At 38.2% G+C, this 141,433-nt stretch overlaps 7 protein-coding genes and 1 long non-coding RNA gene across 9 annotated transcripts; 4 read left to right on the top strand and 4 right to left on the bottom strand.

The window, feature by feature from the left end:
• The first annotated feature begins 37,057 nt into the window (after positions 1 to 37,057).
• LOC149844124 (universal stress protein PHOS34-like) lies at positions 37,058 to 40,867 on the top strand. Its single transcript, XM_090002071.1, has 4 exons — positions 37,058 to 37,315; positions 38,137 to 38,249; positions 39,854 to 39,972; positions 40,480 to 40,867. The coding sequence occupies exons 1-4, from the start codon at positions 37,129 to 37,131 to the stop codon at positions 40,583 to 40,585; spliced, it is 525 nt and encodes a 174-aa protein (XP_089858197.1). The 5' UTR covers positions 37,058 to 37,128; the 3' UTR covers positions 40,586 to 40,867.
• Positions 40,868 to 44,268: 3,401 nt separating this feature from the next.
• Positions 44,269 to 45,053, bottom strand: LOC149844123 (large ribosomal subunit protein eL29z-like). The gene is made up of 3 exons (XM_090000333.1): positions 44,992 to 45,053; positions 44,719 to 44,824; positions 44,269 to 44,540 (listed from the first exon to the last, which is right to left on the bottom strand). The coding sequence occupies exons 2-3, from the start codon at positions 44,818 to 44,820 to the stop codon at positions 44,454 to 44,456; spliced, it is 189 nt and encodes a 62-aa protein (XP_089856459.1). The 5' UTR covers positions 44,821 to 44,824; positions 44,992 to 45,053; the 3' UTR covers positions 44,269 to 44,453.
• A 21,787-nt stretch (positions 45,054 to 66,840) lies between these two features.
• On the top strand, positions 66,841 to 83,323 carry LOC149844122 (small COPII coat GTPase SAR1A-like). The gene is made up of 3 exons (XM_090000331.1): positions 66,841 to 67,226; positions 67,741 to 67,872; positions 82,788 to 83,323. The coding sequence occupies exons 1-3, from the start codon at positions 67,098 to 67,100 to the stop codon at positions 83,106 to 83,108; spliced, it is 582 nt and encodes a 193-aa protein (XP_089856457.1). The 5' UTR covers positions 66,841 to 67,097; the 3' UTR covers positions 83,109 to 83,323.
• Positions 83,324 to 95,510: 12,187 nt separating this feature from the next.
• On the top strand, positions 95,511 to 101,157 carry LOC149844121 (peroxisomal adenine nucleotide carrier 1-like). The gene is made up of 5 exons (XM_090002070.1): positions 95,511 to 95,838; positions 97,976 to 98,207; positions 98,388 to 98,534; positions 100,302 to 100,471; positions 100,558 to 101,157. Exons 1-5 carry the CDS (start codon positions 95,696 to 95,698, stop codon positions 100,835 to 100,837), a joined length of 972 nt encoding a protein of 323 aa, XP_089858196.1. The 5' UTR covers positions 95,511 to 95,695; the 3' UTR covers positions 100,838 to 101,157.
• A 3,900-nt stretch (positions 101,158 to 105,057) lies between these two features.
• Positions 105,058 to 110,664, top strand: LOC149844120 (uncharacterized). Of its 2 annotated transcripts, XM_090002068.1 has the most exons (6): positions 105,058 to 105,255; positions 105,428 to 105,467; positions 105,627 to 105,707; positions 105,943 to 106,135; positions 109,855 to 110,122; positions 110,215 to 110,664. In XM_090002068.1, the coding sequence occupies exons 1-6, from the start codon at positions 105,199 to 105,201 to the stop codon at positions 110,428 to 110,430; spliced, it is 855 nt and encodes a 284-aa protein (XP_089858194.1). In that variant the 5' UTR covers positions 105,058 to 105,198; the 3' UTR covers positions 110,431 to 110,664. The 2 variants fall into 2 exon arrangements, with proteins under 2 accessions (XP_089858194.1, XP_089858195.1); XM_090002069.1 differs by lacking the exon at positions 105,627 to 105,707.
• Positions 110,665 to 123,747: 13,083 nt separating this feature from the next.
• Positions 123,748 to 124,474, bottom strand: LOC149844119 (uncharacterized). The gene has a single exon (XM_090002067.1). The coding sequence runs from the start codon at positions 124,391 to 124,393 to the stop codon at positions 123,920 to 123,922; it is 474 nt and encodes a 157-aa protein (XP_089858193.1). The 5' UTR covers positions 124,394 to 124,474; the 3' UTR covers positions 123,748 to 123,919.
• Positions 124,475 to 134,489: 10,015 nt separating this feature from the next.
• Positions 134,490 to 135,740, bottom strand: LOC149844118 (uncharacterized). Its single transcript, XM_090002066.1, has 2 exons — positions 135,514 to 135,740; positions 134,490 to 134,691 (listed from the first exon to the last, which is right to left on the bottom strand). The coding sequence occupies exons 1-2, from the start codon at positions 135,733 to 135,735 to the stop codon at positions 134,605 to 134,607; spliced, it is 309 nt and encodes a 102-aa protein (XP_089858192.1). The 5' UTR covers positions 135,736 to 135,740; the 3' UTR covers positions 134,490 to 134,604.
• Positions 135,741 to 136,395: 655 nt separating this feature from the next.
• Positions 136,396 to 136,801, bottom strand: LOC149844117 (uncharacterized). The gene is made up of 3 exons (XR_016431182.1): positions 136,773 to 136,801; positions 136,564 to 136,693; positions 136,396 to 136,479 (listed from the first exon to the last, which is right to left on the bottom strand). It is a non-coding gene; the product is annotated as an uncharacterized LOC149844117 (long non-coding RNA).
• Between the last annotated feature and the right edge of the window lie 4,632 nt (positions 136,802 to 141,433).

Here is a 141,433-nt window from a genome sequence, read left to right as displayed (position 1 = left end):
TGGACGGAAGTCATGGCTTCTCTGATCCATCCTCTTGATACCAAGTTCGTTTCAGAGAGAGAGAGAGAGAGAGAGAGAGAGACTTTTGAAAGTATTAATATATCAGAGTAGCAAGGGAAGAGAGAGAGATCAATATGTATATCAGAGTAGCAAGGATACCCTTAAACTGCACCCTTCAACGTCGGCAATTTCAATTTGCATATGGACACCTTTCATGTGGATGTGGTCTTTGGTGCTTCCCACCTTGACCCACCATAAACAGGGTCCAATCATTTTGATTTAGCAGTTTAGCCTATTGGACCAAATGAACTCTCTCTCTCTCTCTCTCTCTCTCTCTCTCTCTCTCTCTCTCTCTCTCTCTCTCTCTCTCTCTCTCTCTTACAGATAAGAATATAAGGAAGGATTCCTTGATCCGTTTGATACATTTGGTAAAATATGGAAATAATGCAAAATTTTAGATTTGCCAACATTTGCTTTCTTTTTTAGGGTTTGAACCAAATTTAGTATTAATTTAATTTTAAAAGAGGGAGAACAAAAAGAGAAAGGACCATTCCCGCTATCCCATTTCTACAAATTTTTATAGGGATTAAAACGGGTCTGACTCAGGTTGGATCTAAGATGATCACAGTCAGACTTGGACTCGGATGTATAGAGCCTATACCAAACCTGAATCTGATTAGAGTATATATCCTAATAGATCCGACTTATATGTATAGTCAGATTAGATCTTGTTAGACTTTAAATCGATTCGGACTCAGATGTGAAAATGCTACAACCAATCCCAGTTTGATTAGCATTTGGATCCTGTTTTAATTTGCTTACTGAATCCGATCAATTAAACGAACAAAAGGGCTCAGATTCCATCAGATATCCAACCTAATGAAACACTTGCAACCTAATAAAAAATAACTTTCCAAAGTTATCCCTCTATCTAATATGACCACCAAGAAATTTAGCTTTTCAAATTTCAAATGTCCACCAAAGTATTCTCACCGTTATCCCTCCATCTAATTAAGATGACCACCAAACAAATTTTGCATTTCAAATATCCACCAAAGTATTCTCACCGTTAAGCAATTGCACCCACTTGTCAACCGCCGGTAGCTTAACATGAGACAACATTAACTCATGGGTTGAAATATCCATTTTTACCATTAGAAAAGTAGTAATTCGTTACCCATATCATCACACTAAAATAAAATTACTTCTTTTGTCTTTAATATAGAATCCATTATTTTTTTTTTGAATTTATAACCCGAAGAAACTGCACCCAGTTCGAAGACCTGATCGCGCTGGCTCAGCCTGCCATACCTACGGTCATCATGCCAGCAGAGTAAAACTCCAAGGCTAAGACCCCGACCCTCGGGGTCTATGCTAGGCATTGGCTTGCGCAGAGGAGTGGCACCCATGAGAATCTAACCTTTACTGCCGTCTAGCAGCCAAGCCCCCACCCCACTATGCCAACCCCCATGGAGCTTATATTCTATTCTTGCTTATGCATTCTCCATGATTAGTTACAATTGTTGCCATATTTACTTAGGATGAAAATGGGTCAGTTTCAACCCAGGTCTGAACCAGATTCAACTCACATTAACTGATCCAGGTAGTGTATATCAGAATCTAGTTCAAATCCAGAATAGATAAAGTCGAATTAAAATCAGATAGGGATATATGGACGGTTCTGGTTCATAATAGGCTCAAACCTGAACCATTTATATTTTCCCTTAAGAATCACTGTCTTTATCTGATTTCCTGGATCCAGTAATATAGGGCCAAGTTTTGAACTGGATCCTAAACTTTATTGTATGATTCAAGTTGGATTCAGATCTAAACTCATCCTTCAAAAGTTGGAACTAATGTTGTGAAAAGCATTGAGGTGAAGCGAGGCACTCCACCAGAAACTGAGGCGAGGCGTATTATTCTTTTTCTTCTCCTTCTTCTTATGATTATTATTATTATTACTATCACTATCACGCCTTAGGCTGGTGCCTTGAGGCGCGCTTTTATGAACACTGGTTGAAACCAAAATCAGGCCTATCCTGACTTGACCCTTATCCAGCCCATTTTCAAATGTAGTTGGGCCTGGTTAAATTTGAGTCAGAATCTGGTAAAAAGATGTCATTGTATCTAAGTTGAACTTAGATTAAATCTTAACCCATTTTACCTTTTTGCACATATAAATCACTATAATTTATATATTTTCAATCGATCCAATTCTAGATTGACTCATATGATGACCAAATCTTAGGCAAGAGGTTTGAATATGGAGAACCAGACCTTAAAAAATTAGGTATGCTGCTATATCAAGCTTGACCCAACGTCCCTACGAGAGAGAGAGAGAGAGAGAGAGAGAGAGAGAGAGAGAGAGAGTAGTCATTCTAGTAGACAACTAACCAGAGTTGTTAGAGGTAACTCACTTTGGTTCTATTTGTTTAACCAGGCAAAATTTTGGTGGGAAGTTGAACTTTTGGTATGCACATGAATTAGACAGAAAACTTTGGTGCTTATTTGAAGATTTCCCTATTGCTTATACATAACAGTATTTTCCTAGATAAAACTTTTTTTAGAAAGACAGACATATAAAACGTATTGAAGATAAAATCAAGAAAATCCTTTCTTGGAAATTACGGATATAAGGGTCTTGGAGTGGTTTTAAATTCTGACTGTACCTATCAACAAGTTGTGTCTATCTTATGGTTGCTCGTTTCTATTGTACATAGGGATGGGCATCGGGTTGACCCAGCCCGTTTGAAGCTCGGGTCATCAGGTTTTAAGTGTAGCCCGGTTCAGAGATGGTCCGTCCATTTATTAATGTGCTGAAATTTGGTCCGGTTCTTACCAGGTTTGAAAAGCAGCCCATGACCCTGCCCATTGGCCCAATGGGCCAATGTTCAACAGGTTAATCCAGCCTGACCCAAGCCCCTTTGTATGACATTTTCAAATGAAGTTCATAAATTAATTTATATAATATCAAAAATAATAAATGAAATAAAAGATTAATGTACCCATCTAATTATATTTTTATTTTTTATATAATAAATATAATTAATTAGGTAAATAATAATAGTTATGAAGTTACTATGCACCCAGCTACTAAAAAATTAATGAGGAAGCTTAAGCCCATTGGGTCATCCCGGTAGCCCATAAGGCGACCCAGGCCCGGTAGCTAATGGGTCATGGTCTAAAATCCTGACCCAAATCCAGCCCACCATGAGCCGGATCGGCTTGGCCCATGGGGAAGCCCGGCCCATTGCCCACCCCTAATTGTACATGCCCCACAACATAGAAAGCCACAGCCTTTTGCAGTTAAACGAGCCAGCCCTGCCCGATGCCCACCCCTACTCATGATAGTGTGGCTCACTTCCAAGCAGTTAAAACCCCCTCAGTTGCCCCTTTGTCTACTATGGATCAGAAGGGTTGTTACGGGGTCAGGTATCCCACCCATCAAAGTGTACTTGAACCTGCACAAATAAAAAGTTGTTGAATTTTTTATTTTCGCATATCATGATGTTAAAATAGTAGACCCATGAAACTCGTCAACAAAATCACATCCGAAGTTGTGATTTTCCAAAAAAGATTGTAAGATTCTAAACAATTTGCGAAAATCATAAAATTTGTAGAAGTCTAATAATTGAGAATTGCGGGCGAGTTTCACATGAAGTATTGCGAAATACCTTTTTCTTGCAGAATTTTGTACGAGCACATTATAAAAGCAAAGTTGGGGTTTCACAAAATCTAATGTTTTTGTAGTCTCCAATAAGTGAGAGCTTATGGCTATTCTTTCAGGGCCAAACATCAGTGGTGAGAAGATTGACGACGAGTTTTTTCGATAAGGACATGTTATGCTATGTGTGACATTGCAAATAAAATCCGCAACCTGTTTTCATCATAGAGAACGGAAATGATGATGATGTATATTTCCATCAATACAGAGTCGACATATCTCACAGTCAATGTTGAATCACACAGTATGGGTGAGATATGCAACATTTTTAGACCTCTGCTTTAATGAACTGTGAGTTTTTTCGTAACCACATCTTATTATATGGATGGGGTAGGAAACAAAAAGTCTGCAAGTTATCATCTAAAACCCGTTCTCATCATGAACGATGAAGATGTAGAATTAATGCGAGGCCTCCGCTCTAACGAACTGTGATAGCTAGATAGATGTGTTTTCTCTCCATCAATACAAACCCGACATATCTCACAATCAATGTTCAATCACATGATATAGGTGTGATAGAAAAAATCAGGAGAACAACACACAGTGTAGTGTTTTCTCTGGATAAAAAATGCGGTGATATACAACATTTTTGACACTCAAGAGATGCAGGTACCTCCACACATACTCTATTTTCTCCTCATCAAAGAGGCAGTGAGAAGCATCATTCTTATGAAAGAATGAAATAAATGCAATGTATGAGTGACTTCATTTTGTGAAAAAATGAAATGAATGCAACGTATGAGCGACTTTGCTTTGTGAAAGAATAGAATGAATGCAATGTATGAGAATTTTTATTTTGTAAAAGAATAGAATGAATGCAATGCATGAGCAATCTATCTGGCATAATAGATGCGGTGTCAATAAGTCTATTCGGGATAGCAGATTGGCTAGAGGCTAGAGTACTTTTTTTTTATTATAAGGAACCCTTGCAGAAAAATGAGCCACTTAATGAACCTACCTTGCCTTAAATGGTCTATCTTCGAAAGCTAGGACAAACCTGTGCACCAACAGGGTTTGATCAGGTGCTGATTCAAGAGCAAGACTGAGACACCATCGGGTCTATAGGGTCCATTCAAATTCCTTTTGGTTATTTGAGTTTTTTTTTGTAATTATTTAAGTGAATATTGGATTTTGAGTTATCTTTTGGATCCTTGTTTGATTTTGGGTCCATCTCAAATTCCTAGTAGGATTAGGGTTTATAGGGCTTTTCAGGTTTGCTATATATATATCATACTCACTTGTATTGTTAAACGTAATTTCTCAATGAGTGTATTTTTCGAAGAGATTTTCAAAAGTTGATAATTCTCAAGAATACTCGAGAGTTTAAAAAATTAAAAAATATATAAATAACAACAAAAAGATAAGAAAATAATAAGTTTGGAATTATTTTTCTTTCAAAAATATAAAAAAACATGTTTTAAAAGTTTTAATATATAAAAAACAAAAAAACAAGAAATACAAACTTAAAATAAATAAAAAAGTTCAAAAAAATATCGCAATATTTTGTCTTCTGGAGCACATTAGTAGCCAAACTTGCAACAGTGAAGGTGTAAACCACCCCCTGACGAAATCGTCAGAGGGGATAAAGTTTGAAGAAAAAAAAACTAGGGGCGACGATTCCCCATTTGGGGGAAACCGCCTCGGGGGGGGATGAGAATAAACCGCACCCCCACAATCCGTGGGAGGGTGTGAGGTTCATCCTCATCCTTCTCACCCAACCCTCCTCCTCCACCCATCAAGCGAGCAACAGAGGGAGAGAGACAAGAAGGAAGAAAAAAAAAATTAGGAGACTCACCAGATTTTTGGAGCCGGCGACAGCAGGTAAGAGGTCTCTTCTTCTTTGCCTCCTTTCTTTTTTCGATCAAGAAGAGGGCCGGCAACCATCGCTGCCAACGCATTGCAGTGAAAAAATAAGAAAATGGTAGACATAGAGAGAGAGGGCCAACACCGGTGGTCGGCCCCTCTGCCATAAAGTGGAGGGAGGGAGAGAGAGAGTGTCGGCACAGAGGTCGACTCCCTGCCACAAAGTGAAGGAGAGAGAGAGAGAGAGAGAGAGAGAGAGAGAGAGAGAGACTGCGCAGAGGCCAACCCCTCTATTTCTCAGATGACGGAAGGGGCTGAGCCACTTCTGCTCTGTTGGTTTTAAGGAGGGGGACCAGACCAGTCAGTCTGGGTGCGACCCAAACCGAACCATTCGCTCTGTGTTGCACTCAGACCGAACCAGGCGAGCAAAAAAAAAACATGTTGAAACGGTTTTGACTGAACTGGTTCAGACCGATTCAGCTCGGGACTAACCGATTCAGCTCAACTCAAACGGACTGAACCAGTCCAGTTCAGACTGACTCAATTTTTTCCAAGATCCCCATTCCATTTTTTCCAAGATCGGTCGCCAGACCATCGAAACCCCACATTAATTTTTTTGTAAGAGGGGTTTCTGGCCTTAGGTCGACGATCGGGAAGAGGGAATCGTTGTCGAGGTTCACCGATTCACCAACGATCTCACCGATGGCGTCCGCAGCATGGAGGCGACGCAAAATCTCCATTTGAAGTTTTTGTGGTGGTGCAGTGCGAATCGCCTTGGTATCGTCGAAGGGGTTGCGTCACTAGGGGGGAGGTGATAGTCGCCGGTTGGGCACCAGTGTCGGTCACCGTGGGGCGACGAAGAGGTGAAACCCTTTCGATTTCTCAGAAAAACGTAAACAGAAACCCTCAGGTTTCTATTTCTTTTTATGGTGGAACTGGACTGGGTCTGGCATTCTGACCCAGTGACAGTCCCGATCTAAACCCATTTTGGGTGGATCGGGTCTGCTGTTTCCACTGGATCGGACCCAGACCTATAAAGGTTCCAAGTCTGGGTCTGATATGAAAAAAGATATGGGTCCATTTAGGACCGGGTCAGACCCGAGTCTAGTTAGGACCGGATCAGACCTCGATATATTTCGAACCGAATTCGACCCGGATCCAGTTCATACCAGGTTAGACATGGATCTAGTTTGGATTGGGTATGATCCAGATCTAGTTTAAATCGGGTCAAACCCAGATCCAGTTCAGACCGGGTCAAACCCGAGTCCAGTTCGAACCGGGTCCAACCCGGGTCCAGTTCAGACCGGATCCTATTTGAACCGGGTCGGACATGCAGGGTACAAACACTATTTGGTTTGAACCGGATCAAGAACTGATATGGCCCTTTTCAAGACCAATTCAAAGTCGTTTTTGACCGGTTCCTTCCAATTTTTCACCAGTTCTGAGATGCTAAGACCCTGTTTTCATAAATATATGAAGATACATGGATTTTGGCATACGATTATAGGATTTTATGAACTTTTGTTCATATTTGGTACCGATTCATAAGGTTCAGAACCTGTTTGGACCCTTGGATGGCTGGTTCGAGGTCGTTTTAGACCGGTTTAGGGTGTTTTCAGACTAGTTCCTAATTGAGGACTCTGGGTTTTACCCATATGAGCTTGCCTTTATCTTTTTTCATGCTTTATAAAGTGTTTATTGTATAGAAAGCATGACTTATGCATGTTAATTCATGTGTTTTATGTTGGTTAAGTTATGCATGATGTTTTAGGCATGAATTATGACTAAATTCGTGACATTTTATCATCAAAATTAGTTTATACATATAAGTTGAAGCATGAACTGGTATTTTGATGATATAAAGTATATTTTGTCATGAATATACATGCATTAAAATGTGTGCATGGGCATGCTCCATAATATGAACATATTTTCGGTAAAAGATCTTGATTGATCGATTCATATAATCACCAAAGTGATCTGAGTCGTGTTGATTAAGGATTCTTTAGACCGTATTAAGATTCATTATTATGATTGTGTGTGAGTTTATGAAACATCGATTCTACCCAAAGGTAGATCGTTGTGTTCCAAATTCACACAGGGTGTTATAGTAGATGTGTTTTTCAGCCCATAAAGCATGTTTGTACATAAATGTATAATGCTGAATTGCCTCTGGTTACATGATCTGCTAGTTTCACCATCTGAAGTCAATTCTTTGAAAATTGAAGAGACGAAGCAACTATGAGTATTGTCGTTTCTACCAAAGTGGAACGATAATGACTTATCACGAGTCTCATCTGAGCAATAATAGTAATGTTTTATTGTTTTCATTTCTTGTTGTATCAGATTTCTTCCTTATCGACGGTTCTAGTAATATCCCCCTTTTAGACAGATCAAATTTTTTTGATTAGAAAAAAATCATGTTATTCACTTTGGGCTATATAGATTTAGATCTGACCCTTAGAATTGATGAACCTCCCGCTCTTACAGAGCAGAGTACAGCCGATCAGAAGGCTGCCTCTGAGAAGTGGGAGTGTTCGAACAGACTTAGCTTGTTGCTTTTGTAATCTCGGGTGGCTAAGAATATTCGAGGGGTCATTCCTCATTGCAGGACAATGAAGGAATTTCTGAGAGCCATTGAGGCTCAATCCGTCACTTCTAATAAGGCAAGGGCCAGTACGCTCATGTCCAAATTAGTGTTTATGAAATATTCTGGCGACAATTACATCCGACAACACATTTTGGAAATGAAGAATATTGTGACTCAACTAAATGACATAAAGTTTGTCATCTCTGACTCCTTCTTTGTCCATCTAATTTTAACCTAGTTACCTACTGAGTATGGATCTTTCAAAATCTCCTACAATACACGTAATGATGAGTAGTCTTTTAATGACCTCTTGGCCAAGTGTGTTGAAGAAGAAGAGAGATTGAAGGGTGAGAGGGTGTCAAGTGCACATATGACCTCTCATAAGAATAAACGGAGGTCGAAGCCAAAGAAAAACTCCTTCAAGAAGAAGAATTAGAAGAAAACCACTGGGAAGATTTCAAACTTTCAGGCAAAAGCTAAATCCCAGTCAGGAGGCTCTTCTATAAAGTGTTTCTTCTGCAAAAAGAAGGGCATAAGAAGGTGGATTGTTTGAAGTATAAGAAGTGACTCAAAAATAAAAGTAATAAGTCATTCATTTTTCATGAGTGCAATTTAATTCATGTTCTATTGCATAGTTGATGGATTGATTTTGGTGCCACGGTACATATTGCCAACTCTTTACAGGTATTTCTGAACAAGAGAGAACCAAAAGAGCATGAAAAAAACATCTTTTTAGGAAATAGGATGTGTTTGCATGTCAAGAACATTGAGACCTATAGAATTGTGTTGAAGTCGGGATTCATATTGGATTTGGTCGATACATTCTATGTTCCATCCTATTGTCGAAACTTAATTTCAATTTCAAAACTTGATAAGTTTGACTTTATATTTAAATTTAAAAATTTCAAGATTATTATTATGAAAAATTCAATGAATATAGGTTATGCATATATATGTGATGGTTTGTATCAATTAAGAGCCAAATTCCAAATTTGAGAATCTCACTCCATTGAGAACATAATGATTGGCAATAAATTTGACCTAAAGGATAATCAATCATATTTGCTTTGGTATCGAAGGTTAGGACATATCTCGAAAGAGAGATTCCAAAGACTCATAAAAGAGAGAATTCTTGGATCTCTTGATTTTACAAATATAGAGTCATGCGTTGACTGTATAAAGGCTAAGTAGTCTAACACGTATAAGAGATATGTCAAACGCAATAATATAAAGTTAAAAATAGTGCATACGGATGTGTGCAGCCCTTTTTCACTGTGTTATACGGGTGAAAAGTATTTTGTCACTTTTATAGACGATTACTCACGGTATATGTATCTCTACTTATTATTTGAAAAAGTCAGAAGTCTTTCAGGTTTTTAAGAACTTCAAGAAAGAAGTAGAGAAACAAACCAGTGAAGTTATTAAGGTTGTTAGGTCTGATAGAGGTGGCGAATATTATGGTCGCTTAACTAAGATGGGACAAAAGGAAGGGTCATTAGCATGGTTTCTAAAAGAGGAAGGCATTGTACCTCAGTATATCATGCCTGGTAGTGTTTACCAGAATAATGTAACTGAAAGGAGAAACCGTATGCTTAAAGAAATGATTCGAGCGATGTTAAATCAGTCAAACCTTCCTTTGATCTTGTGGGGTGAATTTCTTAGGACATCAGTGTATATTTTGAATAAGGTTCCTATGAAGGTTGTTCAAAAGACTCCTTACGAGTTGTGGACAGGTAGGAACCCTTTTTGTCACATATGCGCATATGGGGATATCCAGAAGCTAAATTGTATAACCCACATATAAAAGCCTTTGATCCTAGGACGACTAGTGATTTCTTCATTGGTTATCCAGATAGATCAAAGGGCTTTAGGTTTTATTGTTCATCTCATACACCACAGATAGTGAAAACAGATAAAGCAAGATTTCTTAAAAATGGTTCTGTTGGGATAAATGCTTCTTAAAATATTATTTTTGAGGAAATGTAGGATTCAGGTTTCACACTTGCTAAGGATAAAGACCTGATTTTTCTATCATTGTCCATTCGAATAATGTAAGAGAAAGTTCGATCAATGAACATCAATCCCAACTAGATCCGGTTGTTGATGAGGATATACAACAACAACATGATACATAGGCTTATTGTAAACCACCTATAGCACATGTATGGAGGTCTACAAGAATAAAAAAAATTGTTATTCATCAAGACTATATAGTGTATTTATAAGAGTCAAATAATTTCATAGACATTGATGAAGATCCCTTCACATTTGCAGAATCCATTGAAAGTGAAAGATCAACACATTAGATTAATACCATGAAAGAAAAGCTTGACTATATGGCAAAGAACCAAGTGTGAGATCTTGTACCTTAACCTGATGGAGTTAGACTTGTTGGTTGTAAATGGGTCTATAAGATCAAAACAGACTCTAAAGGTCATGTAGAGAGGTACAAGGATAGGCTTGTTGTAAAAAGGTTTTACACAGATAAAGGGCATTAATTATAATGAGACTTTTTCTCCCCTCTTAACTAAGGAATTGTTGAGGATAATCATGACCCTCGTAGCTCATTTTGATTTAGAGCTATATCAGATGGATATGAAAATTGCCTTCCTGAATGGGGATCTGGATGAGGAGGTATAAATATAATAACCTCTTAGTTTCAGTATAGATGACTTGAATAACTTAGTTTGCAAATTGAAGAAGTCAATTTATGAACTTAAATAGGCCTCTCGCCAGTGGTATAAAAAGTTCAATCTGGTAATTATGAACTTTGGATTTACTGAAAACATTGTTGATCAATGCATTTATATAAAGACTAATGGGAGTAAGTTCATAATTTTGGTTTTATATCTTGACGATATTCTTATTGCAACTAATGATTTGAGTCTATTACATGAAACAAAAGATTTTCTTTCCTCTCATTTCGATATGAAGGATATGGGTGAGGCCACTTATGTCATTAGAATAGAGATTCGTCGTGACAGAACTAAGGGTGTCCTTGGCCTCTCTCAGAAATCCTATATCATTAAAGTTCTTAAAAGATATGGGATGAAGAATTATTTTCCTAGTTCGGCACCTATAGTGAAAAGAGATAAATTGAGCTTAAAGAACTGTCCTCAGTATGATATTGCGAAGGCTCAGATGGCAGTTGTTCCATATGCTTCGACAGTTGAGAGTTTGCAGTACGCGCAAACCTGCACTCGACTTGATATAGCGTTTGCTGTGAGAATGCTTGGTAGATATCAGTCAAATCCATACATTGTTCACTGGAAGGCAACAGAGAATGTCATGCGTTATTTATAAGGAACGAAAGACTATATGTTGACCTATAGGAAATCTGACCACCTAGAGGTCGTTGGATACTCTGATGCGAACTTAGGAGGGTGTATTGATAGTAGAAATCCACTACTGGATACATTTTTCTACTAGCGGGTGGTATTGTCTCATGGAGAAGTGAAAAACAGTTTACCGCTGCTGCTCATACCATGGAGGCAGAATTTATTGCTTTATACGAGACCTCGTCATAGGTCATTTAGATAAGAAACTTTATTATAGGTCTTGGTATTGTAGACTCTATTGAGAGACCACTAAAGATCTTTTGTGATGCTGAAGCGGTTGTGTCCTTTTCGAATAACAACAAGAGCTCAACCTCGTGTCGACACATGGAGTTACAATATTTTGTTGTTAAAGAAAGAATTGAGAATCATATGGTATGTATTGATACAATTGAGACAAAAGAAATGACTGTAGATCCCCTTACTAAAGGGCTAGCACCAGGATTGTATTCTCAACATATAAAGGGGATGGGTCTTTTTTATTCCTTATGATGTATGACAATATATTATATGTGATAACATTTGTGCATATGAATTTGATTTTCTATGACTTTGTATGTTGTGTAATGCTGATTTTGTATAAAGGATCTCTCATATGGGTTAGAGAGAATAGCATAATAACAATATTAAAGGATCAATAGAATATTTAAGAGACCAACCTATTCATAAAGGTAATAAAAAAATGCTTAAGCATTGAAGGTGAATTATAGTGTAGTACATGAGAATATGACATTTTATAAAAGAGTGTTAATCTCCATGACTCATATGATTCATCCTTGTGATAAAGGGTAGCATGTGAACCCACATGAAAAATTAAATCGAGATAACGTATAAACCTTGATTTAGTGCACTTTTGCTATTAATTAGTCAAGTGAGAGAATGTTGAACATAATGGGTTTGGGTCCAACCCACAGGGTGACCCGATTTGACATCATTAGTGGGCCACATAATGGGGTTAGTGGGTAGGAGTTACGTGAATGTGGACCCTATTTCTCCCATTATATAAGGGGTAGGCTGCCATGAAAATGATGAGTGATTAATAGCAATTAGCTTACCCCATAAGGTTTACGTGGTATAGGGTCCTGCTCACTGTCGACCTTAGGCCTGGGTTCATCGTGGGCGTCTATCGGTTGAGGAGAACGTCGAGCACTCGCATCTGCACTCTATGGCGACTACATGTATGTTTTCTGTATTTGATTATTGCAGGAAACACCAACAGTTGGGAGATCGCCTTTCATGTAATCATCTGGGTGGTTTGGAGGAAAAAAAATCAATTGATATTCCAACCTTCATCCAAAACCCAACAGCAAGCGATGCAAGGCATCACTTGTGGAGTGAGATAGCATATTATAGAAATCCTTAAAAACTCTTTGGCACCAGTGGCAAGTAGATGTCAAAACATGCGAACATGGGATTCGCCACATTTGGGACGGGTGAAGCTTTAACAAAAACAGTATCTATAAAACAAGATGGCATGTTAGCTATACGTAATCATAATGGGAATATAGTGAGAGCAGGATGTCTCACAAAGGAAGTGTGGAAGACAAAGAATGTAACACTTGCTTGGATGTGATTAAGTACTCGGGGATTAAAGGAAAAATAGTTGTTGAAACAGGCAGAGCAGATTTGGCTAGCGATATTAAGCGTAGTTTGGAGGGGCGGAGACCCAAAAAGAAGCGTCCCAACACCCCTTATCAGTACACCAAATAGTGTTGAAAGATTACAAGTTAATTTTAATTACTGTAAATCTGAATTTTTTAGTAGGTATCTAGCTAAAGTAGCGGGGGGAATGAACAAAACGTGGAAAGACCACCCCTCAGATTGGCACCCATTGTTGGATGGGTGATTGTGTAAACTGTTTTACTATTCTTAGATTTTTAATGAACTGGTAGGGGTCTGACTAACCCCAGCTTGACTATAAAAAAAAAATCTTCAACATCTTCAGTTTAAACAATACCTATGTAAATATGCTTGATGAGCTTTGTTGATAGTGGATAAGATAATGGTTTTGAAGATGATGCTCTCTCTCTCTCTCTCTCTCTCTCTCTCTCTGCGGGTGCTTACTTGCAGTGGTGTGTATATAAGATTGTTTTTTGTGGAACCCAAAATCTTCAACATCTTTTCAAACAATGCCTATGCAAATAATGGCTTTGAAGTTGAGGTTGGTTTCGTTTTTACTGAGTACCTCTTTCATGAATCTTCTGAAGGGATGGAAAACTGTCACCTTTTATACCTACCAACGCACTGATTAGTTCCAAAATGAAATTAAATTTAATGATATTTGTATACAACCATAAAAGAATTGGCAAATTTGTGGGTAAGACTCAACCGGGCAAATCAGTGGGTGTAATCCATCTTACTACATTCTTGCTTGGATGTGGACTTGGCCATCCTGGATGCCTAGGGTCAACATAGGTATTTTGGGAATTAACATTCATAGATTGAAAAGCGGATCAAACTTTTGATGTGATTGCAGTTTAAAAAAAAAATCTCTTCTTGGAAAAGACCAGGGCTAGTGTGGGTTGGTTAAAATAGTAAAGCCATGAACACCTCTCTGCTGCTGTGGGGGTTCTTTTGGGTTTATTACACAAGGAACTTGTAACACCTCGATCTGACTTCTCAAGTCTGGGTTCATAGGTATTACTTTCCAAAGAAAAGTATTCAAAGTGAGCACAATGAAACCATAACATGATTTTTTTTCAAAATCACATCAAAGTTTCATAATCATAAGCCCTCTCTAATTACATCATTCATACGTATAAAAAGTTTAATAAAATAAAAACATAAATGAAAGTCTTATCAAAATATAGCCGCCTAAGGACACCTGTTTGGACAGTGACAACTCTAATCAGTCTATGTTGAATCACTTGGGACCTATAGTTGTAATTAGCAAAAGAGAGAGTGAGTCTAGAACTCAGAACTCAGTAAGAAGTATTTATTAACCATTGAAGTATTTTGCTTACAATTGTAGTGGGTTCTAATAACATAATTTTAGTTTATTTTTACACTACATAACATACATATTTGTTTCTTTTAAATTTTACACATTAATCTTCTTAAAATTCATAAGCTAGCACCCATCCGATGCTAATCACTGTACTAAATTGTTTATACTGATAATATCCTACTTTAGGCTTAACAACCTGTATAGAATACCTTAAATTCTATGGTGTTGACCAAACTATGAATCACTCTGTGATTCTGTGAGAATCATGAGGCATTGCAATGAAAGAGGATACATTCGTAGTTAACGGAAGAGTCAGATTAAAGAGCTATTCCTGCTCCTAAGGTTTGTGGTTCATATTACATTCTGGTTTGCCTAGAGCCCCAATTACTGTGTGAACCCTGGTTCACTTTGGGTTTGGTACAAAAATGAAAACAAACTAATCTAGATTGGGTTTGAGTCTGAATTGAATTCAAACATGCTTCATTCTGATTTGGTTTTACTGGATCCAAAATCTAATAATTGGATCCAAACCTGACCCGATCTTAATTTGGTCTAATAGGATCCAAACTCAGTTTGGTCTGACCTGGTCCTACTGGATCTAGTATATGGTGAGAAATCAAGAAAATCATTGTCTAAATTTTTTCTAAAACTATATATATATATATATATATATATATATATATATATATATATATATATATATATATATATTATACTTAAACTACGAATGATCCAAAAACTCACCCAACTCGAGTTGGTCTGGGTGTGACCTCATTTGACCCGGTTTGGGTTGCACCCAATTCAGAAGCCCAAATGACCAAACCCAGTCTATCCCACCCGAGATAGAGAGCTTATCTCTCTGTCCTGCCTCTCTTGTGACCAGACTCGGTCTGGGTAAACCCAAACCGAGTTGGTCTGTATCATACTGAGATAGTGAGTCCAAAGCTCACTGTCTAGCCTCCTCTTTGACCTGACTCAGTTTGAGTGATCCCAGACTGAGTTGGTCCTACAAACGAATCAGGAGAGAGAGCTCTCGCTCTTTGTCTCATTTTCTTCAGGCCTAACTTGGTCTGGGGACAAGCCCAGACCGATACGGTCTGAGAAAAATGTAAAGACAGAGAGCAAGTGCTCTCTGCCTTGCCACAACTGACTCGACTCGATCTGGAAAGATCCAAACAGAAGTGATTAATGCATGGCCGAGACAGAGAGCACTTGATCTCTGTCTAGTCCTTGCAAAGGTGACCTGGCTTAGTTTGGGTGAAGCCCAGACCAAGTCAGTCCATCCTACGAGCTAAGATAGAGATTGTGTTCTCTGCAAACAACGACCAGGCTTAGTCTTGGAAGCCCAAATCGAGTCAATCGCAAATGCACACAGGGACAGAGAGCCTAACTGCTTTTTGTCCTTCTGTAACATGACCAAACTTGATCTGGGCATGCCCAAACCAAGTTGGTCCTCTTCCAATCGCTGGTGTCAGCAACCTATTGTGGTTGTTGGCCTTATCAAAGCCATACCAGCGCCATGAATCTCAACTCATGAAAACCAAATGAAAGAAGGAAAAAAAAGAAAATCATAACCGTGTGTGCAGAAGTGCACTATGATTGCACACTTTTGGTATGCTGCAGCCTTTGATCACCAGATGCAGCCTGTCAGCCATGGGGCCCAACTGTCATCCAACAACAGATGGTGGGTGATCACGTGCAGCAGCACATTTGAAGTGTGCAATCACATTGCACCTGACCTCAATTGGCCTACAACGGCGTCCCCTCCTGCAAATGGCAAGAGCTTACAAGTAGGTGAGGAAGAAGAGGGTGTGTGGCTTTTTGGGAGATCGAGGAAAACCTTGGAGGAATAACTTGTTTTTTTCTAGTTGTATTTTCTTTTTTTTGGTAGGCAAGTTAGGTGATAACCCTGCAAGATTCGAACTTAAGACCGGTTATGATAGTGCAACCTACCGATCCAACTATTTCATTCAATCCACAGCCTGCTTGTCTTGCGGCATAAAACCCTAAGGCCCCTTACTCTTGTGGAGCCTGCTGCTTCAGCTTGTGCAACAAGGATATGGGTTTTGAACTCATGGTGCAAGGATAACACTGACTCATTTGCTCAACCTTACACACATACACACACCACACCACAAACGGAGGGGCTCCACATGGTAGGAGCTGTCAGTGCACGTCTCCTTGTGGTGGGACGTTGCAGGTTCAAACTCAAGTGGTAAGTTGAATAATAACTGGTGGGGTCTGCCTAATCCCGCTTATCTTTCAAAAAAAAGCTATGGGCGCCCCCCTGTTGGGACTAAAAAAGATTTTTTTTTGCCAACTTTCTACCCAACTAATAATGTGCACACTAGAGAATATACTTAATCCTTGCAATGTTGTGGTTGTCTATCAATCAAAATATAATCAATACTTCAGTGGCCAAAACATCACAGGGCCTGTTTTTGTAGTGCCCAACTGCAATCAAGTTGGACTGTCATCTACTTCAACTTTATGCAATTCCTTGAGATAGAAATAGAATCCAGTTCCAACCACTTCATAGCCATCCTTTTTGTTGATCCATATCTTATGCTTTAAAATATATAAATTTCCCAAGATGAGAGGACCATCCACCATACAATGTATTTCTGATACCCACCTGCAGTATTCATTCAGTTTTTTGTCCTTTGGATAATAACTAGTCGTATGTTCTTGTATTGAAGAAATACATATGAGTCATTTTAAACAAATTTTTTTAAATTTTTACTCAGAGAAACTGCCTCAGGTGTAGAGACCTAGCCGTGCTGGCTCAGCCTGCATTACTAAAAGTTTCTGTCAATGTTGGTGTAAAACTCTGAGGGCTTACCCCTCGACTCTCTGGTCGCCAAGCTTACGCAGAGGGGTGACGCCCATAAAATTTGAACCTGGATTTTCCGTCAAATGGTCTAGGCCCCATCCCACTATGCCAAACCCCTTGGACCTCACATTTTAAACATTTTGTTTAAACAACAGTAAACACAGTTATCACGTGACCAAGCATGTCTTTACAGTAAAATGGAAAACATTGTCTGGTAACTTTTAACCATAGTGAATCTAAAATAAGTAATAAACATCACATTGTATGCTGCATAGTGGGCACGCAGCGACCTACCTGACATTCATCCATCTTGGCATTTTTCGAGATGGGTGTAGTGCCCATTTTGAGAAATGCCAAGATGGATGGCTGAGCAGTGGAGCTGTATGCTAAGCATGTAGCGCCGCTGCATAAAAAATGACAAGTAGTAGTGATAACCTAAATAGACCCATTAATTGGACAAATGGGTCGCTGACCAAAAGGAAAATTAATTATGTTGCCAATATGACAACACGCAACGTTAAGAAAAAAATTGTCGTTTGATGTATTGCTTATGATAGCATAACATTCTTCCTCCTTTTTTAAGAAATCACAATAGTGCAGCAACCATGTAGTGTGAACGTTCGAAAACAAGTTGGTGGCCTGGCGGAGGCGGAAGAATGGCCACCACCGCCAGGCAATAGGGGGAAGCAGGTTATCGAGGGAATGAAAAGCACTAAGGAACAAAGAACAGCCCTGGAGAGGCAAGACGGAGATCGGTCATGGGTGAACGTGGTGTGGAGAGGGCAACTTTCACTACAAGAAAATTGCTAATTAGCGACGGATTTTTTCCGTCGCCAAGTTGTGGTGGATTAACGAGAGAAACTAATCCGTCGTTAAGATTTGTAATATTTACGAAACTAGCGACGGCTTAACGACGACAGATTTTTGTCGCAACACATGCGATGGGTAGCGACGGATTTGGCGATGGACATTTTTTTATCGCTACGTAGCGATGACATTAGCGACAGACATATTCCGTCGCTAATTGATCATCTAAATTTATGATGGCATTGCGACGGAATTCGGTCGTCGCTAATTTTCGCGTAAATCCCTAATCAGAGCCCTTTTTTCTATTTTCTGTTTCTTCTCTCCCGCCCTCCCGACGCACTCCTCTGCCGCCCGACGCAATCCTCCACCGCCCGATGCACTCCCCGGCCCGTCGCCCGCCGCCCGTCGCTCGCCGCCCATCGCTCCCCGATCCGTCGCCCGGTCTGCCGCCCACCGCCCGGCGTCTCCCAGGTAAATCCCTTTTTAGTTTTTTTTCGATAAAAGGGGCGCCTACCCTTTTTATTTTTTCCGGCAGGGAGTCGTCCCCCCTGCCTCGTTTGTATTTTACGGCAGGGGGGGCGACCCCCTGCCTCGTTGTTTTATTCAGGCAGGGGGTCGCCCCCCTGCCTCATTTTTTTTCGGCAGGGGGGCGACCCCGTGTCTCGTTGTTTTATTTGGGCAGGGGGTCGCCCTCCCTACCGCGTTTTGTGTTTTTCGGCAGGGGGCGACCCCCTGCCTCGTTGTTTGATTCGAGTAGGGAGTCGCCCCCTGCCTTGTTTGTTTTTTTCGGCAGGGGGGACCCCCTGCCGCGTTTTGTTTTTTTCGACAGGGAGGCGACCCCCTGCCTCATTGTTTTATTCGAGCACGGGGTCGCCCCCCTGCTTTTTTGGCAGGGGGGGGGGCGACCTTGCCTCATTTTTTTTGGCAGGAGGTCGCCCCTCCTGCCTCATTTTTTTTCGGCAGGGGGGCGACGGGTCGGGTGGCGCCCGACGATCGCCAGGTTCTTGAACCACGACATCACCCCGTGCCTGTCGCTTCAGGGGACAATCACTGCCTTCAGAGACCTCGTGCTGCTACCGTACATCGCTGACCTACTGACTGGCCGGCCGAACTCGAGGGTGGTCGGGCCGAACGAAGAGGTGGTCAACTCCCGTGAGGCGTTCCGCCTCGTCGGAATCTCGTCCGACTTTGATATTTATTCTAATTTTTTTCCTTTCGGCAGAGGGTGACTTCATTTTAACAGTGTCTTTTGCAAATTTCTCAACGGATCTCGCTTGTGCCCCGCCACCCATGGTAAGTAAGTGACAAAAACAATGCAAATCGGGTAAATACCCGTGGTGAGTAAGTAATGCAAGCGCATCACATGTTATTTAACTTATTGGATGCAACACTTTACTGTTTACACACTCACTTAGTTGTTGATATCTAGGACTGTTTTGTTGGAGTTTGGAGATCATGCTGAGCATTATTTTAATTTATGAGAATAAAAGTATTTTTATTTTTGGAGTACAGATTCCATGCTAGGCATGGTAGTAGTTAGCGAGATATTGGAGTGTGTTTACTGTAGGTACATGTTTGACATTTTTTTTATATGAATATTTTTGATGTATTGCAATGTTTGATGTGATTGTATTCATGCTTGCATGTAGTTACTTTCAATTTGATTATGACTTTCATGTGAAATTGTATAATGAAAGCATGCTTCAAATGAATCTATTGTGTTATGAATAGTTTGCACATGAAAATATTAAGTTATCAATGCACACATCATAATTCTTGTGATTGTACGACATCATATATTGCATGATAAATTTGATATTTTCTTCATCATACTAATGATTCTCTTTTAACTGGTTAGGATATTATTCATAACATCATACGACAAAATGACTAAAAACTGTGAATGGATGTATCATAAGATAGTTGACAATGAGTTATCGCATGAATATATGGATGGTGTTGAAAGTTTTATTGAATTTGCAACGGCAAGTGTCAGTACAGTAGATCCTACAGGTCAGATTAGGTGTCTCTGCAAGATTTATAAGAATAATCGATTTGTAGAACCTCATGACGTTAGACATCACCTATACATGAAGGGTTTTGTTAGCGATTATCAGAATTGAACGTTTCATGGTGAAGAATTTAGAAACAATTTTGATGCACGGGTGAATGTGGTGCACGATAATCCATATATGAATTTGATATTTGATGCCGCAAGAACAGAACTGGGCTCTGCTATGGGTCCTAATGATGTAACAACTACAGTAGATGAAGAATCACCAAATGATGCAGCTAGTAGATTTTATGATTTACTTAGAGATACTGATGAGACACTTTGGAATAGTTGCGAGAGTCACACTATTTTGTCTGCAGTTCTTCAACTAATGAATTTGAAGTTCAAGTATAATTTGAGTCAATCATGTTTTGACCGTTTATACATGATTGTGAAGAGTATGTTTCCCAAAGATGAGAAATTGCCACAAAATTTCTATCGTGCGAAGGTTATGGTCAACGCTCTAGGTATGAGGTATAAAAAGATAGATGCTTGTCCAAATCACTGCATGTTGTATTTCAAGGATCAGGAAAACAACATATCATGCCCGTCATGTGGGCATCCTCGGTTCAAGCCAAAGACAAGAGACAATGGTAGCACTAGATCAAAAGAAGTTTCATACAAGTCGCTCTGCTACTTTCCTATCACTCCTAGATTGCAATGATTATATATGTCTTCAAGGATAGCTAACCACATGAGATGACATGCAAATAAAGTTTGACATGATGAAGACAAGATCACGCATCCTGTTGACGCGGAAGCTTGGAAGCACTTTGATCGTACTCATCAAAACTTTGCAATGGAAGTGAGAAATGTTAGACTCGGTCTATATACAGATGAATTTAATCCATTTGGGGGTAGATCAACTCCATACTCATGTTGGCCAGTATTTGTAACTTCATACAACCTTCCACCAAGATTGTGTATGAAGCATTCAAATCTTTTCTTGTCTCTATTGATCTCTGGTCTGACCTCACCTGGCCAAAATCTTGATGTATATTTAAGGTCATTGATTGATGAACTAAAAGTACTATGGGATGACGGTGTTACTACGTATGATACCCACAAAAAATAAATTTTCAATATGAAGGTCGTTGTTCTATGAACAATCAGTGACTTTCCTGCATATGATATGTTATTTGGTTGGAGCACACATAGGAGGTTGGCATGTTCGTACTGCATGGAGGATATAAAAACTTTTAGATTGACGCATAAAAGGAAGCCTTGCTAGTTTGAGTGTCATCGTCGATTTCTACCCAAAGACCATCCGTTCCGACGACAAAGGAATGTGTTTCGAGCAGACACAACTGAAATGGAAGGTCCACCCACAAGATTGTCTGGCATAGAGATTTTAAGAAGATTGTGATACTTTCCAGATGTATTTTTAGAACATTGTCTGAGTTGAGTGGATTTTTTAGAACATTGTGCGCATCAGAAGTCGTAGTATCTGATGTAAAGAATCTCGAGGACTTTGTCATCACTACTGTTTGTCTGCTAGAAAAGATTTTTCTGCCAACATTTTCGATGTTATGGAATATTTGATCATACATTTGTCATATGAACTAAGGGTTGGTGGTCCTGTGCAATATCGATGGATGTACTCATTTGAAAGGTATATGTTTTCTTATATTTGTCTCTTCAATGACAGATATTTCAAATTTAAAATATATATTTTTAACAGATGCATGTTTGACCTCAAAAAAAATGTTTGTAATAAAGCAAGAGTAGAAGGCTCTATTTATGAGGCGTACAGTTTAGAAGAAATTTCAAATTTCTTATCTATGTACTTTGAACCTCACATTCCAACACGTTACACATGCCCGCCTCGTAATGATGATGGAGAACAAGTAACTGTAGCTGACAAGCTATCGATATTTCAACCACTTGGGCATGCATTTGGTAGTTGCCGATCAAGACTCTTGACAGATCGAGAGCAAGATGCAACACACATCTATATTCTTTTTAATTGCTCAGCGATCGACCCATACATCGAGTAAGTATATGTAGACACAACACAATTCTAAATCCTTTTATGTTCTATACGTGCATACATAGTTCGGTAATATAAGTATTTGTGGTTTGCAGACGATTTGATCTGGAGTTGCGAAGATAAGTTTTACATCTCACTGATGCAGAAGTATAAAAAGAATGTGAAAATAAGTTTGTGGAGTGGTTGAAAGAGTTGGTAAGGACGCTCACATAAATTATGTACTTGTAAACAACACTATGTTACTTAATTGGTCGTGATCACAATCATTGTTTATGTTTGTGTGTAGGTCTGCCATGGTGATGTTAAAGATCAAGGAATATGTGATTTACAAAATGGTCTGACCAAAGTTATGCAATGTTACAACGGGTACATCGTAAATGGTTATCGATTCCATACAAAAGATTATAGTATAAACAAATCAATGATGAATAGTGGTGTGTGTGTCAAGGATAGCAGCTATGGTGAAAATGAACATGATTACTACGGTGTTATAGAGGAAATAATGGAGTTGACTTACTTAGGCATAAATAATAGGGTAACTTTATTCAAGTGTCATTGGTTTGATCCAACTGCAACAAGAGTCGACAAAGCCTCAGACATTGTGGAGGTGAATCATAAATCAAGGTTTGGAACATATGAACCATTCATATTAGCTTCGCAAGCTCAACAAGTTTATTATACTTCATATCCGAGTACAAAAAAATCAGATAGAAATGAATGGTGGGCAGTTTGCAAGGTGAAGTCTAAACTATACCCTGAGTATGATCAGTTACAGGAAGACAAGTTAACTGAAGAGAGTGATTACTATCAATCAAATGATATCTATGACTTCTCTTATGGTCACGATGTTGCGCATGATATTCATGTCATATCTTCATTGGTCGATGAAACATTCATAGAAGAATATGATTCAAATGATATACCAAGTGGATGGGCAAAAAATGAAGAAGAAGATGAAGATGAAGAAGAATATGAAAGTCAAACAAGTGATGAGAAAGAATTCTCAAGCTAGTGAGCAAAATCTTGTAATACAAACCTCAATTTGAATGTATTGCAATACTTGATGTGAATGATTTGAATAATTTGAATAATTTGAATATATTGTAATACTTGATGTGAATGGTTTGAATGCATTGCAATACTTGATATGAATGATTTGAATGTATTGCAATGATGTGAATGATTTGCATGTATTTAAATGATTTGAATGTATTATAATACTTGATGTGAATGATTTGAATGTATTGCAATACTTGATGTGAATGATTTGAATGCATTGCAATACTTGATGTGAATGATTTGAATGTATTGCAATGATGTGAATGATTTGCAGGTATTCCAATAATTTGAATGATTTGAATGTATTGCAATATTTGATGTGAATGATTTAAATGTATTGCAATACTTGATGTGAATGATTTGAATGTATTGCAATGATGTGAATGATTTGCAGGTATTCCAATGATTTGAATGTATTGCAATACTTGATTTGAATTATTTGAATGTATTGAAATGTATTTCATTGATGTGAATGATTTGAAACAATTTGAATGTATTGCATGACATTTTTTATTTGTTAGAATATGGTTTGTGGAGCTTACAGTGGTCGTTCATCCAGTAGTAGCCAGACTCAACCTTCATCTTCACGGGCTCCCTTGATAGGTATATCATTTAACTAATTGGATGCTTGATTAGTTGAAATGTGCATTCTGAGAATTTCTAATGTATTTTTTTATTGATGATGTTTTGCTTGTACATGACCCACCTACACCAGTTGATCATACAAGTCAGGAGCCAACACAGGATGCAGAGTCTTCTTAGTCTGGCACAAGAAGACTCATTCGAATAGTGTATATCGATAATCGACCGTAAGTATTTCATTTTCACTTATTGCATATCTTATAAATATTATATATTGATATTTACTGTGTACCAATTCATGTGCAGCACGAGGTTTGAGCCACAAGAAGTAGTACACGATATTAGGAATTCACTTCTTCAATATCTACCAAGATCGATCGCTCAATGAAAAGAGTATCCAAAAGAGGTGATAGACAGATTATGATCCTTATTCACGGTATACAGTCATCCATCATAGTTAATGTGTTTCATATTTAATTTTTTGTTATAGTCATGTCTACTAACTTTTTAAAAATATATATAGGCATTGAATCGCTTCGCGACTACGATGGAAGAACATGATGCAAGGAAGGTGTGGCAGAAGACGGCTGCCAATCGATTTGCAGATATGGTGCACAATATGAAAACTGCAGCAAAAAAAGCATCGGCAGAATAGATGATCCACTACAGTGGAAGGGCCATGACCCTATTACTATCAGGAGAGATTATTGGGACGGAATATGCGACAAGTGGGCGGGGGATGCATTTCGAAATCGCTCAGCGAAGGCTGCACAAAATCGAGCGAAAATGCTCGAAACCTATCTACACACAGGTGGATCTAGGACTTTTGGGAGCCACCTGAAGAAAATGGTAACTCATCAATATATATTGTTAATTTTATAAGTATTGTTGCAAACTTGTTAACTAAATCTTTTATCATTTCACTTCGCAGGAAGCAGAAAAAGGAGGCATTGTACCATACAAGGATGTGTTTGTTGAAACACATAAACGTAAGACCACGGGAGAGTTCGTATCAGAGAAGGCAAGAACGACAATGATATGTATTTATTGTATTAATAATCATTGTAATATACAAGTTATCATAAACATTATAATTTTTATTTATTAATGCATACTATAATATTATTTTTTAAGAGACATATGAGCAACAGATGGTAGAGCGATATGACGATGACTCTACTCAGCATCCATCATTTGATCCTGCAGCATGGGTGACTGCAGCAGGTGAACCCAAAAAGGGCCGTGTGTTCGGGTTTGAGAGTAATATGAATACCTCACCAGTCGTTTCTTCCTCCAGTCATGACTCACAAACTTCTCTCGTCGACATCAACTCCAAGCATCCTATTTTTCCGGTGATGATGTACGCCAGATTGTTAAGGACACAATGCATGACTACTTCCATAAAACAATTGTTGACGGTCTCCGAGATGAGTTGAATAGTTTTTTGCAAAACAGGGGAACTTCGATTGCAGGTGTCTCTCAGGTATGAAAGTTTCATGTGATATATTACGTCATTAGATTTCATATAACTTTGATTGCCTTAACTTAGGTGCATTGGATATAATTTATTTCAATATATTTTGTTTATCAATACTGACCTTTTATATAATATTTTAGTATAATATTTTTACTGCCTTTGAACACATATGAGCACAATAGAATCACATATACAGTTTTTTTACTGTCTTAGAACACATATGAGTATGATAGAATCACATATACAGTTTTTTTACTGCCTTTGAACACATATGAGCATGATAGAATCACAAAAACAGTTTTTTTACTGCCTTTAGAATACAGATGAGCATGATTGAATCACATATAAAGTTTTTTAACTGCCTTAGAACACATATGAGTATGGTAGAATCACATATACATTTTTTTGCTTACCTTAGAACACATATGAGCATGATAGAATCACATATACATTTTTTTTATTGCCTTAGAGCACATATAAGCATGATAAAATCACATATACAGTTTTTTGTCTGCCTTAGAACACATATGAGCATGATAGAATCACATATAAAGTTTTTTGACTGCCTTAGAGCACATATGAGCATGATAGAATCACATATATAGTTTTTTTGACTACCTTAGAACACATATGAGCATGATATAATCACATATACAGTTTTTTGCCTGCCTTAGAACACATATGAGCGTGATAGAATCACATATAAAGTTTTTTTACTGTCTTAGAACACATATGAGCATGGTAGAATCACATATTGAGTTTTTTTTACTGCCTTAGAATACATATGAGCATGATATAATCACATATATAGTTTTTTGTCTGCCTTAGAACACATATGAGCATGATAGAATCATATATAAAGTTTTTTTACTGCCTTAGAGCACATATGAGCATGATAGAATCACATATATAGTTTTTTGACTGCCTTAGAACACATATGAGCATGATATAATCACATATACAGTTTTTTGCCTGCCTTAGAACACATATGAGCATGATAGAATCGCATATAAAGTTTTTTACTACCTTAGAACACATATGAGCATGGTAGAATCACATATAGAGTTTTTTTTACTGCCTTAGAACACATATGAGCATGATATAATCACATATATAGTTTTTTGTCTGCCTTAGAACACATATGAGCATGATAGAATCACATATACAGTTTTTTTATTGCCTTAGAACACATATGAGCATGATTGAATCACATATAAAGTTTTTTTACTACCTTAGAACACATATGAGCATGATAGAATCACATATACATTTTTTTTACTGCCTTAGAGCACATATGAGCATGATTGAATCACATATAAGTTTTTTTTTACTGCCTTAAGAGCACATATGAGCATTGATAGAATCACATATACAGTTTTTTTACTGCCTTAGAACACATATGAGGATGATAGAATCACATATAGAGTATAATTTATTTCAATATATTTTGTTTATCAATACTAATCTTTCTTTTCTTGTGTAGGTTGCTGGCGATAATCAGCGTAGTGGAGCTGAAGGGAGAGATCAAGACAATGAACAAGTGGATGCATAAAATATTGGCGATAATTAGATTCATGTGTTGAATTTGTTCTACCTTCTTTTTGTTTCAAAAATGTAAATGTTGAATTGTAAATAATTAGAACTTGCGAATTTTAAAGTAGATGGATTAATTGTTTTAGTTTCCTTTTATATGTATTTTGATGTGTACTTTGTTTTTTATTCACAGGAAATATAAATTGTACATGAAATATAAATTGTACATGAAATATAAATTGTATCACGAGAAATTTTTTCTCAATATTTAATTTTCAAATAAATTTTTTATTTTTCTTTTTGTTTGCAACGGATTAACGATGGATATATTTGTCGCTAATTAATATTATCGTTGAATATAGTGACGGATTAGCGACGACTATAAATACATTGCCAAACCAAAGTCGCCGTATAGTAACGATGGCCTTACGACGGATGTTGGCATTCGTTATTCCATCGCAACTTAGCGACGAACCTAGCGACAAATACAGTATGTCGCTACTTAACGATGAAATGGGTGACAGATATATTTTGTCGCTATTTAGCATCCAAAAATTCACGATGGAAGATATTTGTCGCTAATGCACCGCTATCCGTCGCTAAGCTATTTAGCAACGGATTTAGGTCGTCGCTAATTCACAAGTTTCTTGTAGTGTTTGCTCAAAACCGTCGGCGGTGGAGAAGCTAAAGGCAGACCAGGGTAACCCTTATCCCAGGGTGTGAATTCTGGCTAGCAGATATTCTAAGCTACTTGAACCCATGGGATTAACAGTGATTGTCGGATTCCCCGAGAGCTTGACTGATAAGAGGATGGAATACCGATATATGATCGAGGCCCTCAAAGGGTTGTGGGCAAGTAATATGAATCACACTCACATGATAATATGAACCACACTCATTGTCACATGCCTATTTCTTCAATAGGCTAGTGTGGGCGTGATGATCTTTCCTTACCGTCGTAAGCCTTTCGATCGATCGCTTGCCGCTTGCGGAAGCTTAGATAACTCAGAGTGTAAGATAGAGAAAAAAGATAGAGGGAGAGAAATTGCAATCACTTGAAAGTAATCACAACGAGAGTGAACAAAAGAAAGCTCAACACATTTGCATTCATTCACAATTTTACCCGCAGGCTCATTACAGTTCAGATCTATGGGCTAACCCTTCAGGGTATTGATCAGCCTGAACTAAAGTGCAAGAGTGGCCCGAAGAAAGTTACAAGTGACTCAACACTTACATCAAGACTCAACCAAAGCAAAACAGACTCTGGACACAACCGTACAAAGTAGGTAACAAGAAAATACTCACATATGCACAAAGTCGATTTAACGTGGTTTGATAATCACCTATATCCATGGTAAACTCTTTATTCAAAACGTTGAATAAAGACTCTCCTCTTATTGCCTTTATATATATTACAATGAGAGTCCAAAACATCTAGATTAGCCTTAGAATTAGGAATTTTAATCTTGGCTGTAGACCTTTTATCTCTATCACAATCTTAAGGATTAGGTAAGCTCAACTGGACATTGGTAAAAGACGGTTTGATGACTTTTATCAAAATCGTTGAGTCATTAGGTGTATTTCTCTTCAGTTGGACTTTAACGTGAGAGTCCATTTGTGAAGACATGGGGGTGATTGATCCATCCAGGACATTATCTTTAACGACCCCCATCCCCCCCACAAACACAATGGGTCTGGGCATACATTAGGTTTGAACCACAAGGAAGAACGCTGAGAAGATGAGGGTTTGGTGAACATGTTAGTAAGTTGATCATGAGTATGCAAATATCGGACTTGTAATTCTTTTTTGGTGACTTGTTGCAGACAAAATAAACATTGATTTTAATATGTTTTGATCAGGAGTGAAAAATGAGTTGAGAGGCAAGGTGCATGGCTCCAATGTTGTCATACCAGATGATTGGGGGAGGACCAGAAAGACCTAGTTCATGGAGGAAGTAACCAACCTAAGTAACTTTGGCAACAGAGTTGGAGAGAATGCGATATTTGGCTTTGGTGCTTGAGCGAGAGATGGTAGTTTGCTTTTTGGAGCTCCATGATACCAAATTAGGACCAATGAACATTGCATAATCACTTGTAGATTTTCGATCATCTGGGCACCTGGCCCAATTTTCATCGATGTACACTAAGAGGTCAAAATTAGTGGAACGAGTCATATTCAACCCATAGAAAATCGTGGACTTTAGATAGCGTAAAATACATTTTACTGCCTGTCAATGATCGATAGTGGGTCGATGCATGAACTGACATACTTTATTCATTGCAAAGGAAGCATTAGACCCAATCAAAGTAAATATTGTAAGGCATCCACAATGCTGCAATATAATGTGAGGTCTTCAAAGGCAGTACCATTGAAAGTACCAATGAAAGCTGACAATGAAAGATTAATGGTCATAGAAGAAGTGATAAGTTTGGCGCCAAGCATGTTAGTCTGATTGAGAAGCTCCAAAATATACTTGCACTGAAAAAGAAGCAACCTGATGGAAAGAGAGATAACTTTAACTCCCAAGAAGAAATGAAGCGATCCCAAATCCTTGAGGGACAATTCACAACCCATATAATAGATAAGCGAGCGGATTTGAGAAGGAGAGTTCCCAGTCACGATGATATCATCCACATAAATTAACATAAAAATAAGAACAAAAGAGCTCTAAAAAATGAGGGAGGTATCCATCTAGAAACTAACAAAACCAATGCCCAAGAGAAAAGTGCTAAGCCGATGAAACCACACGCGATGAGCTTGTTTAAGGCCATATAAAGCATGTTGTAGCTTGCACACATAATGAGGAAACTGAGGATCTTGAAAGCAAGAAGGTTGCACCATATAGACTTCTTCATTGAGAACACTATGGAGAAAGGCATTTTGAACATCTAGTTATCAAATCGGCCAGTTGTGTCTAGTTGCAAGAGCAAGAATAATGCGAATAGTAGTAGATTTAACAACCAGACTGAAAGTTTCAAAATGATCCAAACTTTCTTGTTGACTGAAACCCTTGGTGACGAGATGAGCTTTATAGCGTTTGAGGCAAGTGTCAGACCATCTTTTAACTTTATATATCCATTTGCATCCAATAATATGATGGTGAGGAGAAGAAAGACGAACCCAAGTGCCATTTTTTATTAAGGCATTAAACTCTGAGTACATGGCTTGCCGCCACCAGGGATCTTGATTGCCAATGGTAAAGGAGGTAGGTTTTATATCTTGAGTTAGTTCAGAGAGAAGGGCTACGAGAAGAGAATGTTTAGTGGAGAGGTAAAGTTTGGGTTTGTGAGTATCATCCATGGTTCGAGTTATCATGTGATGGGTGCATACCGGTTTTGGGGAAGGATAAGACATTGATCCAGTAGGAACAACAGATATGACAAGATCAGTAGAAGGAGAGGGGGATAAAGGTGAAGGTGGGTCCATGAGAACTGGTAGGGGAAGGGAGGGTGGTGAGGAAGAAGTAAAAGGGGAATATGGAGATATAGGGGCAGCCAGATAAGGGTTAAAAGGAGAGTATGGTAATGGGAATAAGAGAAGAAGACTGAGAGACGGAGGAGGGGACAAGAGAGAGACAATCGGTTTGGGAGAAAAGAAAATGGGATTCATCAAAGACAATATGCTGAGAAATAATAATTTTGAAGGTGGTCATGTTGATACATACATGGCCCTTTTGTTGGGGATTATAGCCTAAGAACGTGCATAGGGTTGACAAACTACTTTGTTTGATTAGTTTTCATTACTTTCATAGTTTTGTTCACTTCGAGTTTAATTATAGTTTGAAGAATATCCTCTCACAATTTCATTTATTATTCTTGCCTCTATAGCCACTACGCCAATTCAAATTTTGATTTTGACAGGTAATAAGATTAGCCTAAGGTATGGTCACATCAGACACCAGCTCATTTTTCACTTAATTACACTTCATGAATCAACAAAAGTCCATGAACTTCATTAAGTGTAATAGGTTTAATACGAGTAGTAATGGTTGTACGGAACAAATTGAATTTAGAAGGCAGGCCACAAAGAATATGTGCCATCAAGTCATCTTCAAAGACTAGCTTGGCTGCAACGACGAGTTGATGCAAAAAAAAAATTGTATCCTGTATATATTCCTCAACGCTTTGAGAGCCTTTCTTTAATTCAAATAGACAAATTTTCAACTGCATAATTCGAGCCCGAGACTGGGCAGCATAAACAAGTTTCAATGAAGTCCAGACCTCATAGGACGTTGAGAGTCTCACAATATGAGTGTAGATCGATTCAGATAACGATGCTAGAATTCAACTAAGTAAAAGTTGGTCTTGATGATGCCATAATATGCAATCTAAATTGATTTCATTTGAGTCCATTTTGAATTTCAATGGGCATGACTTTGATTCATTAACGAGACCAATAAGGTTATATGATTTCAAGATAGGAAGAAATTTCAATTCTCATAACAAATAATTATCGACTGTTAATTTGGTAGTCAAAAAAAGATGAAGCCTAGATTGAAAATTTAGTTGAGGTAAAACCATATTGAGATCACCTGAAACTTCTGACTGACTTCCAAGTTGTCGAGTATTGTTGGTGGATAACGATGAGCTTGCCATTGATGATAAACGATTATGATTATGATACCATAATATGAATCACACTCACACGATAATATGAACCACACTCACATTACACCAAATAAACTCATACATACACAAAGTTGATTTAACATGGTTCGATAATCACCTACATCCACAATAAACTCTCTATTCAAAATGTTGAATAGAGACTCTTCTCTTATTGCCTTTATATAGATTATAAGGAGAGTTCAAAACATCTAGATTATCCTTAGAATTAGAAATACTAATCTTGGTTGGACCTTTTCTCTTTATCATAATCTTCAGGATTAGGTAAGCTCAACTAAACATTGGTAGAAGACAATTTGAGGACTCTTATCAAAACCTTATCATGATCTTCATTTGAGTCATTAGGTGTCTTTCTCTTCAACTTGACTTTAACATGAGAGTCCATTTGGGAAGACATGAGGTGACCGATCCATCGAGAACATTATCTCTAACAGCAGACATGAAAGGGGTGTACATCTCAACATTTAGAGACAATCTTTTCCTCATCATGACAAGCTCCACGGAACAACCAAGGCACATCTTAAGGAAGAAAGCATGGAGAATGGGACACAATCTCATAACGAACCCATGAAAGTTGAGAATGTCAATGAGACTTGAAGTCTAGACCACAATCTCCATTTGGATTAGCTTGCCAGAGCTTTCTATTGAACTATGGTTATTGGATATTTTTGAAGAAATAGTGGAAGCGCTGGTAAGAGATCTCTTGGAGACCGACTATTACACCAAAAACAAAGAAAGGTTACAATACGCATGCATGAAAATCAAGGCTCCTCTGAATATCTGGTTGGCCCCCTTTGTCGAAATCACAATAGAGAGTGGTCTGACAACCCAACAAGAGGTGTTGTATGAGAATTGTCATCTACGCATGCTAGGTCATCTCGTTCTTGTGAATGGTAACCCTCATCTACTTAAAGAAGGGGAGGGATTTATGAATATGTTCCCATGTTTTAATATTATACCCCATCAAGACAAGGTTGAAATGGTTTGGGATCTGAACCTAGTTTTATCGTTTGCACTAGAAGGTTGGATGTTATCCAAATTGCTCCATTCAAGATCAATAGAACAGGTTGGTTGATGTAGTTATACATCTTCTGCAGTGATCTTTTGATCATGTACAACATTAATTGTTCATGAAAGTTCTTTATTATCTACACGTCAAACATTTATATTTCTAATTGGTTTTGACAAATGTATGCCCTTTGTGTGCATGTTAAGAACATCAATATCACCCACTGTTTAGGACAATTGAATGTTCATCAAATAACTGAGTTGAATAGATGGTGCATGAGATAGATGCACATTCTTCACAAAATTTTCATCATTGTCATCATCAATTGCTTTTGTACATCACTTTTAATTATTTCTTGTTTAACTTTGTGAACATCCAAATAAACATCACCACTAAATAACATCGATTGTATATCATCATCGTCTAAAATATAAAACCATATTTATTGGTTATTACGTTTAGAGAATAACTATATCAAAATCTTAATAACCCTTCCACAGATCCATTTTACGAGATATCAATGTCATAAATTTCTTAAAGCTACTATTTTTTAATACCACTATAGATCTCCAATTATGATAATAAGACTTACAAAAGTATACTTTAGCAATTTCAAATGCTATAATTAAGTGTTTACACCAAACACACAACATATCATTCATTTAATGAAAATAACATGTGACAAAAAAGTCATTCATATATCCTTAATACATTCAATTAACAAATTTATGTACAACAACCACTCTTAAATTCAACTACCTAAAAAAACTCCAACCCTTATTAAATGCTTGTGCACAATTAACTCCATCCCCATCACATTAATTAAATGTTTATGCATAGTCATTACTCCAAGAAAAAATCACCAAATATTAAATAAATAGTAAGAAAACAAACATAAATAATCTACAACACTAACAATTATATATATATATATACAAAAACCTTAAAAATGCAAGAAAATAATATATATAAAATATTGCAAGATGATTTCACAGAAATTGTTGTAATGGAGAGAAGGAAAAGGGTTACTATTCTAACGAGAAACAAATAAAAAAAGAGAGAAAAAAAGAACGGAATGACTTTATATATGAATCAATAAGCATGTAATGGTACAAACACTCACAATAAGTATTTGTGAATATCAACAGACATTTGTGGACTTTCTCAAAGAGTTTTTAGTTAAAGGAGTTTCGTTGGTTTTCTTCGCGAAGGTCATACTATATTTTTAGGTTGTACTGTATTTGTGAATGTCTCATCAGAGTGTGAAAGTCGAGACATTTGCAACATGTATTTGTGAATGCCACACACATTTGCAAAGCTCTTTGAGAAATATTTGCTTAAATGAGATTCACCGGTTATATTTGCGAAGGTCATACTATATTTGCAGATGTTCGCAAAAACTCTTTTTTTATTAAAAGGTTATGAACTTCCTACAACGTACCTATATATCATGCAGGTTTGCATGTGTAAAGGGCAAAAATGTCCTAAAAACTAAGAACCAACAATTTTGGACATGCAAGAGATTTTTTCAAATTAATAGGTATTTGGAGAAGCACACTATTTTTCAAAGATAATCCAATCATTTTCCATTTTTTAAGGAAAAACTTGGCACATTTGTATCAACTTAGGATCAAGCACATTTTTATTTGATCATTTTCTTTTTTCAATTTTTTTCTTGTCATTCTTGTTTTCTTATGCTTATTCAACTTGGATCAATTTATTCTAATTCTTTAACAATTTTATTTTATTTTTTTACATAGAAAACTCGAGTTAGGCAGACCCTTACCAATTATACAACCCTACCATTTTGAGGTTAGAACATGCAACGTCCAAACACAAAGTGACGTGCACTAACTGCTCCTACCAGACAAGCGGAGCCCCCAATGGTATAATATAATGTAGAAAAGAGGGCAGTTAGGGCAGGCTCGGAAAGCGAGGAAGGTGAGCAACGATCTGTTATCCTTCCACTGCCACAAGTGGTGGGAGATGCTCACTGCTATGTGAAGTCAGCCTGGTGTGGTCCCCTCCTTCCTAGTGCAGAGCCCACCCAGCGCTTCGACCAGGCACGCTATGCCAACTCTAAGCTTGGAACAGGACAGACAATAAAGTGCCCCAACCTCACCTAAACTGACCAACATGTGTGGATCTGCCATCCCATGTGACCCCACTTGGGTCTACAGCAAGTAGGCTTTGCCATCTTTGTTTTTCTTATTGTTTCATTGTTTTCGAAATTTTATTTTTTTGGATAATCAGTTATTTTCGTAATTTTAATTTGTGTCCGTTGACTGTAATTCTCTACCACGTCAGTTTCATGTTGGACATCTTACCTGCTGGCACCTTTGCCATGTCATACCCCCATATATTTATAAGATCTCACATGGAGGCAAACAATAAATTACTTATTACTTTTTTTTTTGTCAAGGCAAGTTGGGGGCAGGGATGTTATCGAATCCAATATCCAACTAAATTCAATTTTCATTTAGTTGCATTTGGTAATCCAAAACCATATCCGATTATAATCGGATGCGCGAATATGGTTTTGTTTTTTGCTATCGAATTCGATAAATATTTGAATTTGATGGATATTCGAATCGGTTTGCATGTAGAATGGCGGATTTAGGCATACCTGGATCATGTGTTTTCGAAGAAAAAATGATATTGTTAGCCTAAAAAAAATTAGAAAGATTTTGAACCCTTGATTTTTCCAAACGTTATAAAAACTCACCCATGTGTTGGAACCCTAACACTTCAAGACCTGATCCTTATAAAATCAAGGACATTAGATCACATTTGTATGGTCAAAATTTTAAAATAATTCCCATACTGGATCCTACGTAATTATGTGGCCTAGTCGGATTCAAAAGCGGGTTTGTGTCTAATGAATAGGGATGGCAATGGACCGGGGGAAAGCGGGGCCCCGCCCCGCCTCGCCTCGTTTGGACCGCGGATGAAGGGTATGAAACGGGGATGGAGGCGGGGACGAAGGTTAAAATCCATCCGCGTCCGGGGGTGGAGGCGGGGATGGACGTGCACTTTTCCCCGCCCTGCCCCGTCCCCGCCTCATCCCCGCCCCAACCACTTTTCCCCGCAATATCCCCGCCCTGCCCCACCTTATTCCCGTTTGAACCGGGGATGGAGGACATGAAACGGGGATGAAGGCGGGGATGGAGGATAAAATCCATTCCCCGCCTGGGATGGAGGCGGGGGTGGAGGATAAAATCTTGAGGCGGGGCGGGGGTGGAGACCTTGTCCCCCGCCCCGCCCCACTGCCATCCCTACCAATGAACTTATCACAAAGGCGAGACGTAACAATTGACATGAGTTCCTAAACTTATTTAAAAGCAGGACACAGATTTTTTGATTTTTAATCAATTAAAAATATTTCGTTGACATTTTAAGACATTAAAATATTTTTCATTAAAAGTTTGATTAAAAATTAGAAAATTCTAAAATAATAAAATAATGTCCATATGAGTCAGGTTGCATCATAGCGTGTTATAGTGTCTCTAATTGTGTCGCCGAGTCTTAGGTCCCCAAATGGCGACTCGCTGTGACGCCTGCTGAAAGGAAAAAAAATAACTCTGTTACGTTAACCTGATAGCAGGACTGAGTCAGCTCTCTTTGACTTGCTAAAGGGGCTGACGCCTATGGGATTTGAACCTAGAGCGCCTCATTTTCCTTTTATATGTACATCTTGTCCATGTAACATAGTAGGACAAGATGTACATATGGACAGGTGGGATGTGAAAACTTGAATCAAAGTCAGACCCGTTTAACAAATGTAGGGATGTCAACGGGTAGGATTCGGGTCAGATCTAAGTAATACTGAATCCATCTTAATCGGATCTAACATAATTGGATTCGGATTTGGAGTCAGATGAAAAAATATTAAGCTGGATCCAGATCCAACTAGTCTAAAACCCAATATTTATACTTAATCGGATTCAAATCTTAATCAGATTTGGGTTTTAATCAAATTCGGATTTCAATGAAAAATTAATACTGGGTTACATCCCACTGATTGACATCCCTAAACAAATGGGCTTGAAAATTCTTAGCCTGTACCAAATTCAAATAAACTTGATTTTCCCCCAATATAAAAGGTTCGAACCAAAGGGAGGGTTGCCCACAACCTGTACCAAATTCAAATATTATATATATATATATTAAGTATAATACATAAAAAAATAAAAATATTTACACAAAGATTAGGATGCATAAAAAATATGTACATAAAATATGAACTATTAAGTATAATATATAAAAAAAAATATGCATATTCTATTGTAAATGGCATAGAATGTTTTTACACAAGCCACGTGTTCAGCTCATCTCATTCAGGGATGAGCAAAGCTTGATGACCCTCCATCTTGGCACTGGTGTGGGGACAAGACGTAATGGAGGGCGATCAGGAGCTTAATGCACAAAAATTGTGCCATGTAATTGCACTCGATCAGGACTCCAAATTGACAAAGTTGCGAGGGAAAAAGTGTCTCTCAAGCAAACATCGAATCGTCCAGAAGGCAAGAGACTTGACCCCGTAAAGGCGTCGGTGTGGACGCTTTCCTCCCCATTTTCCTTTTCAAAACCGCTCCACGAAAACCAATGGGACGGAAGAAAACCAGAAATGAGAAACATCGATATAAATTAAAGCCTTCGTTTTGCCATTTGAGGTCAGTCGTGGAAGAAAAAAAATTGGTTTTTCCCGGTTTTCCGACGAGATCTGGGCGGTTTTCCGGTGGAAAAGGTGGTATATAACGATGGCAGGGACGGCGGAGGCGAAGAGGAGCAAGATCATGGTGGCGGTGAACGAGAGCGAGGAGAGCATGCACTCGCTGTCGTGGTGCCTGAAGAGCTTCATTCCGTGCAGGAAAGGGAGGAATTCGGAGGAGATCGCCCTCGTCCTCCTGTACGTGATGCCCGCGCCACCTCCCCCCGACCACACAGGTACGGACGGCAAACTTTTCGGAAAATCTTTAGCCTTGTGTTTGGTTCTGATGGAAATTGAAGTCCCGTGGAATTATTTTTTTCCATGTGTTGGCCATGTTGGCAATTCAAGTGAGAAGGGGGAATTGGGGATTCTCTTGACCACGGAGTTTGGTGAAACAGAAAAGGAAATCGCGCAAACGAACTCCATATCTCGATTTCGTTTGGATTCGATGGAAACCGAAACCTGCGGGGAAACGGGATTCCATGGAACTGCGCTCGTGACATGCGGAATTCCGATCGCACACCGTCTTGATGGAATTAGAACGGGCTTGCTTAATTACTTTCTGCCAATTTGGTTGGTAGAAAGTGTTTGAGGGAATTCTTTTGCTGAGACGTCCAGATGTGAAAATTGTGGTCTCGGTGGAAACGATAAAAAAAAAATATCTGCGAAATTTATTTGTCATCAAACCCAAACATGCGTTGAGGTTTGCAAATAACAATTTGTGGGAAAAATTAAGGGCAGGTTTGCCAGAGGAAGATCTTTCTATACATAGCCCTTAATTGTATTTGAGAAAAATGTGAAGTAGACAGAGATAGAACCCTGAAATCAAGTACCCTGCGTGTCATGCTGCCAGTTGTAATGTACGTGAGTCACCGATTTGTTCAACAAAAGGCTAACTTTTGGGAGAAAGTTTGCGCTGGTTTGTATGGCAGCAAACTGCTGCCAGAGCTTCATGTTTAAACTCAACAACAGGAGCGGCAATCTATTTTCTTTATTAAGTGTATTGATTCATGGGATTAACGGACTAATTTTTTCTTTTTTTCTTTTCATTTTGCAGGTTTATTTTGGTCTAAGATTGGTGCTATGTTAGAAGAGTACGGAAAGGAAACTGCAGTGTCTGTCATGGAGAAGGCGAAGGAGCTGTGTAAGAGCTATGAAGGTCTTCACCATGTAAAATTCATCCCACCAACGTATATAATTTTTAGATACCTTCTATTTGTTATATATACAAAGATCATCGCTGCTAACCACTTTTCTAGCTAACCATTGTACTAAGAAATGTTACTTGGATTGTTTTTTTTTTATAAAAAACATGATTTTTTAAGTCTTGAATATTTAAAAAAAATTAAACCGTCAATTTTTTAAACTTTATAAAAACCTACCTGCCTATAGGAATCGAATTATTCAAGAATCAGTTTTTATAAAATCAAGCATGAAGAAAGCATATGTACGGTCAGATTTAAGATAAATATGAAAACCCATTCTAAAGCACAACAGTTAGCTAGAAAAGTGGTTAGCAGATAGAAGGTGGTAGCTGTTAACCACTTTTCTGACTAACTTCTGTGTTAATCAGGCTTTCAAAGGGCTTTTCTCATGTATTACTTAAATCCGACTGTACAGATGGTCTATTTATTAGAAAAAGACATTTGGATCGTGTTTTTAATGAAAAACATAATTTTTAAGTCTTGAATATTTAGAAAAAACTTAAATCATCGATTTTTTCAACTTTATAAAAACCTACCTGTGTATAGGCAGATGATTCAAGAGTCAGTTCCAATAAAATAAAAGTACGGTCAGATTTATAAAAAACATGAAAAACCTCTTCAAAAGCCAGGTTAGCACAGCTGTTAGCTAGAAAAGTAGCAAGCACCTTCGATATAAATATATCCCTTTTTATCACTTTTAGAATGATCAACTAACACCAATAATCAAAGCAAACCACAATGTGTTGACACCTTTTAACTTTTAAGTTTACAATGTCAGCTTCAGTGTGAGAGTTCTTTTTTGTTTTTAGATAAAAGTTAAACAAGATTTTTAAATAATTAAAAAATAGCAAATGTTAGCCTCATAATTTTAGTTTCACTAAACTGAAAGAGATTTTTATCACCTTAAAAAGGTAACTGATTCTTTACTATTTTGTACAGTCGAGTTCATATAAATGTACTCATCTCTGGTACTAATGAAGGTATAGAACTATTGAGCTAGAAATCATAGGTGCTGACCTCGTAGATGTGCTCGGCATGCCTTCTTTAATAATGATTAAAGCTTCTATCATATTATTTTTATGTAAAAATATGATTTTTACAGTTGTGGAACTTTAAATCAGTTTGGGCGGATTGATTTTTGCAGCCCTTCAAAGACCTGCTTATATATATGTCACAATCACAAGATTTAAAACCCATTTTCTATTAAACAAACATTATCTATCACATTCATATCATTAGTACCAAGCCTTATGTGGCCATATCGACTGGCTGAGGCTCGTGGTGTTCCTTAGCTTTTTATATCATCACTTAATGTTGGGAAATTATTTGTAAAGGCTTTATGTCATTTTGGCTGTCTTGGTCATCTTCTTTTTCTGTTGATGAATTGATATGGAGCATAAGGTGTGACGTTGGAGTTACTTAAAACTTTAAGAAACTCACTAGTTGTATGAGACAGTAAGTTTGTGAACTTTCTACTGTTTTGCTACTCACAAACTATGATCATTACGCTCACAGACTATACAAATATGTTGAAAATAGGAGTTTGAATGGTTTGGTTGACATGGTTAGGTTAAAGTTGAGAGCATAGTGGAGAGTGGAGATGCAAGGGATGTGATCTGTGAAATGGTGGACAAGGTTGGAGCCGACATATTGATCATGGGTGGCCATTGGCATGATGCCAATAAGAGGTACTATTTTTCCCTTCTACTTGGCCAATTTGGCATAAGCATTCATCTTTACTACTTTCAGTTTTGAGGCTTAGTGATAAAGACCAAGCTTGTGTGTGTGTGTGTGTGTGTGTGTGTGTGTGTGTGTGTGTGTGTGTGTGTGTGTGTATAAGATTGCATATTTAGTGTTAAAAAGATAAAACCTGACCTGCCCACAAGAACTCCACTGATCTAGTAGGAACAACTTGTGAAAGAGTTTGCAAGTTGACCGGATGGCACAACTTCAAAACCCACAGGAAGCATCCCTTGCCGCAAGGTTGAAGCTGGGTATACTTCCCAGTGGGTGGTGGAGACATCAAGGGTTTTACCGATCAGAGATCTGCCAGAATGTGGTCGGTGATTTCCTTGGCCTAGCAGAGGGAAAAAAAAGAAAGAAAGATAAAACTGACCTAGTTTTGGGGCTTATGGTCAAAGAATTGTGATGTTTCTTTGTGAACTAATTTGTTCATTTTATATTTTATTTATCAGCAATTCAGAGAGCGTAAGTGAGCACTGTGCCCAGAAGGTGAAGTGTCCTATTTTTATTGTGAAGCAACCTAGCCGGCATAGTAAGAATCACAAGCAACGGAGTTGAACCGCTTACCAGCCACGGGACAAGTCCTACGTGGCGTACCTTTATTCAATTAAACATGGTTTTTTTTTTCATAAATATAGGCCAGCAGGGGAATAACCCCCAAGAGGTTCGAACTTGAGACCTATGCGACCTAACCATCCAGCTATCTCATTCGATCCTCGTGTTTTTTCAATGTCATACTTTTATTTATTTTTTGGTGTATGTTGATTATTATTGAGATTTGTTTGTCCAAATCTCATGAGTAAATTCAACGAGGAAATTTGGAAACTTTCGTGAGCCAAATCCTTGTGACCTTTGCTTGTTTTCTTTTTCGCCGGTTTGTTTCACCAACACAAAAGAAAAAATATTGTTTTCATATGAAAATATTATAGTTGGTGAAGAGAATGCTCACTCACTTGAGCTACACATTTTTGAAGGAAACCATTTGTTTCCTATGAAAACAGACTCAAAGCTCCTGCCCTATGGAAATGCTTTCTCGCGCTCTTGCATGAGATTAAAACAAAAAGAGTGTATTCCATGTGAAAGGCACTTTCCTTCCCCGACCGTGAAAAAAATGGGCTTTTATATCGGATCCAAAACAAGATGGTATATATATATATATAACCATCATCCATGTCAAAGGAGAATGACCCTCAGCGTGTGGGTGATATGAAATTCTTATGTAAATGTGTGGACAATCGTGCGGGCTATGCTGCAAACTAAGGGTCTCCGTGCATGTGGTTCAGGCTTAAATCTGTTTGGCTGGATTCATTCAGACTGAATATTCTAATTTGTATTTGTATTTCTGAACTGGACTTGGACTAAAATCAGATTAACACACGTCCTTTTTCGCTTTTCATATGCAACAGCAATGCTTTTTGGCTAACCACCACCGGGGTAACCGACGTGGTAGCAGGGTGGTTGCAAGGATGATGAGATTAAAGCACTGGATCAAAACCCATTGGTGCACAGGTGTCTGCAGCTGGAAGTGGGCCACATAAGGCAGGGTGGTCGTAGGGCCCCACTTGGGTTTTCCTGCTAGGGTTCCTCGTCATAAAAGAAAACAATCCTATTTGACCAAATGATGTGACGTGAAGCAATGCATGGTGACAAAATTGAATTTTTTATTTTCTTGTATTTTTATTGAAAAAATACTGGTAAAACATAAAATAAACTAAAAAGTTAGAAACAAAAAATGATAAAATACAGAAAAAAACTAAAGAACCCTTTTTGGTCCACAAAAGTCATTCAAACTATCATTATGGATATAAAGTTGAACCATTTTTATTTTTGGTTTTAAAACTCAAATAAAACCCCACCCAGCCTGGTCGCACTGGCTCAGCCACAGGATCTGAGTCGAACTTGAGCTTGGGTCATCAAAAATTCGTAAACCAGCCTGAGTCTGATCGAAGACACAATCAAGGTTAAGAGTTTTTCCCTTAATATATTTTAAAATTGGAGAATTTTTACTTGTTATTGAAACTCCAATCTGTATCGTATCTTGCCTAAAATAGATTCACTAGCTATAACTTGTACAAATCTTATAATCTTTCAACTTAGTCAGTCTTTAAGATAAGAATCTATCCGATTCAGAAGAGAAATTTTGAAACCGAGTATCTCAATTCAATTCAAACATTGATTTGATTCACTCAATCCTCTGGAAAATATTGATCACATGCTCCAAAAAAAATCTGTCCAAAAAAACATGGTAAAAAATGGTACACCAAGACCTAAGTTCCAACTCACTAAACAATACTCAATCGGACATTGACATGCCTAAATCAGACCTAGTAATAGAGGGCAGATCAGATCATACTGAATTCAATCCCACCACACATCTACATGAGCCCCCATCTCACAGTTTCTAAGTGAGACAAATCGAGGGCAAGCTTCATACCAACTTGAGTTTTGAAAGCACATTCAAGCTAGGAAAGAGGATTTTCGATCCATATACAATGTATTTGAGAATTGGTGCAACCATTAGGTTCTTAATTTGAAAGTTGGTAGTTGGGGAAGAGATGTAGATTTGGCGACCTGGACAAACTCCAAACACAGCTCTTTTGTTGATGCCTGTTGACAAGTATCACACCTTAGAAGAGGAAGAATGCCTGTCAATTCTAGGCATAGCTACCAAATGGAGCCTTTACAGCTTCTGATCTCGGAAAAGTTTGTGCAAAAGGAGGTTCCACCATTTGCATCGACATGGAGTGGGACAGAAATGCATGGAACACCGTGAGTTTCCGCAGCAACCCTCAAGTTCCTGCAGCATGCAAAAGGGCCCTAGGATACATGGATATGGGTCGTCCATGCAGAAAATTACCTCTTGTTTTCCAATTGTTGATTCGCGACCTCCAATGTGCGGAACATCATCAGAGTTAGTATTTCAACTGCAGAACATCAGTTGAGTTCATATTTCACCAGCCTAAATACATTTACAGAGACTCGTCCTCTGGTATCTTTGCTCCCTGAGCTTCCCACAGAAAGACCACATACCAAGCTTATGGAACAGCCCTATAAGTTCTGTCATGGGATCACCTTACTCACCAATTTGAGGCTTTTTCCTGCTCCAGTTTTTTCCAGCCAGTGCAATAAACTATGTTGGCTTTCACCTGTTGAAATCCATTTTTTGCCATTTGTAATCAGATTTATCAGTAGCTTCACGTCCAAAACTTGTCATTCATTCAATCTGTGGATATTAGGTACTTGAACACCGGCGAAAGCAGCTATCGGTGAAACCAAGGGAACCCCCCAAAATCCAGTTCATTCATTTCCTCAATCTCAACCAACGATATGCATTCGGACAATCAGTTCAACATGAAAAAGACTGTCTATCAATTGTTGGGATGTTCTCAAATCTCAAATGTATACAAGAAATCAGGGTCCTGATAGAATTGGAAAAGTGGAACACAGGAAACTTATAGCTTTATCATAATACAACAGTATTCCAATGACAGTTTTCCAGCATACTGACTAATTATGTAAATAAAAATTAAACTTCTTTGCATGCATGGATGAATCAATCACCTCATTAAATGGTATAAACTAAGATATTATCTTCTAATATAATATTTCCATTTTTTCTTGGATATGCTCAATTATCTAGGAAAAGATTGAAACTCGAGGGCTAAGAACAAAAAATGAAATGAGTGACACCAGTAAATCAGTACCCACTGCTAAGTTTTCAGGTGTACGCACACTGCCAATGAATGGAGAGAGACAGAGTTTGAGACACAAAAGTTTCCCCTATGGATGTTATAGAATCTGCCTAATCCCAATCCTCTCTATGCCAACTGCCAAGGAAAAGCCACAAAGGATTTGAGATATGAGAGTTGGCCCTATGGATGTTATAGAATCGGACTAATTCCAAACCTCTCTATTTTTCCAACATAACAACAAACAACCACAATCGCAGTTCGAAGATCTAGAGGCATACAGACAAGGCATTCACGCAAAGAAACTCCAGTTTTTTTTTACCATGACTTAGATACTTTGATCCACTCAATAACCGAACAAGGATAAAGCCCGTTAGTTCATATAACAAAATGGAAAAGGCACATTTTGACATAATAACATGGGCATTCAATCGCGTCGCGAGTTTGAAACACGTCCTAAAGAAGACAAAATCATGTCAAAATCCAACATCATCAAATCCTTTAACAAGCAGAAAGATAATTGAACGCAAAATCAAGAATCAAAATCTAAGCAAACAAGAGCCAGAGTAATAATTTTGCCACCAAATTGTGCATTACAATAATGTTTTGCAAATGAGATCACAAAAAACGTCGTTCTACAATGAGTATCATAACTTCAGGAACTAAATCATCTAGCATTTACGTAAAAAGAAATGAAAGGGAAAGGCAGAACCCCTAACACCATTCTGAATCAAACTCTACTCTTCCTCCTCCGTCGCAGAACCACCGCCCTGCTTGTTATGCTTCCTTGCATACCTCTGGTTCCTCAGAAACTTGGGATCCATCTTCAAAAAGAAAAATACAAAAACTCAGTAAATTTTACACAAACCCATCTCCTAAAAACATAAAAAACCAACGGTTTTCGCTCATATCCATCTCTAACAACAAACCAAAATACAAAACGCGGATCAAATGTGAACCAAAATAAGGGAAAACTCAAAAAAAAATTGCGAAAAAGATTACCCCTTTGGTCGAAGTATGTCTGTGCCTTCTGGGCTTTTTTATCCCGTTCTTGTGGGCCTTGTACGATTGGTTGTGAGCCGTGTGGTTCTTCGACTTAGCCATTTGTCTATCAAAAACCCCGCAAAAAATTTTACCAAAAAACAGAGGAAGAGATAGAGAGTGAACGACAGGTAAAGGAGATTAGTTTGAAATCGCGAGATGGGTATGATCCAGATCCTCAAATTCAACAAAAAAATATCATCCAAAGTCAAGAATTGGAACGACAATCCTTACCTGCAAGACTACGAGGGGCTCCGACTCTCTAGGTTTTTCTTTGCTCTCTGAGAGGTGAAGGCAAAAACCCTAATTCATTACCCACTTTATATGCCCAGGCCCTTGAGTTATCGACCTTCCGAAATGACGATCTTGCCCTTTTCTTCTGATGGATCTCTAGGCGGTTAACTTTTCGGGTCCAGACCCGATATGGACCCGGTCCCATGTGTTTGTATCGGGTACCCAACCAGACTCGAACCCAAATATTCGGGTATGGGCATAAAAAATGCCAACCCAAATAATATTTGGGTTGACCCGAACAATATACGAGCAGGGTTTGGGTTATGATTTTTGCCAGGTAGCTGACCGAACCTGGCTTTTGAACCAGGTACCTGACACCAACCGAGTATTTTAGGTATATTTTCAGTAAGAAAAACTGAAATTATATGGGTTGGGGTTTAAAATTTCATTTTGGTGACCCTTGTTATTTGGACTGGTTTGGATATATCTTGATGGGTCAAGTATCCAACCCGTTGACAGCCCTGGTAATAGGTGGGTAATAAACTCGGATCCTGTTGAAGGCTGATCGGTACCGGTATCTGTTTGCAGTTAAGCATGCTCACATGTGGTTCTGGACCCGGGTTGGTTATAAACGTAGCAAGGAGGACTTTGTTGGCTTGCCATAAATGGATTTTTCCATGAAAAAAAGTAGATGGCTTGGTTTCAACCTTGGAATGATACAGGTCCGACTGGTAACTGCTGATCCGGAATCATCGTGTAGCCTACTTTGGATCTCATGTTCAATACTAAATAGTACATGCTGGAACAAGAGTAATAAGTAAAAAATGACTGGATCTGGACCAAGCATTTGAAGGTCCAATATGGATAAATCTTGTCATGCATTACAAGTAGGACTCATAAACAAGCTTAACACAGTCCCGCCTATATAACTAATTTTAACGCTTCCAAACTTTTAACTTGTAAAATTTAAGAAAAAATTAAAATTTTGGTAGTCAATCCTTTTTCAGAGTTAAAACAGTAGCTCAATGAAAATAGTGGTTTGAAAAGACTAAGTCAGCCAACCCTGGGTAGATTACAAGCAAGATTTTCAACAAATGAATTGGGTTCCTAAATGCCTTTGATTTAAACACGCATTTTCACACATCCATTAAAAAACATGAAAATTCAAAACAAAAGTTTATATAGAATTAACGTTCTACAAAAGTCCTTATACAAAATGATAAAATGTGCTCAGGAGCAAACAACAGAAAGAATGAATTCTTGATAACGTCGCGTCATCGCTTGTAGCATCGGTCTACTTGTCACCTGAATCTCATAAAATGAGTCAAACTCATGAAAGTCTGGTAGGTACAATGATGTTAGACAAATAAAACAAGACTAATACAGGTACTTATCATGCTTTAAAATATTGGATCGTATGCAATTGAACGAACCACAAATTTATATAAATGAGGTATTGTTTTTATTTTAAATAAGTAGACTATACATCACATCTTTGTTTCGATACTTACTACTTACGGGATGAAATCATAGAAACAACTAAGATCATTTGGGGGTTTATTATTCTATGTGAATTGATAACCTAAATGGCTAGTTGAGTTCAAACCAAAGGGGACGGTCTAGAGGCCAAGAGAGAATTTCTTAGAAGTAGAAATAAAATGGTGGATACATCCTAATTTTTGCAGAAGTTGTTGGATCTACCACCTATGATAATAATTGATAGCCTTTTACTCTAACTCCGATGATCGGAGACGTTGAGTCATTGTCACTCAAGAAGCATAGTTGTTTACAATATGTCTATAAGAGTTTGTACCTCCTATCCTATATCTTGATAGAACTCAAGGATGAATGAGTGTGTTAGATCTCTTGTGATTACGCAACTCATTTACCATGCACAGATATTTTAAACCAAATCGAGCATCTTGCATGTAAAGGCGTTCCAAGTATTTGTACGTGATTTTCCTATAATACTCTGCATTGTCACACAAAGGGGTATGTCATGAACTTCAGTTCATCCATCGGCATACAAATGTCTCGCATGTCTGATAGTACTGATGCGATAAGAAACAACCTAGGTTTCAGTAAAAGAAATAATCAAAAATTCTGAAAATTTATGATTTTTCGAACCTTAGATCGGGGGCATATTCGATCATTCTCGGATGCCAAACAGGAGGACTTGACATAACCAAAGTCTAGGTAGTCGAAGTCTCATGTGTATTAGTTCGCTGAGAAGACTCAATTGCGAATATCTGAATCATGACAATCTCATCTTTTTACAATTTAAACCAAATAAGATCAGTGTTTCGAATAACACTCCAACCTTTGGGGGATGTCAGATGCATGCGGACTTGGGAACTTCGATGCATGCAAGTATAGAAGGTCGATTTTATTTGCAAGATAGGTAGCACATGTGGTTGCCACATATTGCGTGCACGCAGATATAAAATATTTGTTTTGTTTGCAAAACATCAAGGCATGCAGACTTGATAGTCTCGTACATAAACTTTTGAAAGTTAAAACATAAGTTCGCAAAACTGCAAACTTTAAATAAATGTTTGCATAAATTAAAGTAAGCAAATGCAAAATCGTGCACTCTAAATAAATGCTTACGTAATCAAGATAGAGTAGGAGTACGCAAAATTACGTACTCTGAATAATTATATATGTATAGATAATTACATGTATATCAAAGCATCGTATGTCAAGTGGCTATCATAAATAAAATAGAAGTATGCAAAACTACGTACTTGAAATAAATGCATAATTTAAATAGAGTAAATGTATGAAAAACTGTGTATTCTGAATAATTATGTATGTATATATAATTACACATATATCAAAGCATTGTATTTCAAAAGACCATCATAAATAAAGCAAAAGTATGTAAAATTGTGTACTCTGAATAATTATATACGTATATATAATTACATGTATATCAAAGCATTGTACGCCAGAAGGCCAATGTAAATAACATAAAAGTATGCAAAGCTATGTACTTGAAATAAATGTGTAATTTAAATAGTATATGTATATTTGACATAAAAATATATACATATTAGAAGTGCTAGACTGCCATCATTGCATGTGTTTTGTCCTACCTTGGAGATAGTTTGAATGCTTTGACGATTTTGAGTATAGGGTATAGCTTGCTTGTGCCTCGATATACATGTTGGAGGTACAAAATTTTGTAAGTTGCACTGATTTGAAGTGCTCAAAAAGGTTTTATGGAACTGCCTAAAGAATAAGGTTATAAATCTATTTTATGGGAAAAAGAGGCAACTATCGCATCATCAGGGTTGATCCTAAACCCTATTTAAGATGATCGGACCGAGCTGAACTTACTATGGCTAATCTAAGTGCCTTGGTCGCGATCCCAAGCCACTTAATACATGACCAAGTTGGGCTTGGTTTTAACCGAGCCAGTTCAGTTTTGGAACAACTACTCGAGTTTGACTCAGTTTAGAGAAATCGAGCTTGGCTCGGTTTATGAGGCACAATCCCTAAGATCGAGTTGACTCAGTCTAACCGAGCTGGACCTAAAAGGAAACAAAAGGGGGCATCGGCTTGGCTGGGCTCCAACCAAGTCGAGCTCGATTGGGCTAGTGTCGAGCCCAACCAAGGAGGGAGGGGTTGGGGCCCAAAGGAAAGTCGAGCTCGGTCCTAGAAAGGACAAGGGAGAGCCTTGAGCGCTCTTGACTGAGTCAGGCTCAGTGTAACCGAGCTGATCCTAGTGACAATGGATCGAGTTGTGCTCACTTTCAACTAAGTTAGACTCGGTCCAAGAGAGGGCAAGGTGACTGAGCCGAGCTCGGTTCCCTTAATAAACATGGACTGAGTTGAGCTCGACTTTGGTCGAGCTCAAGGCAGCAAAGAGTCAGGAAGATGGGTGGCATGGCGGCACAGGTGGCACCGCTGCAAGGTGAGGCACTAGCTCTGATGCGCCCCCAATGGTGCGGCATGTGGCTGGGCCACTGCTGGAGGTATTGGCCAGCCCCGGCTGGCATGGGCAACCAAGGCATCAAGAAGGAGATGGAGAGACCTGATGGAAAGGGTGGCAGAGGTTTGGACATTCCCAAAAGACTTAATTCTTGTTTTGAGTATAGAATTGAGATTGGATTGGATCCAATTCCAACTTCAAGCTCTAGGGTTTTGTTCTTCATTGGTTTGAGTCCAAATGGACATAAACCCTATATTGTCTTATATGAGACCCATGTTGGGTCTTGTTTAAATCTCATATGCAAATAAGAGTATCCACGTGTGTGTGTGTGTGTGTGTATATATATATATATATATATATATAAAGTGATTGCTAGCTCCTTACATGTTAGGTGCTAAATGATCATGCTAAATGAGTTTTCAATCTTTTTCATTTTATTTATAAATTTTGACTATAGAGATGTGATCTATGTACCTGATTTTATAGGGATCAGCACTTGAAGCGTTTGATTCCGACACATGGGTGGATTTATATAAGGTTAAAAAAATCAACAATTCAAAGTCTTTGTAAATTTTCAAGGCTCCAAATATCATTTTTTTCATCAAAAACACATGATCCATGTGTGGATTCCTCATAAATTGACCATGCCCAACACATTTATGGGGTCAAAACTGTGAAATAAATACTTAAAAGGCAAAAAAAAACATTTAACACATTACATGTGAACAACTACCAATTTCTCTCTCTCTCTCTCTCTATATATATATATATATACATAAACTATATTTTTGTATGTTTGAGAAATGATTTGACTTTTTGGATCCATTTCTGGACTTATAATGTTTATCAATATGGATCTCATTTGGATCCAATTCTGATTTGAGATTGGATTCATCTAACGGATCCAGTCTTATGTTTTAAAGGTTTTGAGCGATCTAAATATCTTTAGAGATTCGACTCTGAGTTATTCTTAACGTGGATCGGGTCCACTAAAATGGATCTGAGTCCTTGTTATGAAGTTACATAGATTTGGATTATTCACTGGATCTAACTATGTTTAAAGCAGGAGATTATGTGAATCCTTCGTAAATCAAACGTATGACTAAAAGTGGGTTTCAGAATGGTCGATCCTTGTAGATTCCTAGATCGAAATTCAAAAAGGAGTTTATAAAAGCTATCTACCTTTATAACATCTAAAAGTTCATCGATTTTTCGGTCGATGCATTTTCTTATAAAGATACCAAGAATAATCCTCTATCATTTTTGGAAAACCCAGAAAATTCATGAACTTTGCACTAATAACCGGATTTGGGTTCGGGTTCAGGTTTTGTCAGGTCACGAAAGATAGAATCTCAAACCCATACCCACATAATTTTAGAAATGTATTTTTATTAAAATATATATATATATATATATATATATAATACTTAGGCTGCATCAGGTCTGGTATCCGTCAAAAATCATGACCCAAACTCAGCTTGTATATAGCTCGGATCATGTTCAGGTTGACCCAAATATTATTCCGGTATGCACTTTACATGCCCATACCCAAAAATTTGGGTTTGGGTGGGTCAGTACCAAACCGGACCCATTGACATCCCTAAGCAAGTTGAACAAATTGAACAAAGGTGTTCAAGCTTGGTTCATTGTTGTGGCAAGCCAAGCCAAGCTGAAGCTCATAGCGAACCTGAGTTAAACAAACCAAGCTCAAGTTGGCTTCTTGCTAAAACATATATATTTTGAAAAATATATATAATAATAAAAAATAGACTTTAAACCGATAGTTAGCAGAACTCCATTTAAAACATGTTCCTTTAAATAGTACTTTTAAATTAAAAAAATTGAAACTCCATCTTTTTCAAAAGATCGACAAAAATACATGTTATTGTTTTCGAATCATAATAATTCTTCAATATGAATCTCATTGTTCCTATATCCTAACTTGTTTTCCACACACACACTATAACGCCCCCAATTTTATCAAAGAAAATTTTTGATTTTTTTTAATACACAACAAAAACTCTTAAATCGAGATTGCCATAGATTTTTATCATACCATCAAGTAAGCAATAATTTGCATGAGAAATTAAAATCATCAAACATACTTACTTAAATAATGTCAAGTGGTCCAAAAACCGAAACCAACATTAAAAGACAAGTCCAATACCCAAATCAAATCAAAAGTTTAATTATAACTTATTATTCACCTAATCCAAATGAAAATAACCAATTAACTATGTCTCCCACAAACGCAGTCCATGATCACTCCATCGCCCTTGCACTTAAAATGTTAAATTAATTGGGTCAGAACAACCCGAGTATGAGTAGACCAGGTATTCACACACCATATCAAGAATATGAGAAAACATGCATTCTCTTATTACAAACATTCATACAAAAAGGTATATTTATACAAAGGCAATCGTACTTAAACTTACACAATACAAGGGAATAATCATAAACATAATCATGCATATAGTTTAATACATGTTACAAAGTAATTTCATGAAATAATCATACAAATATGCATGAGTAGTTACAACTTTTCATGAACAGTTAATCAATGCATGCCCTACTAATGCAGTGTGTCTTCGATGCATGGGTAGTTTTAAGTTCTTTTTTTAGGTTTTCTTTACGTGATGCATGACATGTTCAGGAATGCAATAATGTTACTATCTTATTTCTTTTTCTTAACTCCAGGGGGTACGAACTCAGAGATTTACTCAGTAATTGGATGTCCATACCAGGGTGTTTATTCAAACAATTTGTGACTTTTAACCTGTGTTACACTCTAAAATTGAACTCAGCAGAGAGGGACGATCCTGTCGAGAGAGTTCTCATTCTCCTGAAACTTGATATATTAGTTTTTTCTCATGAGTTTTACTTACCACACTGCAAACAAGTTGTGGTAGTTTCTCTTATTCTCGGTAGAGAGAGGATAAGAGCAATATTTCATGTTCAAAAATAATAAACGTGCCTACAAAACCAGAAGTACCCGTCTACCCTCTCTTGGCAAGCCATAAGAAAATTAAATTGATAATTCATCTTTATTTAATTATCTTATTAAAGTGTTAATGCCAAACAATCACACACACCTAGGATTCATAGGCAATAAAATACATGTGGCACAGTCATGCATAAGTTTGATTAGTCCCTATCTATTCAGTCCTACTGAATTTTCATTAATACATTTTAACATATCAATGGCCAACATAACAAGCATAATTTATACATTTACATGCATCACAATCAATTAGTCATATATTCAGCAGTGGAATATACACCCACATCTCATTCATGACATATCACAAGTTAAAACATGCATTCATGACCCCACAGGAGCAAAAAATGTCAAACAGAGCCACATACTTTGCCAAATTCAAGTTCCCTGTTCGGAACTATACAAACTACAATCTGCCGCATTTTCCAAGATCTGCCCAAAACTATCCAGACTGATTATGGGATCCCAAAAATTCTCAATGGTAGCCCCAGATGTCCACAACACTCAGTCCAAAGGGCTGGACCCAAAACCATTCCAGTTGAAAATTACAGTTCATGGAACCATGCTCTTTTTTTTTAAAATACAATGGTTATAGACACAAAATTCCATTATGTCCCAATTTGCAACAATCACTAAGAATCAAAATCAAAGGTTTTAAACTTTTTAATTTTTTTTGGAGGTGCCCCCACATGTCTAGAACCAAACCCAAGGGCCATGTTCAAAATCATTTTCTAAAATTATGAAAAAATTGCAGACTGATACCCTATTATGAGTTGTGACAGAACAAAATTTCAGGGACTACATAAATTAGTCCAACTTCAGCAAATTTTTGCAGCTTATTAGCATAAATTATGTTGAGAATGCCTTTAAAGGATTGTTCTCTAAAATGAGAACTATCACCCTGAAATTTTTGAAAACCAGTTAAATTGTTTTTCTATCTTCTTCACATCTTTTTCAAAACATGGGTCAAGTCTGGTATGTGGATTTCTGGCCTCTGTTGCAACAGCCATATCTCCTTCAAAACAAACTCTTTTTAAAACGAAACAAAGTTCCATAATCATGCCTCATATGTCTAGAATATTAGACTGTTTTTTTTGTCAATTGTTTGAAAAAATTGGGAGAAACAAAAAAAAAATTCAAACCGTGCAGGTTAAAAAAATGTGAAAATAATTCAGGCATATTCCAAACGCATAAGTACAAACTAAAGTAATGTATAAATCCGCTCTAAATCATTTAACATAAATATAAGTGCATTCATACATTAATTAACATGCATACAACATAAGAACAATAATTCTTTCGATAGTATGCTTTGAATTAAACTCGATCCATCTATCAAAAAGTCTGTTTTTCAATTAAGGATCCTCAAAACTCAAAATCTAACTAGAATATGAAAAAAACAAATCGAACATTATACATACAATTTTCAGATTTAATCTAACACATGCTTCATCATAACAATCATATAAAGAAACATCATAAAATTCATAATTCCATATTAATTTCAATACAACTAATGCAGCTATTAGCTTTAGTTTCTATGTTTCTAAAGCAATTAATTAGGTAGCTTAGGCGCATCAAGACGACTGGGTAGCCCGTGGGCTGATCCAGGCAAGGCCTATTTATATAATAGGCTGGGTTTCAGCCTGGTTGCTAATGGGTCATGGCCTAAAACCCTGACCAAAACCCGACCTATGGTGGGTCGGGTCAGCTTGGCCTACTGGGTCACCCAACCGTTGCCCACCCCGGCCTATACAGAACTCTATACAGATTGGGTGAGTCAGATCCCTGTTTGGATTCACACCACATTAATCCAAAGTCAGAATTTAATTTGGCATCCTAAGAAGCCAAAATTATATTATATATATATATATATATATATATATATATATATAGAGAGAGAGAGAGAGAGAGAGAGAGAGGTTGCAACGTCAATGCCATCCCCCAAAAGTTATCTACAGAATTGTAGGATCTCTCATCACATTATTTATTAGCAGATGGGTTGTACATTACACTACAATAAACATGTGGATTGGCGACGACCTAAATCCGTCGCTAATCCGACGCTAATCTATCGCTAAATGGTTTAGCGATGGATTAGCGTCGGATTAGCAATGAATAACTTTCATCGCGAATTTTTCGACGCTAAGTAGTGACAGAACTTATCCATCGCTACTGTCGTCGCTAATTTGCAACGGATTAGCAACGTACATTATCCATCGCAAGTCCTTCGCTATTTTAAATTAGCGATGGATAATATCCGTCGCTAATCCGTCGTTAAATTTAAAAAAAAAAAAACTTCTCTCTGCCGGCGCGTTCTCCGGCAGGAAACAAATTTTTTTGCACAGGCGGGTTTCGACGTTGGGATGCTCTTCCGCAACGAGCCAATCACGGCGGATGGCCTCAGGCGAGGAAGAGGCAGGACGAGCGGTAGAGACCGGCGTGGGACACCGCCGGGAGGAGGAGGATGGCGCGGGGGAGAGGTAGCATGAGGAGGAGGAGACCGGCGAGGGACACCGCCGAAAGGAAGAGGACGACGCGGGTGAGAGGTAGCGGGAGGAGGAGGACGGTCCGGGGCCGACGCCAATCACGCTCGGAAGGCCTCAGGCGAGGGAGAGGTAGGACGGGCGGTGGAGACCGGCGAGGGGCACCGCCAGGAGGAGGAGGATGGCGCGCAGAGGAGAGGTAGCGGGAGGAGGAGGACGGTCCGGGGGCCGACGCCAGTCACGCTCGGAGGGCCTCAGGCGAGGGAGAGGTAGGACGGGCGGTGGAGACCGGCGAGGGGCACCGCCGGGAGGAGGAGGACGGCGCGGGGGAGAGGTAGCGGGAGGAGGAGGACGCTCGGAGGGCTGCTGCGCATCGTCAGAGGAAGGGCGATTTAAATCAAACGGGGGGGGAGGGGGGGAAAGGAGGGAGGAAAATTTTCGCGCTTCAGGCGGGATGGTTTAAATCGAAAATTAGCGACAGAATTAGCGAGGGAAATTTGTCGTCGCTAATCCGTCGCTATTTAGCGACGAAAAAATTTACTCACTAATTTCGTCGCTAATTAGTATTTTTTTTAGTGTTTTGGCGACGAAAAAATTTTGTCGCTAGTTCATCGCTAAGTAGCGACGGATTTAGCGAGGAAAATATTTTCGGCGTTACTTTTGCAAATATTTCGAATGTTAGCGACAAATAGTTTTCTCCCGCTAATCCGTCGCTACTTTGCGACGGAAAAAATCCGTCGCAAATATCCGTCGCTAATTAGCATTTTTCTTGTAGTGTTAGATTAATGTAGGCTATCTTCAATGTGACCTAAAAATGGATCCAACTCTGCCATGTTCTCAAATCAAGCTCTCCCATCTTAGTTATATGTTGCCATCAATATTGAACACAAGTTTCCTCATTAGTGGTCACATTGTCATGCCCATCTCCATTGCTTTTGGTAGATGAAGGGGTTAGTTTTGAGGCATTTAGTTGACCAAGATGTTATTTTTTCACTTTACATGTCAAGATACCAACTGGTGCAATCCTCATCCAACATTGAGAAAATTTATTGGTGAAATCTTGTTCCTCTCTCTCTCTCTCTCTCCACCATTTGGTGCAATCTTAAACCAAGATTGAGGCACTCATTGGAGCCGTCCCCGTTGGTTACACAAATGTTACAAAATATAATTTAAACTATTTAAAATATTAAAACAAGGAATGTATGTTCATTGATTTATCATGTTCTAGCTGTGTTACAAGGACATGAGACTAAAATGGTGGGATCTTGTGACATATAAAAAGAAAAAGAAAGTAGTTAAAGCCCATATATAGATTTTACAATAAAAGCATTCAATTTTCATGTGTGTTTGTGTGTGAAATTATTGGCTACACTTATAAGTGTTAAAGTCATGGGGGCAGGATATGTTGATCAAATCTGACTTTATGGGTGTGTTTAACAAGCTCAAGATAGTATAAATCAACCATTTTTTTTTAATATAGGAACCGGAAAACCACCCAAGGGGTGTAAACTCGGGTGCACCCCTTGACCCCAGGGAGCCACCGGCTTTCGTTTACACAAGGAGAATAACGCCATCAGGAATCGAACTCCGACTGCCTGTCTAATAGTCGAGGCCGGTTCCAACTAGGCTATACCCTTGAATTTACCTAGGGTTTACTTCTTAAGGAGGCAGGCCTATTAAGTGAGCCGTGCCCTTAAGAAGGTGCCTCGCCATTAAAAAAACTATTTTGGGGGTTTAAATTTGGCAGATTGTAAACTATTGATTTTTCAATACCCAAAAATCCTATATACACATCGGGAAAACATGATCTAACAGCAGGTTTATACTAAACCAAACATGTAAATCACATTTGAAAATCAGATGTACAAAAACAATAAAAAAATAAAGTTATTTGAGTGTAGCCATTAGTTTCCTGTACTTATATTATCATGAAAATAATTATTATTTTTGTTTTAAAAGGCAAATTAGGGTTAGGCAGACCCCCACCGGTTATTATTCAACTTAGGGTTTGAACCTGCAACGTCCCACCACAAGGTACCAACCACGAGGAGCCCTCGTTGAAAAAAGAATTTGTTATTATTATTAATTTTTTTTACAGAGAAAGCTGGGGTTAGAGTTAGACCGACCCCTATCAGTTATAGGGGTCATACCATTTGGGATCGAACTTGCAACAAAAGGTGACGTGCACTAACTGCTCCTGCCAGACAAGCGGAGCCCCTGTTGGTAAAAAAAAAAAACTTCCAACCAAGGATGTCAATGAGCAGGATGTAACCCAAATCTAAATCTAGATCCGATTGAAAATTGGATACGGGTTCAGTATTGAATTTTGTATAAAAACCTGAATCTGAATCGGACTAAAACCCGAACCTCATTAAGTGTAAATATCAGTTTTAAGCTAGTCAGATTCAGATTCAGATTCAGTTGATCTTTTTTTTTTCATCCGACTCCAAATTCCAACAGGTCAGATCCAATTAAGTCGAATTTGGCAATGACGGGATCCAACCCGAGATCCACCCGTTGACATCCCTACTTCAATCCCTTCAGAAAATGGACCATGCCCTAAATGTAAGCCTGTAAACAAACCGCGAATAACAGGGGTGCACTTTTTTATTGGGAGATTGTAGTCATTTTACAAAGATATTGGTACTATTTAGTAATTGAAGTCATTTCTTGAATTGAAAAATCATCTAATATTTACCTTTGCAACTACACCCTGATAGCCGAGCTGTCAAGATGACAGCCGTTCATCGTTTGTTCCTTCGTTCACAGCCGTGCGATTGCGTCCTAACTCGTCATCCTCGCCTTCCTATTGGACGACGGCTAAGTTCCCGGTTACCTGCCAGTTTCCACCAGGCACACAAAATTTGTTATTTTTCGTTGCAACATGAATGAAGCCTCGCTTCATAGAAATATTACAATTCTACTCTTTCATTTTGAATTTAACGACCGATATACTTTTTTTTTTTTATTTATAACCCGAATAAACTGTGCACGAAGATGGTTGTGCTGGCTCAGCCTGCCATACGTCCTCGGGACGGCAGCGTAAAACTCCGAGGCTAGAACTCCTGCCCCCAAGAGCTTATGCTACCCCTTAGCTTTCTAATAGGAGTGACGCTCATGAGATTCGAACCTTGACTGCTTGTTTAGCAGCCAAAGCCCCACCCCCACTACGCCAAGCCCCCCATACCACCGTATCTACTTGATCCTCGCTTTCTCACCTGTGACGATAATAAAGATTCTCCCTCTCTTTTTCACTCCGTAATATGCAATATACTCTATAACTGACTTGGAATTACAAAAGAACCATAGTCCTATAACATCTATTATCCGGATATGCCAATGGATAGTGTTATGCTTTATTAGGTCTTCTTATATTATACATATGCCAATGGATAGTGTTATGCTTTATTTGGTCTTCTTATATTATACGCAAATATTCAATTATTTATATTTATGTTTAGGTATATTTAAAAAAATATAGTTTTTTTTCTTTATCCAATTAATATTGATGCCATTACATAAAGAATGACCTAATTCTAATACTACAATTAGAGAACAAATGGGTCCTGTCAGTAAAAATGAATTAGATTTAAACCAGAATGGTAGCATGATTTAATAGATATAGATAGATACTTGTGTTTTGTGTGTGAATATGTTGTGAATATTTTCGGTAATTTTAATCATATTTCAAGGTTTTCAACATATTTGTGTGAACATGAGAAGGTTCACATAAATATGTTATCGATCTACTTGATGATTTTAACCATATTTGGAGCTTCGTAACATATTTGTGTGAATGTGAGGAGGTTCGCACAAATATATTGTGGATCTTCTTGATGATTTTAACCAAAGTCGGAGGTTCGCAGCATATTTGTGTGAATATGAGATAGTTCACACAAATATGTCTAGAATCTCCTTAGTTTGATTTTAACCATAATTGGAGGTTCGCAATATATTTGTGCAAACGTAAGAAAATTCATATAAATATGTTGTGAATCTCCTTAATTTGATTGTAACTATATTTAGAAGTTTGCAACATATTTGTGAGAATGTGAAGTTTGCACAAATATGTTGTGAATCTCATTAATTTGATTTTTAAACATATTTGGAGGTTCACAACATTTTTTTTGGCAGAGAAAGCTGGGGTTAGGCAGACCCCTACCAAATTTATTAAAAAAAAAAAACTAAAAACCAAATACCATTACAACTGGGGAATCTAAGAAAGATTCATACTATGCCAATGCCTTTATGCATTTGGCTTGACCATAACTAGCTAAAGTTTTGGCTATGCTATTAAGACAATGAATTACATGACCGACTCTGATTCACTCAAATTGAAGTATACACCTAACCAATTGACAGAGAACCATGCCCCTGCCCTCCAACACCTTACTAATATGAGCTACTATATCGAGACTAGATGCCTCGATTACAATCTTAGAGGAGAAGAGAAGAAAATGCAGAACTTTCATCCAACTAAACTCCCCATCCCTTAACGGTTCATTGGATACAACCCATCCTGCTCTTAAAAATCTACTGGAAGCTTCATGAATCACATATCCCAGGATCCATGATCGTCGATAAATACTATACAGATTGATCTTGAGCCATTGTTCCGGTGGGGGAGACCAAAGGCCAGCACTATGCCATCTCCATACCAAGGTTGCCAAATTAGGAAGCGAAAGCGGGAAATGATATGGAAAGCGAGAAGCGATGCATTTTCAAATGTATAGGAAGCGGGAAGCGATGAATAAAAAAAACAATATAAGAATTGAATGAAAATTAACATGAAACACAAATAAAAACTAAAATAAAAGTGATTATTCTTAAATTTCATGATTTTTAGTGTAAGAATTAATTTTTTGACAAAATCTAAAAATGATATCTACCAATATAGCAAAAGTACATGAAAGTGAGTGAGAAGAGTGATTGCAAACACATAAAAAGTAGAGTGAGAATATATAAGTAGAATAGATTAATCGTGTGAAAAACATAGGAGAAGCATGGGAGATTCAAGATTCCCATCAAGTTTTGAAAGTGAGTTTTCGAGAAGAGGGCTTCTCACCTATCAAGATTTGCCTAAGACAAAATATTCTAGTTATACCATATATATTGTCTCATCAATGTCACCATTAAGAAATGCAGTTTTAACATCCATCTGATGCAACTCTAAATCATAATGAGCCACAAGTGCCATCATAATTCTAAAAGAGTCTTTCGTAAAAACAAGAGAGAAAGTCTCTGTATAGTCAATGTCTTTCCTTTGAGTAAACTCTTTTGCAACAAGACAACCCTTATATCTTTCCACATTACCTTTTGAATTTATTTTGGTTTTAAATATCCATTTGCAATCAATGGGTTTCACACCTTCAAGTAATGGGAGAAGATCTCACACGTCATTGTCCTTTATAGATTTAATCTCCTCATGTATTGCATCAATCCATTTTTGAGAGTTAGAACTTTGTTTGTCTTGATGAAAATTGTTTGGATCACCTTCCCTTAAGCCAATATCACCCTCATATTCTTGTAGAAAGATAATATGATCATTTGAAATTATCCTTCTCCTCTCTCTAGTGGATTTCCTTAATGACACTTATTTTTGAGGTGTTTCTTGAGGTCGTTGAGTTTATACTCTAAGAGTAAAAGCTTGGTTTTGGATAGGAAGATCTAAAGCATTGCCTTGATATGCATTTGTGGGAATAATATCATGAATATAAATCTAATCATTGTCAACCACAACTGTATGAAAAGAAAGAGACTCTTCTTCAAAAGCAATGTCTTTTACTTTATCACTCTCCCCAAGCTCAACATCCTCAAAGAAACAAGTGTTTTTTATTTTAAAAAATGACTTATTCACAGGGTCATAAAACTTATAGCCCCTTGACCTTTCAGAATACCCAATAAAACAACAACTAATTATTCATGAATCCAGTTTCTTCTCATGTGGCCTAGCCTCAACTGGACATCCCTAAATATGAAAATATTTCATACTAGGCTTTTTGTTTATCCATATTTTATATGGGGTATTGATTACTGCTTTAGATGATCTCTTGTTCAATACATATGTTGCAATCTTTAATACCTCTCTCCAGAGGGACTCTAGTAAGGTAGAATGAGAAGTCATACTCCTTACCATATCCTTTAGGGTCCTATTTTGTCTCTCATCAATATCATTCATGCTAGAAGTGTCTGACATAGTATACTAAGGGATGATCCTACATTCCTCTAGAAATTTAGCAAAGGGCCCTAGATGTTGTTTACCTGATTCATCATATATTAGTACTCACCACCACGGTCAAGTCTGACGGCCTTAAAACTTTTGCCAAGTTGGTTTTCAATTTCAGCCTTAAATGATTTTAACACATCCAGGGACTGAGACTTTTTTATAAATTAAATATAACCCATAACGAGAATAATCATCTATAAACATAATAAAATATTATTGACTATTTCAAGAAGCCAAAGAGAATGACCCATAAATATCTGTATGAATTAGTTCTAAGATGTCTATTCTCCTTTCAACACCTAATTTTCTTATGTTTGTTTGTTTTTCTTTTATACACTTAATACAAACCTGAAAGTCAGTGAGATCAAGAGAATCAAGAATTTCACTCATCACAAGCCTTTCTATTCTTTGTTTAGAGATATGAGCTAAGCGTTTGTGCCATAATAAAACAAAATTCTCATTTGTTAATTTTTTTTTGTACTGCAAGAACTTAAATACAATGTTTAATTATACAAGACAACAATATTAAGCAAATATAGGTTATCAACCACATATAAAGAATTGGTTCCAATAAGATTTGAATTAAGAAATAATTTAAATTCACTATTTCCAAATAAATAAAAATAACCATATTTGTCTAAAGTGAAAATAGAAACCGGATTTTGTCTAAAAGATTATACAATATATGTTTATTTCAAATCTAAATCATTTTCAGTCTTTAAAAGTAACCTAAATATCCCTATTACCTCAAGTTTAACTGATTTGCCATCACCCACATATATGAATCTTTCAATATCAATTGGTGTTCGGTAACTTAGGCAACCGTGCATAAACACACTTATGTGAGTGGTAGCACCAGAATCCATCTACCAAGTGTGTTTGGGCATAGAAGTTAAATTAAACTCAGAACAAACCAAAGTAAGGAGCATACCTTTCTTTTCACGTCAAGCATGATATTTGGCACAATCCTTTTTCATGTGACCCTCCCCTTTGCAAAAGAAACAACTGGACTTTGGATCCTGGTGTCTCTTCTGTTTCTTTTGCGATTGAGGGTCCACTGCATCTTTCTTATTTATTTTCTTTTTCTTAAACTTGTCCTTAGAGGCTACTGCCAAATGAACATTTTCTGTCTTTTCTTGCTTCATCATTTCTTTTTCTTGCACACAATGTAAAATGAGCTCATTAAGAGTCCATTTATCCTTCTAACAATTATAATTGAGCTTAAACAAATTGTATTATGCATGAAGGGATATCAAAAGTGCATAAATAAGTACTCAAGCAACTCTAACTTTAGTGCTTTTAGTTTTAAAGCAAGATGAAACATTTTCATAATGTACTCCTTAATGTTTTCTTTACCTTTATACCTCATAGAATCAAGACTCGAAAGGAGAGTGATTGTCTTAGCCTTTTCATTTTTAGCAAAACACTTTTCAATTTCTTCAAGAAACTCTTTGGTGTTAACCTCTTCAGACATAGTGCCCCTGAAAGATTCAGGAATTGCACATTTCATGATCATGAGACTCGTGCGATTGGATCGATCCCACTGCTCGAAGTTTCTTTTATCCTCACTGAAACTCCTATCCGTAAAAGCAAGTAGTTGATCCTCTCATAGTGTAAGATCCAAATCCATGAATTCAAGAACAATCATAATGTTCTTTTTACAACTTTTTAAATTAGAACCACCCAAAACAGGGATCGAAATTATGTTTGCAGATATAGTAGAAGCAGAAGTATTAACTGAATCAAGAACAAAATAAGTTCACGATTAACATACATTTTTATATTTATTAATATAAAATAACATATTTAAACTATGGTGAACCCCAACACAACATTGACATTTAGTCTTTGAACATAAATGTTAACTTGTAAGTGGTACTCTCAATACAATAATCAAACATGGATAATTAATCCTGTCAAACAACGAGTCTTTCTTTTGATCGACTCGTTATTCACATATAAAAACCAAACAATTATCTCATATTTATTATTGAAAATATATATTTGGGCTTAGCCAAATAGTAATCTTCCTTTGAGTCGATCACTATTCCCTTGAACACCAAATATATAAACATCTCACTATTCAAAATGAGTCAATTTACCCAAGAGAGGTTACTTTGGTAACATATTGTTTCAATCAACTCAATTAGAATGTCGAACCCTTATTCTGAAAATAATACCAAGGTTCAAATGCATCAATACATGCATATGAACAAAAGAAAAACATAACTATAATCTGTATAGGGCCGAAAAAATAACCGAAGATGACCCTCTAAAGGGACCCATAACACATACTTAATAGTCCTGAATTCAACAATAAAAGTCCTTTAATTTTTTTTTATTATGAGTTTCAAGGCACATGTGAGGGTTCGACCCATGGGATTGGGCCGGACCCATCAGTGGGTCATAACAGATCTGACCCATCATAGGTCAGACCCCAACACCACAGCCAGGTGCAGGGCCTGGGTCATTGGGTCAAGTCTGACTAGCCCCGGCCTGAACAGTGGCACCACATGACTCAGTTCAGTCCCTACAACTAAATGGGGACCGAACTGGGTCAATTGCCCCTTTTTTTGAATAAAAAATAAGTTGGCCCAGCTCCGACTGAAGGTCGAACTGCCCTGGTTTGATTGAGTCAACTGAAGAGGCGCTTAACCGGCCTGAAGCCAATGACCGAACTACCCTAGCCCGACTAAGTTGGCTGATGGGTGCCGAACCGACCTGGAGACAAAGAGCGAACCACCCTGGCCCGACTAAGTCGACTGATGGGCGCTAAAGCAGCTTGGATTGCTCTATCGCTTGGAACCTGAGTCAGCCTTACGCGTTGCTATACCAGTGAAGACTGAACTGTCTCGGGTCGTCGGATCGGCTGGAAGCTGAACTGACTCTGACTTACCGTGGTCGGAACAGAAGAGATCTCCGTTTGTCACTGACCTTGAGGCACCCAACAATGGTGGTTGGGGCAAGCCGGATGCTCTGTGCACCATCGTCGATCACGGCTGGTCCCGTACGGTCACCGACGATGGCTGGAGCAAACCGTATGCCTAGACCATTGCCTATTTCCATTTGGCCTACCGTGACTCGCTACATCCAGCGAACCAAACAATTGATCGTCCGTCCAATGTTTTGATCGAGTGACACCCCGTCTGGCAAACCAAGCAAAGGGAAATCCCTCAGTCATTCAGTGGTTTAGATGGCGACACTCTTCCGACAAACCGAGAAAAATGGGGGAGGGTCGATCGGCCCTCCCATCTAACCTTCTGAAAGGGTAAGGGCTTATCGGTCCTTCCCGTCCGGTAAACTGAAAACAAACGGGAGGGCCGGATCCCTCCCGCATGTTAGTTTCGGCTACTCAAAGGGGAGGGCCAAACAACCTTCCTTATCCGGTGACACAAAAGGGAAAAGGCCAAACGACCCTTCCTTCCATCATGGTGCTTCCAAATGGTGCAATAAGGGTTGATCGACCCTCTTCCGTCTATGCCCTGCCATTGGTCAGAAAAGAAAACCAGAGAAAATGGGATCTGGTCCTTACCCTTTCTTCGAAAACTATGCAGGCATCCAACGGTGTTTGTGCCAAAAATCGATCATAAAAGAACAAAAAAATAATAACAAAAAACCAAATATTTCAACGATTCAACAAAAATAAGCTGCTCTGATACCAATTATTGGATATTGAATCCACCTAAAAACTAAATAGATCATTAATCTTATTCGCGCTAAATCATTGAAAAGAATAGAAACCAAATCTTGATGCGGAAGTGTACCTGAATTCATTTGTGCTCCGGTAGATCTTTGACAGATTTGATCTTTCAGAACCTCTATACGTGCCTTTCTCTAAACCTTATGAGAGAATGATTGATTTATCTTGATGATGATGGGGAGCCTGAAAAGAAGGTCACTATATATGGTTTGGAGACTATAAACTAATTGCAATTACTTGAGAGTCTATTTCTAATTTAGCCCATCATAAAATTAAAAATTGACAAATAAGAGCATAAGAGGTCTCTTCACATAATAAGACCATACTATATGAGATATCACATAGCCCAACCGTATTAGATCACATAATATGGGCCTAAACATTAGATAGTACATAATGTGTGATTGTATATATGTAGGATGACACTATTTTTCCCAACAATGAAATTTTGGTACATTATGAGCTATTAATTTTTGAAGATCACAAAAACCTTGCATGTATGTCCTAATTACATGATACTTAGATACATAACTACGTGTGTAACATTGTTGAGCATCCATGGCGCAAGTGATAGACACTCAACGTCTTTAGCGATATGGTGATGAGAGGTCAAAGTCTTCGGAGAGACCTCTTCAAGGACTAAGAACCCATCCAACCAATTCAAAGGATAGATGGGAATGAGGTTCCGACTGCTAACTGAAGAGGGTGCATCAGTTTGAGTCATTGACAATCGACTACACTGCAATTTCTCAATCGTTGTCTTACGAGTTAGTTTTAATGAAACCCACCTTGTGCTGTCATCGAAGCTTCAAAGGAGCTCATGTATTGACTGACGCAACTTATACCAACCTGTTCTATGTCATGTTTTCTTGAACATGGCCACCACTTGCATCAAATGAAAAATATGTTGTATATTGTTGGAGATTAGGTGAGATGCCATGCAACTGTTCTAGTTGTTACTTGCATATTTTGTGGAGTAATCAGGAGACAAAACAATTACTTCTCATGATCATCTGCGTTGCTCAAAGGACGCTCTGTCGAAGGGATCTCCTTGGCCAAAACTTCAAACTTGCTAGCTTTCGGTTGCTGCAGGTTCTGACGATTCTGGCCCTTGGTAGGTCTAGGGAACCTATACACCTTGACCTGATGCCAGTCGTTCTAAGCTTCCAGGTTAGAAGAAACCTGAGTGAGTGGTTGGTCGACCCACAATCTGAGCAAAATCAAATTTTATGTTCTCTCGCTCTATGATGATCCACTAAAATCTCTAGATGAGCAAAATCAAAACCTAATGCCATCATCGCGTCTCGCTGAAATCTCTAGGCACATCTTAGAGCCATGCATATATACCCGTTGTTGCTTTTAGCGAATGTACGTTGTCTACAACTCTCGCCCATAATATGCCAGACGACAATGGTTCCTTCCCAGGGCTATGAGACACTTCATGTTTCTCATCGCCTACTGGTTGTGAACACGGCCTTTCACTCTTGCACTCTATACCTCGCAGACACACTCTTTAGGTTTGCAACATTTTTTTTCAAACGTGATAAAGTTCACACAAATATGTTGTGACTTCTTGGTGATTTTAACTATAATCGGAGGTTCACAATAGTGCAAACGTGAGGAGGTTCACACAAATATATTATCAATCTCTTTGATGATTTTAACCATATTTGGAGGTTCACAAATATATTTTTGCGAATGTGAGGAAGCCTGAACAAATATGTTGAGAATCTCCTTAGTGATTTTTAACCATATTCGAAGGTTTACAAGATATTTGTGTGAATGTGAGAAGGGCTAAATAAATATATTGTGAATCTTCTCATTAATTTTAACTATGTTCAAAGGTGTGCAATATATTTGTGAGAACGTCAAGAGGTTCGACAAATGTTGTGAAGGGTAAACTGGTCCTAAAAAGTCAGAATTCAATGATTTTGGATATGCAAAGAATTTTAACATTTGTAGATGTTTGTGAAAACACAATCATTCTTATAGAACAATATAATCATTTTTTGAATAAGGCTAGGTGATCGTGTCATCAACTCAGAGTTTTACCTTACAGGAAGTCAGGACTATTAAGTAACCCAGTTTTCGATATGGGTTTTCATTTGTCATCAGGAAAATGGGATTAGATTTAAACCCTAGTCAAATCACACATTCTGCACTTAAGGTACCGAAACCAAAATTTTGTTTGAACCCATTATTCCATAAAACCGTGTTCCGAACCTGACTCGTGCTGGGCCCAGGTCCAATTTGACTAAATTGAACCCATTTGGGCTTTAGTGGCAAGTACTGTTATTTATTAAGAAAAAATTGTCCTATTACAACTATTTTTTACGCAATAAATTGCTTCTTTAACCTGAAAAATGGGAGGATACAACCGTAATTAACTTCACAAGTACGGAGCGCCCTCGGCTAGCTCACCTACCCGGAGAGGTTACCGGCTCAGCCAGTAACCGGAATCTTCCCCGCCCTCACTATAAATAGTCCCCTCGAAGCCACTTGTCGGCGTGGTTCTATTGTCCGTAATTTTCTGTTTTTTTAATTTTTCTATTTTCGACCGTCTCTGTGATTTCCGGAGCGCCGAGGGGGAAAATTAAGGCATCACGTCCTCTCTCTCTCTTCTTCTCCGGCGACTCCGTTCCGATCCGGATCTGGTTCTTCCGACTGAATTCCGGTCGTCTTTGGTCGGAGGACCCGTGGATCTCGCGGATCTCCGGCGGGATTGAAGGGAATCGTAGCTTTCTAAGGGTTCGAAGATGTTTCTGCTCGATTGGTTCTACGGGGTTCTTGCCTCGCTGGGGTTGTGGCAGAAGCAAGCGAAGATTCTCTTCTTAGGGTTGGATAACGCCGGGAAGACGACGCTCCTCCATATGTTGAAGGATGAGGTGAGGGATTCTTTGATTTTCTTGTTATTTTTGTTTTTTGCTTGGTTGGCTGTTGGTTGTGGTTTTGCCTTTGTTGTTTTTGATCGTTTTGATTGGCGGTGTCGTTCTGTGTCTCGTTGTTTTATTTTGCGTTTTGATTCTTATCGTTTTAACGATGGCAATCTCAGTTTGTTTTAGGGTTTAAATCCTTGTTTTGCACATTTCTACTGTGGATCCTTCCTCTCTCTCTCAGGTTTTGGTTTCAGAGAAGCTTCTTTAGTCAGATTTTACATCTGTTCTTTTTCTTTTTGTTTTAAATTACTTTTTTCTTGAATAAGTTTCATTTTTGCAATTTTTTCGAGGGTTATGAAATTCTATGTATGTTTATTTGGAAGGATCCTTTATTGATCGTTTTATTTTGATTGGTATTTTGGGGTGACAGTATAATTGTCATTTCTTAGCCTTGTTATTGATTGTTCTTTTTCATCTATTATGTTATGATTCTAACTTAGTTGTGGGGTTTCTGTTCTTGTAGAGGCTAGTACAACATCAGCCTACTCAGTATCCAACTTCAGAGGAGCTAAGCATTGGCAAGATCAAGTTCAAGACTTTTGATCTAGGAGGTCATCAGATTGCTCGCCGGGTCTGGAAAGATTATTACGCAAAGGTGTGTCTTTTTTGTTTTTGGTTCAAGTATTCTGTGGCATTATAATTTGTTACTTTATGTTGGATGTTTGATCTGTTACTATTTTTTATTTTTTGAAATGAACCAAATTGACTGGATGGATTGATTCCGTCATTTTTTTTTGTTAGATATACTTACGGTTCTTGATCGAACTTCATGTGGAATATTTAAGCATAAGCTCCATAGACTTATTCATTTGTATGTAATTGAGGTATCTGAAATGCTTCTCCGTTCTACATTCATTTTGTGACAAGAGAAATTGGTGATCCTTAAATTTGAGAGTTACCTTCAAGGAGGTTGCTTATGCAGTGTAGGAGGGGAACTATTTACGGTACCAATCTGTGCATATGTACTATTTATGAATGTTTTTTTGCTCTTTGTAGTTTTATAACCCCCTGCGGGTCCAAGCAGGGGGTCCTGCTCGTCTTCTCGGGACTAGGAGTATATTTGGTTTGATATATCTATATTCAGATTTGACTTATCAAAAAAGTCTTTATTCAGTGGGAAGAGGTGCTGCTTAATGCATTAGCAATGGGAAGATTGATGTCTATGACTTTTCTCATCACGTAGCACATTTATTCTGTGATGAGCATTTGACAGCCATGCATGAGTGGTTTTTGGTATAATCTATAGAAACAAGAAGCTTAAATAGCCATCATTTCGTTACCTGCTGACAGCTGGTTTGAATGGGAACTTTTTCCAACTGCTCTAGCAGGGATATCTAAATGTTTGAGTACTATTTTTTTTTATGTACTTAGAGTACACAACTATATAATAAATAGACACGAGTTCTTGTCTGGATGATCGAAACAGTCGGCTGTTATGTTGAGAAGGATGGAAATTTTTATTGGCATGGTAACGTAAGAGGTTAGGCTATACTTTGGAGCACGCTATGAGCCTTAGTTGTTTGAAGCATGTAAGAATCTATTATGTACACCAGCTGTTCACCATCAGTAGGTGCTGTGTATGTCTTTCAAGTTAAACTGGTTTTCTCTAACTAAAGATTCTGTCCGATATCATTGTCACCATTGTTGCTAATAATGTGGTAGGGTTGCAGTGACAGGTATTGGTTCTTACTGATGCACGTGGATTTAAAAGGCTTTGATATGTTTTTACTTGAAAATAGAAAAGGTATTGATACAGTTTAGAAAAATTGGTATGTTTTTTAATAAAGATTGATACAGCTATTAAAGAATCTGATGCCATGTGGTTGGGCTAAGGCTTGGTGATGCTAATGATACAGCTATCAAAGACTTGATTCTGCTTCCTGAAATTGATACAAAACAAGTTTGGTGCTCATTTTATGTACCAATGAGCTTCTACTAGGCATAGTACGAATCTATTAGGTATTTGGGACGAGTTTTGTAAGTATTCAGCAATAGGTACTCCTGCCATTGGTTTCCGAGATGACATTCGTACTAGTATTTGATACTGGGACACCTATATATTGAGTGCAAATGCAACTATGATCTTTGTCCTAGGAAAAAAATCCGTGACAAACTGAATAACTCTTGTCTTGTGGTCCATTTTTTATGACTAGGCTATTGAAAATCATCCTTTTGCATCAGATTTTCTTTCTTGTTTTTCCTGCTTCTTTTTTTATATGTGAAAATTTTGAGGAATCCACATCATTACCTTGACATTTTCAAGGTTTAGCCAAGTCTCATCAATGTGCATGTTCTTGGTATGGTACTGGTGCTGAATGTAGTTTGAAGGGTCTTGATGGTTATGGACTCACCATCTTCTTGATCTTTGCTATACATGCCTTGCTAGCAGGCATGCTTCTTCTGGTAATCTTCTGCGATCATATCTGTCAAAATTTTCGTTATTCATCAATTGATTTACTGATACAACAACAACAACAACTACTACGCCTTCATCCCAAAACAATTGGGGTCAGCGATATGAACCAACAAAGAAAATCATTATGGGTCTTCCACATGAATCCTTCTCCTCCATTCATTTCTATCCAATGCCATGTCCTCGGTGAGGTTCAAAGCATTCATATCCTTTCTTATCACCTCCATCCATGTCTTCCTAGGCCTACCCCGACCTCTTTTAACTAATATATTTTCCCATTTCTCCATCCTTCTAACTGGAGCATCATTAGGCCTTCGTCGAATATGTCCAAACCACCGTAAACGATTCTCTCTCATCTTATTTTCAATGGGTGCAACGCCTACCTTCTTACGTATCTCCTCGTTCCGAATCTTATCTTTTATTGTATTTCCACACATCCATCTCAGCATACGCATCTCAGCTACACTCATTTTTTGAATATAATGTCTCTTGGCAGCCCAACATTCCGTACTATATAGTAAAGCGGGCCTAATAGTCGTCCTATAAAACTTTCCCTTCAACCGCAATGGCATTCTACGATCGCACAACACTCCAGTTGCACTCTTCCATTTCATCCACCCAACCTTTATCCTATGATTTACATCTCCATCAATTTCTCCATACTTTTGAATGATAGATCCCAAATATTTGAAAGAATCATCCACCGGTATTTCGTGCTCACCAAGCTTCACTACACTCCCATCATTACTTCGTTGCTTACTAAATCGACATTCTATGTATTCTGTCTTACTCTTACTCAACTTAAAACCTCTTGCTTCCAATGTCTGTCTCCATAATTCTAACTTAGCATTAACCCCAGCTCTAGACTCATCAATCAAAACAATATCATCAGCAAACAACATACACCACGACACATTTTCTTGAATTGATCTCGTAAGCTCATCCATCACTATAGCAAATAGGAAAGGGCTTAAAACAGATCCTTGATGTAACCCAACCGTTATAGGAAAAATGGTTGTCACCCCTCCACAAGTGCGGACATTGGTTACTACTCCTTCATACATATCTTTAATTATACTAATGTACTTGAGAGAAACACCTTTCTTCATCATTGTCCACCAGAGAACGTCCCTAGGTACTCTATCGTAAGCCTTCTCCAAATCAATAAAAACCATATGCAAATCTTTGTTCCTCTCTCTATTTCTCTCAATAAGTTGTCTAAGAAGATGTATAGCTTCCATAGTTGATCTTCCAGGCATAAAACCAAATTGATTCTCCGATATCATGACAATCTTCCTCAACCTAGACTCAATCACCCTCTCCCAAAGTTTCATAGTATGACTCATGAGTTTTATACCACGATAGTTTGTGCAATCTTGTATATCACCCTTATTCTTATATAGAGGCACCAAAGTACTCTTCCTCCACTCATTAGGCATCTTATTTGTCCGCCAAATCTTGTTAAAAAGATTTGTCAACCATTCTAAACCTTTTTCTCCCAAGCATTTCCAAGTCTCGATAGGTATACCATCTGGGCCAACTGCCCTTCTTGATTTCATTTTCTTCAAAGCCTCTGCAATTTCTTTCTTTTGAATCTTGCGCATGAAGTCACGATTCATCTCATGAAAAGGAATTGAAAAGTCTCCAAGATCCTGAGCATGACTTTCATTAAATAGCTTATCAAAATAATCTTTCCATCTCTCCTTAATCTCCTCATCTTTGACTAAAACCCTTTGCGTTTCATCTTTGATACATCTAACCATACCCAGATCCCTCGATTTCCTATCTCTCATCTTTGCAAACCTATAAATATCCTTCTCACCCTCTTTGGTATCCAACTTGTCATAAACATCCTTAGATATTTACTGATGGGTAAATATTTTTTGGGCACACCCAGTGGATTCCATAGTGCAATGATAGTGATGCATATTTCTAATTTGTGTATTTAAAAGGAAATTGGTAGGAACATATAGAGAGGGAGCAGTAGAGAGCAGAGTTTGTGTCAAAAGTGCTGGATGTGACTATTTGGATGGGTTAGATATGTGAAGTTATTAATTTTCAGAGTGAGAATGGTGTTTATGTTACTTGAAACAAGATTTAGTATACGTGTGGTTATGTTTTTGAAAAGTGAAAACACTGTTCAAAAGAGATTCACTTTCAAAACCTCATGAGATTTCAAATATCATGAGACTTCATGAGAAAAGTGAATCTCACACAAATGAGATTCACTTTCTAAAACTCACTTTTGGGGTTTTGTGCTAACTCACTTTTTATGAAGCTTGCTTTTGGGGTTTTGTGCGAAAAAAGTTTTATGTTTAGTTGCTTTTGGAGTACATGCAACCAAACATATTACTTTTGTGATGATGATCTGAAAGAGCGTAATGATAATGGTGGTCCTAAAGGGTGGAATTATGAAGGGGACTGATAAAATAGTTGACCGAAGATAGTTTACTGCTGCAATTCGTTCATTGTTACTGCATTTAAATACAAGGACAAAATGATGGTCATGGATTTAGGATGTTTTGAACCTCTGTTATGTATGTTGCTTATATTTTGCATGTGTTGCAATTATCATCACAAGTTTGTAAACCTTAAAAATTATGATAAATTCAATTAGTTGCTACTTTTTTTAATACCTCTTTAATAGATAACAAATTTATTTGTTTTCTTTATAAAATTCATATTGTATTTACTCATTTTTAATTTCTTTTTTTGTCTAAGCACACCAAGAATTTTCCAATATTGTCCCAAGGACGAACTTTTTTTGTATATGAAATTGTCGTGAGATTTTCTTGACTAGGAAAATCCCGGGAATGAGATTTGTGGCACTGTTCCATATGTGATGACAACACCTTGTTGATAAGAATGACATGCAAGTTTAGTTACCTTTTTTAATGATACCAGTCAATATAACCCTCTGAATAGAAGTGTTAAAAGATATTACCGTCATAGGTGTAAGGATAGTGACAAATTTTGATTTGAGTTTTGCTTGTGATACATCTTCCTTTTCTTGTGTGGTTTAGTATTCTCTTTCATTTCACATCATCCACAAGTGAATCCTTTACTTAGGTAGAACTTTTTGTAATGTTACGTTCCTACAACCTTATGTTCTTGATGCAGTGGAGTACCGGTGTCTCAGATGCTTGTGGGCTGAAACAGAAACACGACCTCTCATCGTGTTATGAACCCGTGAATAGAATCAAAGAAAGGGGCCACCGAAGAGTGAAAACAAAGAAAGTAACCTTTTTATGTTTTATTTCAATGGGAATAAACAAGACAATATAAAAAGCAAACTAACAGGACCAAGATAAAATGAATAACGAATCATAAGCAAAACAGGGTAATCAAAGGGAAAGTCTGACAGGAAAAAAACCACCCAAAGGAAAAAGAAATCGAAGGTAAAAACAGTTGCGAGCTTTCAATATTCTTTGTCGCACAAAACCCTAGGAGAGGGTTTTAAATAGTCAGCTGGCGGATTCGGGTCTCGGGTCCAGTCATGGACCCGAGACGAGATCCTAGTCTTCTTCTTGATGGATCTGGATCCGGGTCACGGGTCTTGCTGTATGGTCCGGGTCCATCCTGCCCTGCATCATTCTCCCCTGGTGGGAAAGAAGTCGGCTCTGATAACTTGTTGTCTCCACAGTAAGTATATAGATCAGACACATTAGATGTAGGAGAAAGGTGTCAAGTTTCGGGTAGCCCAAAGAGGGAAGATTGGTCAGATAGGCCCACTAGCCTGGGCAACCAGGTCTCCTTGGTGGGAAGGAGAACTATCCTATGACCCTTAAAGACAAATGTGTACGTATTCCTACGGCCATCATGGTTGGTCTTACGGTCAAACTGCCAGGACATCCCAATAGGATGTGACAGACACTCATGGGCGCCACATCACACCACACTTCATCATGGTAATGCTCCCTCGTAGAGAACTGAACTAGACAACGCAGGGTGATGGGCATCTCGTTGCCTTTCTTGAACCATACCATTTTATAAGGTTGGGACAATTTTTTCGTTTTTAGGTTCAAGGTGGATACGACACTCTCGGACACCACATTTTCGCACGCTTCGGTATCAATGATAACATCACACGCATGCCCCTCACAGTTGCATCGGGTTCTAAAAATATTATTTCGCAACCATTTTGTGGGGATCGATTCTCGGGATGTGGTCAACACATGACGGATGGTTAACAAATTTTCGATGCTGCCGTCGAACTCTACGACTTTCACCTCGTCATTCCCCTCAACAAGTGACTCACCCTCGCTCTCACTATTGGACGCAGGCTCAATAATGCCCTCTGCTAGATGAGTGTTCTTATTAATGGTGGGACACTTGGACGCAATATGACCTAACTCTTGACACCTAAAACAACGAACAATGGACTCACTGGGCTTACCCTTGGATCTGGTGTGGTACGCGAGTCCAGATTGATCGGGTTTGCTAGGGTCGACTCCTGGGGTGGACTTTGAGTCTTCTTTCTTAGGGGAGTTCGCTACTCTGGTTGGGAAACTCGACTTGGGTTGACTGGACTGATCACTACGGGATGTCCTATATTCCTGCTTCATTTTCAGTTTATCCTCCACATTCGTGGCGTAACTACTTGCCTCATCCAGTGACTCGACTGTGATACAACTGAAGTCGTCAAAAATAGCAGGACGAAGACCAGAAATATATCTCGTGACCTGCTGGCGGGTGGTCTCCTCGATCTGCACTCGTAGAGAAAGACGATGAAACTCAGCAGTGTAATCCGCCACAGTATTGGTGCCTTGACGCAGGGTCAGGTACTCCTTGTAGGCTCTCTCGGCGTGATTTGACGACACAAACTTAGACTGCATCAACCGCTGCATCTCTTCCCAAGTCTGTACGCGCTCTAATCCCTGTCGCTCCCTCGACCTCTGCATCTCAACCCACCATGTCTGTGTTAGGCCTCTCAACCGAGTAGAGGCTAGGGAGACACAACGGTGCTCGGCGACATCGTGGTAGTCAAAGAAGAATTGGACGACATATGACCAATCAAAGAACTGCTCAACATCAAACCGACCTGTGAACTCTGGAAGCTCCAACTTCACCCCATACGTGCGCTCTGGTGCTCTCTGCTGTCGGCAAGGTTTTAAAACTCGTGACTCGGGACTCAACTCGTTCTTTATTGACTCGTGACTCGATGGGTCAACTCGGTGACTCAGACCGGGTTTTGTTAACTTTTGATTTTAAAAGAAAATAATATATAATCTGTCTCAAACCATGTTTTTCAGTAAACAAGAGATGAGAAACTCATATACAGGGGCTCATGTTAAGCAAAATATATCTGTAGTTGGGACTTTTTAAAATGGTCCATGCTTGGTTTGTACTGAAGTTGATGAGACTTGACCAACTCATAAATGTTGTAATGGCCAGTTCACCAGGTTCTACCTTTTGTAGGCCCAATCCACTTCAAAATCAGAGTTTGATTTGGCTCAGAAAATATTGGACTTGTGCTTTATGAAACATGCCCACATATCAAAAGTAACCATGTACAATATAGAATTACACTTTTAAGTTGCACTAGGATGACTACCACAAAAAATTGGCCACAGTATCTAATTATGCAGAATAGACTCACAAGAAAATCATAAAAGACAATATTGAACAGCAGAATGAGGGGCCGAGGCTTATAGTTTTTGAGATGAAACTATGAAGGATATCCAATGTGCTTTGTAAGAGAAATTCAGCCATACTATAGGCTCAAGAATCAGTCATAACAAGCACATGAAACTTGCTCATGTAGTGTACACTTCTAACTACACATAGCTAAAGACAAGTTCTTTTCAAAGTCATGATTCTATTCAGTCATAAAAAATAAATTAACATTATAGCCATTTCAGTAATTTGAAAAATAGAAAGATATTTGAGAGAAAGTATGGGTTACATACTATGTGTGAGAAAATCCATAACAAAATCAAAGAAGAAATTCTCAAGACAACTGATCAAATTATACAAGCCAATTAATTATTCCCTATTGATGCAAGAAATAATTTTTTTTTATTCTGAAATACCCAAAAAATCAAATTTCAAACATCCTAGAACTCGCCCGAGTCAAGCCCGAGTTTTGGCAAACCGAGTTTGCCTTGTCGGGTTGACTCGCTGGAGGGCCGAGCCTAGCCGAGTCAACGAGTTGACTCGGCGAGTTTTAAAACACAGGCTGTCGAGCTCCCACCATTCTTGCAGGATGCTCATTCCAGAAGGTGTCATCATCCCACACTGCTCCATCTTCGTGGTCTTGTTCGCCTGACTGCTGGGGTTGGCGAATTCCGACGACCTGTTGTCGGCGCTCTGGTCGCGCCAGTCCCTACTGAATCTGCCTCGGTCTGGCTGGCCCATGGGCGGGAGCCATCTGTGGCCGACGTTGGGGTACCGGTATGACAGGTGGTCCTGCGATAGGCGGAAGGGTTGGTCGGGTCTCGGGCTCTAAGTGGGTAGGAACGGGGTAAAACGAGTTTGAGTTATGACCAGGGTGTTGGACCTGGTTTAGGATCGGTAAAGGGTTAATTGGTTGGTTTGAGTTTGGGTATCTGGTTGGGTTGGTATAAGACTGAGATGATTCGCCCGACTGGATATGGATCGGGCCTAATCCTAAACTATTCGTCGGACCCAAATTTGGATAGGTTGGATCGGAGATCGAGTTGTGGGGGTAAAATGCTTGGTTTGAACTCGATCCACGATCCATACGATTATGGGTGTGGTTTTGACCTGACTCAAAATCAAATTGGAGCTCCGTCCGGGTCCGATACAAGTTTGGGTCGGTATAGGATCCGTTTTGGGGTTCAAAATTAACGGGTTGGAGCGGATTCGTAGGAAACTGCGAACCGAACCCAACTGGGTAGGCTAGGTAGGAGGGTGTTAGACCCTGACCCGCTCCCGAGAACCCAAAGGGTGGCCCTCGATAACCGGGTCCAGACCCAATTGACATAGGGTCTTGACCTGACCTTGAGAGGTCAAATCCAGCCCACAAAGGGTCAGCCCCCTTAACCTGCGGGTGGGTTGCGACAGTACCCCCCGCGCGCAGGTGCTGGGAAGGTCGACAGACCCTCCCCAGCCCGGGCTAAGGCTGGTGCGCCGGCTGCCTGACCTGGCTGCACGGTCGGGCCACGCGGGCCGTGCCCGACCTGCTGCCCCTGCTGCGTGGGTCGTTGCCAGGCAGGCGCACTCAAACTGCGGTTGGGGAGCCCCGCTTCGATCTGGTCCAGCATCACGTTCAGGCCACGCATGCCGTGCCCGACCTGCATCCCCTGCTGCGTGGGTCGGTGCCAGGCAGGCGCAACCAAGCTGCCACTGGGACCCCCCTCTTTCCCCAGCCGAGTGGTCGTCTCGCCACATGCCATCATCGGTACCTCGGAGTGGGGCGATACGAGGCTGGCGTTTCTGCGCAGTTCCCTCCCTGCGTTTTCCGATGGCGTGGCAGCCTGAAGAGCTGGTTGGGCTGGACCGTCAGCCACCGCTTCAACGAGGACGACAACGTTGCCACCCCTAATCGGATCCATTTGCATCATTTGTTGTGTAGAAGGCGTAGGTGTTGCCACCGCCAACTCGATCCTCACAACCTGATCTTCGACCCCATCAAGTCGTCGAGAGATGCCGGCCACGTCCCGACTGATACGCAGCACGTTCTCTTGCATCTTCGTCATCATTTTCATCATCCACAACATTGGATCTGCATTGCCGGCATCCTCCTGCTCGATTTCCGTCGCCGGATCGCCCCTCACCTCTGAAATCATCTTGCTGACGAGGGGAAAGGCGCTGGCTCTATACCACTTTGATGCAGTGGAGTACCGGTGTCTCGGATGCTTGTGGGCTGAAACAGAAACACGACCTCTCGTCGTGTTATGAACCCGTGAACAGAATCAAAGAAAGGGGCCACTGAAGAGTGAAAACAAAGAAAGTAACCTTTTTATGTTTTATTTCAATGGGAATCAACAAGACAATATAAAAAGCAAACCAACAGGACCAAGATAAAATGAATAACGAATCATAAGCAAAACAGGGTAATCAACGGGAAAGTCTGACAGGAAAAAAACCACCCAAAGGAAAAAGAAATCGAAGGTAAAAACGGCTGCGAGCTTTCAATATTCTGTGTCGCACAAAACCCTAGGAGAGGGTTTTAAATAGTCAGCTGGCGGATCCGGGTCTCGGGTCCAGTCATGGACCCGAGATGGGATCTGGGTCTTCTTGATGGATCTGGATCCGGGTCACGGGTCTTGCGGTATGGTCTGGGCCCATCCTGCCCTGCATCAGTTCTTTAAGTTCTGGAAACATGGTTGTGGTTATTTTGTGCAGTAATGGTTTTTCTTTAATAACACATTATACAACTTGGGGTATGCTATTTTCTTTTTTCCTGAATCCTTGTTGTTTCCAGTTTATCTGTGATCTTGCTTATGTATGGATCCCTTGCTTTGTGCTTACAGTCAAGGATCAAAGTTTCTATGCTTATTTTGTGTATTTATCTGATTGTGAATATATAATATAATGGCTAGTGGTGGTATGTGATACCTGGTTATAGTTTATAGCTGAAGTATTTCATACTCCAAGTTTGACCAACAATGTCATCGATTACAGCTGACTTCTATGTGTGATAATTAAGAGCTATTTTGTTAGTATGTCGTAACTGAAACTGATAGAATAATCGATAGCTGGGGCCGTATTTCATATCGAGTCCTGGCAGACAAGTTTCCTGTCGCACATGCCTTTGAAGGTTGCAAAGCTTATTCCTTTCCTCTGCCTTAGTGAAGCCTTGGCTGGTTGATCATATAGGATGGCTTGTGCTCTTTTTTTTTTCTTTTTATTAACATGTCTATAGTGTAGAACTAGTGTTTTTTATTTGTATGATTTTTCTCTGACCATGATATCAGTCATGGTCACCTCTGTGTTTTTAGTTTTCTTTGTCTGTTTGTCATCAACTGGTGCCATAATGTTCCATGTGCAGTTTTAGGCATGAAAAAGAACATAAATCAGTTAGTTTGGGAGAAAAAATAAGTGCTCTATTTTCCTTTAGACATTCTTTTCATATTATGGCTACTTTCTTCATCTTCATTACTAGCTTCTTGATCTCCTTTTAGAGAGAGAGATTTTCTGTTCTTATTTTAGTTGCAAACATATTTTCTATGCTGCCTGCACTTACATGTACTAGCTAATCTTAAATTGGTTGGTGTCTCTTCAAATCCCGTTGTGGGCTACTCTTCTATTCTTATTTTAGTTGCAAACATATTTTCTATGCTGCCTGCACTTACATGTACTAGCTTATCTTAAATTGGTTAGTGTCTCTTCAAATCCCTATGTGGGCCACTCTCACTGGAAAAATCAGTTTTTTGGGGCAACTATAGATGTGGCTTCTAATTTCATAGAAATGCGACTTAATTTTGGTTGACTCAGGAGGTTGTTTGTCTGGTTTGTAGTCCATAGCTGGATCTGTATTTGGTTGGGACATGGAACTACGATGGTCTATTTCACATGGATACAGCCACTGATACAGGGATGCTGCCAATTTTATGAAGTTTCCAGTGACTGGTATATAAAGGGATACAGAATGGGAATCAAATGGAGTGCCTGTGCTATATAGATGTTGGTATGTGGTTCTTGGCCTGTATTTTGATATGTGTCTCGGTCGAGTTTCCTAATCCCTAAGAAGGTTTTGTCCAAGACTAATAGATCTGGATTGGGGTCTAGCGTTGGTGGTGTTAGTATAGCGGGTTTGTGGAGTCTCCACTTTGTCAAATGCCTTTTGAAAAATCTCCTTCCAGAAAGCTGGTTCCTGACAAGTCCAGGTGCAGATCCATGGTCTGGTGGATTTGGGTCTTTTCTTGGTTGCGAACTAGTTTCATCTCTAGGAGTGTTGAAAGGTCCTGCCCAGAGTTACCGGAAGCTTCTTAGATAGGTGGGAAGCTCGCTTCGGAAGCGCGATACTCCTCACTTCGGAAACTTGATGAGAACCTCGATTCCCCCACGCTTCTCCTATGCTTTCCACAAGCTTCATTTATTCTTATTATATGTTCTCTTACTCTACTTTTCATGCTTTTTATGTGTTTTATCTAACTCTTCTCACTCACTTCCATGTGCTTTCACTAAATTGGTAGTCATCATTTTTAGATTTTGTTAAAAATTTAATTCTTACACTAAAAAATCATGAAATTTAATATTAGTCACTTTTATTTTAGTTTTTATTTGTATTTTATTTTGATTCTCATTAAATTCTTATATTTTTTTTATTTCTCGCTTCCAGCTTCCTATATATTTTAAAATGCATCATTTCTCTATTCTGCTTCCTGTATCGTTTTCCGCTTCCGCTTCCTAGTCTAGCAACCTTGGTCCTGCCTCTTTATGCTAGCATATCCTTGAAATATGGAATGTAAAAATCATTCTCGAAGTATGTTGGAAGAAAGCCTTTTCCCCATTGTTATGTAACATGTGAGTCTGCATCAGTGGAATGGTGGAGCGTGAATCGGAGGCAATAACTGCTCAAAAGTTAGCATAGTAAGAACCGTTTATGCTGGGAGGCAAGTGCTCATTAATTGATGGAGTGATCTTGACATTTCGATGGTTCAAACTTTTCTATTTGAAGCCTTTATGGGGATGCAATGTAGGCTATGTTTGGGAGCCTTGAATTGGAGGTTGTGTTGTGGTCCCATGCTCTCATACTCCAGTTGTTTGGGAGCAGTGGTGTTGCTGAAACAATGCATCGAGAATGGTGTTGGCAGCCCCAACACCACATTCCAACACTATTCTCAAGGAGGATGTTTTTGGCAATTTCATCTCTCAACATTACACATTGGCAAGACAATATTATAGCCACACTGAAACTGTGCTTCCATCGCAATCAAAATCATCATGGTGATTGTCATCTAGATTCTATAACTCTTTATAGCCTGCTTCCTTGCGGATCAAGATGTACAAACTATAATATGGATATCAAGACATCTGACCTAAGTCACATGGGTGCGGGTGCGGGGATGCGGCACTTTAAAAAACCTTGGGTGCGGGGGTGCGGCAGGGCAAAAATGTACATATATATAATTTTGAAGTTTTAACAGTTAACAACCGTAACATATATATTATATATATATATATATATATATATATATATATATATATAGGAACCTTGACAGTTTCAAGGTTGGCATAGTCAGATAGACCATTTTCTTAGTCAACTATATGTCTTGGACTGGTCAAAACATGGGTACATTAACCAGGTTATATGAACATATACATGCTTGAGTGATTCAATGTAACTTCATATTTCTAACATTAAACCTTCCACATCATGTGTCATTAAATGAGTTATGAAACGAACTGCAGCAGAATTATGACCATGCAACAGAAACTAAAATTGAGTACAAACACATATAAGCATACACCTGTACGAAGAGCAACCAGCAAAAGAACTTGAATGAAGAGAATACCTTGTGTTTCTTGAAACAGGAAAGTGAGCAACTGCACCTTAAAATATTGACAAATCAATAACTTCTGTAACTTGGTAGATCTTATAATCCTATGAACTGAACTTAGATAATGAATCAATCCCAAAACAAATAAATTAAACCCATTACATGCCCATAACATAGCAACACATTTTAAAGCAATGGTTGATAGAACGCAATGGTTGATAGAACGATTTTTCAAAAAAAGATGAAGGTAACATTTGACCTTAAGTCATCAAGCATAAGCAACTAATAAAATAGATTGTAAACGAAAAAAAAATCAAGAAGCTCCACAAAACCCATTTTAGCATAGAATCAAAAGCCCCAAAATCAAATAGTCAAAGATCCCCAAAAAATAAATACAAATTTCATTAACTATATATACCTCTATATAGCATCATCAATTCATCAAAAAATTTCGGAATGCCCAAACCCCCCAAATAACATTATTGAAAAAATTTCGGAATGCCCAAAACCCCCAAATAATATTATTGAAAAAATTTTGAAATGTCCAAAAAGCCTATTAATAAAAAGTTAAAAACCCTAGATGCTAATTACCCACGTATAATACAATCAGAGAGAAGAGAGACCGTGAGAGTGACGAAGAGCGAGTGAGAGACAGCGAGAGTGACAGAGAGAAGAGAGACCGTGAGAGTGACGGAGAGCGAGTGAGAGTGAGAGAGAGAGCAAGTCGGAAGGAGACATACCTGAGAACTGAGGAGGAGCGGCCGGAAGGAGTTGAAGATCGTCGGCGTCGGCTTCAGGCTTCAGGCTTCAGGAGGATTTTTCCCTAATCCTGCTCTCACTCGCTTTTCATCGGGCGAAAAAAAAAATTAGTCTAAAAATTGGACCTAAATGACTCTGGGTGCGTTGACCGCACCCAGGGTTGTGTTGACCGCACCCGGTGCCGCACTCGCACGTGCACCCGCGTCACGTCGTGTCAACGCGGGTGCGGCACCTGCTTTGCCGAGTCCCTGTGACTTAGCATCTGACTGTGTTGATCTAGAAATTATATTCCAATGGCATTTATAATCTTGATAGCCATCTGACTGATGATTTAGAAATGATGTTCATTATGTTAATCACTATGTATATATACCAAAATGGTGAAAACTGTTAAATATATCTATTATTTGGATGGGAGGATCACTTTTCTGTCTAGCAATGCTAGTGGCTCTGATAGAAGATATGATCGTCCCTTGCATATAAGTTTCTCTGTTGTCCATATGAAAAAGCGGCACCATCACCAGTGCTATTCTGTCAAAGAGGTTGAAAATGATAAGGTTTCTTCTTTTAGTTACAAGAAACTTCGTAATGTTGCTGATCATACGAGTCACTCCCTTCTCTCCCCAGCCATTGTGGAGGTGCCATTGGCATGCGTGGCTCTTAATAGATGTTCAACTAATGGAATCCCATTGCTATGGGTGGGAACTGGGGGCTTGCTCTCTGTGAGTAGGGGTCATTTGTGACTTGTGAATCAGATTTTTAAGGTTTCCTGTGCCTAACCATGATTATTGGCTGGTTATGGTTTCTTGCCCCATGGTCTCTTCTTATATGTGCATCAGTCATAAGGATTTTAGATGAATTGGTTCAACTTTATTTATTTATTTAGTTAGTTTTTCTTCTGTCTAAAGTTCCTAAAACAATATGCAGGTGGATGCTGTGGTATATCTTGTGGATGCAGCAGATAAAGAGCGGTTTGCAGAGTCGAAGAAAGAACTGGATGCACTGCTCTCTGATGATGCATTGGCATTCGTTCCATTCCTTGTGCTTGGTAACAAGATCGACATCCCATATGCAGCGTCGGAAGAAGAGCTTCGCTACCACCTTGGCCTGAGCAACTTCACCACGGGGAAGGGGAAGGTGAGCTTGACCGACACGAATGTTAGGCCCCTGGAGGTCTTCATGTGCAGCATAGTCCGTAAGATGGGCTACGGTGAGGGTTTCAAGTGGATGTCTCAATATATCAAGTAGATACTGATTAAAAAAAGGAAAGTCTGCTTATCCATCGAACTCTTCACCCTTCTTATCTCCTGGACTCTTTTGAACACTTTTTTTTCCTTTTTTTGTTCTCTTTTCTCAGTATCTAGGTTAGGTTGTGCATGTGTGAAAAGACCAATTACAGTATTTAATTCCAGTGTAAAGTCAAGGTGTAATTTTAATCTCCTGATGCAGTCTTGCTGGTTTTATTTTTTTTCATCTTTAAAGCTGCTGCAGCTACTTGATCATCGATCCTCTCCCACTTTTCATAGTCCTTTGCTGCTATTGTTTCTTCCTGTCATTATGAACATTCTATTTCTTATCGTTTATCATACTGGATTTGTTCTGGTGCAACTAGTGCTACTGATAATGAATTTTTATCAAAGCATGTCTTGTTCAGCTTTGAATCTCCAATTCTCAACTTCGAATGAGCACATTTGTGTGTGTGTGTGTGTGTGTGTGTGTGTGTGTGTGTGTGTGTGTGTGTGTGCACACGCAAGCGTGCGCTTGTGCTCATGTATATGTTATCTGCACTCATTTAACGATGCGTTTGGATAGTTGAAGGATTATTTGTCTCAATATAAAGAAATATCATGAAAGGGAATTCTCAATCTTTAGATTCTGTTGTTTGGGTATAACTTGGGTGCGTTCAACGATTTTCTTTGATAAATTTCGTGTTATTATTTGTTTTTATGATAGAATTATGGGGTTTATTGGCCGGCAAAGAAGGGTTGGTTGTGGAATAGAGAGAGAGAGAGAGAGAGAGAGAGAGAGAGAGAGAGAGAGAGAGAGAGAGAGAGAGTACTTATGTGGTTGGGTGTTACATCAGGGTGTCTGATGGTTTTTTTAAGATTGGACAAAACAATAGAACATAACAGATATAACACATGTTTTGATTGTTCTTTAACAATTGTACATCATCTAGCATTTGTTTTGACCATACATGGAAGTTGTGTTTTTTATATTTAGCCTTTTATTTCCAGTGTGCGAACAACTTAAACATATGTGGATAACGGTTCAACATGTGGATAACAGTTGAGATAACTTTGTTTTTGTTTTGGATCATATGACCCGATCAACTCCACCATGCGAGTGTTTTGACATGTTTATTATCGATTTTAACCTCATATATGGATCTTAGATTTGATCCAAATATAAAAAAAATATAAAAACTTATGAATAATAAATAGGCAATAGTATTTTTGACATACAATTAGATCCAATTACGAATGTATATAAAAAAATCATAGATTTTTGTCTCGAATTGAATATATATATATATATGTATATTCACTCAAAATAAACTTGTTCATACATTCATTCATTTATTAAAAAATAAACTTGCTTTTATATTGATTTATTCATCGTTCATTTTATTCATTAAAAAATGAACCAGTTCATACAATCATTCATGCATTTATTAAAAAATTAATATGCTCTTACATTCATTTAAAAATAAATATATTCATAAATGAACATGCCCATACATTCAATTATTTCATTCATTCAAAAATTAACCAGCATTTATTAAAAAATAAATATGCTCATACATAATTTCATTCATTAAAAATTTAAGCTGGTCATACATATATTCATTTCATTAATTAAAATTCTTTCATTCTAAAATGATCTTGCTTATACATTCGTCTATTTTTTTTATTTAAAATGAATATGCTTATACATATATTTATTTATTCAAAATCAAGTATACAAGAGATTCATTCATTCATTATATTCAATCTAAACTAAACATGTGCATACATTCATTCATGTATTCAAAATCAAGTATATAACATATCAAAGTATATGAAAAGTCAAAACGTTATCAATGAAACAATATATAACAACAATATACGAGCAAGTTTCATAGTATGTCAACCAACTACCCTAGCCCATAAAAGTGTATATCACTTCAACACAAAAATACATCAAATACTAGAAAAAATGAGGAAAACTAAGAAGATTAACACATGAAATAATATTTATCTACGTACACACATTTGATTAACTTGATAAAAAAAACTTTAGTTATTGTAAATTATATACATAATAGGTATTGACTTACCTTCGAGAGAGAATCAATAGAGGTTGGTCAGGATCATCAAGTGCATTTTAGCACTGTCTTCCCAACCAACAAGTACATAGTAAAATCACATGTCAAACCTCCACCACAACAAAGACATTTTATGACAATTACCCTTTTCTATTTTGAAACATCATTTGTTCTCCCCTTGATACATATATATGAATATGTGTTTCATCTGTATCCCTCAAACAATTATATTATAAATAATATAAATGTAAGTTACTACATATATATGTGTGTGTGCATGCATATGTGTTCAATATATAAATCCTAGTACAAGTGTTAAAAATGCAAAATTACCTTAAAATATAGGTAGAATCTTGGTTTTCTCTTAATTTTTATTAGGGTATCATCATTGTGTTGGCTCATGAATTAGTACCCAATGCTAAGTATTATGTTTAATATCAAATTAAAATACTTGCTAATTGTTTGTCTCGAGTATTGAAACACATACTACACTGATCTATTTCGCTTATTGTGATCCAATGTTAATAAAAAAATTAAACTTGTTCTTCAACGCCTATATCATGAGCATCATACAATAATCCACTATTGTGAAGAGTCTCGCATAATGATATGTATGTATTTTTTTCATACGTAAAAGGTTAAAACAATTTCATCGGTGACCAAATACATAGTCACACAAAATCATGACATCTATGTATGGAATCGTGAACTATTATCCTATTTGCGCTTCTCAAACTCTAGATAAATATGATCATCACTACTATAGTGATTAAGTAAACAAGTTCATCTTGAGAAGTTATTATACTTCTGTATACACAAATATAATCATGCAATAAATATGAATAACATGCACAATGACTAAAAAGTATATATCATGTTATAAGAATCTACAATCAACATGATTGTAACATACAACATTTCAATATTGAACATTTAACATGCACAAGAACTAAAAATTAAATATTAAGCTATAAAAATATGTACATATTCATCAACATTAATATACACAATCTACATCAACATGCTCATAACATCCAATATTTTAATATTGAACATGAATCAAGCATAATCAAGAAAAATATAATAATAATAATAATAATAATAATAATAATAATAATAATAATAATAATAATAATAATAATAATAATAATAATAATAATAATAATAATAATTTGTGCAAATGCAAACCTAAACATTGAGAGATAATTTATAGTCCAACCACTCGATCCTCGCCTCTGAATCAAGAATATAGTTGTGTTGCCAAGAACCACTACTAGGTCTAATGCCTTCATGTGTATAAGACCATTAATCTAACCATTATTCAGCATTTCTTTTAATGCAATACTACATTTTGATGCCAGTTGGTAGGGAAATTTATCAAAGACAGTTTGTATATACATATAAACGCTGCCTATCATGTCTGCGAATTGATCATCAATGTGATTTTTGTGCTTTCCTTTATTTGATTGTTTTATGAAGGATGATGGCGTGCTAGGTGGTGGACTATTCATGGGTGTCTCATCACAATGAGCTTATGATGATAAATTAATCTTTTTTACAACTTTTGCAGGATGGGGTGGTGGTGGTTGTTTTGATTAGATGGTCTTATAGTTGCTTATATCTGTTGATTTTTCATAAATCCTCAAAGCATGTTCATAATATCTTTATTTTTTAGGCTTATGGTTGTTTCATATTGAGTTTTTTTTCTCACACATTCAATCCATATTTCTATATCTTCTTGTTTGGGTTTTATCCAAACCCAGAAGTGTTCAATATTCAATATTTCATGATTGTTAAGTTGAGCCTTACACGCTTCAATTTGTTCTTGATTTTGTCTAATGTGAATTCAAACCAAAACTTCTCTATCATTTTTCTTTCCACCACCTTTCTTTCAAATCCCCATAACATTTTATTCAAGCTATCCTAACTTATCTAACATGTCAAATAAATAGTCTCCCTAAGGTGTACTTCATTACATTTTATTTGCCTGGCTAGCATGAAGTTTTTGTACTTTACTCTTTTACAACATCCTCGTACAGAACACTACTTGCATTCACAAGTATAATTTCATCGTAACAATCATAAAAACAATAGAATCATGAAGCATGACTACAAATAAATGTGTAAAATGCATATTCATAAGCTTTAATTTCAGAATAATTTTAATTGTGAAAAAGTAATTCAACTAAAGAATTCCCCAAGTATGATAAAATTCTTCCAAGAGAAACATGCAACAAGTGCTATTCTTAACAATATTTTTAGATATGCATTACGTAATGATTGAATCTACATAATCAATAATGGAGTTTTGTTTCATATGCTGTATGGATGAAGTGAATCCAATTGGACTCTAATTTATACAAAACACCCTTACCAACTTCATCCTTAAACACCCTCCAAGAAGAGGAAAAAAACCCTTACTCATGAAACCCACATGAACTAGAAGAATGTCATGCACTTAAATATATTTAACAACCATAAAATGAAAACACATATAAAAACCCATAAGCATTATCTAACCACCAGTATTAACATTAAAAACACCATAAAAGACTGCCGAACCAATTTAAGTACTACAAACAAAAAACACACCAAACAAGTAAACCCTTCTTCGGCCGGAAAAGGCCTCTATGAGCCCTTTCAGCTTGAGAGAGAGAGAGAGAGAGAAGGGCCGGATCTTCTCCGACCGAAAAAGGTCTCAAGGAGGTCCTTTTTTGCGGGGGAGAGAGAGAGAGAAGGGTTGAACCTTCTCCAAATGGAAAAGGCCTCTTTGAGGTCCTTTTTTGGAGAGAGAGAAGGGTCGACCCTTTTCCGACTTAAAAAGGCCTCTCTAAGGTCCTTTTTTGGCCCAACAGAGAGACCTGTTGCCAGATTTATGTCGGAGTGAGGCTCAAAAAGGACACCGAAGGGAGGCTCACAATGTCCTGAGAAGGGGGGGGGGGGGGGGATTTAGGACAAAGGGGGGAAAGTGTCCCCTGTCCCGTTCTCAGTGTAACAGGGGGGGGGGGGGGGGGGAGAACAGTGACGCAGCAATGCACAATCAAACACACCCTCAACTTCACGATGAGGATGATAATTTAAATAATTGGTGATGAGAGCAATAATATGTAGAGGTGAATGAGAAGAGAATAGGGAGGCGCCCTAACGCACCTGTGAGGAATCCTCAACATCATTGAGAACCGAGGGTGGGGGTGCAGGAGTAGGATTTACCACATGGGAAGGTGGGAATTCTATCCAAAGAATTTGAGGTGTGTTTGAATTTGAATCACTAATCCTTAAAACGGATCTAAACGCACAAATCCGACCTGAAAAGGGTTGTAGGGCAACTGTAGTCATTTTCTCCCCAATTTCACTAAACTCCATGCACACCCTTTAGGCTCTGTTTGGGAGTGTAGTCTCAGAGCGTGCAGGAGAGAACTTGAAAAAACTCAAGCAATCAAAGCGGTTTAAGGAGAAACATGTTACAATGATGGAATTGGAGGGGTGAGAGCTCAGCCAAGCAGGTGGTGATGATAGTCACAAGCACCAATGCTGGCCGCCCTTCCGGCCACTTGCCCTATTCTGCAGCCATCATTCCATGGACTCTCCGGGGACAATTGTTTCATGCCTTGTTCCATAAAAGATGTTTTCTTTTATAGGAAATGCAGCCTCTTTTCTACAAAGGGTGAAACAAACATGTCTATGAAAAATATGTGGCAGAACCACATAATTTAATTGCATTAGGTAAGCTAAAACCATATCTTATTATATTATTATAATTGGATGAGGATATGATTTTGATTTTGTGCTACTTGATAATTAAATTTGATGGCTATCCTAATCCTATTAAATGTAAAAAATCAGATTTGACATAAGCCTTTCACCATGTCTGAATCTAAATCTGTTCTGCCAACATCCTATTAGTTGGATCTAGCATTGGCCACATCCAACCGGAGTATTAACCATTTAGGTCCCTAGTTTCAAATAAGTGATTGCGTTGGTGCTCTTTACTGGATCAGGTGCGGCAGAGGGGTGTGTGCACAACAAAAGTTTGAATCCATCTATAGATCACATCTATACAGTCAGAATTTAAAAATAAAACGATAAAAACTCATTTAGCACATACTCATATTACTCTCTTATTAGAAGATTTCTAAGGAAAATAATATTAGAAGATTTCTAAGGAAAAGATGCGGATGGACCCAAGCCCCTTCCTGACAACCATAATGACAAATATTGCGAGATTTATGAAAATCTCACGAGAAATTGCCTGAAAGTTTAAAACGGTAATTTCTTGTGAGGTTTTCAAAATACTGCAAGATTTATGAAAAAAACATAAATACCGCCATTTAAACGTTTTAAATGGCTATTTATCGGGAAAAAATCATGTATTTTTATTAATATTTTCTTATAATTTTTTTTTTATAATTTTTAATTGTTTTTTTATTGGAAAAAAAAAACACGAGATTTATGGATTTTTTTTATTTCTCGTGAATTTTTGAAAAACGAGAAATTGCCGATAAAAACGTTTGTCACTATGCTGACAACCAATCACAGTTTTGCTGCCATGTCCTGATTCATGCGTGACATCACTGTGCATGTGTGTCCTAAACTGAAAAGCCAGTCTCCTCCATGTCACTGCTGACGACTGTTGGTCGTTTATGTTTGCAAAAGAAAATTTTACTTTTTGCACATGTATATGGACCAATGTTGTCAACGGGCCTGGTTTACCCTGACCCAACTGAACCAAACCCTATAGGGTCCTGGTATGGTGATAAATAATAAGACCTGAGTTGGACCTGAAGGTCTGATTAATGCATGGACCCGAGTATAGCTTGTGAAATTTTATACCAGACTCAGGCCCAACCTGAACCAAACCCTATAGGGTCCGAGTATGGTGATAAATAATAAGACCCGAGCCTGGATTCCATGGTCCCATTAATGCATGAACCTGGGTATAGTTTGTGAATTTTTATAAGAGACTTGGACCCAACCAGAGTTTCGATTAAGACCTGCAAATTTTCAATGTAAAAATGATAAAAAATATGGTTTTATCGGGTATGGTCTGGGTCTGGTTCATATAGTTTTTATTGGGTCCGGGTATGATTTTTCTTATAGTGGACCCGATAACATACCCGAAAATTGGGTCTAAGTTTGGTACAACATGGGTCTGAACCAAACCCGACCCGTTGATACCCTTAGTTGTAAGTATCGGTATTGGCTCCTGAAATGTTTGGCCACCGATTCAACTGTATAGTCCGATATCAATACTGTGAATCGCTTTATATTGGCCAAAAGATAAGAAAAAAATATTACATGTCAATCATAATGTGATACATGTATGATTTGCTAGTCTTTTTATGTGTAAACTACCTAATAATAAATGGGGGTGAAACCTTCTTGTTTTTTTTTTATTCACATCTAACACCCTAAATATGTTCTACATATTTTGTTTAGTGGAAACTGGTTTTTGGATCGTCTAAATCCAATTGTATACGATTCTTTTTTGTGACCTGACTCATAAAATATATATTTTTTTTCAAAAAAATATGATTCAAGAGTCAATTCCTACTAACTGAACACATTTATGAGGTTAAATTATGTCAAAACAAGTTGCATCAAGAGATTCAAACTAGATTGCAGGTACAATTGATTATATATATATATATATATATATATATATAGAGAGAGAGAGAGAGAGAGAGAGAGAGAGAGAGAGAGAGAGAGAGAGAGAGACTGTACTAGGCAATACTAGTGGATACTTCTCCACTGCTGATTCAGAACAACTATAATGTGTATAAAAGAATTAGTGCCGATCACTAATTCTATATTTTTCAAACTTGAGATTCAAATTCAAATTAACATTCACATTAAATTTTATTCAAATTAAAATTAAACCTAGACTTAGATTTAAAAATTCATCTTTATTTATTAATAAACATCAAAAAATTTGCTTGGCATCACTCATGTCAAAAAAAAATCTTTCACCTTCAAAGCCATCACTCCTTAAGGCCATGCTTCTAACCTGAAACATTAATCAAAATCCAAACAATGCATGAACTTATCACTTATAAGCGGCTTAATCAACATATCAATTTTATTGTTCTTCGTTTGAACCTTTACAAAGTCCAACTCCTCATCTTCTATCATATTTTGAATCTTACGATATCACATATCAATATGCTTTGACCTAAGGCAACTTGCCAAATTATCTGCTAAGTGAATCACATTCTGGCTATCACAATCAGTGTTGTTAGAGGCGAACACCTAAGTACCTGAAGCGTACGTCTCAGAGGTGAAGCACAAGCTCAAGGAGCTGAGGCACTGTAGGGAGGTGTTAGCAGGCTCGAAGCGCACACTTCACATGGGTGAAGCGCACGCCTCGCATCGAGGCACGCTTCGCTTCTAAGGCGTATGCATCATGTTACTCTTTTTTAAGTTGGATCAGAAGATTCAGGACCCTAAATTAATGTAACCCATTTAAACTTTAACCTATCTTATGTTCTTAACTCTTAAACAAACAAAAAACTACATTTTTTACCTGTCTTCCTCTTTGCAGCCTAGTCTTGGAGGCTTGGAGCAGACAAAACAGTGAAGGGAAGTAGCAGCAGAAGTTCAGAACTCAGCAGTAGCATCGGCGGTTCGGCGCTTTGTCGGAAACATCACCGCGAGCTACCTGTTGGACAAGGTATTTTTAAATCTCTAATATCTTTTCTGCTCATCTGTTGCTATTTTTTTTAATACTGAAGGGGAACATGATTCTTGGTTCAGTATTTTTTTTTAATACTGAAGGAGGAACATCACCGCAAGCTATCAGTTCAGTATTTTTTTTTAATACTGAAGGGGAGCCCTTAACAGATCCTCCAGATCGACTTTTTCTCAAGCTTCTTTGACTTCTCAGAAGGGGGAAGAATTGGCGAGATATTAGGGTAAGAGGAGTATTGTTAAAAAACAAGATCATTTCCTACAAATGATGAATTTGGAAACCGTTGCAGAGATTTGGGTAAAGTTTCATTGCAGAGATTTGGAACTAGTGCATCAAATGTTTGAATGAAATCCACTACCTTATAAGAGTATGTTTTAAGAATACTCTTATGAATTTTTTTAGGTTTTCAGTAAAGATTACATATATGAGGAAGGTAGTAGTTGAAACTAGTTTTTAGGTTTCTCTGCATGAAGATGACATATGTATTCTAGCTGATCACCAACTAGTAAAGTTTAGGTTTTTTAGGTTTTGTTTTACATTTACCAAACTAGTAAAGATTTGGGTAAATTTGGGTATACTTTGCCATAATGCCTAAGCAGCAAAACTTATAACATACAAAAAGCCAATTAAGAAGTGGAGGAACAGAGAAAGTATAATTGATTTATTTCAGCAAGAACACAAGTCACTTGAGGACTTCTTGATTTTTTTTGTAATGGGCACGCTATCTAATGTCTCAAAAAATAATACGAAGACAAGAAAGTAGGAACTTAAAAAGGATGCTGAAGCTCAAGACTCCAACCCTTCCACCCTTTAGGGAGTGTTGATATATATATATATATATATATACTTCTTGGCATTTCAGACTAATTTTTCATGTGAAAAGTTTACCTGAAATCACACAAACAAGATTATGAGGGGCAAGAATATGGGTATGTATAAGTATTACAAGGCTCTTAACAAGACTATGATATGAAATTTTCCTCTTAGTGCAATGAGAATTTACAAGGTTTTCATTCATCCAAACAACAATTGGTTTTGCATGAAGGGAAAGGATAGAGAATTCTGTGTTTAGTTCTGAATTTAGTTCTTGATCAAATCTATCTCATCTAGGGCTAAGATGTGTTGGAAACTTAAGAATAGTCTCGTATTGAGCGTGGTTTTATAATTTTTTTTTTTATTATTATGCATAAGTACTATTTGGACGGGATGATAGAGATGCTTTTAAATATATATTTTCTTGATTATGGATTGTATTGTTTTAAAAAAAATCTAATTTTGTGTAGGTGGTTGTTTATCTTAAAAAAAAATGACAAGGACAGATGTAGCTTGGAAGCATTGTTTTGAAAAAGATTTGAATGATAAGGAAAAAAGAGGAAATTTGGTATGTAAGTATTGTAAGGTAGTTTATAAAGGTGGTGTAGCAAGAATAAAAGAGCATCTAGCTGGAACTCACAAGAGTGCTAAACCATGTGATCATGCACTAAATGAGGTGACACATTTTTTTGCAAAATACTTGCAAAAGAAGAAAAAAGAAAAACAACAAGAAAAAAATATATTATAAAGTGATATGAATGAAAGCTTTACTCAACTCCAACTACTAGTAGAGTTGGAAGTTTACAAACAAAAGGCCATATGGATCAATTTGTGAGTTCAGAAGCTCGTCAGACAACGATAAATAATGCATTCAAAAAAGAAGAAAGAAAAGAAGTATGTTATGCTATTAGGCGATTCTTTTTTTTGCAAATGCGTTATCATTTAATTTGTGCAATAGTCAATATTTTGAATCCATGTGTGAAGCTATTGCTAATTATGGTCGACGTATGTATTTTTCTTTATATTGTCTTAATTTTAATTCTAATTGATCTAATTTTTTTCTTACTAACATTCTTTTTTATTTTATTTTCTCAGTTGATTGGTGGAATACATTTGGTGATGAAACAAAAGAATTGAAAAACTTTTCAATGCGAGTGTTGAATCTCACATATAGTGCATCAAGATGTGAGTGTAATTGTAGCACTTTTTCTTTGGTAAATAAAGATATTTTTATATTATTGATTATTCATTATTGCATAATATATTACAGATTTGTAATTATATAAATTTTTAATTTATAGGTACATATAAAAAGGCAAAATCGCCTTGAGCAAGAAAAACTCAATGCTTTCATGTTTATCATGTATAATATAAAGTTGAAATAAAGAGATATAAGAAGGAAGACAATTGAGGATCCTTTGTGTCTTGCAAATATTGATTCTGATGATGAGTAAATTATAGAAAAAAAAAGATCCAGTTTTGCCACAAGATGCATTAGAAGATTCTTGGTTGGATCAAGCTTTTAATTTGGATGATATAGATGTTACTCCTTTTGAGACTTCACCAAGCTCAACTAAGAAACGTAAAAAAGATCCATCTTCAAACAATATGCATGCTAATAAAGATATGTCTTGTATTTTATAAATCTTATACTTTTTGAATTTTAAATATTAATTTTGTTAATATTTTAGAATGAAGGTAAAAGAAAACAAGTAAAAGATTCAGAAAATGAGAGTGCGGATAATGAAGAAACTAAAGATGAAGAAGAAACTATCCCATATATGGATGAATCAAATGAAGATGAGCTATCTAGTCCTAGTGAAAATAATTTTGTTGAAAATATTTGATATTGTTTAAGGCTTATGACTTGTTAAATATTTGATATTATTTAAGACTTGTGACGTTGAAAAGATTTGACTTTATGTTATTTGACTTTAAGGAGACATTTAAGACTTATGACTTGTTAAATATTTGATGTTATTTGACTTAAAAGAGGTATCTTGTTTACATTTTATTAAATATTTGAAGAGATATTTTTAATTTTATTTATTCATTTGTGATTCTGTGAATGTTAGTTTTGTACAATAGTTGAGGAATTAACTTATTTTATATTGATTGTGCATTTGAATTCTATTATTACAACAAAAATTTTGTGCATAGAAGGTATTTCTAGAATAGGTTGATTTAGAGATGGCCCCACATGTATTCAATATGATTTCATGATTATAGATATAACTTGTTTTATCGCACTATGAGTGTAACTTAATTGTGGTTTACATGTGCATGCATATAAGAAAATGAATAATATGAGTTAATTATAGGAAAATAATATTTATTTTATACTATTGTTTATTAGTAGTTTTTATTTAAATTTTTTATTATTTTTATTAATATTATATGTTATACCTCAGTGGCAGTCGTGTCTGCCTATGCCCTGGCGTGCCTTGTTTAACTAAGAGGCCGTTCAGTGTTAGGACTTATCCAACATAGCAAAGACTCATGACATCCTTAACTCGAACTTAACCACATAACCAGGCTTGCGAGCATGGACCAACATGGGAATTATGGGGGTAAGGTCTACGCACCCAATGCTCGCAAAAAGAGTGAACCAAGTCATCCAGTCAACTAGGACGCCCACCGTTGGTGAGCTCACTTAAGGCTCGATTGACTCGGTCAATTCAACATAGTCAAACTCGATAGTCAACAACTACCTGAGTTGAAAGACGGACAGGATCGTAAATAATTCCAAAGAGAGGGAAATTTAATCTTCATAGTTAAACACGGAAGATGCTTTTGCTTCTGCCACCGCTCTCGTTCAAAAAGGGTAGAGAGGGAGAGACCTTCTCTCTGTGTCGAGTCGTGTAGCACTCTCTCTCTCTGAGGAAGAAGAATAAGAAACTCTCTTCTTCCTTCTTGATCTCCTTTTCTCCTTTCTTTTGGTGTTAGTGTTTTAGTGTTTTTTGGGGGTTCTAGAGTGTTGATTCTGTTGTTTGTGTGAGAATTCGAATCTTTTTCCTTTTTTATTTTTTCATGGAGATCGATTTTGAGTCTCTGGTAGAGGCGACCTCTGGTGCGGTGGGGTCCATTGTCAGCACCACCGTCTTCTACCCTCTCGATACGTGCAAAACCAAGTACCAGGCCGACGTTCGAGGCGCCGGCACTCAGAAATATAGGTCTGATCCATGATCACTTGTGTTTATGCTGTATATTCATGGTTTTGTTTCTTCAATCGCGTGAAAATTGCGGTTTTTTTCTTAATTTTTTTATAGTTTCGCCTACCACCATGGTGGATTTCCTTGATCTGTGTGTTTTTTTGGTAAAAGAGTTTGTGGGTCTTAGCCTATTAAAAAAAAGAGTTTGTGGGTCTTAAAGATGTAGGTTTGTGGCAGAAGGGGATGTTGATTAGTGGTATTGTTGTGAAGACTGTGAAACTGAGGTTGTTTGGGAAACAGTGTGGTGATAGATGATCGGCTTATGACTTACCCTTTACAGATTTTAGTGTTTTGTTGGTGGTTTTCAACATTGCAAGCGGTAGTTTTTGCGCATTTTGATTATCCAAATGGGCGATGTGTTTTACTTAAGTCGAAGATCAGATTTCTTGATCTGAATGTGACGTATTTTGCGTAGATCAAACCACGTTAGACCCGTAAGCATCGTGAGATAGACCCTTATATAGATCAGGAACATCCTGTGATTGTCAGTAGATGAAGATGTGAATCATAGCAATTGTGGATTTTTATAGAAAATCAGAACCACACATACTTACAATACATCGTGTATTTGGGCGACGAGTGTGAAATGGATCCGATTGGAAGTTTAAGGTTTGTTCCTCTCACTTTTGTAGAGGTGAATAAATTGCCATGAGTTAAGCTATAATCTTGAACGTTTTGGTGGAGCCATCTTCATTGGCCATGCTTCATCCTCCATTCTTTACCTGCAGGAGACAACAGTGTCTCCCCTCATGAAGGCACGATATTTTCACGTTTGTTATGATATTTTATTAGAAGGTGCATCATATCATTCTCCATAATTTTTTTTAAACTGGTATTTGAGCAAAATTCGATATTTTTATCTGGTTTCAACAAGCTAATGTAAATTTTATTCTCACTTCTGATATTTGAACTGTTCATGCCTTCTTTGCTTTTGTAAGTGTTCAGTGCATGTTGGACAGCATCATATGTACTGAGAGAATGTGTGGAAAGCGTGGTTCTATTCAGCAGAAGGCACGATTAGGTGGATAACATGTTGGACAACAAGCAGGTCTCTCTTTGGCTGGATTGTGATGCAGCCAGTCCACTGGGCCTAATATCAGAATTAAACTTAACCGAAACATAATCTAGTGTCAGCCAGGCCATGCTACATCTTGAACTCAGGGAACTAGGTCTTGTCCTGGCCCATTTGATAAACAAGTTATAAGGATCACATTGCCTCAGCCATATGGTTGTAATAATTAAAGTCTGAACGTGGCCCAGAATTTGAGAGCTCCCTGCTTATCTCCCACCAAGTGTGCGCGCACACAGACACACAAGGAAGAAGGGGAAAAGAGAAAAGAAGAGCCTGTAGATTCACTGGACCAGCCTAGCCTATTTCTAGTCTTTCTAGAGTCACTTGATCATTTTATTGCCTAACCACAAATTACTTTATGAACACACAAGATAGGTTAGGAACTGATGGGATTAATCAAGAGACTTGAAGAAAAATGGTTTTAACTGCCATAGAAATGATGACTTTTACCGAAGATGTGCCTATTGCCTAATAAGATGGTACTGAGGAACCTTTTACATTTGTGAAGATTTGAATAACTCAAATAAGAAAGTTCATTCTTTCAAAAAAATTTCTCCTTGGTTTTAACTCTTGCTGTCTGGCAGTCACTTGTCATCAGTTTGTAGTTGCTTGGTAATTGAGAGAATAGCTATCATTTTCAGTGGTAGATATATTAACATTAATGTTAGTGTGAGAAAAGTAGCTGAAAGGTATCAAGACACCTCGTGCACAGTATTTTCAATTTGTGGAAGCTGCTCCAACCTGTATGTGAGACCATTTGCATGTTGTCTTTATTAATACTCATAAATTTCATGCAAGAGAATGCTGCAAATTCTGATTATATCAGCAGCTATCCCTCAAGTGGTTGATTAAGACATCTTAACCTCTCTTTCTTGCAATTCTTTATGTATTTTATCTGATTTGCCAGCATAGGAAAGCCCTGCTTTCTCCTTCTGCCTAATGTCTTCATCTTTATTTTATTTAAGTAAATATCTGTATGATTTTTTGCTGACTGTTTTTTTTTTCGGTTGAACTGAAAAATTGCAGGAGTCTTTTAGATGTCTTATGGGAAGCTGTTTCAACTCGCCAGGTCCTTTCATTGTACCAAGGACTTGGTACAAAGAATCTGCAATCATTTATAGCCCAATTTATTTATTTTTATGGCTACAGTTACTTCAAGAGGCTATATTTGAGCAGGAGTCAAACAAAATCAATTGGCACAAAAGCAAACCTGATTGTTGCTGCTGCAGCAGGTGCCTGCACTGCGATAATTACACAGGTATTGCATCCGTTAGTTGTATGATTTTTTTTTAGTAATAAGTTTTTTTTGTTTTTTTTGTTTTTTTCAATGCTTCTTGAATTTGCTCCATAGGAGATTCCTGCTATTTTGATAATGATTTCTATTTAGCAGATTCTGACTTGCCTTTTTTGTTTCTCGTTTTTGTCCTCCAACTGTTAGCCATTAGATACAGCATCATCGCGAATGCAAACTAGTGCATTTGGTAAATCAAAGGGACTTTGGGAAACTCTTTCACAGGGATCCTTGAGTGAGGCATTTGATGGCCTTGGCATTTCTCTTCTACTCACATCAAATCCTGCTATTCAGGTTAAATTTTTTCAATGCTGAATTTTATCTTGGAATTGGCTGGATATGCAATCTGTGCTTCTCTGTGTAGGATTCAGTTATATGGCAAGGTGTGGCATCAATGTTGTGTTTATATATGATTAAGAGATGGAAAGGTGTGGCAAGGATTCAGCTTTTAATGGACTTGTGTCTTTTGGGATCTTATCTCTTGTAGTACATTTTAGTTATAGGGGATCATATATTGCAGTCGGGTTGTATTGGTCATGAGTCAGGTTTGCCCCTTAGCATGAAGACCATTCTGATGAGGTCTAGCACTTTTAATCTGACATTTGTAAAAGCATTGGATCTGGTAATGCAAGGTTAGATTCAGATCTGGATCATACCTGGTCAAAGGAGAAGCAGACTTGGATCCCAGGCTCAGACTGAAGAGCTGTTTACAGTCCTAATATTACATAGAAAAAGTTCAACTTGACTGCTTATTCTTGATAAATTTAGTCATCTTGTGTGTTTCAAATAAGAGAAAGATGGATAAGTTGTTTGCATTTTCTTGTCGTAGCTTCATGTAGATAAAGTAGTGATAGAAAGTTTCAATGCAAGGTTGTGGATCAAATGGAAATATTAAGACACTAATAAATGGCTCAATTTCCTTTGATTTACTTGTATGACTTTCATTTGTAGATCATTGTGATGGATACCTTGTGATCATATATGTACTCTGTTTAGAATATCTTTTCACAACTATTAAAAGAAAAAAAAGCACAACGAAGCCTCAAGATAGTCTTACATTCTTTTCCTTTTTTTACACCTTGTCATGTAACCTTTTCTATAAGACAAAATCTGTAAAGTGTAGCACGTGATTTCCATTTGATTGAAGATATTTTCTCTTTGCTCATTGTGTTCTATTTATTAAAGATAAGCATTTTGTTGTCCTACTACTTCTTTGCTCTTTGCTTCTTGTTGGTAATGTTTAAGTGTGATGTTATGTTGTCTTCCAGAAATCTTTCACCATAAGCGTGCATACAAGTGCAAAAGCGTCGTTGATTTTGAATCTAATGGGGACTGTGCTGATATATGTTTTTGAAGATTCCTTTAATGCGTTTCTATAGATCTTGGTATCTATTAATGACTTAGTCTGCTTCACTGAAAGAACAGTCTCTGACAAAAGAGACAAAAGCTTGAGGGAAGTTCTTTGCCCGTCATCTGTAATTGAGTTCTTTTGTCAAGCAGGAATTTATATATGAACGACAACTTTTATTTCATATGAATGGGAAGTCCAATAAGGTTGTGTTTGGGGGATGGATTTTAGAGGGAGATTCATATTCACTGAATCCTCCATCTCAGCTGCTGTTTGGGAGCCTGGATTTGAGAGATGGTGGTGGAGATGGCCTCCAATTTCCCCATTTCAACTACATCAACATAGTTGACAACTCCACTCCCATCAACCATTTTCATCTCCACTCTTCATCATGCCTCTCATCTCTACTCCAACACGGGCTCCCAAACAGAGCCTATGGTTGGATTTGATAGGACCCATGTAGTCATGCCATGCCCTCCCTGTATTATGTATCCCATTCACTTGAAAGGTGAACACATAAAGGATCTTGTTAACGGCTTCTTTAATTGCATAACTGCAAGGTTAAAATGGACATGTCTAAGAACGATAGGAGAGTGTTGTTGCTGGAGGTTGATTGATCTCTTCTTATTTCTGTTACTAAATGATCGAATGAAAATGAACACAAAGTTTTGTATTGTGATTTTTAAAATTTTGCAACTCAACTTTGTATGCAGTACACTGTATTTGATCAACTGAAGCAACGACTGCTTAAGAGCCAAAGAAGAAATAGGACAGACTTGATCACAGAATCTCCCTCTCCTCGAGCTTTGTCTGCATTTTCAGCATTCCTACTGGGTGCACTCTCAAAGAGCATTGCTACCATCGTCACATATCCTGCCATAAGGTAGTCATATCATTTTTCCTGCTACTATTTCCTGATGGCTTTGCTGTTATATTGAATATTTGATAACAATGTGTGTTGCTTGGCAGGTGTAAGGTTATGATCCAGGCTTCTGATCCGAAAGAAGGAACAAAAGAGGAAGATGCTAAAGTCAAGTCCAAAGGCATAATAGATACGTTGCATATTATTTGGAAAAAGGAAGGGCCACTAGGTTTCTACAAAGGGCTGCAAGCTCAGATTTTGAAGACTGTCCTGAGTTCAGCCTTGCTGTTAATGATAAAGGAGAAGATTTCTAAGACCACCTGGGTTTTGATGCTCGCACTACACAGCTACCTTTTTGCTGTTAGGAAGAGAGTGAAAAATGTTTGAAAGATCATGTATAAGACAGTGCCTAGCCCTTTCTGTAATCTTTATGAGAGGCTGTAGACAAACAAGAAATAATCCTGGTTGGTAGTGTGTATGTAAATGTGATGGGTGTTTCTGGTCTTGTCAACTAGCCAGTGGGAGTGTAAGAGTGACATAATCATGAATAACCCATCCCTTGGTTGTTTGACAAGGTGAAAGAACTTCAACCAGTAAGCTTGCTCAAAATCATCAGCCTTGATTCTCAATCTTGTGGGGAAATTTGTCATGTGGGTCAAGTTTCTTTTTTTGTCATAAATGAGAAATAAGACTGGTTTCTGTCAGAAGGCTTTTGTGGAATCAAGTGAGTTGATATCAAGTATATGGCCATGAGCATTCTTTTTCTTCCTTGCATTGATTGAATGCATGTCTGAACTCTTTTATGTGGGCACTATGGAACTTCAAATCTTTAGTGTGTTTACTTGACTTTAATAAACAAATGGCCAAGCCAATCAAGAGTTCAAGACTATTTGAGTCTCATGTTGATCCAGCTCAGCCAGCCCCAACTTTTCATACCATGCCGTTGTTCCTTTGAGCAAGTCAAACCCAGTTGCAACATGGCTGGTAAGGGAGCCAAACTGTTTGCAATTGAACTTGGAATGAGCTTGTTGTAGCCCTTGAAATAGACTCGTATTTAGTTCGATGAGCTTTAACTAATTGAGCTTGAAATTGTTTGGATCAGTTCAAGATGAAAAGATCAATCAGAGTTTCAATGTAGGTCAGAACTGAATCGGACCCGCACTATTGGATCTGGGTGGCATGTATGCGAATTTGATTTAGAACAAATATGGACAGGTCTAGTTGGATCCATCTTGAAATTACACAAATAAATATGGTTTGATTCAAGTTATATCTGGGTTTAAACCAAACCAGTTTTCCCTTTTCTGCATGAATATGAATAATTTTGCCCATCTCCTCTGATATTGTGATGCAAATCCGATGCTGGATTCTCCGAAATCTATGCGACTATCTATGTTATTCTACCATTAATCTAGGAAATCTAGATCTACTGAAAATATATGAAAATTAAAGGAAAATTCAAGCAAATAAACTCATATTCAATATTTCATCTCTGGTTACCAAAACCATGTAACGAAGTACCTATACTGAATAGAAATCTCAACATTAAGACAGATGTTGATAGATCATCATCCAAATTAAATTCAAACAAACTAAAAATAAAATTAAATCTATAAATGGATCATAGACTGATGCAGGAGCAGGAGCAGGAGCGAGACACTACCGGGTCTTTAGGGTCCATTTGGATCCATCTTAATTATTAGTGTTTTTCTTTAATTATGCTAGTTGAATATTAGTTTTTGGATCTTGTTCAGATCTTGGTTGAGTTTTGGATCTATCTTAGATCCATAGCAGGATTAGGGTTTCTAGGGTCTCTATGGGTCTGTATATATATTCAATGTAAGGAGGAAAAGTTAGAGACAGATACATGAATGAATAATGAGTTATTTTTGTGATTTTCTTTCAATTTTCTGTCAATTTCTTGTTTTTCATAGTTTTCTAAGTTCGTAACTATGCCAGGGTGCCGCCGGGTTCAGGAGCGATCCTCCTTTCCACTGCATCATGGACCCAGATAGCTTCGCTCCTATTCCTCCATCATATTGCGTACCAAGTATAGCAGTATTAGATATTGAGGAGATAAGTGGTTGGGAGTTCATATTTTATTGCCTTATTTTGTTTAAAAATGATTTTTAATGGTTTTGTTAAATATGTTTTTTATTTTTTATGGAAAGAATGATATTTATACAAATAAGATGGCTACACAGCTTGAGCTTGCCTAATAGGGATGTCAATGGTTTGGATTCAGGTCGGATCCCTGACGAATCTGAATATGTTTACTTGGAATCGGTAGAACAAACAGCATCCCATTAATAATTGGATTAAATTCGTTAGAGCATTACATGGGATTCTGAATCTGAAACCAGTATCAATCCAAATTTGATGGATACCCGAATCCAAATACATGTAAAGCTATGTCCAATCATCTATTTAAGATGGTCAGATCTGGATTCGGTATTAGCTTTTTCCATCTGTATCGAAACTTCAAATCTGATTAGGCATTATCTTATTAGTTCATATTCAATATTACTTGCACCTGAACCAAATCCGACCTGTTTACAACCCTAGCTGAAAGCTATTTTGATCTCAATAGGGATGGCAGTGGACCTGGCCGGGGGACAAGGTCTCCACCCTCGTCCCGTCTCAAAATCCTGCCTTCCATCCCCTTATGGGTTTTGATTTTAACCTCCATCTCCGTTTCATGTCCTCCATTCGGGGCGAGGTGGGACGGGTCCCGTTTCTCCTCGGTCCACTGCCATCCCTAAAGAAAGACAGGGCGGGGCGGGGAGGGGTGGGAGAAAGCATAAGTTCATCCCCGCATAGGTTTTGATTTTAACCTCCATCCCCGATCCAAATGGAGCGAGGCGAGGCGGGGCCACGTTTCCCCCTGTCCACTCCACTGCCATCCCTAGATCTCAAGCTTGAGACCATATGCATATGCTACAGGAAATGGAATACATGAATACATGTTACAGTAAAATGCAATGCATATGCTACAGGAAACAAAATAAGATAGAAGATGATGAAATGCAATGGAGTGCTGATTATGCAAAAGCATAAGCAGAGATCATATGCAGAGTGATGGGCACAATGAATAGATGCTGCAGAAATGACTAAATGATATGATGTTGAATCAAATGTTAATATACCCAGAATGCAACAAATCTAAAGTGAAAAAAGGATACAATGCATATATGATGCTACAAATATGATGGAATGCTGATGAACAAATAGGTACATGATAATATGAGAAGCTTTAAATGAAATGTTGTTAAAAGCAATTGATGATACAGGTAAAACGAGATATTGTTAAAGGACTATAATGAAATGCCGAACTATAATGGAAGGTTAATGAGACTGCAAAATAAAATATAGATGTCGTTGTAATGAAAATGAACAAAAAGGCAAATGCTTGATGTTATTATGCACAAAATATGATTGATGCAGCAGATCAATTGACGCGAACATTGACGATGAAGATGCATTGAATGGAAATGATGCCATGAGCGATGTGATCAAATGAGAGCAGATCTCATTGTAATTCAGAAGAGGATTTTCACTGTAAGTCAAATGCAAAAAAGGATTTCACGGTGAATCAGATGCAAATCCAATTTCAAATCAGCATCAGATGCTGATTTAAACTTTCAGAGATAAATCAAAAGAGGCATTCATGGTAAAGCAGAGGAATATTTCACATCAAATCAAAGGAGATCCCATCTCAGATCAGCAAAGCAATGTGTTTCAAGGCTGATGCAAAAATCCGTGAAATGCTGAGGTTCAACAATTTCTGGATTGAATCTGATTCAATTGTAGACTTTATGTTGCATCGAATCAATGCAAATGAAATCTGTTGATACTGATGAGATGAAAGGAAATACAAGTGAAAACAGATGCGGATGAATCTAACTATTAAAATGCATATGCGATACGCAGAGGACGTCGGATGCAGATGCTACCGTGCATACGTTGTTAAGTAGAATGTTGTGCTGAATAAAAATGGATATTCAGAATGCAAAGAATCTGATTGCTTCAATGCTTATTGAAATGAAGAGGATGTAGGAAATACAAAACGATAGCCCTTGATGGTGGATCTCACGATGTCCCAACCCAAGTCCAAACCAAACCTGGATTTGGATCACTCAAGCATGATCCATATCCAAATTGGTTCCACCATCCCTATCTTAATATCCTTCCATGGGATTTCATTGCTGCAAGTTGTTCTCCAAATCGGTCTCCATAGATGTGTACATCATTCGTTTAGTGAAGATCAACATTTAAATCACCCAAATCTGACTTGCCTGCAGAACTTTTTGATTGATTAAGAGAATCAACGGTTGATCAAAAATAAAATTTTGTGAATTAGAAAAACATGTTTTTTTTTTCAAAAAAATAAGATCTAATGATCAGATTAAATCAAACATGCTGAATCCAACTATGATGGCAGATTTGATCGAAACAACTTGCATTATAAGATTTAAGAGGGGTATGAAGATGAGGATGACTGCAACCGACTTGGGGTCGTACCCGATACTAGAAATAACCAAAAGTCGGTTTGTGTCAAGGTGGGACTCGGTTCTTTCTAGACCTGACTCACCTAAAACTCTTGGATCCATTGAGAGCCTTCTCTGTGTTTTCTTGTAAAACAAGGAGTCGGTGAGAGAGAGACGAATTTCTTCGATCTCTTAGATATTTTTTTTTCCAGTTTTTGAAGAAATTTGTGGGTTTTCTGTGTAGAATTTGAGCTTCTGAAGATGATGTCTGGTGGGTATACGAGTCTCGACGATCAGAAGGTCTCCGGATCGGTCACGGTAAGAACCCATCTCTCTCTCTCTTCGTTTTTTTCCAGAATTATGAGATCTTTCGAGTTTTTAAGAATCTCTAGGTTTTGGATTTTCTTCCTCTTCGTCGCCATCTTGTTCTTTCTTTTTTTTTGCCTAAATTTGTGTTTCTTAGATGTTATTGTTTCTCTTTGAGTTGCAGGCAGTTTCAGCACCCGACCATGTAACTTTAAAGTTCCCAGGTCAGTTTTTCCTCCAATTCGGTTAGAAACTCTACGCTGAATGTTCTTTTTATGAAGAAATTCGTTACTTAAAGTTTGATTCTTGCAAGATTTCTGTTTTTTTTTTTGCTGAATTTATTTGGTAAAGTTTTGTGGGTTTCCTTGATTTTGTATTTATAGAGTCCAATCTTCAGACGTTTCCCCCCTCTGAAGCCCAAGGAAAGATTTCTGGATCATATCGGCCTCCGCCAGATGCCGATGGTATGAATTCTCTCGATCTGGTGATTAGTTTCTCAATTGAAAACACATTCTTGGTATTAAAATTGGGATGAATTCCTTCTTTATCTTTATTTGGGTTGCTCGATATATCACGCCTGAGATTTCGGCCTTTAGGGCGTATTTCTTGGTGCTTTTGATTGCAAATTATGTTGATAAAGTGGGGGTTATGAGTTTGTGAAGAATTCAGTAATTTGAATTGGATTTTGGTGGTTTCTAGATACGTTTTCGAAGCCAGCTCCAGGAAGCGGCGGCGAAGAGAGTCAGCCAACTGGCTGGTTTGGATGGTTCACTGTTGCAGCTTACAAGCCATATTTCGATGTCGATACATCGGATGTATTGGAAAGAATCAGGGATTCCCTTTTCCCATTCAAGGGAGATTTTTCTGAGAAGACAGGAAACAATCCTGACTTGTAAGTTTGTTGTTTATCGTTAACATATTTTATCATGGTTTTGTTGTACCGCATCTAATTTGGTTGCCTTCTACCAAAGCTGATATCTGTCCTTCTTAGTACCTGGATTTTATGTATTCATGTGACACTACAACTGCTGCTTCTTGCATGGTAAAATTGCAGTCCCATTTTGGATTCTATGAAATAATCATTTTGGTACTTTTAACATTATTGCGAGGTATACTGAGCTGGATAATATCTCATTCGATCCACATTGTGACCCTTGTTTTGCTTTTGCTATTAACGAGGCAGAGGTTCACGTACATTAAAAAATATTAAGCTAATCCTTGAGTTTTGGTGGGATACATGTTGCTTTAGTTAGTAGAGAAGTACTCAACATGGGAAGCTTAGTTCATTTGGTTTGTTTACCAGCCCTCGGTAAATACAATGTTCATACATCATTCAGATTTTCAAAATCTTAAATGCACTATATGCATGTATAAAGTTCCATTAAGGATGTGAATGTGTTGAATGCTGCTGGTTATTAGGTAAAACTAAATCTAGCATTTCTTGATCATATTTAGATTTGAGGTCCAGTTGGGCTCTATTCAATCTCCTTACTCATGTCAAATCTAAATGTGTGTAAATAGCTTATTGGTCATTTGCTGATTTCTATTGGGTTTGCTTAGAAATTCCATGGCAAGTATGACCATTTTGTGTCTGGTGTTGTGCATTCTCGATGCAAGTCTATTAGGCAGTTTTTTTTTTAATCTCATCCAGTCCTGTACGATTGACGTCTCTACCTTACATTCCTAATGTCTCATTACTTATGTTGTATGTGGGAATGACAGCTGATATATTCAGGTTTTAGACATTTGGATGACTTTTGAGGCTTGCTTTTGGCCATGCTCAGTGTACTTGATTTATAGGAAAAAGGAATGCTCACTCTTTATCATCCAGAATACCTACTGTATGAGCTCAAGCAAGAATATACATCACTTTTGACACTATATTGGGTGGGAATGCAAACAGGAATGAAGGTATGTCTTGCTTTTGAGTTGTAATGGTTGGAAATTAATACATAAACTGCCACTACAAAGTTTTTACAAAACTTTCATGATAAGGGTGATGCCACCAAGCAAGACTGATAATGAAGTCGATACAAAGAAAATTGACTGTAGGATAGATATGATATTCCGTGAACATGGTTGTAGAATTCTACTGGATCAAATGTTTCTTTCATAAAAATTGTACCAGATCAATGTGCTGCCTATGTTGTATGTCAAAGGGAAGTTGTGCTAAAGAATGCAGTTCACATGTTTGAAAGCTCATTCAAAACTATTGACCTTAATAAGCTAAGAAAGATTATTATAGTTCATTGCAAGGTTACACAGCCATTTTGGTTCAAATTTTAGAGTTAAAGTGTCGTTTTCTTGACCTAGTTTTACACCCCAAAACAGACTACAGCTCTTCTTCTCTCGATTGAATTCTAGCCTAGTACATACCTCAAAAAGTTGTGGCTGTTGTGATTTTGCCCTAATCTAACCCTTGGGAGGCCCTATTCGTACAAGATGTTGATGGTTTGCCCCTAATATAACTATTGAAAGGTTAAATGTGTGTGCGAACTGCAAATTTAAGGGTGGAAGAAGTAAGATCGAACCTGTTGTAGGTTTACCAATTCCAGAATTGAAGGATTTATCGATTTTGCCCTAATCCAACCATTGTGAGGCTTGTTTCATGCTTGCGGGCTAGATTTGTGGACTTAAAGGCATGTGAAAAAATTGATGTTAGAAGGTAAAGCTACGTTCTTCAAATTAGGTTTTAATGTCTATTTTAGAAGTTTTTATGATATATAATTTTGTTTTTTCTTAAACCCAATTTATTGTGCGATTTACAGAACTGTGAAGAAAGGCTTGCTTTGTGTTCGAGAAATTTCTACATTATTATGTTTGCTACAAGATATAATTATGGCATCCAGAGCAGTATATAAAAATTTACATAAATGATTTGCCACGGTGTTTTTGTGTACAAGATGGTTGTACCAGTAAAATTCAAGATGGCATATGTAAGTTCAAATATCATCTTCCTAGTGGAAGCGAACTTATAAAGGCCATGCTGCTCTTTTAATCTTTCAGATAACTTATTTTGATGATTTGCAAAAATCTAAAAGGACACAACAATTGCTGGAATCATATAGAAACTATGTCACACAGACACTTCATTTAACATGCATATCCCGTGTCGACATGTCACAACACTCGGACACTTCATGGACACAGTCAAACTAGTTTCATACACAATCAGCATGGTGTCATTAACTTTGTCTATTTCCTTTTATGATCTATTTACTTGTTTTGTATTCACCTGACTTTTTTTTTTCTTTTAAAATTTGTTATCAATTACATCACATTTCAGTTTCAACCTAGTTTCAGTGTTCGCCGTTCTTAGCTATAGCAATTAAGATTGCTTTTCTATACACATACATACATCTATGTGTGTGTACAGCTGTGTTCCCATATCCTAATTTTTGAAATTTATTGTATCGTACGAAACATATCCACATCGTATCCTGTACCCACATCCGTATCCATGTGGCATAGTATAGACAACAAAATATAATAGAAACCACTGATACCAAAAAGTGATGATGAAAATAATCATCAGTAAAAAGTAAACAAACAAACAACAAAAGTGTTGTAGTAAAAAGTGTGCATAAATAATTTGTTGTAGAGGGTTGTGTTTTAAAAGCCATGAATAAAGTCAATGACCAGATGAGATTTACTTAGGAAAAAATTGAAAAAAGTAGACTTGCCTTGGCATATTTAGAAAAACTAGTTATTTACCTTTTTAGGTTTGTCATCATATCATATTGCCTTTCTTTTGTCTATCACGCTATTGTCTTTTACGTTATCATGAATTATGAACTGTTAAGTTATGATTGGTGAGACTTAAGCTTGTGCTGCAAGCTTTTATAACAATTTTTTGCTTGTGTTCAATGCAATTATTTATTATTTATAATATTGTTCTTTATTGTAAAAAATCCGAATGTTTGTTTTTACTTTTTATGGTTTAAATATTGTTTGCACTGTGAGTTCCACCTATTGAGTGAGCCAACAGAAACTGTAATGATGCTTAGTGTGTGCCTGACAAGCCTTAGTAAAAGACAGTCGAGACTCTAACATAAGCGAGGGAACGATGATCTATCATTCTTCTAGGTTGATGTTTGATTGCGGTTGTCCTCTAGTTGTTATAGGAGTTGATAGAGGATATAATTTTCATCCTTTTATAAAAAATTGAAGAGGAAAGATGGTTTGTGTGGCACTTAGAGGAAGATTAGCATGTTTTAGTAGTTTATTCTTTGATGAGATAGCAAACAATGATGTGGGATCATGCTTCCACGGTTCCACAGTTCCACAGTATGGGCATTTAATCCAGTTAGACGATAATGATCTTTTGATGGCCTTTCTAACCTGTCATTTTGGTGCTTTGTGGTAGTATGGTTAGCATCGACCCATGTGAGCCGCATTGCCCAAGTACCTGTCTCTTGCTGAACCCTTTCATATATAAGAAGGCAATTTGAGTGTATACAAGCTTGATATGCTAACGTAACACGGTAGAAAGACCTAATCATGGAATTGCTCAGCCCGTCATCCCAGCTGTCTGCACTGAGTACTTTGATTCTGATAAATTCTGATCGGAAAACACTTGACTTGATCAATTCTAACTGTTTTGTTACTCAGGTACGGCCCTTTCTGGATCTGCACCACCTTGATATTTGTTGCAGCGGCTATCGGGACATTTGTTATGTATGTGGCGCACAAGCTGCACAAAAAGGAGTGGAATTATGATATTAACCTGGTGACATGGTCTGCAGGGTTATTCTATGGCTATGTCACCGTCGTCCCTCTCGTCTTATACCTTATTCTGAAGTACTTCTCTGTTCCCTCTGGCTTTGTTCAGCTCTTGTGCCTATATGGATATTCACTCTTTGTTTTCATCCCTGCCTCTGTAAGTTACTGGCTCCTCAAAGTTCTATCTATATTTGTGTGGTCCAAGACTCTAAGCTTGTATTTCTCAACTTTCGATATTTTCATCTGCAGTGTTTGTCTATCGTTCCCATCGAAATTTTTAGGTGGGTGGTAGCAGGTGTTGCTGGGTTCATGTCGGCATGCTTTGTGGCTCTTAACCTCCGGACGCACATCAAATCTTCTGGGGAAAACTGGTTTCTTATTGTTGCTGGCATCTTTTTGTTACAGTTGGCGCTTGCTATTGTGCTGAAACTCTACTTCTTCACCATCACTGTTGGGGCAGAGTAACAATACGCCTGTTGGGGGATTAAAAGTATAGATGTCATAATTAGAGGAAAAGATGGAAGGTTTGCCTTTCATGTTGCTGGAGTTGGACGCTTCATTGAACCTGAACCTGAGATTGGCTGTACTAAATCTTTGGCTTACTGTTCTTTCAGTTTTGGTCTATTTTACCTCATTTTAATATGTACCCACTACCCTGTATTGGTGTAAGTTTTTTTTTTAATCTAGCTTTTATGATCACATTTCTCTGTTTCAGAGGTGGGCCACGTAAGGCAGGGTGGTCATGGGGCCCCACCTGTGTTTTTCCTCGCTTCAGCGAGGGTTCCTGGTAAAAAAAAGAAAATATTGGTGCAAATTTCAAATTGGAACTTCAATTCTCATTATCATTAATAAAATGCACCTGTGCTTAAAATATTAAAACTGCTCAGAATTTTGTTATGGCTAATCTGAAAAGTCCACGGGTGGGTTTCACCTTAAATTTCTTTAATTTATATAACTTAAATTTGCCCTTTCATTTTTCTACTAATTACTTTCTCTCTCTTCTCCATCAAATCCAATCTCCTTTCTTGTAAGTTTGACCAACTTGTTGATGTTTAGGCAATGACGATCTAGAAAACAATACATTTTAAGACAAATAAAAAGTAGTGAGGGCCAAAATCAGGGACAGAATTTATCAAATTAGAACCACCTAGTTCCTAAGCCGCCCAAGCTCGAGTTGGCATGTGTTGAGAGGGTAAAAATAGTAATATCACTAATATGACCGCTCCCCATACACAGGTAATTGTAAAAAAGTTTGTTTTTCATCAACAGAAACAAAAGTTTGGTAATAATACTGAAGTTCAGGGTTTTTCTTATTGTTCTAAAGGATACGTACGCTCCTGACAACGTTACAAAATATGTTAATAATTTTATTTCTTTGAGGACAGCTTCGCCTTTGAAAGCTTTGTCCTGGAATCGATAGAGACATCTTTTTCGAATGATCTGCAATTAGTGGAAATTTGAGATATGCAAGAATTTATATGAGGGGGTCCCAGGCGCCTGTCACCATGCAGCTCACTTATGCTTCACACGCCCATTCACAAACACATGAAAACAGTAAGTAGAGCATGCTAAACATGATCCAAAGGCTAACTTTTGTCTTTGGGATAATATCCATGAAAATCAAGAAATTGCCAGTCAAGTCATTTGTATATAAAATATATATATTTTTAAAAAAAATTGTACATATAACCTTGTTGGTGAAAATCACCGATATATGATGATATGAAGTTGAATTGGAGACCCATCCCCGGTCAACCTCTCCTCCGTGTTTTGATGCTCACTGGGGAAGACACATTTAGTTTTTTTTTTTTTACGTCTTTTTAATGGCACCCTGCCGGAGACCCAAGGGCAGCAGATGACCCAGCTTCTTGTGCAGCATAGAACCAGGAAACCGAAGATCTCTCTCTCTCTCTCTCTCTCTCTACTGGATTTAGGTTGAGACGGGAAGATAACACCGGCGACCAAGCCGAGTGGTGGAAGAGGTATAATGAATGGCGACCGGCACCTCCCACAACGGTCCCCTCAGCGGGTAGTAATGGTGTGGAGACTTTGAAACAACCAGCATTAAACCTCCCACCTACACAGCCCTCTTGGGCAAATGCAGTAGGAGGCAAAGCAGGAGATGCTGTGGGACCCATTAAGTGCTGCAGGGGCATTCTGAATCTCAGAAGCCAAGGATTACGATCCAGAGAGTGTTGGGTAAGATCGTGCGCAATAAAATAGGAGTCAGTTTTCTTTTCCTTTAAGTTCAGGTTCCTAACTGCACATATAGTGCAAAGTGTTTGGTAGCATCTTTGGAGGAAGTTAACTCCACGAAGTCTGCGTGGGTAGCTAACTGTGTTAGCATGTTAAAAATTTAGTGGTGGTAGTTTTTTTGTTTTTCTTTTGGAACCACTCCCTTAGGTGGGATCGTGGGTTACGTTTCAGTTGTTTTTTCATCTTTAAAATCTCATGTTGATCAATAGTAAAAAAAGTGAGAAAAAAAAGTGCGATTAGTTTTTTGCACATCATCCTCCTTTGCTACATTACCTCATTTGATCCATCATCTGGTATCAGAGCCAGGTTGCTGAATGCCCAAGTACCCCCGATTCAATCTAATGACGACAGTCACCGGAGGAGAAAGCTCTCTTGACAGCAGTGACTGGAATACAACCCGGTATGTATATCCGCAGCTTACTTTGACGAACTATACCTCCTGGAAAATCCGTGTTCAAGCAATGATGAAGGATCAAGAAGTCTGGGAGGCAATCGAGCCCGCTGCCGGGGCAACCGTTGATGTCAAGAAAGACAAGAGGGCTAATTTGCATCTTATTCAGTGCTTACCGGAAGACCTTTTGCTGCAGGTGGCAAATAAAGCCACGGCAAAAGAAATGTGGAACTGCCTCAAGACAAGGTTCGTTGGCGCCGATCGTGTTAGAGATGCACGATTACAGACGTTGAAGAGTGAATTCAATGGTCTGCGCATGAAGGAGGACGAATCCGTGGATCAATACGCCGGTAAACTGTCTACCATGGCAGTAAAATTCAGCAGCTTGGGCGGGTCTCTGGATGACGCTGCACTTGTAAGGAAACTCTTCGATACTGTCCCTGAATGGTTCATTACCGTCATCGCAGGCATCGAACAGTTCTATGACCTTTCCACTCTTGTCTTTGAGGAAGCAGTGGGCCGACTCAAGGCCTTTGAGGAACGAACGCGTCGTTCCACAATTGGGGCAACCGGACATGGGCAAGTTCTCTACACTCAGGTGGAGTGGGAGGGACGCCGAAGAAGGCAGGTGGTGATAGCTCTGGTAAGGGAAAACTACCAGAAGCGGCCTCGAGAGGAAGAGGCCGTGGCCGTGAGCGTAGCACGGGTCGAGGGCGCGGGGGGCGCTCAGGCGGCCGTTGGAATGCAACTGGGAAGGAAGCCATAGGAGGTGGCTTACGAGATTACAGCAACATTCAATGTTTTAATTGCCGTAACTTTGGACACTTCGCCAACAAGTGCAAAGAGCCGAGGAAGGAAGAAGAAGCACACCATGCCCGCACGGATATGCTAGAGCAGCCACTTCTGCTCGCGATGTCAGAGGAGCTGACGTTGCTCGAGGAGAGGGAAGAAAAGGAGACCTTGCTGCTAGTAGAGGAAAACATTTTTCCTAAACTATACCCGGCGAAAAAAACCATGATCTCCAAGAGCACATGGTATCTTGACAATGGGGCAAGTAACCATATGTCTGGCGATCGTGAGAAATTCCAAGAGATGGATGAAACAATCACCGGCAAAGTAAAATTCGGTGACGGGTCCACTGTGCAGATTATGGGAAAGGGCTCAATCTTGTTTGAATGTAAAAATGGAGCACAGTGGGCTCTCAACGACGTCTACTATATTCCAAGGTTGTGCAACAACCTCATAAGCCTTGGACAAATGACCGAGATAGGGTACCAAGTAGTCTTGGACGAAGGCAAACTGGAGATGTTAGAAAAAGCAACGGGGCAGTTGCTCATGAGAGTGCCTCGATCCTCAAATCGTGTTATACATCAGAATCATATTTAGGACCCATATCCAAGAATATTCAAAATTATTAGATTCGGATTGGAGGTCACCCCATACTCAAATACCAGTCCTCTAGGCAGTGGGGTTCGATTCCACTTAGGTCAAGGTCCATAGGTGGGCCAGGTTGGATCTGTCGATCAATGAAACCTTTCGCCCATACCAGAAAATAGCGAGGACTAAAAACCCTGTTTTGAATCTTAAACCAGGTTTTGAGTCTCATCTAAACGCACCCTAAGTGGAGCCAAATCAAGTGGATATGTAAAATCAGGATCTGGTCCACCAAAAATACAAATTCAAAAGAAGTCCATGGACCTAAATCTAGACATTCCTTGCCCGGACTCTCAACTTGGACCTGTCTGAGGGGAGAAGGAGAGAGATCTTGGGATCCGTAGTCTGACCCACAGAGCCAAACTGCAGAGGATATCAATGATCCATGTTTCGTTGCATCTCGTGATTTGGAGTCGTGTAATGAGGAGCCCTTTCTGAGAACTGGGTCACTCAATGGGTCTGCTCCCTGAAAAGTAAACCCTAGGTGGTATCTATTCGGCCATCCTGACAGCTAGTAAAGGCAGTGGGCTGTGGCTGGGGATAAGGTCTCCACCCAGGCCCATCTTAAAATCCTATCCTTCATTCCTGCTTTCATCCTTGCACGGGTTTTGATTTTAACCTCCGCCCCCGTTTCATGTCCTCCATCTCCGGTCCAAACAGGTTTTCCCTCGATCCACTGCCATATCTAAAGAAGGATTGGGACGGAGATGAGGCGGGGTGGGGCGGGGCAAGGCATGGATTGATGACGGGGATGGGGTACATTCCTGCACGAGTTTTGATTTTAACCTCCATCCCCATTTCATGTCCTCCATCCCCGGTCCAAACGGGGTTTGGCGGGATGGGCCCCATTTCTCCCAAGTCTCCTGCCATCTAGGGGTGGCAATCGGGTCGGGTTGGCAGGTCAGCATACCTCAACACGAACCCGACCCGTTTATTAAACGGGTAACCTGACACGACAAGGTTAACTCATTTATTAAACGGGTCAGTCGGGTTGGCGGGTTGGCATACCCCTAACACAAACCTGACCCATTTAATAAACGGGTTAGGCGTGTCAACACGTTTACGATACAAACCCGTTTAAGCCAAACCCGAACCAGCCTAAGAAGCTGGTTGGCAGGTCGTGTCAGACTTTGCCACCCCTACTGACAGCTCGTTGGTTAGTGCTCTTTGATGATTAATACTTTTTTTTTTTAATCAAGGGTGGATATCGGGGCCACTGGTCACCGGTAACTGGGTCAGGCCTAAAGGGCTTGGGCCAAGCACAATTCTAATCAACTCAAGCCTAGCTCAAGAACGGGTGTGGGTTGGGGTCAGGCTGCCCCCACCCCTCTTTTTAGGAGAGCAGATCAGGTCCAAGGTACCTTGGATGTCGTCCTTCGTCAAAATGAAAGGCAGCTTGAAAACCACCCAAAGTTTTTTGTGCTGGACAAATTTTGGCCGTCCTTGTTTCAACCATGGATGCCGTCCATCTAGAAAGTGAACGGCATCAAAAAAAAATTATGAGAACCGTTCTTTTTTACAGCTTTTGGGTGCCGTTCATCTTGATGATGGACGCCATCCAAGACACCTCGGACCTGATCCGTATCTTTAGTGCGTGCATGGACAATGTTATAAGTGATGCTTGTTCAAACGTGTTGAGTGAATTTTATATTGGTGAGTTGAGCAAGGTTTCTATTTAGATTTTTACTTCTGGGGATGGGAGCGATCGCCACGGTCCTCAGAGCGTAACAAGGGGACCGAGATAAAAAAAATGTCTGTCTTTAAGGGATTGTTTGATGGCTTGTCAGGATTGGACGAAAATAAACAAAAAAAATCAACGGAACAACTTGTTCTGCGACAATGCAAGAGGTTGTTGTTTTTTGTATCCAATGTTTGTTTTACGTGAGGACATCATCAACACACAAATAATGAATCAGATAACTTTGTTTTGGATCATACCACTCAATCCATCCCACCGTGTGACAGTCTTGACATGTTTATTATGGATTTTAACCTCGGATATGGATCTCAGATTTGATCTAAAAACTAAAAAATATTTATAATTTGATTTATTTGTAAAAAATAATAAATGATAGTTTTTTTTATATATAAATGATTTAATCAATGCCATATCCCATCTGATTATGAAAGTTTATCATTAAAATATCAAACCCTAAAAGCAAATTCACTATAAAAAATCACATTATTAAATCTTATTAAATCATAAATACTTTAAATATAATATTATAAAAAAAAAACCAATTTAAATCCTAACCAAAGAAAATAAAAAAAAAATACCTAATCAAACTATAAAACCTTAAAATACCATAAAATAAATCATAAATAAACAAAAAAACCCATAAAATTAAATAAAAACCCCTTGTTCAAACCCTAACCAAAGAAAATAAAAGAAAATCCCTAATCAAATTAACTAATGTTAAAATGCAATAAAATAAATCATAAATAAAACAAAAAAATATAAACTATAAGAAAAAATCTTAAAATTAAATAAAAAAACCCTAATTCAAACCTTAACCAAAGAAAATAAAAAAAAATCTTTAATCAAATTATAAAACCTTAAAATACAATAAAATAAATCATAAATAAACCAAAAAACTCATAAAATTAAATAAAAACCCTTAGTTCAAACCCTAACCAAAGAAAATAAAAAAAAATCCCTAATCAAATACAAGAAAAGTCCTAATAAAATTAGCTAATCTTAAAATGCAATAAAATAAATCATAAATAAACCAAAAAATCATAAAATTAAATAAAAAAAACTAATTAATCAAACCTAACCAAAGAAAATAAAATATCCCCAATCAAATTATAAAACCTTAAAATATGATAAAATAAATCATAAATAAACCAAAAAACCCTAAACTATAAGAAAAACCATAAAATCAAATAAAAATCCCTAATTCAAACCCTAACAAAAAAATAAAAAAAAAAATCCAAATTAAGTATAAGAAAAACCCTAATCAAATTAACTATAAAAAACTTTAAAAAAATGATGCAAAGCCTTAATCATAAACAATCAAAGAAAAACTTTAATCAAATCAAAGAAAACCTTAATCAAATTAACTATAAAAAGCTTTCATTTAAAAAAATTGATTAAAAAAACTAATCAATGAAACAAACACCTAAATAATAGAAATCAACACGAGAAGAAGAATAAGGAAGAACTAAGAACAAAGAAAAAAAACCAAGAAGAACGAAGAAAATCCAAGAAAGGAGAGAGGAACGAAGAAGGAAATGAAAGAAGAAAAGAAGGGAAGAGAGAGAGAACCATGGCAGGTCGCCTCTTGCGTGGCCGGTCGTTCGATGGCCTCACCCGGCCTGCACAAGGGTGAGAGTGAGAGAGAGAGAGGACCCCTTCCCCCCGACTTTTTTTTTCATTACACCTCCCGTTCTCCGCGTTCACGTTCTAAACTTAACAGGGGGTTACAAACGTAACAATAACAAGGGGTTACAAACGTAACAAGTGAGAAGTTCCACGTGTCCACAGCGTCCAAAGTTTGTTTCATCACCTTGTTCAACAAGCCCTCAGCCACGACAGTGAAAGGCCCGGCATGGGAAGCCATAGTGATTTAAGCGAGTCAAACATAAACCATATATAAACTGGTATGGTATCCTTCTATCGGATAAGCCACCCAGAAACCCCGCTATCGTCTTCCATTTCAGAGGTTCCACAAGTTGCTGGTAACGAGCTCTCTGATGGATCAAATGAGGTAATGTAGCAGAGGAGGATGATGTGCAAAAAACTAATCGCACTTTTTTTTCTCACTTTTTTTACTATTGATCAACATGAGATTTTAAAGATGAAAAAACAACAACTGAAACGTAACCCACGATCCCACGTAAGGGAGTGGTTCCAAAAGAAAAACAAAGAAACTACCACCACTAAATTTTTAACATGCTAACACAGTTAGCTACCCACGCACACTTCGTGGAGTTAACTTCCTCCAAAGATGCTACCAAACACTTTGCACTATATGTGCAGTTAGGAACCTGAACTTAAAGGAAAAGAAAACTGACTCCTATTTTATTGCGCACGATCTTACCCAACAATCACCCCCTAAGCTCGTGCGTGTGCCTGATCTCGATCATCCCAATCCTATCTCGAAGTTACAAAAATTTGGCTCGACCAAGTGCTTTGGTCAGGATGTCTGCTAGTTGATTTTCTGTTGCCACGAACTCCACTGCTATCTTGCCATCCTCAATGCATTCACGGATGAAGTGATACCTTGTATCGATATGCTTACTCCTATCATGAAATATCGGGTTCTTGCACAAAGCAATCGCGGACTTGTTGTCAATTTTAAGCGTGATTGCCTCAGGTTCCATTCCGACCAAATTGCCGAGTAAACGAGACAACCACACCCCTTGACATGCCGCTGATGTAGCTGCAATATACTCTGCCTCACAAGAGGAAAGAGCTACCACTCTCTGTTTCTGACTTTGCCAAGTGACAGGAGCACTACCATAGAAGAACAACACCCCCATAGTGCTTTTCCGGTCTTCCAAATCTCCAGCCATATCACTGTCACTAAACCCGGTTAAAACCGCTTGGCTTTCTTCCTTCTTTCTCCCATAAAAACATCCAAGAAAACATGTCCCCGCAATGTAACGAAGAATTCGTTTCACTGCAACAAAATGTTCCTCGTGAGGTTCCTGCATGAATCGGCTCACATAACCAACAGAGAAAGCCAAGTCAGGGCGAGTGTGAGTTAAGTACCGAAGGCACCCAACTATACTCCGGTACTTAGTGGCATCTACGAGTGGCGTAGCACTGATCTTGGACAACTTGAGACGATTCTCCATGGGTACATGACATGGATTGCACCCTGCCATACCAATTTTTTCTAGTAATTTTTTCGCATAAGCAGATTGCCTTAAACCAATGCCGTCCGCAACTTGAACTACCTCAATGCCGAGGTAATAAGATAGACGTCCCAGATCACTCATGCAAAACAAACTCTTCATCTCAAGCTTGAACTTTTCAATCCCATCCTTGTCCGCTCCCGTGATAATGAGGTCGTCGACATAGACTCCTACCAACAACATTCTTTCGCCAGACCCACGTGTATATAAGCCATATTCCACTGTACTCCTTCTGAAACCCAGGGACACTAAACTTGCATCCAACTTGGTGTTCCATGCTCTTGGAGCCTGCCGCAACCCATACAACGCCTTCCGTAACCGAAGTACCTTGTGTTCCTGTCCAGCGATAATGAACCCGGGAGGTTGCGCCACATAGACTTCTTCTTTTAGTTCGCCATTGAGGAAGGCGGACTTCACGTCCATGTGATGTAAAACCCACCCCTCATGTGCTGCCATCGCAACCAAGAGTCGTACGGACTCAAGACGAGTCACGGGCGCAAAAACCTCTTCAAAATCAATGCCTTGTTTTTGAACATATCCTTTTGCGACCAACCGTGCCTTGTGCTTGACAATCATACCCTGCTCATCTCGCTTCACCTTGAAAACCCACTTAAGGCCAATTGGGCGATGTCCCGCCGGTAAATCCACCATCTCCCATGTGTTGTTTTTGATGATGGAATCCATCTCCTCCAACATCGCCTTGTTCCACCACTCTTCTTGTCTTGCTTCCGCGAAATTTGATGGTTCTTCAGCAGACGTGAGAAGTAGCTCCTCAAGATTTTCAGATTCCATTGGTGCTGTTGAATCATAGATATCACTAAGGCTGCGATATCTTTGTGGTTGGCCTGGATCAATGGTGGCATCAAGTTGAGCACCTGGAGATTCAAACGTGGGAGCCCCCAAGCCATGAACTGGAGTCGTGGCTTCGGTCGAGTCAGATTTGGATGAATCTGAAGATACCGCTTCCTGCTGAAGCGTTGTATTCCAGCTGCCAACAGTCACAGGCGCTGCTGAATCAAAACCAACAGCCTCCATTTCGCCTCTAACGCTCCACGCGGCTCCATCTCCCCTTTCTTCATGGAACTCGACCGACTCCCATAGACTTGTGCCATCATCCCATTGCCATTTCATGTTTTCTTCAAACAGCACATCGCGGCTAATAATTATTTTGCCTCGATGAGGATCGAGTAGGCGATGCGCTTTGCATCCATCTTCAACGCCGAGATAAACCAACTGTTGGCTCCTATCGTCGAGCTTTGTCAAGTGTGAAGTCGCTACTTTCGCATGTGCTAGACAGCCGAACACTCGCAGGTGTCCCAAGTGTGGTTTCTTCCCGGTCCATGCTTCAAATGGGGTTCTCTCCCCCATCGCCTTTGTTGGTAAACGGTTTAGAAGATAAACCGCATGCCTAACTGCTTCTCCCCAAAGTTTGTCGGGAACATTCATACTCTTTAACATGGATCGTGCCATCCCAACCACGGTCCTGTTTTTGCGCTCTACAACGCCATTTTGCTATGGCGTGTAGGGCGCTGTGAGTTGTCGCCGTATACCCGCTTCCTCGCACACCTCTTCAAATGCTTTACTTAGGAACTCGCCTCCGCGATCAGACCGCAGTGTTTTGATACGCTGTCCACAACGTGTTTCAACCAAAGCTTTGAATTTTACAAACTCCGCACATGCTTGGTCCTTGTTTTTCATAAAACACACTTGCGTCCATCTTGAATAATCATCGATGAGTAACATAAAGTATTTATTTCCTCCACTTGTGGGTGGAGTGATTGGCCCACATAGATCGACATGAACTAGCTCCAGCCACTCCTTGGATAGTCACAAATGTCGTTATGTGGAAAACATCCATGAGGAAAATCCTTGCAACATTTTGTAAATTTGGGAAATTTTTGAGTAAAACTATGAAAAAATGGATGTATGAAATATATAAAATATATAGAAAAATAAGAAAAATAAAAACTACATAAAAATGGTTTTATCATGTTAATACCATGAACAAAATGCGATATTCTAAAAATTGCCCATATTTTAAAGCAAAACTTTTTTTTTGGGCATGATATCTGCCTTTGAAAACATCATGTTAAAATTGCAATATTTTAAAGATATCAGCAATAATATGTGACTATGAAGAAGATTCTATTCGGGTTCTTCAAATGAACCATGATCCAAACCGTGCCCAATCTAATTGCACTAAGGGTGTCAATTAGGGCTGGTAATTCAAGCAGCACTTAACTCGGCTCCGTTCGGCTCATCACTAACTCGTTCTTGATCGGTTTGTGTATAGTTGGCGAGCCGAGCCACGAGCAGCTTGTTTAGCTTAAACAAGTTGAGCCCGAACACAAGGTGTTCCAGCTCAGCTTGGCTGGAGAGTGCTCTTATAGATAATATATATTTTTATGGATAATATATATTTTGTATAATATATAAAAGAAATAATGCATTATATATATATATATATAAGAAGGATGAATGAAAATACATACATAAAATATGGACTATTGAGTGTAATTTATAAAAAGATATATATTTTAAAGTATAATATATAAAAATGTATATGCTATGTATGAATAACATAAAATATTTTTACATGAGCCAGCTCGTGTTTGGCTTGTCTTATTCAGGGACGAGTCGAGCTCGGCTCGGCTAAACACGAACAAGAGCCAAGCCACGAAGGCTTGTTTACCAGCCCTAGTGTCAATGGCTCAGATCTGGTTCAGACTCAGGTGATTCTGGATCTGGATCTGATATTGAGGTGTGGATACTGGATATGATCAGTTTTGCCATAAGAAAATCCATTCCTTGATCCTATAATGATTACATGAACCAAACTAGGTCTATACCAGGTAAAATAAAAAATTTCAATCTTTTTTTTTATATTGAAAAATCATCGGTCTTAGTCGGAACTCAGGTCCGGTATGAAATTTCACAAACCATACCTGGCTCCATATAGTAATTGGACCCTTTAGATCTAACCTGGTTTTTAATTGGACCTCCTTCTTGATCACGAAATCCTGACCCTTTAGATCGAGTATGGGTAAAACTCTATCCATTGATCACACCCCTAGTTTGCAGCCCTGGTTTCAAGCCTTGCATTTAAGAGAGCAGTTTTGATGGCAGATCCAACCAAGAGGGAGGTGAGGTGGGTGGAATTCGATGAGGATATGGACATCAATGAGATGTTCACGGAGTGTACTTTGTACTGGGGCGCAGATCGGGTCCACAGCTCTCTGGACGGTCCACTGTGGTTCCCCACGTTTCACCTGACAAGGATGCTTGTATTTAAGGTGCAACTGGATCTGATCTGGAATTGGGTCCACACCATGATCGGTTTTTACAGACATAGGATCTCAAACCCTTGGCTTTGGGAGCAAAAAATAACCCTAGATTCAGGATCTTCGGTTCAAGGGGGAAAAATTTAGGAATGTTCATGTTTGGAGTTTGGGAATATGATAAAAAAATGTGAGTGGAAAAGAAAAAGATCAGTTTTTCATTTATTTCAAACGAAAGAAAAAATCACATGAAATTTTTCTTTAAATTGAAGTTTTAAAAAAATTCTTGGGCTTCAGAATTTTTCAACTCTCTCTCTCTCAATTCGATTTTCACATTCATACAAACAAAAACGAAATTCATATGTAAAATTTTTCATATAGAACAATTTTTCATATATCATATGAAGAGCTTTTCTCTCTCTTGGAAGCAAAAAAAAATCTCAAAGAAAAAGAAGATTTCGCCTATGATAAGTTTTGATATGATAAACATTTTTAAATGAATAATTTTCACTTGTTTGTTTAGCATGAGAAAAACGAACAAGTGAAAAAATATCAGGAGAGAGAGAAGGGGAAGGGTTGATCAGCCCTCTGAGTGAGAGAGAGAGAGAGAGAGTTTGAAACGGTGGTGGGTGAAAGACGAAGATGGAAGAAGCTCTTATTGTGAGAGCCATAGCCATGTGATGAAATGTTTTCTGGGTGAATGGTTGCCTTAATGAAAAAAAAAATGATAGAAAAAAATGTATTTTTTTTTTATAAAAATCATACATTAAAAAAATTCTTTTAAAATTTGTTCTCTCATTTAAAAAGTTGTCATTTTTTCTTTCCTACTTGCTTTTTTTTCTACCATTTTTTCTCTCATTTAAAAAGTTGTGATTTTTTCTCTCATTTAAAAAGTTGTCATTTTTTTCTACCATTTTCTTACTTCCAAGCATGCCTTTAGGGCATGTTTGAAAGTGGGAAAATATTAAGAAATATGCTCAGTAAGAAGGGAAAAGTGACAACTTTTTCATTCATTCCAAGCCATAGAAGATTTTTAAAAGAAAATTTTCCTATTTTGTCTTGATTTTGATAGAAATGACTTCTCATCTCAGAGATGACGAGAATTTTCTTATAAAAATATTTCAGTTTTAAGCGTAGCTCTCACCCTAATCAAAATACTCCACTAATTTTCGACAATCCAAGGAAAACCCCATAACCAGTTGTACATGATTGACAGCTGGTTGGTAAAACCCTTGAAGGATGTGTTTCGAACTTGTGATGTCCCGTCAACTTGACATTCATAAGTTGCCCCCACCAACCAGATGAGCAAAACCCTTGTCGGCAAGTTAAATATCTTTATACAAAGACGTAGGCAAATTTTTCTTTTACTATGAAGTTTTCTTTTCCGCTACCAAACATGACTTGCTATGCATGAAAAAAGCACAAAATACAAGGCAGCACAATTTTGTCACGTTATTTAGAAGGCGAACAATATTCGTAATTTTGTCAAGATCTTATGGGTCAAATTTTGTACCGGGTCCAGTTTGGTAACTTTTCCCAAGGAGTATATCACAACCATCATGAAGCTTTCACGCAACTATTTCTTCATCCGCAAAACCGTTTCAAAAGTACAGATAACAAATCTGGTCCAGATTCAGCCCCATATACCTTTTTTTGGTCTGAAATTAGACACTCTTATAATATTCGGTGTCCAATTAAAAGAACAAAGAAGAAGAAAAGATTCCCCGAGAATTTATACGGAGCACTTGAGCTCATTGATGCTCTGAAGCTCCGGCCGCCACCGGCGGTGATTAGGGAGCTTCACCGGCGACACGATCTCTTCCAACCTCAGCTTCGGAGCGACCGAGATTCCTTCTCCGATCGTCTCCGCCTGAGCCGGAAAAACCTTCCCGCCGCCAATTTTCGGCCGGGCGAGGTGCGACGCCACAAGTACGGCGAGCTCTTGGTCGGAGACTCTGGAATTCACTCTGTCCATCGGAAACAAGACGTAGAAGTGGCCGATCTTCGTCTCCTCATCGGCCCGCATGGTTTGAACCCGGCGATGGCACCGAACTTCGTCGGCCAGCGCGACGACCCGGCCGGGGAACTCGATCATGAGCTCGGCGACGGCCCGGGGGGATCCGAACTCGTAGACGTTGCCGTTGAGATCGGCGATCTTAACGACGGGAGAATTCTTCACAGAGATGCAAGAGAAGTGATTTCCCATCTCTCTGTAGTAGGAATCCAGTGTTTGGAAATTCGAGTTATTTGGGAGAAAACTGAAGAGAAAGAAGGGAATTGTTTGGATACTCTGAATTTTGAAAGGGAGAGAGGTTGCTGCATATATAGCTAAGCAGTCTCGGGGTTGGAAGTTTGGTGCTGTCTGGTAATTAAAATACTAAATTACCCCTCAATTATTCTTTACTTACCAGCAAACAATTTCAGAAGTAAGGGCAGAGGATGTCATTTTAGATGGAAGACAAACGTCACGGGATGTGTCGCTTCCATTGTACGCGACGGGACACGTGTTAAAATCGCGTGGTCGGATACGGATAAGAAATGACACGCTTGCTGTCAGGTGTGTCACTGACTTGTCTGTGTTGACCTAACGGATCTAGACGATCACCAACTGTGATCCGAATTGCAATGTTGGATCCATATTTAGAGAGAAGGTTGCTTACGCCGGTTATGCTCATAATTTAAAAACCCAGTGACTCGTCACTCAGCTTGATTGATCCATGACTCGTCGGTCGGGTTAACTTTATATTTTATATAATATATATATATATATATATACATAAATATATGTATAGTATGTGTATTTTATATTATATTATTAATATATTATACATAATATGTATTATAGGATATTTTTGTAATATATTTAATGTATACTTTTATTAATATATGCATAAGCATATTTTGAGTGATTGGTAGCTGCTCATACATTAGGTGATAAATGAGCATGTTAAATGTGTTTTTCAGTCTTTTTTTTCATTTCATTTATAAATTCTGATGATATAAATGTGATCTATGTACTTCATTTCATAGGGATCAGCCCTAGAAGGGTTTGATCCGGACGCATGGTTGAGATTTTATAAGGTGCGAAAAATCAACGGTCTAAAATCTTTATATTTTTTTGAGGCTCTAAATATCATTTTTTTTATTGAAAACACATGATACAAATGTGGATTCTTAGTAAATTGACCATGTCCAACATATTAATGGAGTTGAAACTACCAAAAAAATACAGAAGATAGAAAAAACCACTTAGCACCTAGCATGTGAGAACAACCAAATTTTCATCATATTTTTATATATAATATACATAATATTTATATTATATTTTATATAATATATGTAATTATATACATAATATATTATATAAGTATATATATGCATGACTCGGCGGCCAAGTCATGCTAAAACTCGGTTGACTCAGTCGAGTCTGCTCACACTACAAGAAAAATGTTAATTAGCGACGGAAATTTGTGACAGATTTTTTCCGTCGCAACTTTGTGACAGATTAGCTAGAGAAAACTTTCTTCATGAATCCGTCGCTAAGTAGCGACGGATTAGCGATGAAAGTTGTTTCATCGCTAATCCGTCGCTAATTAGCGACGGATTAACGACAATGATTTTTTCATCGCTAATTCTCAATACAAGAAAAACATTTTAGCGAGGGATTTAGCGAGGGAATTTTTTCGTCGCTAATCCGTCGCTAATTAGCGACGGATTAGCGACGGGAAAATTTCCTTGCTAAATCCCTCGCTAATTTTAGATTTAACAGAGCATGAAATTTTCCCTCTCTCCATGTTCGAAATTTAAATCGGCCGCGCTCGATTTAAATCGACTTCTTCGGAGGACGGCGAAGTCGGAGAGCATGACGGCGACGAGGCAGTTTCACGGAGGACGGCGACGCCGGAGGACGACGACGTCGGAGGACGCTGGAGGACGGCGACGCCGGAGGACGCTGGAGGACGGCGACGCCGGAGGACGCCGTCTCACGGAGGATGCCATTTCACGAAGGACGGCGACGAGGCAGACGCAAAAGCGGTGGCCGGAACCTCAGCTTTTGGCAGCTCGTTGGAGCCGAAGATGGCGGTGCCAGTAGCTGCAGTGGATGAGAAGAAGTGGCCGGCCTCTGGACTGTCAAGGAACGACAATATTGAAGACGGAATGCTGTCTTTCTCCTCTGCGATCGTCCTTCCGTCCGGGGTGAAGTCGGAGGGAGACTCGAACCACTGTAACCTCGAGGCATCGGTGCGGGAGGCCGGTTCACGGAGGACGGCGACGCCGATTCACGAAGGATGACAACACCGGTTCACGGAGGACGGCGACGCCGGAGGACGGTTCACGGAGGACGATGACGCCGGTTCACGGAGGACGGCGACGCTGGAGAGCATTGGTTCTATGCAATGCCTGTCGGGTGCGGTATAAGTCCGGCTTATTGCTGCCGGAATACCGCCCGACAGGGATCAATTTTTTTTATTTTTTTTTTAAAATTTAGCGACAGCTTAGCGACGGACATTATCCGTCGCTAATCTGTCGCAAATTAGAGACGAAATTAACGACAGATAAGTTTTTTCGCTAATTAGCGAGCAAAAATTTGCGATGGTCTCTATCCATCGCTAAGCCGTCGCTAAACTGTTTAGCGACAGATTAGCGATGGATAGAGACCATCGCTAATCCACGATTTTCTTTTAGTGTCATGACTTGGCCAAGTCATGATAAAACTCGGTCCGCACATGACTCAGCCAAGTTTTTGTAAATAACGAGTCAAGCATGGAACTGGTCGATCTGGGACGAGTTAACCAAGTCATTGGGTTGACCCGGCAAGTATTTAAACCATGGTTATGCCCCTTCAAACCCGGATGCGGGTTCGGGTGGAGTCCTGACCCGACATGTCTCAAATGGATCTAGCTTCATTGACCCCTTTGGGTTTTGCGTTCTTTATGTGCTGCATGGATCCAGATTTTACATATCCTTTTGATTCTATTCCACGTAGTCTGAAATATTTTCGGGTACGGGTGAGAGGCTTCACTGAACCTGTGGACCTTGGCCTAAACCAAATCGGGCCCAGTGCACGGACTGGTCTTTGACAATTGACAGTGGGGTGAAAACAAATCGGATCGGCTACATTTAGATGTCCTATCTGAATCCAACACTTTATTCTTGCATATGGATCTCAAAAATGGATCATATTTGTAATAAGACCGTATTCAGCTTCTTCAAACGAGGTTCGCAATTCATTGATGTAGATAACAATTTTTTGTGGGATCTAAGTCGGATTCTACTCAAATCCATACTATCTTTCTTTTTTTTCATGCAAAACCTATTTGCGGTCATTTCTGGATCCAGTATTACCATATGAAATACGGATCTGGATCCAATTCTAGTTTGGTCTGGGTATAAATAAATCGAAACTGCATCCAATCCATTTGCACCAAAAATTTGGAGCCGTGCATGTGGAGGGATATTGTGATGACAACCACGACAGCTGTGGAAATCAATGACAGACATGGCCAGTTGGATGATCACGTAGTGTACTTTGTACTTGAGGGAACAGATCGGGTCCACAGTACTGGTCCAGTATGCTTTCTCCCACATCTCATCAGCACCTTTTATTGCTTCCATTAATTGCTATTGGCCCCATGCCAAACCCATGGTTTTGGTGGAACACAGTTTGGATCTGAAATGCCCCCTGATTTATAAATCATTGGCACAACGAGACAGAGTTGTCAATGGATCGGGTATCCAACCCCTAGGGGGGGGCTCGCTTTCCCCCGGTCCACTGCCATCCCTACGTATATATGTACAATAGTTAAGACAATGGTTTCAGCAATACCCAAACCTGACCCTCATATTTTTTGGGTTGGGTTCGGGTATCATTATTTTTTATCCCCGGGTTGTGCACCTGATATAAGCCCGATCCATTGATAACCCTAAACGGGGCTCGTCAACCTCGACACACATCATCTGTCTCTCTGAACACAGGCACACGTTCACACACACATCAAGTACTTGATTTGAGATCACCTCCAATATGAGATTGGATAATCAGGCACACCGTTAATGATCCACGAGTCCTTATGTTTGGGACCTTAATTAGATCCAAACAAGATGGTCGCAAAACAAATCTGACCCAACTTAAGAATAAGTAAAAGTCCAAATCCAAATCCAAAGTAACACTTGACTATATATGTAGATTAAACTTCTAAGATGTTAGGCAATAAAAACCATATTAATATGGCTAAAACTATCCAAATCCAAAGCCAAAGCAAAGTATGTTTGAAGTTCAAAGTTCCATTGGACAAACCTCCTGAGGGCCTTACCGTCTAATGTGGCTCCTCTAAATATAGGCCATATAGAAGTTTGGATCCATAATCAATATGGACTAAACAATTTTCATAAAATTGAGTTTTTGCTCCAAATCTGATTTTCTAAAACCAGGGCAAACAAATGGATAATGGGTCAAAGAGTTTGTTTCAAAACACACATAAATTTTGAGACAAATGAACATACTTGAGCGTACTTGATAAGCATAAGAGTAATGCCTCCACCAGATCCATCTAAGTAGTCAATTAGATCTATGAAGGAAGTTTTGAAGGTCTGATCCAGTGCAAAAAGGATCCAATTTTATTCGGTCTTTGAACATGGAAGTTTTAGTAAAGTTAACTATTATACCCAGATTTGGTTGATAATTTCCGAACCGGAGCAGTGGTCATAGTTAGGGGTGTCAAAGGGTCGGGTTTGGTTCGGACTCAGGTAGAACCAGACTCAAACCTGACTTGAGATGATGATACCAGGTCTGGACTCAAGTTTAATCGGATCCATCATAAGAGAAACCATACCTTGGATCCTGTAAGGATTACATGAACCAAACCTGGACCATACCTAGTAAAATAATATGTTTTTATCAATTTTACATTGACAAATTGCGAATCTTAATTGGAACTCGGGTCGGGCCCAGGTCTGGTATAAAATTTCACAAACCATACCCAGCTCCATATATTAATCGGACCCTTCAGATCCGACCTGGATTTTAATCGGGCCTTCTTATTTATCAACAAACCTTAAACATATAGTGTTTGGTATGGGTCGGATCTGGGTTAAACCCGACTAATTGACACCCCTAGTCATAGTTCGTTTATGTTAACACTAAATCCTGTTTGGATGTACTATATTGTAGCTAAATCTTGTTTGGCAGTAGCTTGGCTCTACCATTATTCCACATGCAACCTGCTCCTGCAAACAGTGTAGCTCTCCTTTTTAGGTAAATTTGATTATGTTTGGGATTGGACTTTGTTTCTAATCTGAAACATGATGCAATTTTCTTCACTCTGTTGCCTGATGATTTTTTTTTTCTTATATTGCCATCAATTTTCAGAAATTTTTAAAGTTTAAAATTTTTAATTTTGGTTTTAGGTTTTTTGTTATTAATATGTGTGGCAATTATTTTGTGCCGATTAAATTTTTTTTTTTATCTTACTGATTAGTCGTGATTTGCTGAGGAATATAAATGCCAAAGTTAGCCGATTATTCATGACTTGCCGATGAAGGGACTTTAATTCCGAGGAATTGCCGAGGACTAAATAAGCAACAGAGTCACAGGTGCGTTTGGATTGACTCAGATCTTATATTCCTATTTTTCAGGTCCAAACAGAAAACCTCAGATTTGTTTGTTTGATGGTAGGATTTGGTGTGAGCTTTTTCAGAGCAATCAAACCTACCTAGAAGGTGCATTTCAATGCCACGGATCTATGATCTAAATATAGAATCTGGATCTTGGCCCATTTTTCAAGAACATGGTATCGTAGATCCTTGAATATGAGATTTAAAAGGAAGCTTAAATTTATCAATGGGGGCTCCTCTTATCCCTTAGGAGCAGTTAGTGCACCTCACTATGTGTTGGGACGTTCCAAGTTCGAATCCTATTGGTATATAAGGTGGTTAAACAGCTGTTGTAAAAGGAGCGGGCCTTAATTCCCCTAGCTCTATTATGGAGAAAAAAAAGTACACCCAAATCGGTGAAGAGATGGGCTATATATATATATATATATGTGGGATAATATCTAATTTTATTGACACAAAACTATTAAGTGTAAATCACTTTTTCATAGTTTTTAGTGTTTTTTTTGTAAATAGGACCTTATAGATCATGTTTTCCAAAGGCTTCAACAATCAATGGACCACAATGTATTAAAAATTTTGCGACTCACAAAATTATATTTTTTAATCAAAATGGAACGATTCGAGGTTTGATCCTTAACAAACAAACCATGTTGAACACATTTATGTGGCCCGATTGAGTTGATTCTTGAAGCTATGATATTCAAGTCAATAGTTTCATGCCTTCGATAGCACCAAATATTGACCCTTTAAACACAATCACAAATCATAGGATAAGAGATCAAGCACCTTGAGCAACATCCTTTGATTAGGATGCCCCATACACTTATTAATTCCAATGACATTCACATGAAGCACATCACCCAAAAAACTAATATGAGATATTACCTAAAATCCAATATTCTCTTCTTAATCTTAACCATAGTTATCTGAAGATTCATAATACATGGTGTCCCATAAGCACATTCTTTTCTTTTTTGAAAGGCAAGCTGGGGTTAGGCAGACCCCTACCAGTTATACAACGATGCCATTGGGATTTGAACTTGCAACATCACGACACAAGGTGACGTGCACTAGCTGCTCCCAGAAGCACATTATGGAAGCGGAAAACTTCTTTTCCTGAAAAAAGGAGAAGCTCTGGGAAACTTCTGAAATGTGGGAAACTTGCTTTCCTTTAGTGAGGAAGCTCACTTCTCAAGTTGATTCCCCCTCGCTTCTTTGACATTTTCCTATAGCTTCGCGCTCACTTTTCCCTCATTTCTTGTGTATTTTATATTAAAAAATAATAATTTTTATAACAAGCTTGCATATTATTTTTTAGCACTTTCTACTTGTTTTCCACATCATTCTTTATTTGCTTGCTATCCAACTTCATATTACTTCCTATGTGTTTTCTTTTCATTTTTCATGCACTTGGATAATTTCTTTACAATCATAACTCGCTTCTTGCTTCTCGCTTCTCGCTTCATGCTACTTTTTAACAACTCATGAGAAAGTTAATCTTGATAATCAACTCATGGGAAAGTATTGGATATCCTCGAGAGTGTACTATATTCCCTAGTAGAAACCACTCATTTGTTTACATTTTTTTGATCTCTTTGTCCATTAAGCCCTATGGATATGATCTATATGAATTGTTAGTCAAAAAAGATGATTTACCTCATCCAATTGTGTTGTATAAACTGATTTTCAAGGGGCTAGAAAAAATGAACAGTGTAGAATGTGTCAAATTTTCACTATTAAGAAAATCATATTTTTACCATGAAAACCATCCAATAGGAAGTCCCTAATAAATGGTTGATGCTGAGCACATTAGTCGAGTCAAATTGATCAAATAAAGCTCGCATCTATGAGATTCAGCTCGAGAGTACCGTACTCTAGATTGTAGCCAATATTTTTGCACAATTCAATTAGAACAACCAATTGTAGGCTTCCACACCTTGCCTGACAATTGCACACTGATGAATTCAGGTTCCTTAGAAAAGCTCTCTGAAACCAACTTATACCAGTCATGGCTTCTCTTGAGGGCTACCACATCTTCATTCATCACACCAACTTGGCACTGGCTACCCATCCTAGCATAAGATGCAAGTAGGCCGGATTTGGATATGAACCTTGGCTTGGTCGATACCGGGCTGGTTCATGTCTTTGACAATGTGGTCCAGCCTCCCCCGCTTCATTGGTAATATGAAGTAGACCTTGTTCATCTCCAACTCCTCATCAGCTGGCAATGGAGATCGCCTTTTTTCTTCTACAATCGATTTGAATTCGACAACGAATTGTTGTGAGTGGTCTAGCATTAGCTCAGCGATGGCTTCTAGTTTAAGGAACTCGAGGACCCTGCCATTAGAGAATTTTATTTTCTTTCTTTTTTTTTCGACAGAAAAAGTTGGGGTTAGGCAGACCCCTACCAGTTATACAACCATATATCATTGGGATTCGAACTTGCGACATCCCAAAATAAGATGACGTGTACTAACTGCTCCTGCCAGACAAGCAGAACCCCCATTGGTATTAGAGAATAAGACTTGCAGCAATGGAATCACGGTAAGGGGAACTTGGCTTGTTTGACAATAGAACTTCATATTTTGGTCCTAGGGTGAGGATGTCTCGGGCTTAGAAGCGAATCCCCCCCTCCGACGCCGCATCGGGTAATCACAAACATTCTATGCCCGTGATAGAGGAAGCATAGTTAGGAATATTGGTCTTGGCTATATATCAACAAGACAATTTCTTGCAATAATATAAGTTTTAGTTGATAAATCTCAAAAAAATCTCGATGCTTACATATTTAAAAAATATATACAAATAACATAATTAAGTAAGAAAATAACCTGTTTAGATAATAAAGTACACACAATAAAAGAGACAAGTAAAAAACTATAAAAGAAAAAAGAAAACATTATTTAAGATATAGGAAATAATTAAAAAAAATAAAAGTAACTGACTATATCATGATATTATCACCATAATATCATGATATATATAAACTTATTTAAAATAAAATTCTTGATGCTTACATATTTAAAATATGTGAAATGGGTCCGTGCTAAATCCATTTAGTGCTAAACCGAAGCTAAAGTGTGTTGACTGCCTATCGTAAGCGCCGATAGACAGTTTGCTCGCAAAAAAAAATCGCATCAAAAACCTTTTACTGGAGCACTAAAAGCACCAGTAAAGGTCCCTGAGGCTTTTAGTGTACCACTAAAGACCTTTTTCAAAAAATAATCTCCACTTTTAGTGCCCAACTAAATGTTTTTTGCTCAAAAATCGTGTTTTTGTTGCAATTTTTGCATTTTTTGCATGCTGACCGTTCAATGCGCATGATGGACGGTCAGCGCGCTTTAACTATGCTTTAGCACTAATGTGGTTTAATTAGCAGAGACCCATTACTCTTTAAAAAATATATATAAAAATAACATCAATGATCTGAGAGCCATTTATGTTGAGTATAAGAGGAAACTATTTCTTCTTCTTCTTTATGACAAGGAACCTGCCTAAGAACGGGGTGGCTGAATGACCTATATATCTCTACAAGACAATTTCTCACAATAATATAAGTTAGCTGATAAGTCTCAGAAAAATCTTGATGCTTAGAAAAATATATATGTATATATAATTAACATAAATAAGTAAGAAAACTACCTGTTTAGATAATAAAGTACAAAGCTAATAAAAAGAGACAAGTAAAAGATATTAAAAAAAACATATTTAAGATATAGGAAATAAGTAAAAAAATATAAAAGTAACTGACAATATCATGATATATATAACCTTTCTGATATTTTCAAAATATCACGATATTGTACCTTTAGGTGATGGATCAGTTTTCCATCCAAGCGCCCCTTTAGGCCTTTACTGGTTTTGGTAGGATCCTTTCCAAGATTTTAACATTTATTTGGTCAAAATAAAACATTTGTTGAGTTTTTGCATTAATGAAAGGCAAATAAATAACTTCATTCTCTAAGTGGCATAATTTGCAGAGTCTAGAAGAGAAATTCTCTCAGGTTTTGTGGTTAGGGTGTAAAACCAAAGCCAAAGTACACCTTGTGGGTGGGTGTTAATTTAACACTCATGTGGATACTGCATGATTTTTTTTTTTTTATAACCTGAAGAAACCGCACCCGAAACAAAGACCTGGTCACGCTGGCTCAGCCTGCCATACTATACGGTCGTCGTGTTGGCAGCATAAAACTCCAAGATTAGGATCCCAGAATGGATTTGAAGATGTCTATCTCATTCTGTGTGATACTCCGTTCTTGCACTACAACAGAGCAGTAGATTAGCGACGACCACCTTCCGTCGCTAATCCGTCGCTAACCATGTTAGCGACGGATTAGCGACAACGCGGCGACAGTATGCTTACGTCGCGAATATTTCGACGCTAACTGGCGACGGAATAATTCCGTCGCCAAGTCCGTCGCTAATTGCGACGGAATAACGAGCGCTATATTCCGTCGCCAATCCGCCGGTACTAAACGGCGACCACGGCGTGGCGACGGATTTAATTCCGTCGCTAAGCCGTCGCTAGATTAATATGAATAGCGACGGAATCATCCGTCGCAAAAACGAAAAAAAATAAAAAAAAATTTATTTAAAAATTAATTACGGAGAACTGTACAATTTATATTTCCTGTACAATTTATATTTCCTGTAAATAAAAAACAAACCACACAAAAAAATTCATATAACAAGTATCTATAATAATTAATCGTTCCACCTTAAAACTAAGAAGTTTAATTATTTACAATTCAACAATTACAATTAGGAAAAATAAAAAAAATAGAACTTCTTCAACACAGTCCTCTAATCATCGCCAAGATTTTGTGCGTCTTCTTGTTCATTGTCTTTATCTGTCCCTTCAGCTCCACTACCCTGATTATCGCTAGCAGCCTACACAAGAAAAGAACAGTCAGTATTGATAAACAAAATATAATGAAATAAATTACACACTATATGTGATTCTATCATGTGCTCATGTGTGATCTAAGGCAATAAAAAAACTCTATATGTGATTCTATCATGCTCATATGTGTGCTAAGGCAGTCAAAAAATTGAATATGTGATTATAGCATGTTCATATGTGTTCTAAGGCATATAAAAAAACTCTATATGTGATTCTACCATGCTCAGATGTGCTTTAAGGCAGGCAAAAAACTATATATGTGATTCGATCATGCTCGTATGTGTGCTAAGGCAGTAAAAAAATTGAATATGTGAATATAGCATGCTCATATGTGCTCTAAGGCAGGCAAAGCCAAAAATTTTATATGTGATTCTATCATAAATGATATATAACATGTTCATATGTGTTCTAAGGCAGTTAAAAAACTCTATATGTTATTATAGCATGTTCATATGTGTGCTAAGGCAGTCAAAAAACAGAATATGTGATTATAATATGCTCATATGTGTTCTTAGGCAGTAAAAAAACTGAATATGTGATTATAGCATGCTTATGTGTTCTAATGCAATCAAAAAAACTTTATATGTGATTCTATCATGCTCATATGTGCTCTAAGACAAACAAAAAGTTAAATATATATATATGTGATTCTATCATGATCATATGTGTGCTAAGGCAGTAAAAAAATTGAATATGTGATTATAGCATGTTCATATGTGTTCTAAGGCATCTAGAAAAACTCTATATGTGATTCTACCATGCTCAGATGTGCTTTAAGATAGTCAAAAAAACTATATATGTGATTATACCTGAGAGGGACCTGGAATCGAATATCCCCTATCCTGAACAGCGGCCTTGATCTCATTTCGGAGAAAGGGGGCGACGGTGTATTGGAAGTAGTTATTCAGTGATTCATTAATGATCTCGCGTACATCATCACCGGAAAGAATAGTCGGCTGCTTGGAGCTTATGTCGGCGCAAGAAGTTGGTGAGCCGTAACTGGAAGAACCAATAACTGGTGAAGTGTTCATATTACTCCCAAACCCGAACACGCGACCTTTTTTGGGTTCACCTGCTGCAGTCACCCATGCTGTAGGATCAAATGATGGATGCTGAGTAGCGTCTTCACCATATCGCTCTACCATTTGTTGCTCATATGCCTCCTACAAAATAATGTTTAAAGTATTCATTAATAATTAATGATAACATTATGATGACTTGCATATATATTGCAATGATTATTAATAGAATTAATACATACCGTTGTCGTTCTCGCCTTCTCTGATACGAAGACTCCCGTGGTCTTCCGTTTATGTGTTTCTACAAACACATCCTTATATGGTACACTGCCTCCTTTTTCTGCTTCCTGCGAAGTTAAATGACAAAAGATTTAGTACACAAATTTGCAACTATACTTATAAAATTAATATTATATATTGATGAGTTACCATTTTCTTTAGGTGGCTCCCAAATGTCTTAGATCCACCTGTGTGTAGATGGGCTTCGGACATCTTCGATCGATTTTGTGAAGCCTTCGCAGAGCGATTTTTAAATGCATCTCCCGCCCACATATCGCACATTTCATCCCAGTAATCTCTCCTGATAGTAATAGGACCATGGCCCTTCCACAGTAATGGATCATCTACTACGCCAGATGCTTTTTTTGCTGCAGTCTTCATAGTGTGCAGCATGTCTGCAAATCGATTGGCAGCCACCTTCTGCCACACCTTCCTTGCATCATTTTCTTCCACCGTAGTTGCAAAGCGATTCGAAGCCTACAAATATTTTCAGAAAGTTAGTAGACATTGCTTAAATAAATTAAATATGAAACACATTAACTATGAGGAACAACTGTATACCATGAATGAGGACCACAATCTGTCTAATACCTCCTTTGGGTACTCTTTCCATTGAGCAACTGGTTCTGGTAGATGTTGAAGAAGTGAATTCCTAATCTCCCGTACTACTTCTTGTGGCTCAAACCTCGTGCTGCACATGAATTGTTACACAGTAAATATCAATATAAAATATTTAAAAGATATGCAATAATTGAAAACAAAATACTTACGGTCGATTATCGATATACACTATTCGAATGAGTCTTCTTGTGCCAGCCTGTGAAGACCCTGTTTCCTGTGTTGGCTGTTGACTTGTGCGATCAACTGGTGTAGGTGGGTCGTGTACAGGCGAAACATCATCTGTAAAAAAATACACACCAAGTTCTCAGAATGTGCATTTGAACTAATCAAGCATCTAATTAGTTATATGATATACCTATCACAGGAGCCCGTGAAGATGAAGGTTGAGCCTGGCTACTACTGGATGAGCGACCACTATAACCTCCACGAACCATATTCTAACAAATAACATATGTCAAATAATTCACATCAAGTATTACAATGCATTCAAGTCATTCACATCAAGCATTGCAATGCATTCAAATAATCGATTATTCTTACAAATCTTGCAGGGACACCTAATCCGACCTGTGGGATCTACCGTACTGACACTCGCCGTTGCAAATTCAATAAAACTATCGACACCATCCATATATTCATGCGATAACTCATTGTCCACTATCCTACGGTACATCCATTCACGGTTTGCAGTCATTATGTCGTATGATGTTACGAATAGTATCCTAACGAATTAAGAAAAAAACAATCAGAATGCGACGATGAAGAAAATATCAAATTTATCATGCAATATACTATGTCAAACAATAACAAGAATTTTGATGCATGCATTGATAACTTAATATTTTCATGTGCAAACTATTAATGACATGATACAATCATTTGAAGCATGCTTTTATTATAAAATTTCACATGGAAGTCAAAATCAAATTGAAAGTAACTACATGCAAGCATGGATACAATTACATCAAACATTGCAATACATCATAATCATTCATATCAAATAAATGGCAAACATGTACCAGCAGCAAACACACTTCAATATCTCACTAACTACTACCATGCTTAGCATGGACTCCGTACTCCAAAAATAAGAACACTTCCATATTTCTACATTAAAATCATGCTCAGCATGATCTCCGAACTCCAACAAAGCAGTCCTAGATATCAACAACTAAGTGAGTGTGTGAACAATAAAGTGCTGCATTCAATAAATTAAATAACATGTGATACGTTTGCATCACTTACTCACCACGGGTATTTACCCGATTTGCATTGTTTTTGTCATTTACTTACCACAGGTGGCCGAGCACGAGTTGGTTCCGTTGAAAAATCTGCACAAAAACAAAACAAATTAAGTAACAAACTAACTAATCAAGAAAACAAATTGAAGTAAAACTAACTACCAGTAGACATTAACAAACTAACAAATTGAACAACATGGACAACTTGTATATATACATTACAAAAAAAATTTCAACTTAAAATCCATATGGACAACATATATGCAAACTACACTTAAAACCATATGGACATCTTATATACACATATTACAATTTTTTTTTCAAGCTAATCACATGGACAACATAGGGATCACATAATAACTTTTTTTTTTTTTAAAAAGAGATCACATGGGCAGCATAGGTATCCATAACAAAAATTCTTTTCAAAACAGATCACATAGGCAACGTAGGTATCTCATAACAAATTTTTGTTAAACCCAGCCGAGTGGAAGAGAAATAGATAGACTAAGAAGGTTGGAGGCCTTGTGCTCAGCCAAGCTCCCTTCCACAGCCCCTTTTCGCGTTTTTCTCTCAAGGTACGGGTATTTTCTTATGTGAAACGTTTGAGAAATCGGGTAGAGGTAGGATTTCCATGCATGTTTTGATGGAAATCCATGGCGAATCAGTGGATCTACGAATCCACTATGTTATATTGATATTTTTCCTTGTTTTTCATTTTTTTTTTCAAAAAGAAATCCATGGCACGATCGATGTGGTATGGGTGTCGGCTGACAGACCAGCCGAAGTCAAGCCGTGAACCCTCGTTGTTGGCCCAGCCGAGTGATCGGCTGGGTATGATCCCTTTATTTCAAAAAAAAAAATCTTTTTATTCACGTTGGTGGCTGTTGGCTGGCTGGCAGCCAGCCGAGTAGCACTCGGTTGACTGCCAGCATGCTGGCAGGTGCGCCAGGCCCAGCACCCAGTCGGCTGGGTGCTAGGCGAGCCTATGACAGGGCCATAGCCGGCCCAGCCGACAAAAATTCTTTTCAAAACAGGGAAGGGGGTTAAACCCCCTGCCGGAAAGGCAGTTCCGGCATGGGGGGTTGACCCCCTGCCGTGCCTTTACGGCAGGGGGGTCGACCCCCCATGCGTTTCCGGCAGGGGGTCGACCCCCCATGCGTTTCCGGCAGGGGGTCGACCCCCCTTGCCGGAAACGCAGGGGGTCGACCCCCCCTGCCGGAAAGCACGGCAGGGGGTTAAACCCCCTCCGTTTTCGGCAGGGAAGGGGCGTACCCCCTGCGTTTAGAAGAAGAAGAAGAAGAAGAAGAAGAAGAAGAAGAAGAAGAAGAAGAAGAAGAAGAAGAAGAAGAAGAATATTACCTGCGCTTCGCCGGACGGTGGCGGGAGGTTGACGGGGAGCGGCAGCTGGCGAGCGCCGGCTGGCGAGCGGTGGACGGGGAGCGGCGGCTGGCGAGCGGCGGTGGCCGGACGGTGGCGAGAGCCGACGGGCGGCGGGAGGGAGCAATACAGCGAAACAGGGAAAAGAGAAAGAGGGATGGGATTAGGGATTTACGCGACATTTAGCGACGGCAAAATTCCGTCGCGAAGCCGTCGCGAAACCCAAATACCAAAAAAGCGACGGAAAATATTCTGTCGCTACTCCGTCGCTAATTAGCGACGGAGTAGCGACGACAGAGTTCCCTCTCTAAATCCGTCGCTAAAATGGTGTTCTTGTAATCAAAAGTAGCGACAAAAACATGCAGTCGCTAATCCGTCGCTAAGTAGCGACAGATTAGCGATAAAAATCGTTTCCTCGCTAATCCGTCGCAAATTAGCGACAGATTCTATCTCTAGCTAATCTGTCGCTAAGTAGCGACGGGAAAAATCCGTCGCTAATTTCCGTCGCTAATTAACAATTTTCTTGTAGTGTTGGTGCGGAAGCAATTTGCTTAGCTTTACATCCGTCCCAGGGTATCATTTCCAGGACATCTGTAGGACACGCTCTTACGCATTGGGTACACCCTATACATGTATCATAAATCTTTACTGAGTGTGACATTGGATCTATCAATTTTTTTGGAACGACATAAATTTTCGGTCTGGTAGCTTTAGTAAATGATTCACATAGTTGGACACCAGACGAATCTGTGATTAGACCATAAATTTTTGTTATCAATTTATTCTATTTCTGATCTGTTCATGAGATAGGCCCAAGATGCTTTGATCTCTTATGTTTCATCAAAAGAGCCAGGCTGAGCTAAAAAAAAGCTCGACTCTAAGATGTGCGAGCTCGGCTAGGAGCAGCGCTGACCAGATTCAAGCTTGGTTTGACTCAAACTGAGATTTAAATTTAATAAATTTCTTTTGAGCCTGAGTTCGAGCTTACTGTTGATTAAGCTGAGCTTAGTGTTATAATTCCCTTTTTTTTTTAAAAATGGAAGTAATGTAAAGAGAGACGCACGTTGAAGCCATTGGACCAACAACTTTCTTTTCTCTTCTGCAACGAATGCATTAAATAAAATGCTTAAGCATCTTCTATGTATAGGGATGTCAATGGATCAGATTTTATCCGATATCCGAACCAAATCTGACTTTGTTTAGTCAGCTTTGATAAACCAAATCCGTATCTGATTACAGGTAGATACAGATATCCTTTTAGTTTTTTGCTACATATATGCCGATTTGATGGATATCCCAATCCAGTTACATGTAGAAAACGGATTTGGCATGAGCTTTTTACCATCCGAATCCAAAACTGAACCCATTTAGGCAACAGTCGGATCCGGTGTTGGCCGCATCCGATCTGAATCCAAACTGTTTAGATCACAATCTATGCATATGATTGAAAAAAATAGGGCTGTGTTTGGAAGCCTCAAAATCTCTCCCCCTGTCCATTCTGAAATCCCTGTGTTTGCCCATTATTTTCCTATATAATAGAGTCATTTGAATAGGTTCGGATCTTGGTGTGGGTCCTGCACCACCTCAGACCCTCAGATATAAGGATGGCAGTGGACTGAGGGAAAATGAAGCCCCACCCAGCCTCGCCCCGTTTAGACCGAGGATGGAGGACATGAAACCGGGATGAAGGTGGGGATGGAGGTTAAAATCAAAACCCATGAGGGGATGGAAGGCAGAATTTTGAGACGGGACGGGCCGGGCCGGGGGTGGAGACCTTGTTCCCCGCCCCGGTCCACTGCTATCCCGACTCAGATATAAGATTAGAGACTTTGAATGCCCTCTAAACGTTTCTTCACTCACTTTTAACTCAACATAAACCCATCAACTCATCTAATTTTGGAGTTTATATAGAACTCTCGTGTTGTGGATTGGACACATGTAGGCATGTTCTTGTAAGGTCCGAATCTGATCTGAAATGTTATAATGCATATCCAAATCTGATTTTGGATCCAAATGAGGTCTGATATGACAAGGTTGGATCTGTATCTGAAACACGTGATATTGGACCCAGTAATAAACAATAAAAGCTAAGCTCTTTACACACAAAAAAAACAAAAGAATTTGGATTAGATTTTGATTTGGATCTGAATTAAATGTGACTTGAAACACGAATAAAAAAAATTGATTTAGCA

This window comes from Nuphar pumila, chromosome 3, assembly GCF_984573655.1.
Source record: "Nuphar pumila chromosome 3, dmNupPumi1.hap1.1, whole genome shotgun sequence".
NCBI lineage: Eukaryota > Viridiplantae > Streptophyta > Magnoliopsida > Nymphaeales > Nymphaeaceae > Nuphar > Nuphar pumila.
The sequence above is the reverse complement of the archived record's forward strand: the minus strand, read 5'-3'. Positions and strand labels throughout refer to the sequence as shown.

Bases quoted from the DNA above. Each gene is read 5' to 3' on its own strand.
- LOC149844120 (XM_090002068.1), top strand. From the start codon at position 105,199: ATGATGTCTGGTGGGTATACGAGTCTCGACGATCAGAAGGTCTCCGGA. The intron at 106,136-109,854 runs GTAAGTTTGTTG...TTTGTTACTCAG, and splicing joins ACAGGAAACAATCCTGACTT to GTACGGCCCTTTCTGGATCT. The intron at 110,123-110,214 runs GTAAGTTACTGG...TTTCATCTGCAG, and splicing joins TTGTTTTCATCCCTGCCTCT to TGTTTGTCTATCGTTCCCAT.
- LOC149844121 (XM_090002070.1), top strand. From the start codon at position 95,696: ATGGAGATCGATTTTGAGTCTCTGGTAGAGGCGACCTCTGGTGCGGTG. The intron at 95,839-97,975 runs GTCTGATCCATG...GAAAAATTGCAG, and splicing joins GCCGGCACTCAGAAATATAG to GAGTCTTTTAGATGTCTTAT. The intron at 98,208-98,387 runs GTATTGCATCCG...TCCAACTGTTAG, and splicing joins GCACTGCGATAATTACACAG to CCATTAGATACAGCATCATC.
- LOC149844124 (XM_090002071.1), top strand. From the start codon at position 37,129: ATGGCAGGGACGGCGGAGGCGAAGAGGAGCAAGATCATGGTGGCGGTG. The intron at 37,316-38,136 runs GTACGGACGGCA...TTCATTTTGCAG, and splicing joins ACCTCCCCCCGACCACACAG to GTTTATTTTGGTCTAAGATT. The intron at 39,973-40,479 runs GTACTATTTTTC...TTTATTTATCAG, and splicing joins TGGCATGATGCCAATAAGAG to CAATTCAGAGAGCGTAAGTG.
- LOC149844122 (XM_090000331.1), top strand. From the start codon at position 67,098: ATGTTTCTGCTCGATTGGTTCTACGGGGTTCTTGCCTCGCTGGGGTTG. The intron at 67,227-67,740 runs GTGAGGGATTCT...CTGTTCTTGTAG, and splicing joins TCCATATGTTGAAGGATGAG to AGGCTAGTACAACATCAGCC. The intron at 67,873-82,787 runs GTGTGTCTTTTT...AACAATATGCAG, and splicing joins GGAAAGATTATTACGCAAAG to GTGGATGCTGTGGTATATCT.
- LOC149844118 (XM_090002066.1), bottom strand. From the start codon at position 135,735: ATGAACACTTCACCAGTTATTGGTTCTTCCAGTTACGGCTCACCAACT. The intron at 134,692-135,513 runs GTATAATCACAT...TTTCTTGTGTAG, and splicing joins CGATTCCAGGTCCCTCTCAG to GCTGCTAGCGATAATCAGGG.
- LOC149844123 (XM_090000333.1), bottom strand. From the start codon at position 44,820: ATGGCTAAGTCGAAGAACCACACGGCTCACAACCAATCGTACAAGGCC. The intron at 44,541-44,718 runs GTAATCTTTTTC...TTCTTTTTGAAG, and splicing joins GACATACTTCGACCAAAGGG to ATGGATCCCAAGTTTCTGAG.
- LOC149844119 (XM_090002067.1), bottom strand. From the start codon at position 124,393: ATGGGAAATCACTTCTCTTGCATCTCTGTGAAGAATTCTCCCGTCGTT.